The following is a 144,179-nucleotide window of genomic DNA, read 5'->3' as shown; positions in this document are numbered from 1 at the left end:
ACTGTATGTCTCAGATGTCGAGCTACAATAATAGTGCACTCTCCTCCAATGACATTCTACTGCTGCTATGCACTTTCCCAAATGAAACATTCACATCCTTATTTTAGGTGAATTTTAAATTATGCGTTGGTCAGTATTAGTTCATTATTCCCTCCTGATCTGACTAATGGTTTTGTAATTCTGTTTTTGAAATATATCAGTGACATCTTTCAGCACCATGATGAAAGAATATCAACATTTTACTTGCTATTCTTAAGCGTATTCCTTCATGCTACAAGAGACATTTTCTTTTAAATGTATTATATTAGAGTTTTTTTTTGCAGTCTAGTAGAACCAGTTCTTGTTGTTTTATTTATTTTTTATTTTGTTGCCTACGGTCTTGGCCTCTTTTTACTCACTTCTTCCAGCTTAAGATAGTGATCTGAAAGTCTTTTTTAGATAAAGTCATATTTCTCAGGTCCTAGACAAATTTCTCACCTGAATTAGACTCCTCAAGGGACACACTCAGACCAAGACCTAACGCCAAGATCCAGACCAGGCCTGTTGGTCAAAGACACCAAGCCTTCCATTTAAATGAAATAAAATTGATAAAATGTTGCATTTCAGAACAATGCAATTCTTGTGAATTCTCTGTTGACAAAGGTTGAATACACCATGCTTAGAACAATATCCAGAACAAGATTTTACATTTTGAAAGCCAGATCCAAACCATAGCCATGTTAATGTGGTTTTGAGAGGTGGACTTTGGATGCTAGCTTTTTCGGCTGATGTTACTAATCCCTCTTATTTTTTTATCCCTCTCCCCTCATGACATATAGAGACCACTCTTCACAATCCAATCAATTTCACTAAATTTTTTTCATTAAACATTATATTTCATTCAGAAGTATGTTAAATTATGGAAGTGAAACGCTTTACATATACACAATTGTACTGTTGTGTTTACTTCAAATTTATGCTTAAAATTTGTTTGCTTTACATCAGACTGTCCATATTTCCTTTCTTTCTTTTCTTTCTTTCTTTCTTTCTTTCTTTCTTTCTTTCTACCTACCATCCATCCATCCATCCATCTGGTTTTGTCCACATTTCCTTCCATCCTTTTCTTCATTCCTTTCATCCAATTTTGTAAATATTTCCTTCCTTCCTACCCCATCTCCCTTCCTTCCTTCCTTCCATCCGATTTAGTCTGCATTTCCTTCCTTCCTTCCTTCCTTCCATCCGATTTTGACTACATCTCTTTCCTTCCATCCGATTTTGTCCACATATCCTTCCATCCATCCATCCATCCATCCATCCGATTTGGTCTGCATTTCCTTCCTTCCTTTTATCCATCCGATTTTAACTACATCTTCCTTCCTTCCCTCCAATTTTGTCCACGTATTCTTCCTTCCTTCCTTCCTTCCTTCCTAAAATTTGTTTGCTTTACATCAGACTGTCCACGTTTCATTTCTTTCTTCATTCATTCTTTCTTTCTTTCTTTCTTGTTTCTACCTACCATCCATCCATTCATCCATCTATCTGGTTTTGTCCACATTTCCTTCCATCGTTTATTCCAATTTTGTCCACATATCCTTCATTCCTTTCATCCAATTTTGTAAATATTTCCTTCCTTCCTATCTCATCTTCCTTCCTTCCTTCCATCCAACCATCTGATTCTGAATACATTTCCTTCCTTCCTTCCATAAAATTTTGTTCTCATTTCTTTCCTTCATTCCTTCCATCCATCCATCCATCCGATTCTGAATACATTTCCTTCCTTCCTTCCTTCCTTCCATAAAATTTTGTTCCCATTTCTTTCCTTCATTCCTTCCATCCATCCATCCATCCGATTTTGAATACATTTCCTTCCTTCCTTCCTTCCATAAAATGTTGTCCTCATTTCTTTCCTTCATTCCTTCCATCCATCAGATTTGGTCTGCAATTCCTTCTATCCTTCCATCCGATTTTGACTACATCTCTTTCCTTCCATCTGATTTTGTCCACATATCCTTCCTTCCTTTCTTCCTTCCTTCCTTCCATCCATCCATCCATCCATCCATTTGGTTTTATCCACATTTCCTTCCATCCTTTCATCCAAATGTGTCCACAATTCCTTTATTCCTTTCATCCAACTTTGTCCATTTTTCCTTCCTTCCTTCCTTCCATCCATCCATCCGATTTTGAATACATTTCCTTCCTTCCATAAAATGTTGTCCTCATTTCTTTCCTTCATTCCTTCCTTCCATCCGATTTTGACTACATCTCTTTCCTTCCATCCGATTTTGTCCACATATCCTTCCTTCCTTTCTTCCTTCCTTCCTTCCATCCATCCATCCATCCATCCATTTGGTTTTATCCACATTTCCTTCCATCCTTTCATCCAAATGTGTCCACAATTCCTTTATTCCTTTCATCCAACTTTGTCCATTTTTCCTTCCTTCCTTCCTTCCATCCATCCATCCGATTTTGAATACATTTCCTTCCTTCCATAAAATGTTGTCCTCATTTCTTTCCTTCATTCCTTCCTTCCATCCGATTTTGACTACATCTCTTTCCTTCCATCCGATTTTGTCCACATATCCTTCCTTCCTTTCTTCCTTCCTTCCTTCTTTCCATCCATCCATCCATCCATTCATCCATCTGGTTTTATCCATATTTCCTTCCATCCTTTCATCCAATTGTGTTCACATTTCCTTTATTCCTTTCATCCAATTGTGTCCATTTTTCCTTCCTTCCTTCCTTCCATCCATCAATCCATCCAATTTTGACTATATCTCCTTCCTTCCAATTTTGTCCACATATCCTTTTTTCTTTCTTTCTTTCTTTCTTTCTTTCTTTCTTCCATCCATCCATCCTTCCATCCAGTTTTGTCAATATTTCCTTTCTTCTCCCTTACATTAAAATTTAGGCTTTACAAAAAGGTATTTTGCAGCTACTGTATGACCGTATCCATCTTAGATGACAGGAAACTTTAACAATGTAAGGCAGCCACACAAAAATAAAGGCAATGCAGAGACATTGAAACAGAGACTTGAAGGGTGGAGGAGAGGATGAAAGACTAAAAGAATGAAACACAGAAACAGTAGGAGAGAAAGCAAGCGAGTAGACTCAAGCTTTTGCTCGCAAGCTGGAATGAAAAGCAAAAACATCTGTCTCTCGCTGGGTGGTGGGTAACAGATGCAAAGCTACACGTATGAATGACTGCAGACCCTCTGGTCTTACATAAATAAAAGGCAGTTAGGATGCTGTTTCTTTGCTTGTGGCAACACAAAGCCACGGTAGGGGAGCATATAACCCAGCTAAAAAAACAAAGGATGTTGAGCAGAGAGTTATTTCATCAAGATCTCATGTATTGTACTGGCAGTACCTCCCACACAAGCCAATGGAAAACGCAAACACTGCAGTATTAAGGGGCTTTGGGGGCCTTCACTGTAACCAGCATCACTAACAGCCTCTGCGACCATCAGCGCCACCCTCCCTCTGAAAAGACATGCAGGGAACCCATATAAAATGGATAGTTATTGTCCTGGATGCTGATTGGTTAATACAGCGTCCAAGCCACCTAAAATATATTACAAAGTAACAGCTATGATGGAAAACAACTGTACACCTGAAAAATGGCACTTAATCATTTGCATAAAATAATGCTTAATGAAAAATTGTGTCCCTAATATTTTTATGAAGTATTTATTTCTGCTGCACATAATGTATAACAGTATACTGTAATATTCACAAAATGGCACAATAAGTCACACCATGTTGTTTAAATCATGTATAGAGTTAGGAATCAAGACCAGATTCATATTCAGAACCATTTCATGTAAAAAAACAAACAAACAAACAAACAAACAAACGTAATGATTTTCATTCCGTTCTGGGATGTCTGTATTGTTGTGCCGATGTGGACAGAACAGAAATATAAAATCTGAAATATGTGCGTAAAAGCTGCTGTCATGATGCTATATGTGCATCTTTCATTCTGTCTGCTGTGCAAGTGATTCAACAATTGATTTTTGAGTGCATGATACATTGTTTATAGCATTTTAACATCAGTGCACTGTTTGGTAGTGTGTATATATATATATATATATATATATATATATATATATATATATATATATATATATATATATATATATACACACTACCGGTGAAAAGTTTTGAAACACTTATTCTTTAATATAATTTGTTTTTCTTCACATTTTAGAATAATAGTTAAGTCATCAAAACTATGGAATAACATAAATGGAACAATGGGAATTATGTTGTGACTAAACAAAATCCAAAATAAATCAAAACTGTGTTATATTTTAGCATCTTCAAAGTAGTCACCCTTCGCCTAGAATTTGCAGACATGTACTCTTGACATTTTCTCAACCAACTTCTTGAGGTATCACCCTGGGATGCTTTTTAAACAGTACTGAAGGAGTTCCCATCTATGTTGGGCACTTATTGGCTGCTTTTCTTTATTATTTGGTCCAAGTCATCAATTTCAAAAACTTTTTTTATTTGTATTAAATTGTATTTTTATAATGAAATAAATTAATATGGTGGCACAATTATATTTTTGTCTACAAAACTAATTTCATACATTTAAGCATACGCCTTCAGATCAAAAGATTTTTAAGATCATGAGAAACATTTCAGTCAAATGTTTCAAAACTTTTGATCGGTAGTGTGTGTGTGTGTGTGTGTGTGTGTGTGTGTGTGTGTGTGTGTGTGTATGTATATATATATATATATATATATATATATACATACATATATATATATATATATATATATATATATATATATATATATACATACATATACATACATACATACATATATATATATATATATATATATATATATATATATATATATATATATATACACACACACACACACACACACACACACTACCGATCAAAAGTTTTGAAACATTTGACTGAAATGTTTCTCATGATCTTAAAAATCTTTTGATCTGAAGGCGTATGCTTAAATGTATGAAATTAGTTTTGTAGACAAAAATATAATTGTGCCACCATATTGTTCGTATATATATATATATATATATATAATGTATTAGGGCTGTCAATCGATTCAAATTTGTAATCAAATTAATTACATGGTATGCCGATTAATTAATCAAATTAATCGCATACATAAATAATTGCTGAAAAAGAATAATTCAGTATATAAAAATTTGGAATAATGTACAGATTTTGCTCTTATGGAAAGAACTTGGTAATTTTATTCACCAAAGTGGCATTCAACTGATCACAATGTATAGTCAGGACATTAATAACATGAAAAATTACTATTACAATTTGAAACAAATGTTCAGAGTTCTCATTAAACAAATCCTCCATGTGCAGCAATGACAGCTTTGCAGATCCTTGGCATTCTAGCTGTCAGTTTTGTCCAGATACTCAGGTGACATTTCACCCCACACTTCCTGTAGCACTTGCCATAAATGTGGCTGTCTTGTCAGGCACTTCTCACACACCTTACAGTCTAGCTGATCCCACAAAAGCTCAATGGGGTTAAGATCCACAACACTTTTTTCCAATTATCTGTTGTCCAATGTCTGTGTTTCTTTGCCCATTCTAACCTTTTCTTTTTGATTTCTGTTTCAAAAGTGGCTTTTTCTTTGCAATTCTTCCCATAAGACCTGCACCCCTGAGTCTTCTCTTTACTGTTGTACATGAAACTGGTGTTGAGCGGGTAGAATTCAATGAAGCTGTCAGCTGAGGACAAGTGAGGCATCTATTTCTCAAACTAGAGACTCTGATATACTTATCCTCTTGTTTAGTTGTACATCTGGCCTTCCACATCTCTTTCTATCCTTGTTAAAGCCAGTTGCCCTTTGTCTTTGAAGACTGTAGTGTACACCTTTGTATGAAATCTTCATTTTTTTTTTTTTTTTTTTGGGCAATTTCAAGCATTGTATAGCCTTCATTCCTCAAAACAATGATTGACTGATGAGTTTCTAGAGAAAGCTGTTTCTTTTTTTCCCATTTTTGACCTAATATTGACCTTAAAACATGCCAGTCTATTGCATACTGTGGCAACTCAAAAACAAACACAAAGACAATGTTAAGCTTCATTTAATGAACCAAATAGCTTTCAACTGTGTTTGATATAATGGCAAGTGATTTTCTAGTACCAAATGAGCAATTTAACATTATTACTTAAGGATATGGTATTGGAGTGATTACTTAAGGATATGGTATTTTTAAATTGCAATTAGTGTCTGTGTATAAATAGTCAATAAGTTTGTTATCTCTCACGTGGATGCACTAAGCAGGCTAGATGCTGAGCCATGGGGAGCAGAAAAGAACTGTCAAAAGACCTGCGTAACAAGGTAATGGAACTTTATAAAGATGAAAAAGGATATAAAAAGATATCCAAAGCCTTGAAAATGCCAGTCAGTACTGTTCAATCACTTATTAATAAGTGGAAAATTCAGGAATCTCTTGATACCAAGCCAAGGTCAGGTAGACCAAGAAAGATTTCAGCCACAACTGCCAGAAGAATTGTTCGGGATACAAAGAAAAAACCCACAGGTAACCTCAGGAGGAGGCTGCTCTGGAAAAAGACAGTGTGGTTGTTTCAAGGAGCACAATACAACGATACTTGAACAAAAATGAGCTGCATGGTCGAGCTGCCAGAAAGAAGCCTTTACTGTGCCAATGCCACAAAAAATCCCTGTTACAATATGCTCGACAACACCTTGACATGCCTCACAGCTTCTGGCACACTGTAATTTGGAGTGACGAGACCAAAATAGAGCTTTATGGTCACAACCATAAGCGCTATGTTTGGAGAGGGGTCAACAAGGCCTATAGTGAAAAGAATACCATCCCCACTGTGAAGCATGGTGGTGACCCACTGATGTTTTGGGGGTGTGAGCTCTAAAGGCACAGGAATCTTGTGAAAATTGATGGCAAGATGAATGCAGCATGTTATCAGAAAATACTGGCAGGCAATTTGCATTCTTCTGCACGAAAGCTGCGCATGGGATGCTCTTGGACTTTCCAGCACGACAATGACCCTAAGCACAAGGCCAAGTTGACCCTCCAGTGGTTACAGCAGAAAAAGTTGAAGGATTTGGAGTGGTCATCACAGTCCCCTGACCTTAATATCATCGAGCCACTCTGGGGAGATCTCAAACGTGCAGTTCATGCAAGACGACCAAAGACTTTGCATGACCTGGAGGTATTTTGCCAAGACGAATGGGCAGCTATACCACCTGCAAGAATTTGGGGCCTCAAAGACAACTATTACAAAAGACTGTACGCTGTCACTGATGCTAAAAGGGGCGATACACAGTATTAAGAACTAAGGGTATGCAGACTTTTGAACAGGGTCATTTAATTTTTTTCTTTGTTGCCATGTTTTCTTTTTTATGATTGTGCCATTCTGTCATAGCCTACAGTTGAATATGAATCCCATAAGAAATAAAAGTGTTTTGCCTGCTCACTCATGTTTTCTTTAAAAATGGTACATACTGTATATTACCAATTCTCCAAGGGTATGCACACTTTTGAGCACAGCTACATACAGAATTAATTTCTGATTTTTTATTACTGTTCTGTTGAAACCCCAAATTATCTCATAATTTGACAACATGCTTCTGAGGCTAATGAATGCAGTACGATTTCTTTCCGTGCACTGCTTATTTTTTCCTTATTAAAATTACAAAATAATCCCAAACTAATAAAACCGATAAGACACCACAGTCTTTAAATTTCTAACAATTTCCATCTCTAATTATGTAAGAGTGAAAGGTAAAGAAGACACAGCAGAGAATTGGCAAGCTCTTAATTGCTCAATGAGTGGAAGTAGGAGAAAGAGAGAGACAGTAGAGAGACAGAAACTGATTGCTCTTTAGAAAAATATGTGTGGGTGCTACTCATGTGTGAAAGGGCTTCCTGATTTTCTGCACCTGTTAAGCAGTAGTTCTTAAAAGTGTTTAAAAGACAACAAAATAAAAATTTAGCATATTTACTGCCTTAATGCACAATCCTGGTCTTACTGTACACAATTCATCAATAATGTTTGGCATAATCATTTTTCAAAATGCACTAAGTTTCTTTTTCACTAATCCCTCTGACCACCTGGATCAATTCTGGTAACACCCACGTTTCACTATCCAATTAAATCCCAGTGTATAAAATAAAGCAAAAATACAATTTTTGTCTCATTAAACATCCTGTAGCATCTGATATATGTCAGATTACAGAAGTAAAAGGGGTTGTGTCATTGCAAATGGCGTTTCACATCCTGAAAATCTTTGATCAGTACATTCCTGTTTACCTGTCCCATTGCTAATTCTAACGAAGATGTCAATTGAAAATTACACTGGCTACATAAATTGATCGTCTATTTGGTTACTTATTAAGAAAGAGCTCCCACAGTACATATCTGTTATACTCTCTAGTTGTTTCCAACATTTAAAACCTACTTTAGATGTTTCCAAACTTTAATTAATGAGCCGCTGTAGTAGGTTACATAAATTAGACACTACCACAGTAATTTGAAATATTTTTGCGAACGCTTTAGTGTTTGAAAATCTCAGACTTGTTGCAAATGTTCCATGATGATGATTGCATAATGTTAATATACTTTTGTTCCTCGTTACTGAATTTCAAATCATTTGGTGTCATTCTAAGAAATTATGTTTGCAATGCACACAGGAGGTCATCACTGAAGTGTGAAACTCGCAGAGATACTGATTGAGCTGAAAGAATTTGTCTCTTGCTGAATTACAAATCACCCTTGAATAAAATATAGTTTTGCTGGATTCACATGTCCACAGACAAAGGCATATCTATCTGCATACTCTTCCTTGGGGATCTAATTTTGCACACTGCAAAAAGAAGATAGCATAATCAATTGTTTTAAGGATACTTTAAGATGTATCCTTGTTAGCAAGAGTTGCAAGGGATATTGTTTTTGAAGAATAAAGTGACTAGTTTTATGATTGCATCTTTGAAGATAAAACAAAAGATGATTGGTGTAGAGCAATTTTTACAAAGATGAAAATCTTTACATCTCAACCAAATCTCAAGATGTCCACATTACAACTAAGTTATAACCTCAACTAAATTATCTTCTGTCTTAACCCATTTAAACCCCATTTATGTTCCAGGGACAAAAGAAATAGGACCATGCTTTGTTTCTACTCTAAATGCAGCCGTAAATGATATTCAACAAACAATTCAGTGTACGTGTTTAATGGTATTTCTGGAGCCATTTACAATGGACATTGGTCCTGAATTATGCCATTTATTTTTGCCACTGTTTTCTTTCAAAGGATTTTATTTATTTATTTTTTTTAAAGGTAACAATGTGCAATATCACACTCATTACCTGCGTTCAAAATCGTGTACTGCCAGAATATGTACTGTATTTGTTTAAGGAAGCACTTCTTGGCCAGTAATACAGTATGTTATGTAGGTATGCATGTGAGTAGTATGAATAGATTCTGGACATTCTTCATCCGGGGACATGGGTGTTGACCCGTGACCCGAATATGACGTAATAACAATAACCGTGAAAATAATCTACTTTGGTAAGCACCATTTACTTATCACAAGGGACAATTTTCTTGGTATACATATCATTGAATAAATATGACTTAAGGTTGCGTCCAACTAGTGGTTCACCTCTGTTATTTTAAATCCACCATTTTGAATGTGATGATTATGGGATCTTTAAGTGTCCAGTCAATCTTGACTTCAGAATATTGCCAGAGACAGTAGGTCTACTGGGTATTTCTCGCTTACTGTTATTTCTCGATACATCCTGAGGATTCCGACATACTACTCCATTGGCATACTGATTTGGCATACTACATAGTAGGAAGTATGGATATTCAGATGCAGTGATAGTTTGACATGCTGTAGCAGCATCTAATCTAATAATTCTTTGTGATTTGGTTAGCACCAAATGGCAAAAACATTTAAAAAACCAACAGAGAAAAGTGATTCCCATTGGAAGAGATGCATGGTCTGAAACGGTTAGAGGAACACTTTCTGAAAATTCTGTTATTATTAGAACTAATACATAAATACTGCTGTTATTCACTATGTTTTTTTGTTTGTTGAATGCTTGATTCTGATTGGTTGACAGATGTTCTAAGGTATGCAATTATTTTCCAGTTAACTACACTTTTTAGCGTGACACTTTCGAACTAGCAACAAAGGCTCTGGCTGTATCAAAACAAGATGCTGAATCCTTTGTGGAAGAAAATAGTTCCACTCACAAGAGCGTTTTAGGGACGAAAACCATAAAATGTCTTGAGATAAAACCCTGAACGATGTCTTAAGGTGTGGTAACCATGGAATAAGCAGAATAGTTGACACCGGCCCATTGAATTATTGAAAAATAATGCACACCCATCATGACCACATTACAACCTCGGCTTTGCATTATTTTTCAATAATTCATTGGTCCATCGTCAATTATTCCTTACATAATATTCAGATAAATAAAATGCATTACATTATTGTGGCAGAGGAGTTAAGCATTGATAAAACAATACAAAAAGTGGCTTTAGAATCCAACGTATTGATTATTTGCATATTATTGAACATAAGCCAATCATTGGCTTACAAGTTCACAGCAATCCATTTTTCAGCTGAATTTGTCAATCAGTCCAAGATTTGTTACCTGCATCAGACAGATGCTTTCTGAGTGTCTCAATTTGGTTGCGTCGCTTCATAAACATATAATCTTTAGGTCGCTGTGTCAAGTTAAACATAGTTTAATACTTAGAAAAACATATCCTGAGATCCCTAAGTTTGGATTTGCGCTCCATCTAGCTGTGTTCTGAACGCAGGAATGCATCCACGTGTTGTGCTGTCTGCTGAAGGTTTGGTTTGTTCTCTGTATAAGCTGCACATTGCCAATACAGCTGAAGCTGCACTTACTGCCCCCTGGAGAAAATAGGTGGTACTTCTAGCTTGAATTGCTCTGGAATCTATCTTATAACGGTACGGGGACATGATTAATTGTGTTAATTTTTTTATCATGTTATTTTTTTTTTTTTTATATATATATATATAATCACACTGAATTGACACGTTAAATCAACAGCCCTAGTGAATTTTATGAAATTATTAGGATGACGTGAAGTTTTATTACTTGTATTTAGAGTACTGTCACCATTAGTATTAGTCCTGATTTTGTTTGCACCAGTAAATTGCTATTCTGTTTTTTAGATTGTTATGTTATCTGATAACATAATTAAAGCCAGTTGTCTCTTTGATTAACTCTTTAAACTGTACTTAAGTCTTTCTCTTCCATGAAAATGGACCAAACATATTAATGTCACCTTGAACTCAGGGTGTATACAAATATTGGTCCCATTAAATCCTCTCCTGTATGTTCTCTCTCACTAAATGAAATACTATGATTAGCAATTGCATCTAGCAAACCAATAAAAAAAAAGAAAAATGGAAAAACGCACAGGCTTTTATATGTCCCACCACAACTTCCTGTTTCAATGGGAAATATTTTACTTACTTGGCCAAAGGGTTCAAAAGTTATAAGAAAAAGAAAAGTCAAAATTTGAACTGGTGGTGGCGCTAGAGGGTTGGTCTAGGAGATGCCAAATTTGGTCAGAAGACTATTGAGGCACACCACAATAAGTGTGCCAAATTTCACAACTTTCCTCCAAACGGTTCTATAGGGGCTAAATATGTAAAAACAGGGAAAATGATTGTACTCTTTAATCCAGTATTTTTTAACTTGGCAAGCTAGTTTCAAAGCAACTGCTAAATATAGGCCTGATTATTTGGACTGTATAAATGATGAACGCTTGAATGGAATATCTGGCACTCAACTTGGATGGAGACTGAACAGGTATACAAGGATTTTACCAGGAAATGCTTTAAAGGTTCCAATATATCATAGCATTTCAGGCTGAATGGACCTCCTCAAGAATGACCAATTAATATGCCCAATTACTGCAAAACGAAAGTGACACACCACACCAAGGTTGTTTGACCGGTGTTTCCCAAGGTGCTAGTTTCCTCTGATCTCATCTGCCTGGGGTCAAGGTCTGGTGTTCCCCTACACAACAGTTTACTGCATGCACAATTTCATCTATCACAATACTGTCTCTTTTCTCTGTGTATCATTAGTTCCTTTTCTTCTCTGTACTTCCCCGACAGCAGTATCCTTTGTGTGTGGGGGTTACGATTGACTGAGCAAGTTAATGAGAACATTGAGATTTGGCTTTGTGAAGCACATTTCCAGTCAGCCGAGGTTTCACACCTGTCTGTAATGTAGAGTCCCGTAAGGGTCTCAGTATGTATTGGAGAAGCAGGCAAAAGCTTAAGACAGTTTTTGGAGAAAAGCCCAATGTGTAACTTTATGCAGTGAAAAGACAGACTTGGCCAGACAAAAGTTTAGAGGATATTTGTTTGGAGCTAAAGCACAATTAATCCACTGCAGTATATTTTACTTACCAAAAATCAGTTAAATGTGTTTGTTGAATCTCATAAAACATGGGCAGTTTTAGCACTGTGGACTTTTAGAAAGTAAAGTCTCATTAAAACATTTTCACACTCTCACTGGTTTTTTACATTTGTCTAATAACAATGTACAATAGTGTATGTACAGTACTGTTGTTACACAAAAACATTTGTCTTAAGATGGTTATTTATATCTTCAGCTTTAGTGTGTCAAGAAATATACAAATTAGACTCCCAAAATTCCTTTTGCAAATAGAATAGAAGAACAGGGAGCCCTGCAACTGATGGCATCGAGTCAGTCTGGGATTACATAAAGAGACAGAGGCAACTGAGACAGCCTAAAATAGAAGAACTGTGTTGCGAAAGAAGCTTGGAACATCCTGTCTGCCAACAACCAAGAAAAACCAGGTGTATCTAGAATAATTGGTGCTGTTTTGAAAGTAAGGGTGGCCACACCAAATATTGATTTAATCCTATATATTTTTTTATTTTTTCGTTTTTTTTTTCTATGTTTTACTGCACTTTGTATGATGCTAACTGATAAATGAAAACTATATATGGCATTATTTCTGAAGACATCCTCACTATGCAACATTTTTCACAAGTGCCTAAAACATTTACACAGGACTGTACATGCACAGCAAGTGATTTATGTCATTGTTGTCTTTTTTTTTTTTTTTTTCTGTAAGTCAAGAATTCCCACCACAGTGCCATTTCTAGCACATCTCAAATTCTGCATTGTGTTTAAAAGAATTCAGTGGTGAAAATGGCGGTGATGGAAATCAATTTTTTAATGTTCTTTTTGTTTTCTTTCTTTGTCTCACTAAGGCTAATTTCATAGCTAACATTTTATGTATCCTAAATACACACAATTAAATAATTTTCTTAAACTAATGATGCACAATAAAAAAATATTCTGCTCACAAGTGATATTTTTCTTGAATTGTCTTTGTTTTCTTCAAAGATCACTTGTCTTGTATTTTATAAAAAAAATAATTGGGGGCAAAACTGTGAGTCATTTCAAAACTATATATATATATATTTCAAAATGTATTATGTTTATTTCACAGTTTTTTTTTTTTTTAGATTATCATAGTTTTAAACGTGTGATAATTGGTATTTTTTATAATGGATTTTCATAGTTTAATATTGAAAGTCTGGGTTTGAGACAAGGCTAAAGCAATAAAAGTGACACATAAAAGGCATTTGAAAAGCGCACACACACGCACACACACACACACACACAAATAAATAAATACATAATAATAATTTAAAAAAAGAAAATATAAAAAAGATGAAGACCTGATAAAAAGTTTCCAGGCCAGTTTTAATGTGACCTTCATATTACAATAAATAACTAAATAAAATAATAATAATAATAATCTATTCTATTATCTGTTATATTAAGCATGAGGAAAATTATTTATATTTTAGGACCAACAAGACTATTAGCATTGTTACGTTATTGTCATGACAATTAAGCACACTTACAGTAATACATATATATATATATATTTTTTTTAAACCATCATAAACTAAGGTACTAACATTATGTATGAACACTTGATGTACAATTAACCAGTTTAAGCTCAAATTCTGCAGATGTACAGAACTGTGCAAAAGTTTTAGTCACTTGGGAAAAATGTTGCATAGTGAGGATGTCTTCAAAAATAATGCCATAAATTATTTTCATTTATCAATTAACGTCATACAAAGTCGAGTAAACATAAAAAAAGCTAAATCAGTATTTGGTGTGGCCACCTTTGCCTTTAAAACAGCACCAATTCTCCTATGTACACCTGGAAACAGTTTTCTTGGTTGTTGGCAGATAGGATGTTCCAAGCTTCTTGGAGAATATGCCACAGTTCTTCTATCTATTTAGCCTGTCTCAATTGCTTCTGTCTCTTCTTGTAATCCCAGATTGACTCAATATACAGTGGGGGGCTCTGTGGGGACCATGCCATCTGTTGCAGGGCTCCCTGTTCTTCTATTCTATTCTATTTGCAAAAGAAATGTTTATGAGTCTAAAATGTATATTTCCTATTGACACACTAAAGCTGAAAATATAAATAACCAACTTAAGACAAATGTTTTTGTGAAGCATCTTATGTGCCTAAGACTTTTGCACAGTATTGTATATATATATACATATAATAAAAAATAAAAAATATATATATATCATTGTTTTGAGATGTTTGGAATTATGGCAATGAGTATTGTAAGGGGAAATGCACTTAATTGATCTAAATAATGTGCCAATGCAAATAATCTTAATTGTCCCAAAAGTAGGATTCATTTTCTTTAAGCAAACTTCATTTTTTTATTTTTTGGGGTGAAACATAACCTGGACATGTTCTTGACAAGTTTCATGTGGTCACAGGCACAACAGAAAAAAGTTGGGAGGGTTACTTTTGAAATGTATTCCACTACAGATTAAAGAATACATGCTGTAAAATGTAATTTGTAACTTATTCTGTTAGATTACTCAAGGTCAGTAATCTAACAGAATTGGATCTTTGGATCACTTCTTCAGCACTGGTAGATTTTTTTCACTTGTTTTGACTATAAAAACTCTGCCAGTACAGTAAGACAGAATACACATGTTAAACATACATTCTCTGAAAAACCTAAATATCTTATGATGTGTTGTTTCTAAAACAAGATCAATCTAACTGACATCATAAGAAAGTGTTTCACCGCTGTTCAAAAGCACTTTGGATCGCATCATTTATATGGATAAATGTTTTCCATCTGAAAGAACTAAATATTAAATGAAACAAATGACAATAAAATGCAAAGTAATCTCTTTAGTAATCAAAATACTTTTTGAATGTAACTGTATTCTAATTACCAATGATTTAAATTGTAACTGCAGTGGAATACAGTTACTTATATTTTGTATTTTAAATACGTGATCCCGTTACATGTATTCAGTTACTCCCCAACCCTGTTCATTATATACCATGGGACTGTTTGATTAGAGTATTAATATAAACGGGTGCTTACATGGTACTTTAAGGTGCTTCAAGGAAAACCACGGAGTTTTATATTATTATTACTGTACTTTTGGGGTAGGAAGTATGGACCCTGTTTGAATTAATTGCCAATTTTCCCCTTTTTCGCTTTTATTTAGTTTGGTATATTTTGTTCTGTTTGTTTTGGTAACAGTTTACAAAAAGGTTGTATTCTTTAACATAAGTTAACATAAACTAACAATTAACAATATTTATACAGCAATTATGAATCTTGGTTAATGTTAATTTTAACATATACTAATACATTTTTAAAATTAAAAATGTAGTTAAGTTAATGCATTGTAAACTAAAATGGAAACTTAGGAAGCATTTTTTGCACCTTTCGAAATAATAATAATAAAAACTATCTCAAACTATTGGGCCATATTCATATAGTATGGTACTCAAATGGTATTGTAAGGTATTATTAAAAAAAAAAAAAAAAAAAAAAAATTACAATGTATTACATAGAACATGTATATAGTAATACCAGTAGTGAATTCTCAGGGCCAGCAAAGCCTTCTCTGCTGGCTTAACATGCCAAATAAATAAAAAATTTTCATCCTTCCATTCTCAATCACCTTTTTGCCTATGTATTTTTAATCGCTTTCTGCTCTTAATTAATCTACAAACAAATAGAGAAAAACAAAAAATGTATCCTGTCAGAATTTATTCCTTGATGCTTACAAGCAAAGTGTGACAACTGTTCACAAATCGCATGCCCGAAGCCGAGCTCGTTAGCAGAAGCAGCATGAGTCTGAGCTCCACCCCCTCAGGCCGTCAGAATTTCCATAGAATCCCTCAGCATTGCAAACGAATGGGCAACTATAGTCAGATTGTCAGATTCATCAGCCAATCAGATTGATTTATTTGTTCTTGGTGGGTGTGATCTTTAGGATATGTCCCGGTCGAGGCCTTCTAGCTGGCCTTGAGTGACGCAATCACGCTTTATGTGATGTACGTAATTTGAAAGCGAAGAGCGCGAGATCGTCATCACTGCCGCTATCGCCATTGAGAAAGAGATCCTTATGGATTTAAAAACATGAGATGTTCTGCATGACCGTGCGACTGCTTAATTTATTAAACAGGAAAGGAGGACTGATTTTTGCATTGTTATAGCAACATTAGGAGTTTTCTAATTTAAAGTAGGCTGTTTGAGCATTCAGTGTCGGATCAAGTTTTGAAAAGTAGTGCTGCGTTCCATTCAACACGGAAAGTCGGATTTTACAACTTCCTGTTAGGAAAAGTGCAATAGAATGCATCTTGAAGTCAGAATTACAACTTGTAGGCTTGTGCAGAAATTCTCAACTCTGATTTTGCCGAGATGCAGGGGCATGATGTCACACAAACATGTCGACACTCAGGGAGATATACAAAGTAAGTGATAAACATTCACTTTATTAAATAATATCGATAAATGAGTTAGTTTCCACATTACATGATATTAAAGCTTGTTTAACAAACGCCTGCAGAAACAGGTGTATAAAACATTATAATCTCTTTTGATAATCGTACACCTGAAGCACAAATGCTAGCGCTGCAGCATTGTTTATCAGTTGGGTTGCTAGGAGACATCTCTAATGAGAGTCAAACCCCTGCTAAGCTAACGGGAGTGTTGCAGTTCTGAATATCGGTAAAAGGAATGCAGTTATGGTCGGAGATATCAAGTAGGAATATCCCACATCCAACTTCAGTGGAACGCAGCATTACCGTGTACCTTGACGAAACGAAATGTATTGCAAGCAACATTTAAATCGCAAATATTATTCGATAGATTTTTCCAGGTATTATAGACCTCCTTGGTAGATTCATATGAAAAATTATGATTTTTGAATGTCTCTTTGAATGACGTTCATTTAACAAAACAGTCATGCTGCAGTTAAAATTAGGCTTGAGCATTAAGTATCGTTTCAAGTTCTGGCTTTCGTGTGTGGACGTGTTTTTAAAATGTCAGTTCGTATTATTAGTAGCCACGTAATATATTATAGCATAGTGTCTTATTCATTGTGAAACTGTGTTTTCTTAATGGCATGAATCACACTGAAGGCCTAGACTTAAAATGCACGGCTCATGGCTGAGTAATACCATAGAAGAATGGGCTCTTTTTCTCAGAAATATACTAAAAAACCTTGGATACTGTAATGCTTTAAAACATCCCATGCATTCGGCCAATAACTATTAGGAAGTCATTTTTCAGCCTTGTGTATGTTCTGTTTCGAGAACAGTTCAACAACTGTTGACAGCATTGCTAAAATCTACTTCAACTGGAAAAAGTACTTACGTTATTGCCTGAAACCATCAAGGCCAACTGAGTGATGCCAGTCTTGGAGGAAAAGGATCAGAATTCAAAGAATGAAAATGCATTTTTTACCTAGTGTCTACAAAAATCCTTCCAAGTAATTTTGAGTGAGCGGTGATGTGTCCTGATCATTTGTCCTCTGAGTTTGGTCTATAATTTATAATAGCCACATGACAAAAACACAGCTGGGTAACCTTGAAAAGATGGGCTCGAGTGAATATCTCCCACAGCGCTTTCATAACAATGCATAAGTTTGTGTTCTGACCTAGATGTTTTATCATCTATTTTTGAAAATGCTGCTGTTTCTTTGACGCTCTCGGTGGGATTATGACTCCTAAAGCATGATGTACTATACCTGAGAGAGTCAATCTAAGCCACCAAATATTTCACTCTCTGTTGCTTTGCTACTTTTACATTAATTATATACACAGCACAGACATCCCTAATTGGATCATGGACTTTGAAATATTCAGTTTCTTCCACGCTCAAGTCCCTTTCATTGCTGGCCTCTTACCTTGGAGCCAGTAGTGAAGAAGTAAGAAAAAAAAGAGGCCTCTATGCATCCTTTTGCTCACTGCCGCTTCTGGTACAGTTGCTATGCAACGGCAAGCTGGTTTCCCTGGCTGCATCACATCTTCAATCAGTGACAAGGGAGGCATAGACGAATAACAGGAGTTAACCTTGAGAGACCACAGGAAAGAAAGAGAGAATGCCACCCAGACACTCCGATCCTGGTATAAATCTGACATGATCTGTATGTTTTCCTTTCTTTGAAATGGGAACATAAGGATATTATTGCATGAGTGACATATTGTGGGCCAGACATGAAAGAATCAGCTAATATTATAAATAATGGGAAAAGTTAGATGGGTTTGTTGGAAACTGAATCCAAATCATTTAAGACGGGTGAAAGGTAAGAGATGTATTGTGGCACAGTTCAACACATTTTTTATGCAGCGTTCATCCTTTTCTTAAAAAATAAATCAGAAATGTAGGTTACATTGAGGCACTTACAAAGCCATTTTTTTGAGGGTGTAAAGGCAGAAATGTGAACACTTACATTAATTCTTCTGTTAATATTTTGTATTATTTTAAGCTTTAACCTTGTTCAAATTGTCGTTTTTGCGGGATTATAGGGTTTACGGCATTACGTCGTCATAGCAACAATGTAAAATTGGAAATAACTTTACACAGAAAAGGATAGTAAGTGATTTTATCATACTAAAATCATGTTAACACGCATATTGTTTGTTTTTACATGGCTATACTTTTGAAACAGAACCTTGTGCGACCCCGCGTCCACATACGTGGATGGTGTATTTTGGCTTCACTATGCACAATGCATAATTTAAATTAATTTAAACCAAATGAATACTGTTCACAAGACTCTAGACTGTCATTTAAGGGTTAAACTTGTGGCACACCGAGTCACGTGACACTAAAACATGGTGTTGATTTCCGTCAAGCGCTTCTACGGGCACAGAGCCAACAAAAGTGCCTCTGGTAAGAAATCTCTTTAAGTTTAAATTCATTCATTTTTCGCACGTCAGTGAGCTGATAATCAAAATGTCCACATATGAAAATCCAGCACTGGTTGTGGTTGTACTACTGAGGAATAGTGGTAAAAAATCTATTTTAACGACTGATTCTTCAATTCGTCTGCCTTTGGAAGTCCAAACAAAGAGGTTTTGCCAGGTCTTCTCAGCATGGCGACAACACTAACCCAACTCATTCTGGCCTCGTCTATAACTACGTTTATTTGAGGGTGGGCCAAAGTAGCCCTTAGGCTGGCATTATGCAAATGTAATACATAGTGACGTAGATACTTTACGGAAGAAATGGCTGGACTACAAACAAGACATTTCTTGTAGTTCTTGAGCAGTGTTTTCTGTGGGAGAGAATAACTCTCTTTTGCATGGACTTTGTGCTTTGTAACTTTGCAGATCTTTTACATGCACAAACAGCTATATTACACACTAAAGGAGAGGTAAAATCCCAAAAAGCATAATAGGGCCTCTTGAAATTTCAGTCTTTTCTTTACACACAGCTATTATATGGCAAAATAATGTTTTATTTTAATTTTGGTCTTACTGTGAGCACATCGGTCAACAAAAGTTGTTTTAAATATGCTATATAAATAAATGTGAGATAATATAAATGATATGAACAATATGAATATAACAGTAACATTGATCAGTTACGCTGAAGTTTGCAAAGCAGCCTCTGGATTTCAAAACTTCTACATCTTCAGGTCTACACACTTTTAATCATTTGTTAGTTAATGGTGTTGAAGTATTTGTGTAATAGATTTCTTGATATCCCAGGTATTTGTGGAGGACGTTACAGATGTGTGCATGCAAAAATGGCATTAGCTTTCCTAAAACAGACTTTATGCAATTTATGGACATTAAGGTGTACAGGTTTTTATGAGTACATTGGAATACAACTTGAACTTGGTCTATCAAAAATAGTACATTTATAAATGTTTGACATGGTGATGCAATAAATTGTGACTGTGTGTGTCTTTACAGAGGAATATTGAATATTTGTATAAAGGTTATTGGTTTATTATTTAATAGTGCCTGCAGTACATCTAGACATGAATAAAAACATTCTAAGCCATGACACTTTTTTTTTTTTTTAATATACAGAACATAATTTTTACTAGGTTTTGCAGTCCTTAAAAGACCTTAAATCTCCAACATCTTATCTGTAATACTGATACAATAAGCATGAACAACAATCGCAAGCCCTTTTGACATGCAATCACGTGCAGGATATGAATTATAGATATCTTGAATTGAATGTTCAATTGTTAAAATGCTAGTTCTTGATTTCAGTAATGGAATTACTAGTGAAAATGATCATTTTATATGTGTAATTTGGTTTGCACTGGTAAAAACTAATTACATTAGTGCAAATGTCCATCCTTGATATCAACAACTGAATTACAACTAGTAAAAAAGCTCATTTTTATATCAAAATTAATAAAACAAATTAGCACTTTTAAGAGTGGTAATACCATCGCTAATATCAGAAATTATAATTTCAACTAGTGAAAATTAAATTGTTGGTATCTATAATTCATATCCTGCATGAGATTAAATGTTGAAAAGGCTTGTGATATAAACATACAGTATACACTATATAAGAAATAGACATTGTCTACATCAATTTACATTATAATATTGCTCTATTTGATTATGATATGTAATCTCGCAGAGTGTGTTCAAAAGGCAAATGTGATTGAATTAAAACATCAATGCTGTTGGATCGAAGACTGTGATTCTGTAAGATGTAGATTGAATTTTTAAATGTGTTTGGTTAAGTCGACTTAGCAGGGAGGTGAATCCATAAGGGCATGGACTCATTCTGCCGATGGTCTTTTTTATGGCTCAACAAACGGAGTGCTTGCTGTCACTGACTAAATGAGTCTCTGAATGAAACGAACCTCAATGTTGAAAATGGTCAGAAATGTTTGTGTTGCAAATGGATGTTTCAACAACTATGGCTGCTTTTGGCCCTGTGGACTTCCATTAAACTCCACTAAAACACAAACTCTCACTAGTTATTATTTGATTTGATTTGTCTACTAATAGTGGACATACATGCATCACAGATCATTTTCCCCCCACTGAAATATCATGGAAAAATTTCCTAAGTTCAGGAGAAACTAACTTAAAGTTGTGACACTACTAATGTTTTTCTGTAGCTCTCATCTACACTCACAGAACACTTTATTCCCCATTCTGATGGTTGATGTGAACATTAATTGAAGCTCCTGACCCGTATCTGATGATTTTATGCATTGCACTGCTGCCACACGATTAGCTGATTTAAATAATCGCATGGATAAGTAGGTGTACAGGTGTTCCAAGTCAAATTCTTGGTGAGTGTATTTTCATAACAGTTTTGCTCTTCCAGTAATAAGCTTCTTTTTCCAATGAGTAGTGGTATAGCAGTACAAAACGCTACAGTTGTCACACTGTATTGCGCAAGCAGCAATAATACAGTTAATTATATGTAATGCTGAGACGTCCAGTTAATTTTAGTGAATTGGTTCATTCGGACTGTTCATTTAAATTAACCCGTTCAAATATAGTATTTCCCAGTTCATTTGAGCCACTGTGCAATAGTCCATATAACTTTTATTTATCTTTCACTTTCGCCACATCCCAAATCAACATTCATTCTTTAATGGAAATGGCGGTGCACATTTTAAACATTTTTGAAACTGAATGGAAGACTATTTTATATAGATATAGATCATGCGAGGAGTCTTGGAGTGATTTGAGACTCATAATTACTTTTCAATAAGCAGATCAGTGCTGTTGTCAAGGGTAGCTTTTCCACCTGAGATCTATCGCTAAAATAAAACATTTTATTTCCCATAAAGACTTGGAAATTGTGATCCACTCACTTATTTCATCAAGGTTAGACTATTGCAACTCATTGTACATTGGTCTGCCCCAAACTGCGTCATCCCACCAATATATCAGTGACATTCTACACCCTTACTCCCCAACCAGAGCGCTCAGGTCTTCTGATCAACTTCTACTGAAGGTTCCTCATTGCCGCTATAGATCTAAGGGTGACTGTGCCTTTTCTGTGATAGGTCCTGATCTATGGAATAATCTCCATGTCCATGTGAGGTCAGCTTAATTATTAGCCATTTTTAAATCTTATTTAAAAAATATTTTTTATTTTGTTGCTATTGAATAGATCATTGAATAGGTTGAAATGGATTAATACATGATGTTGTATTTAAATGTTTTTATTTATTTTATTATGTTTTATATTTAACTTTAAATCAATATGTTTTACATATATATATATATATATATATATATATATATATATATATATATATATATATATATATATATATATATATATATATATATATATATATATATATATATATATATGTATATATAAATTATCTGTAAAGCACTTTGGGTCAACTCCTGTTGTTTTTAAATGTGCTCTATAAATAAAGGTTGACTTGACTTGACTATTTTGTATTGCTAATGCTAATTTCATAACTAGCATTTAATGTATCCTAAATACATTTAACTGAATTATACTTTTACACTTTTTTGCATAATTTGACAAAGTTGCATATAAGAGATATAAACCATATTTTTCTTTGTTTTCAAAAAAAAAATAAAAAAAAAAATAAATAAATAAATTATAATGGTCTTTTATATTTTAAGATTGTATGTCTGGGTTTAGCACATGCATATATATATATATATATATATATTATAAAATAAGGATAAGTACATCAGAGACTCTAGTTTGAGAAATAGGTGCCTCACATGTCCTCAGCTGACAGCTTCATTGAATTCTACCCGCTCAACACCAGTTTCATGTACAACAGTAAAGAGAAGACTCAGGGGTGTGGGCCTTATGGGAAGAATTGCAAAGAAAAGCCACTTTTGAAACAGAAAAACAAAAAGAGAAGTTTAGAGTGGGCAAAGAAACCAGACATTGGATAACAGATAATTGGAAAAGAGTGTTATGGATCTTAACCCCATTGAGTTTTTGTGGGATCAGCTAGACTGTAAGGTGCGTGAGAAGTGCCAGACAAGACAGCCAGATCTATGACAAGTGCTACAGGAAGTGTGGGGTGAAATTTCACCTGAGTATCTGGACAAACTGACAGCTAGAATGCCAAGAATCTGCAAAGCTGTCATTGCTGCATGTGGAGGATTTTTTGATGAGAACTCTTTGTAGTTTAAGAAGTTCTGAATTTTTTTTCAAATTGTAATAGTAATTTTTCTCGTTATTAATGTCCTGACTATACATTGTGATCAGTTGAATGCCACTTTGGTGAATCAATTTCTTTCCATAAGAGCAAAATCTGTACATTATTCCAAACTTTTGGCCGCCAGTGTATATAAAAGGCATTTGAAAAGTAGCCTAGCAAAAAATAAATATAAATAAATTAAAATAATGAAAAAGCATGGTAAAAAGTTTTCAAGAATAGATGTTTAGCCAAAAAATAAAACAAAATTGTAAATCTGTTTGTTTTCAAACTGATTGCACTTTGAATGCAGTGAAAGAAGGTCGAAAATGCACCTGAAATCGTTCTTTGCTTACCGAAATTCAAATCACTGCCTCCAGTGGCCATAGCTGGAAGTGCTGCTAAACAGTGTTGAAATGTCCACAGAGTGGCACCAAAAGTAAGTTATATTCTGTTGTAGATTATGTAATGCAGTCAATAAGAACGCATATTTTAATAACCATATGGCCTAACCCAAACCACCAATGAAGTCAAAACATAATTTTTGTGAGAAAATGCAACCTCCGAATAATGAACACCACTGTTTATGTGAACGCAATTACTTCCTGGTTCCCGCAGCACCAGAACCCATGTCTCAGAGGTTGTTCTCTTGCCCGTAATTCTGCAGTATGGGGTAGATTTCAGGGTACATGATCTTTCGGAAGCTACATGTTGATTTCCCATGTGATCATGTTGTAGTTTTAATAAAAATCAACCCCTAGTACATCAAATTGATAGTAGTTGAAGTAACACCCTAACATTCATATTATAAATATAAGTTTAGGTCTCTTTTCATCGTATGCTTATCCAGTTGAATCAAATCATCTGTGAGCTAGTGGCTAGATCTCTGGAACATCAGTGGTGCCGTTGTTGTTGTGTTGTATCTACATGCTATTGCTGCTTTCATCAGACCTGTCTCCTTGGTTTTACATCACAGAGATTTGCATGCTTGCTTACTGTCTTGCCGATGTTTGACAGGGCTATTATCACAACATCCTGGCTGCCTATGAAATATTAAAAATAGGAAAAGGCCTCAAAGTAACATTTGGAGCATTATAAATAGCATACAAATCTGCCTTAAATGGCCCCTGTTTAGTGGAAAACAGCCCTGGGGAACCCTGCTGTCTTTTTTCATAGGGAGTGCCCATTACTGAAGGCAAAGAAAATGTATCTGGTCATTACAGTTATTACGAAAACTTAAAATTAGTTTCGGAAAATCAGTATGTAAGTGCACACCTCACAGACATTACATTTTAAGCGCAAATTTATTTCAAAATATTTTGTGCATTACATTAAATGAGGAAATGTGTGCCCATACCTTGTGTGGTTCACTTCTTTTTTAGATTATCAGGGGTGTTTTTAAAATTAATTTCTGGAGCAATCACCCACAGGCGATATCTGCTGTGCCAAATGAACAAATTCAATCCCAGCAGGATGAAATAGGTCACATATGAAGAATGAAAAATGACATAAACAATGAACTAATTAACTTGTAAGTATTAAAAACAACATTCAAAATGACAAATTATATTACCAGACAGCATGACTCTCAACATGACCATTTTCTCCACTATTTTTGTGCTTTTGTTTCTGAAGTTTGTCAAATAAATTAGAAAATCATACTTTTAAATGAATGAGTGCTTTTATGAAAACAGAAAATGACAAATTAAAAAATAAGTCATGAATTAGGTGTGAAGTTTTTTTTGGGTGAAGTTTTGTTCAGTGTTGTAGCTATACACTTTTAGTCATTTGTTAGTTAATTGTGTTGAAGTATTTGTGTAATATAACATGTTTCTTGATATCCCAGGTATTTGTGGAAGATTTTACAGATGTGTGCATGCAAAAATGGCAAGAGCTTTCCTAAAACTGACTTAAGCCATGGTCCCACTACACTTTAAGTTCCATTCACTCCCATTCAAATGCATCCGATCACAGCAGACCGGAAACGCAAGCTTATGCAAATAAATTTTGCATTCTGCTGTGGATGAAAGTTCAAATTTGGTGAACTGGCCTGCAGATTTCTATGATGAGAAGATGTGTGACCAATAAAATATCAAAATGTCACACACTGACCTCTTGGGTCAATACAAAGAATACACATTTTAAAGCTGCACGTTTTTATTTTTGTAGGAAAGTGAGTAGACGTGTATGTAACATTTTGTATATAATATTACACTCTCAGAAAAAAGGTACTGTTTAAGGTACAAAGCCATCACTGGAGAGTTACCCTTGTTTTGGGTACATATTTTATACCCTTATGGAGACCAAAAGGCACGGATACCTAACATATAAATGTACCTTTAAATGTACACAATAGGTCCTTAGAGTACAATTATGTACCCTAAATGAGTTATACATTTTAACTAGAGACCCTTGAACCTTAAACAGTACCTTTTTTTGAGAGGGTATTTGTGATTTATTATTTATTCAAACCTCAAGTGTGACATCATATCCTGTCCGTTGCAGTGTCCGAAATAATTTTATGCTCGATAGATTTTTTTTAACCCTTCTGTAAATAAAAAAACAAACTGGTTGGTTTACATTAGCCGCGTTCCACTATCAGGTCAAATGAGGGTGTGCTAGTGTGTGCCAGGGCAAGTTGCGTTCCCACTGTCACTTCCGGGGCTTCATCGTGCCTCCTCGGGGCCAATGGCCTTTGTCCCGCCAATTATCCTTGGGCCAAACAAGGCCAACAGTATTGACGCAGGGTCAATGTCAAAGGTGGAGTTTCGCAGGTTTGGGAAAAATGTAAAAATTGCGGTCACAGTACAGATCCATAGCTATTCGTTAGTCAGTGGCCTCTTCCTGTTTAAGTGGGCGGTTCTCACCCAAAATAAGTTGCAATATTGATATTTGCACCAAAAATCTGGCTACGCAAGACTTGGTTTGTGATGTTTAATGGTTTGGTTTTTGATGGCTGCTGGTTCAATTTCAAACATTGTTCCCTTTGTTAAGACATTTAACCCCAGGTTTAAGCCTGTAATTAGAGCATATTTGGAAAAAAAAAAGTGTCTAATAATTGACAAGTAAAATCTAAATTAATAAATAAATTGTGCATTATGAAGAACGTTTGATTTGGAGAGTATTTTTCATAGGAAAAAAAAAAAACCTGCAAGTTTTCAAGAATCAAATAGTTCACTGCAAAAACGATTTTCATAATTAAATGAAAACTGCAATGCTATGAAGTCTGATTAAAAATGTAAAACTTTCCAAACCAAACCAGTCAGAAAAACTAAGACACATTTTTGTAACAATATTGTGCAAATAACTCAAATGAACCAAATAATCTCACATGTGTCATCTGTAGAGTTTCAGAAAAAGATCTCAAACTGTGCTAAAAATGCCAAGATACCAAAGTATACAGTTAAAAGTCAGAGGGCTAAATATGAAATCAAATATTTCTCATCATATTCTTCCAAGACCAAATTACCAGAGGAATGCCATCAACCTTTTATAGCTCTTTACTTTTAATGCATGCAAGAAATTGTCGATTGTTTCTGATTTGTTTTTGTTTTTTGTTTTTTGTACTCTTGTGAGAAATAATAGAACAATCTCTGAACAGTAAATCTGTCCTCTGGGTGTTGCAAGTTGGAAACACAATCTTGCCTAAAAGTACTGAACAAACACATTCTAAAAGCTTACTTCTAATGCTTTGCATTTCTTCCCAGTTTCTGTCAGTGCATAAAGTCTTACAGTAAAATGTAAATATACTCTAAAAAAAGTGGAGAAGACAACATGTGGCACACATGAGTCTCATACAATTTTATACAACCATTTCCAGACCTTACAATGGGTTGATGTTTGAGGATGTGATTAGATAAGATTCTACATTGTTCGGTGAGCACTCAAACAAAACAATTAAGAAGATGGCTTTGCTGCTGGTGTAACAATACCAGAAATCCCTTGACACCCAATTAGAAGAGGCCTTCACATGCCCATAGACATCAAAAAGGTCTGTAAAACTAAGTTAAAACAACAACTGCAGGGCCTAATCTCATTTCAGCTATAAGGGCTTTGGTTTGCAAAGAAACTGTACTTGATTTTAAAGTCAACATGAAATCCAAATGAACCTTGTATCCAAATTTACTTTCTTAATGCACATTCCTGGTCTTATTGTGCATGATTCATTGGTGCATGTTATTCTGAATAAACAAATATCTGTATTTGTAGTTTTTGTTTTGTTATGTTTTTTTTTTTTTTTTAATCAAAATTGAATAAATCTCAGTCTCTGAAACAACTTTCCTTTTCGAACTGATGTCGCAAATCACTCTCCAACCACCTGGCTCCATTCTGTTATGTAACGGCCACTGTTCACGATCCAATCAGTTCTAAATGGATTAAATCAAGTCCGAAATACACCAGGTTACGGAGAAAAAATAAATAAAAAATATAATAATCATACATAATTACAATTATACTTCTCTCTCCACAGCCCAACCCTGAGAGTCCCCCAAAAACGCTGTTGGGACTTGTGGTGATAATAAATTGGGAAAACTGGTGAATAAGGCAAGCTCTGTGGTGGGGATAGAACTGGACAGGGTAGAGGAGGTGGTTTAAAAGAGAGTGAGAAGAAAGCTAGAAGCCATTGTGGCCAATCCATCACATCCTCTTTATGCTGAGCTTAGCCAGCTCAAGAGCAAGTTTAGTCACAGATTTATCCAACCACGTGCCTCAAAATGCTTGGGGGGTTCTTTTGCCATCAGCTATTAGACGCTATAATGACACAGTACCCAGTATCTTCTCTCTCTCCACTGACTTGATGCAGTACCACACACCACTATTCATAGTAATTGTTATTCTAAAGTATATGTATATGTAGTAGGAGAGTATATAAAATATTGAGTACTTGCACATGTATATATTCTTTTTATTAATCTTTTAATGTTATCGTTTTTTACTTATTTCATATTTTGATTTTACATTTATATAGGTATTTATGGAAATCTTTTTATCTATTCTGTTATCTGATCATACTTATGCTGCTGCTGTGTCAAACTAAATTTCTCCTATGGGGGATCAATAAAGATACTACTACTAAATAGGCTGTGAATGTCTTTGGTGTTGGTAATCTTGTCCGATAATAGGACATTTTTGCAGATTTAACTTTATCAGAAAAGCAAGCAAGCAGAGACTGATACTTACTCAGATCTGCTGGATCTTTAGATTTCGGCCATCTCCTCTCAGCCGACCTGAGTTCAGTCCGATGTTCACGAAGAACGTCAGAGAGCCAGGGGTTGGGTGGTGTCATATGTGCTGGCCTAATGGAGAGAGGACAGATGCTGTCTAGACATGTTATTTAAGTAGAGTATAGAGTGTCTGTAGTAGTGTTTACATCCAGGGTGGAAAATAAACGTTGAGAGGGGAGAGAGGTAGAATCAGCAGTTGAAAAGCAGGTGGGTGAAAGAGAACGGAGGTTACGGTAAAAGGAAACAAAAAGGGGGAGTCTGTTTTAATATAGATGGGAGAGTTATGTTGAATTGAACGACACAGTGATCAGAAACATGTAGAGTAACAAGAACATTTGTGGTTGTACAGTTACGTGTAAAAATTAGGTCCAGCTGGTTGCCCGATCTGTGAGTTGCAGTAGAAGCAAATGTGATTTTTTTTTTGTTGAGAATTTTAGAGTTAATAAAAAATAAAAAATGCACTCTTGTTCACTATATTACATATTTACAACTAAAAATATAACTTGCTTTTGGCACCACTCTGTGGAGATTTCACCTGGAAACTGGAGCTCACACGTTCAACAACACTTCCAGCTTCTGCCACTGGGGGCAGTGGTTCGAATTTCGGTAAGAACAGACCGATTTCAGCTGAAGAACTTTTGACTTACTGTTGCCGAATTCATAGTGTGATCATTCTGGTACTTAAAATTACAAACATAATCACAAAAATTTACTTTCCTCAACTGTTTTATTTATGTCTACATGTATTTAGCTGCTTGTTTGCTTATTCATTTATTTCAGCCGCAGTGCTATCAAGGCATATAACTAAAACATTTATTTGCCTGAATTTGAGAGCATTATACATTTTTCTGATCCATTCAATCCATGTTGTTTGAACTCCATCACATTGGAGAACATGAACCTTTCACAATCAATGAATCAAGCAAAGTCACACTGAGTGACAAATTCTTGTACAATAAAAACTGAGTGGAGGAATAGTTTGAGAGAATGGGAATATGGTAATAACATTCATGCTTGACTGGTCACGCTCTTTGATAGATCAGTTTTACATTTGGCAGATGCTATTATCCAAAGTGACTTACAGTGTACTTTTACAGGGACAATACCCCCAGAGCAACCTGGAGTTAAGCATCTTGTTCAAGGACACAATGGTGGTGGCTGTGGGGATTGAACCAACAACCTTCTGATTACAGTTATGTGCTTTAGCCCACTATGCCACCACCATTCACCACCAGTTTTATTAATGTGCTTGGAAAGACTTCAGGAACACACATAATTTTGTCATGGTTAAAACACTGAGCTTTGTTGTAGGTGTGGCCTTGCGGTTAGAACACATGCACGTGACAAATGTTTGACTCTGGAAGCAACAGATATTTTGTCATGTGGCAATCAGCTATGAGCTTGAGGCTAGACTTCAGCAACAGTAAAATGAAAATACAATTTTAACTGAAAGTAAAGGATCTAAAAGTAAAAACTGGCTTTTTGAATAGTTAAACAGTTTTATACAAAACATTACACATGCTTATATGAACATAAAATACATATAGTATGGTTAGAAATGAAAGTCTGAATTAGTACAGCAGAGGCCATATAGTTACCTGGCTCTTATCACAAACAGACAGACGTGGAAAATAAAGTGTTTGGAGTGTTTCATAAGATACATTGCAAGCTATTATTTATTGGATGATAGTTTAGTACTATAATAAAACTGTTCTAAATTGAAAGAGAAAATTAAGGTTTTTCAATGTTTTTTGCAACACATTAGGGTTGTATCAAAAACCATTTACTGTTGTGTTTTGAGTTGGCTATACAGTTTTTTGAAGATTTTAAAGTTCTTGATGTTACTTCAGATCTGTCTATTGGTTTGTGCCATTAAGAATCCGGACGGAGACATCCGGGCTCTCTACCACTACCCCCCCTTTTCTGGAAAGGAAGTCGGCGACAGCCATCTGCGCTCCCAGTTTGTGGACCACCTTGAACTTAAATGGCTGAAGAGCCAGATACCAACGGGTGATCCGCGCGTTGGTATCTTTCATTCGGTGGAGACACTGGAGTGGGCCGTGATCCGAGCAGAGGGTGAAGGCCGCCCCAACAGGTAGTACCAGAGAGTGAGGACCACCCGCTTGATGGTGAGACACTCCTTTTCTACGGTGCTGTATTAGTCTCCCTCAGCGAGAGCTTGCGGGTAATGTACAGCACCGGGCGCTCCACCCCCTCCACCACCTGCGAGAGTACGGGCCCCAGTCCTCTGTCTGAAGCATCCGTCTGCAAGACAAAAGGGAGAGGGAAATCAGGTGAATGTAAAGCAGCCCCCTGCAAAGCTCAGCTTTAACCTGCGTAAACACCTGTTGACACTGCTCCGTCCACTGGACCGGGTCTGGAGCTCCCTTTTTAGTGAGATCAGTCAGCAGGCTGGTGACATCCGAATAATTAGGCACGATTCTCCTATAATAGCCAGCAAGCCCCAGGAACTGTCTCACCCCCTTTTTGGTCTTGGGCCTTGGGCAGGTCGCAATTGCTGCAGTCTTGTCAATTTGGGGACGCACGTACCTGTGGCCCAAGTGGAACCCCAGATACTGTACCTCCACCCGCCTAATCGTGCACTTCTTGGGGTTTGCTTCGAGTCCCTCTTGTCGCAGCGATCTCAGAACCGCCCTCAGATGCTGCATGTGCCGCTGCCAATCATTGCTGTAAATGATGATGTCATCTAAATAGGCCGAATGCGGTCTGAGGATTCAGCCCATGAGATGCTGAAATGTAGCAGGGGCCCCAAACAAACCGAACGGAAGTGTCACAAATTGGTGTAATCCAAACAGTGTGGAGAAGGCTGTTTTTCCACGGGAAATTGGTGTCAAGGGGATCTTCCAATAATCCTTTGTCAAATCCAGTGTCGAATAAAATCGAGCAGAGCCCAACCGATCCAGCAACTCATCAACGCGAGGCATTGGGTATGCATCAAATTTAGAGACCATGTTGACTTTTCTATAATTCACACAGAACCATACAGACCCGTCGCTCTTAGGAACTAGAACAACTGGGTTGGACCAATCGCTGTGTGATTCCTCTATTACCCCCATATCGAGCATTGCATCCAGTTCTTCCCGGACAATTTTCTTTTTGTGCTCGGGCAATCGGTAGGGACGGCTACGTACCACCACCCCCGGCTCGGTCTCGATGTGGTGCTGGATGAGGTTTGTAGGACCTGGTAGATGAGAAAACACGTCTGCAAATTCCTATTGCAACTTGGCAACCTCTGCGAGTTGATACGGTGAGAGGTGGTCTCTGCAAGTGACCGGGGTGATATGATTGTATTTTGTATTCACCTCCGGCCCGAGCTCCAACCCTCTCTGGAACTACCGTAGCCAACGTCACAGGGACCGCCTCGCTCCATAATTTCAGGAGCTTGAGGTGGTATATTTGACGTGCGTCCCCTCTAACGGTTCGCTTTACCTCATAATCGAGATCCCCCATTCGTCGTGTGACCTCAAAGAGTCCTTGCCACTTGGCGAGTAATTTGGAGCTCTATGTGGGGAGTAATACGAGTACCTTATCTCCCGGTGCAAATTCCTGTAGCCGAGTTCCCCTGTTATACAGTCGGCTCTGTCGTTCTTGAGCTTGGAGCAAATTCTCCTGTGTTAGTTGCCCCAAGTTGTAGAGTTTTTCTCTAAGATCAAGAACATATTGAATTTCATTCTTACTGTTTGATGGTCCCTCCTCCCAAGCTTCGCGTATGACATCAAGCACGCCGCGTGGGTGCCGCCCATACAGCAGCTCGAATGGGGAAAACCCAGTGGAGGCTTGAGGGACTTCTCATACTGAGAATAACAGGGGATCGAGCCATTTGTCCCAATTTCTAGCATCCTCCTGCACGAACTTACGAATCATGTTCTTAAGGGTTTTATTAAATAAAACTTCCCCTGGCCAGCCCCAGATCTTAGTGGTGTACTCAAAGAGATTGAGGAACGCTTCTGGGTTATCTTCCGCCCCCATCTTCAAGAGTGTGGGCGGGGGCATGGGGCTGTGGTTGTCCGGGGACGCAGCCGGGGCTCTCTCCTGGCTGAGAAGGCTCCGGATCGCATGCCGGTCCTCTGCTTGAGCTCGAAGGACCTCGAAAAACCAGCGATCTTGATCTTGCTGGAGCTCAAACAGGGATTGTTGGCGGGACTTGTGTTGGCCAGCGAGGAACTTGAGAATCTCTGCCAACTGGGAGGACTCCATGGGGCGTACTTCCTCCAACTTCAATTCCAGGGTTGCGGCACCAGTGTGGAAGGGTCCACAGCAGAATGAAAGGAGGACACAGGGAAACGGGCTTCTCCTGGCACAGGTAAGACTTTTAATTGGCAACTTCAATGCTTACAGCTTCACAAAACTCATTAGCTTCACAGGAACGTAGTTTCACAAACTTATTAGCTTCACAGATATGAACACTCATAAACTCGTCAGCTTCACAGACACCATGGACTTCCTTGTGCCAGGCTCTCTCTCTCTCTGCTTGTGGCTTGGCTGTTTATATGCCGCTTTCCCCATGCTGATTGGAGTTAGAGACAAGTGTAAGACATAATCTAGCTCCGGTGCAAGTGCCCTTACCGCTTTATCTCTCTCCGGATGGACGCAGTTGTTTATAAAATATTCATGTTATAGATTCAAGTTACCAGAGAGAGGAAATTAGTGTCATAATTGAAATATGGCTGGATTCGTTTTTTTGATTCTCTCTGTGCCGAATATGTCATGACATTAAATGTCACATTTGAAAGTATTTTAAATCTGACAACTCTATATAATTATATAACAATCACATGTGTCATAATGCAGAATAAATTAAATGAAATGAACAGACAAGTTATAATGGAAGAACACCTTATTAACACCTTTGCCTTAAAAAATATATATATAAAAAATTAAAAAAAATATGGGAACTAAATCCTCTAGAAAGGTCTACCCTGGTAATTAGTGGTGGGTGGTAACTATGACTAAATAAATTGAGTATGTAAAGTACTCAAGTAAATTGAGTATGAGTAATTCGAGTAATTTTATATTACGGTAACAGTATTATTAACAATATACTGTAGTTTATGTGATAAGTTGTGAATTAGCTTGGCAACAACAAATGGAATTTTGGACCATTCTTCCTTACAGAACTGCTTAGCTCAGCCATACTCTTAGGATGTCTGGTGTGAATGTCTCACGAAATCATTCCATAGCATCTCTATTGAGTTAAGGTCTGGGCTCTGACTGGGCCACTCCAAAAGTTGGATTTTCTTTTTTTGAAGCCATTCTGTAGTGGATTTACTTAGATGTTTAGGGTCGTTGTCCTGCTGCATCACCCAACTACTACTGAGCTCCAGCTGGTGCCCAGCCACCCTGACATTATCCTGTAGGATATCTTGATAAACTTGGGAATTAATTTTTCCCTCGATGATGGCAAGCGGTCCAGGCCCCAAAGCAGCCCCAAATCATGATGCTCCTTCCACCGTATTTCATTGTTGGGATGATGTTTTCATGTTGGTATGTGGTGCCCTTTTTACGCCATGTGTTGCGTGTTCTTCCCAAACAGTTTAACCTTAGTTTCATCAGTCCACAAAACATTTTCCCAGTAGCGTCAAGGTGGTCTTTGGCAAACTTCAGGCATGCAACAATGTTTTTGTTGGAAAGCAGCGGCTTCCTTCATGATGTTTAATGTTTTCTGTATAGTAGACTCAGAGGTATTAACCAGTTCCAGTGATCATTCAAGTCTTTAGCTCTCACTCTAGGGTTCTTTTTTTAAATGTATTTATTTTAGCTCATTAAGCATTCTGCGGTGTGCTCTTTGAGTCATCTTGGCAGGACGGCCACTTCTAGGGAGAGTAGCCACAGTATGGACAGATGAATATCTAAGCTCTAAGATAGCATCGTGTAAGGAACAGGGTGAAAAGTAAGTGTTTATGAACTGATAATTTGCAGTTTTTCTCATGATTTATGTGATTTACTCAAGATTCTTTAGTACCTCTAGTGTTCACTTCACCAGCAGGAAAATGTCACAATACGTACAACAAGCCAAATAAAATTATTTTGCCAACATATAGGTATAGTAATGTGATTCTATGAGACCAGGTTGGTTGCACAGTATGTACATGTACCATCACAATGCCAGCCCTATGTATTGGTATTAAAGTTTATTATTAAGTATTATTATTAAGTAATTAATTACCAGTAATACTGCCTTACTAGTTTGATAGTTCTCTCTCTTTCAAACACACACACTCTTGCAAGAATATTGCAACAGTGACACTATTTGAGCACAATGCATTAACAGGTAATCAACCAGTGCTATTAGTAAAAGTTCATTATAAACTCCATATTCCTCTGGACATTATCACATTGACTTGAAGGACTGCGGCAATAGCCACACTGGAAATACTGCGGAATCAGACATCCCCCACTTCTGCACTACAATATAACAGGCTTGGTCAGACGTTGCCCTCTTGGCACCACTTAGAATAATAGAAGTGAACGTGTGCATACATTGAGTGTTGTTTGCATGTGTGTTAGGGTTGCTGTGATTATGTTACTTGTGGATCACTCTTCATCTGAAAGTTTGTGAGGTGGATTGGCTTTCAAACAAGATTTATTAATTAATTATGCCTGGTTCATAATGCAGTTCTCTTTCTATGTATACAAAATGTCAATTTTGTGGTGAAATTAAAGGAATATTCTGGGTTCAATACAAGTTAAGCTCAATCAAAGCATTTGTAGCATAATGTTGATTACCACAAAAATGAATTTTTACTTGTCCCTCCTTTTCTTAAAAATAAAAAGCACAAATCTGGTTTACAGTGTGGCACTTACAATCAAAGTGAAAGAGGCCAATCCATAAACATTAAAATACTCACTGATTCCAAAGTATAGCCACTTAAAGACATAAACAATATGTGTGTTAACATGATTTTAGTGTGATACAATTGCTTACTAACCTTTTATGTGTAAAGTTATATCTAATTCTACAACTTCCTTGGCATGACGACGCAACGCTGGAAAACCTGAAGCTCTAAAACGACCGCAAAAATTATGATTTATACAACTTTACAGTTCAAATAACACACACGTTTTGACAGAAACTTTTAAATGCCTTCCAATTTTCCAAAGTGCTTTAAAAAAAAAATTATAAGCTTCACATTTCTGCCTTTAAACCCTACAAAAATTGGCCTGATGGCACGAGACGTTGAAAAATCACCAGAACGCAACAGTTGTATGCATGTTCACATAGACCAACAATTAACAAAACAGTACTAACGAACACAATAATGCATCCTGTCTTAACAGCCCCTTAAACTTCTAAACATTGTCTTTTAACATCTTGAAAAATTAATAGTTTATTTAATGGAAGCATGACTATTGTTTAACATATTATGTAATTAGACAATATCTGTCTAGTTTCCCTCATATATGTATGTGAAAAGCGCTACACAAATAGTTTACTTTTGTGTTCATTTAAGGTTCTAGTAACATGAGGGTGAGTAGATGAGTACAGAATGGCTATGAAGTAGTGCAATTTTGGCATGGTTAACTAACCATGTTGAGGCATAATATCTGGCTTATACAGATCCCGGTACACATACACAGTTTGATCACTTAGAGCAAAAGAGTCCATACAAGATTATGCAGCATCAAATAAACATGGATGAAGAGATGTGTTTGTAAACGTCATCAAAATCACAGGCCCTTACTCTATCGTAACAGACCAGAGGTGTTGTGACCCACCAGCTGAGAATCACTGATTTATTGTTAGATTTATATGTAATGGAAAACAGCTCCTTTTTGATATCTTTCAACATGATAACACAACATAGATTAGTTTCTAAGCATTGACTGCTGGCATTTCAAACATGTTCTAATCTAATGGGATCGTATATGCTTCAGGGGACACTGGGAAATGATCAAACAAGTGTAATCATATACATCAAAGGGTTAAATGAAACATATGTCACTAAAATATTATATAAATCCATCTCCATCCTAACTGTCTACTCTTGTAAAGAGTGATGTTATTGCCATTTCTAGATCTACAACATTTTCGAGTGTGACAAGCACATCAGAATCTTGCCACTCAATCCACTGCCTCCTCAACCAAAGCAAATTTCCGCTCACGCAGTTTGCAGGCTTGGTGAAAAATGAAGTGGAAAATACGTGAGGCTCCTGAGAGGATTGGGTGGTCCATGCAGAGTCTGATGGCCCGAGGGGGTGAGAGACATCTGAAGACATTAGAGCCTGTTGAGTGAAACTCTGCTTCCTCAAAGAGAAAGTCAGGACGAGTTCAAATTTTATGTTGGAGACCCTCTAGGGAGGACAAAGTTCTAGGGCAGAGGCATACTTTCGTAATGACTAACACAGATGTCCTTATCAAAAGGTAGGGTGCTGGAGTCTTGATTTATTTTGGAGCAACTCTATTATTGAGGCTGAGAAGAACTAGCAGGGCAGAAAAATGAAGGTGGTCAATAATGTAGGAGAAATATTAGCACGGCAGTTGGGGATAAAGCCTGGATACTTTGGACTATAAGCCACCAACTGCTCAGACAGAGATCTGTCGAACTGGTTGACGCTGAATTAACTGTGACACTAATAAAAGGGATAGCTTTTTTGTGGTAATCAATATTATGCCACAAATGCTGTTGATTGAGCTTAACTTTTATTGAACCCGTCATATTTAAGTCAACATGAAATCAAAATGGACCCCATTTACTTTCTAAATACACATTCCTGGTCTTATTGTAAATTGAAATGATTTTCCTTTTCGACTGATGTCACCAATTCCTCTTCTTTTTTAGCCTATACCCTCTAGCCACCTGTCACTTTTAACTATTCAGTACATTTTCAATGAATTAAATCCACCCCACCCTGCTTGTTGAATATCCTGCTTCACAAAATACTCACTGAGCACTTTATTATGTACACCTGTACATCTATTTATTCATGCGATTATCTAATCAGCCAATCATGTGGCAGCAGTGCAAAGCATAAAATCATGCAGATACAAGTCAGGAGCTTCAGTTAATGTTCACATCAACCATCAGAATGGGGAAAAAATGTGGTCACAGTGATTTCGACCATGGCATGATTGTTCGTGCCAGACAGGCTAGTTTGAGTATTTCAGTAACTGCTGATCTCCTGGGATTTTCACTCACAACAGTCTCTAGAGTTTACTCAGAATGTTGCCAAAAACAAAAAACAAAACAAACAAAGAAAAACATCCAGTGAGCGGCAGTTCTGTGGAAGGAAACACCTTGTTGATGAGAGAGGTCAATGGAGAATGGACAGACTGGTTTGAGATGACAGAAAGGCTACGGTAACTCAGAAAACCACGCTGTTCAATTGTAGTGAGCAGAATATTATCTCAGAATGCACAAAATGTCGAACTATGAGGCAGATGGGCTACAACAGCAGAAGACTACATCGGTCACTTTATTAGGACCATAGTGTTCCTAATTAAGTGCTCGGTGAGTGTATGTCACAGTGAGTGTAAATATCACTTCAATAATCAAACTACAGCCATAGATATGTTAGCAATCCATAGATATAAAGTAATCGTAGTTTAGACCTTTAGCTGCATGGCCTCGTTTTGTTTTGATACCTGCAAACATTTAACATTTCATAACCAACAAAGATGGTCTACGTTATCGCCACAATTCTTGCTGAGAAATTCAGCAGAAGTTGAAACCATAAATTAGGCAAGTGATCTTTTACTCTGGAAAAACAGTTTACAGCCAAATGATTGTGGGCACCTGCTTGTTGAATATATTGTTCCAGAATAATTGTCATAAATAACGCGTTCCCATCTGCTACTATAATAGCCTCCTCTGGGAGCACTTTCCATGAGATGTTACAAAAGGGATTTGATTTTAGTCAGCCAGATAGACATGAGCTGCATCAGGCGTTAATGGGGCGAAAATGTGTGGATTATATTTAATAGTCCAGTTCATTGGAAAGATGTTTGACGAGGTTTGGGTCAAGGATCATTTAGGCCAAGTTAAGATCATCCATACCTTGACAGACCATTTGTCAACAGACCTTGTTTTGTGCATACTCTCAAAGAACTGGTGCTAAAAAGCTGGAAGATCAAAAGTCTAGAAAATAAAAGGGATAGTTCACACAAAAAATGAAAATTCTTGACAACACTATAGCAGTACCTCAATTTAAAGCTTAAAAAGTGACCTAAAAGGATCATAAAGTAGTCCATATGACTCATGCATCATATGCTAAATCTGCTGGAGGCATACGAAAATATGGTTTTGGTGAGAAACAACCCAAAATGTAAATAATCTTGACATCTGTTGTACATTCTTGAGCGCAATGAGACAAGCTCCTCCACAGTGGCTCACGTGTTGCACACACGTGATGCCAATATTTTCAAATTTCTTCATCATTCATTGATAAATGAAAGTCCTGCTATGTTATTACCCTCATAAAGGTTATGGGAATTTCGGTTTCGCCTAGTCAACAGAGGATTCATGAAGTTTTGTACGTCTCTAAAGCTGTACATACAGTACATAAAAGCATTTATGTTTAGATGCTGTCAGTACATATTGTATGTTTGATATTGATAATGTATCTTTCAGTATTAACTGTATATCAAAATATACAATACTAACATAGTCTCACAACAACTCATAAAAATGTGTACGAGATGGCAAAATAATAAGAGATTGTACTACATGGCTTGTACAAAAAGGTAAGACTTTTTTTTTCTTTTTTTTTTCCATAGAGACCAACCAATCAACAAACCTGTATTTCAGAAAAATACGATACAAGCATCACATTTTAGCTAGCCTCCAATCCAATTAGTTTTTTTAAAGGTGCACTCAGTAATTTCCTCATTAAAAAAGTTTAACACCTAAAGACATGAATTGTAATTTTGCAATATATGTTGGAAATGACCACTCACAGTAAAATGAAGACTCCAGTCATATCAGTAACCTTATAAAAAAAAAATAAAAAAAATTCTACATGGAGATGGTCTGCCCATGGGGGCTGCCATATTAGAATCACATGACCAGCCGAATACTATTTGCTTAATCTCAGTTACCATCCTGTTATTTGACACTTTCACTCATTGATTAAAGTAATCATGGCTGACTGTGAATATTACTTTTCTACAATGGCATCTCAAACTGAAAACTATTGATTTTAAATGATGCTGCATCCAAGCCGCTAGCTGTCAGTGCAAGTCCAAGATGACACAAAGACAAAAGTTACCTTTAAGAAAGGAAATGTCAATGAACAAATTTGTTTACCCATATTTATTTATGCATGTATGACAATAACCTGTAATACACACCCCTTATCTCATTCCAAACCTGATGTTTTCTTTTTTTTTGATGGTACACGACAGTCATTGTCCTATTACAATCATGGGATTAGGTTTAGGTTTTGTGTAAGGGTTAAAATTAGGTAAAATCGTAAAATCATCATTCATCGTTTTGTTTATTTTACTCTATTTGCTAAAAGTTGTATGTTTTCTCGTACAATTTCGCCATCTCCTACTATTATTACATCTTATGAGGTCACCCTGAATGTACACAATAAATAAATTATTACAGTACAACCATTGCTATTGTGCATGGTGATCTGTTGTTTTTATGTGGATACACAGCTAAAGAAACCCCCTTTATGATGTGATCAGATTTTGTGTTGTTGGTCTTCTAGAGGACGTTAGGCACTAAGTAGTGAGCACTGAAACCCAGGACAGATAATATCAACACTCTGTGGTCGATGTGTCTCTGTGGTCCACCACTTTACAGCTGAGCTGTTATTGCTTCTAGACGTTTCCACTTCACAATAATCAGAGCAGCAGTTGGAAAGTTAGCACTCTATGATGGTGCCAGGGTAAAAGTCGCTGAACTATTCAGCATGGTCCATTCTACTGCCAATGTCTGTCTGTAGAGATTGAATTGGCTGCATTCGTCTATTTATTCAGCCAGCAATAGATATGACTGACATAGCTAAATCTACTGATCAGACTAGGAGTTCACATCAAACATATATTTCACAATATACTGTGTATGTATGTATGTATATATATATATATATATATATATATATATATATATATATATATATATATACAGTTGTGCACTTGTGAAATGTTGGCATTGATTTTGAAAATATGACTGATCATGCATATTTTATTTAAGGATAGTGATCATATAAAGCCATTTATGATCACATAGTTGTTTGGCTCCTTTTTAAATCATAATGATAACAAAATCACCCAAATGGCCCTGATAAAAAGTTTACATACACTTGAATATTTGGTCTTGTTACAGACACACAAGGTGACACATAGGTTTAAATGGCAATTAAAGGTTCATTCCCCACACCTGTGGCTTTTTAAATTGCAATTAGTGTCTGTGTATAAATAGTCAATGAGTTTGTTAGCTCTCACGTGGAGATACTGAGCCATGGGGAGCAGAAAAGAACTGTCAAAAGACCTGCGTAACAAGGTAATGGAACTTTATAAAGATGAAAAAGGATATAAAAAGATATCCAAAGCCTTGAAAATGCCAGTCAGTACTGTTCAATCACTTATTAAGAAGTGGAAAATTCAGGGATCTCTTGATACCAAGCCAAGGTCAGGTAGACCAAGAAAGATTTCAGCCACAACTGCCAGAAGAATTGTTCGGGATACAAAGAAAAAACCCACAGGTAACCTCAGGAGGAGGCTGCTCTGGAAAAAGACAGTGTGGTTGTTTCAAGGAACACAATACAACGATACTTGAACAAAAATGAGCTGCATGGTCGAGCTGCCAAAAAGAAGCCTATACTGCGCCAATGCCACAAAAAGTCCCCGTTACAATATGCCCGACAGCACCTTGACACGCCTCACAGCTTCTAGCACACTGTAATTTGGAGTGACGAGACCAAAATAGAGCTTTATGGTCACAACCATAAGCGCTATGTTTGGAGAGGGGTCAACAAGGCCTATAGTGAAAAGAATACCATCCCCACTGTGAAGCATGGTGGTGGCTCACTGATGTTTTGGGGGTGTGTGAGCTCTAAAGGCACGGGGAATCTTGTGAAAATTGATGGTAAGATGAATGCAGCATGTTATCAGAAAATACTGGCAGACAATTTGCATTCTTCTGCACAAAAGCTGCGCATGGGACGCTCTTGGACTTTCCAGCACAACAATGACCCTAAGCACAAGGCCAAGTTGACCCTCCAGTATCAGTCAAAAGTTTTGAAACACCGTCTCATTCTTTATTATATATATATATATATACATTTTAGAATAATAGTCATCAAAACTATGGAATAACATAAATGAAACTACGGGAATTATGTTGTGACTAAACAAAATCCAAATTAAATCAAAACTGTGTTATATTTTAGCATCTTCAAAGTCACCCTTTGCCTTCAATTTACAGACATGTACTCTTGACATTTTCTCAACCAACTTCTTGAGGTATCACCCTGGGATGCTTTTTAAACAGTATTGAAGGAGTTCCCATATATTGGATGGGAATTATCTATCAATAATTGCAATAAAATCCCCAACCTTTTTAATCTCACATTATAATACATTACAAAAACAAAAAACATATTGGTTTTTGCATTTGTGCAAATAAAAAGAGATTGTGTTGATAAATATTACTACAAAACTACTTTCTTACTTTGGCTATCAATTATTTTGAACTTGACTGAAGCAAGGAAAGTTTCCTAATGACCTCAATAAAAACTTCAAGTAGTTCATACCTGACACTCCAAAATCAAACCAAACCACAAATCATTAAAAACAGAGTACATTTCCAGTGACACTTTCACAGCCATTTATCAGGCATTCATTAAATTAATAAAACATAACTTTTTTTATACTCAAGAGCTTTCGCAAACCTTTTTGTGGGATATCTGTGACTCGACTGTGCTTGCATTTTAACTGCAGACATGATCTGAAGTTATTAACAATGTTAAGGGTATTTTATTTTTTTTATTATTATTTTTTCTGTGAAAAACAAATAAATTCATTTAAAAAAAAATCTGTGAACCTGTTGGGATCAAGCCATGTCATTTGTATTTGTATAGTGCTTTTCACAACACACATCATTTCAAAGTAGCTTTACAGAAAATTATGCTTTAACAGAAAATGAAGCTGTAATACTGTATCTGTAATATCCTTACATAGTCTCCACAAACGACCTCTAGTCACCCAAAAGCAGTTTGATGTACAAGTTATGATAAGTACTGTGTTGATGGCTGTGTTTTGAAAGTATTAAGATTACTTTAGAGAAATATGTATAATCAGTGGAGAAGAATGTACTCTACATAACAGAAAACAAACAGGCAAAAATTAGTTAATTTATGACTAATAAGTCAAAAGTGGCCAATTCAAATTCCAATTCAACATCTAGTGGGGTAAGGCAAATTGAATTAAAATTCCAATTTTACATCCTGTGGGGCGTGGCCAGTTCAAGATCTTGTGGGGTGTGGTCAATCCCATTCAAATTCAAATTCAATATCCTGTGGGCAGTGGCTAGTTCCATCCAACTCCCAATTCAATATCATGTGGGGTTTTGCCAATTCAATTCAAATCCAAATTCAACATCCTGTGGGGTGTGGCCAATTCCATTCAAATTCCAATAGAGCTGTTCAGTTTGTAGTCCACAACCCAGGAAGATAATTCCCCATGGGTTCCCTTGGGATTTTCCTATGGATTTTTATAATGGGGTTTTTGAATTTATGAGTAAAATAAGGTCAGTAGTAAACATTGCTTGACGATACGTGGACATTTTGTTCTACAACATAAATAACACATAGTCATACCTCAAATGTGAATTTTGAAGCAGCCGTGTGTTTTTTTATATTTTTTATATATTTACACATTTGAGGTATGACTGTGTGTAATTTATGTTGTAGAACTAAACATCCATGTATCATAAAGTAATGTTTACCACAGACCTTATTTTACTCATAAGTTAAAAAAAACCCATTATAAAAACCCATAGGAATATCCATTAGGAACCCATGGCGAATTAGACTTCCGGGTTTGCTTACAAATTGATGTCATGGCTGAACAGCTCTATTCATAGTCCTGTGGGGTGTGGCCAATTCAATTCAAATTCCAATTCAACATCCTTTGGGGTGAGGCCAATTCCATGCAACTCCCAATTCAACATCCTGTGGGGTTTGGCCAATTCAAATCCCAATTCAACATTCTTTGGGGTGTGGCCAATTCCATGCAACTCCCAATTCAACATCCTGTAGGGTTTGACCAATTCAATTCAAATCCCAATTCAACATCCTTTGGGGTGTGGCAAATTCCATGCAACTCCCAATTCAACATCCTGTGGGGTTTGACCAATTCAACTCAAATCCCATTTAAACATGCTGTGGGATGTGGCCAATTCCATTAAAACTCCATTTCATAATCCTGTGGGGTGTGGCCAATTGTATTCAAATCCCAATTCAACATCTTGTGGGGCGTGGCCAATTCAATTTGAAACCCAATTCAACATCCTGTGTGGTGTGGCAAATTCTGTTCAAATTCTAATTCAATATGCTGTGTGGCAATGCCAATTCTATTAAATTTCCAATTCAACATCCTGTAGGTTGTGGCCAATTCTTTTCCATTTCAACATTATGTGGGGTGTGGCCAGTTTTATTTAAATACCAATTCAACATCCTTTGGAACGTGGTCAACTCTATTAAATTTTCAATTTAACATCTTTGGGGTGTGGTCAAATCTATTCAAATTCCAATTTAACATAATTTTGTGTGTGGCCAATCAATTTGAAATCCTGTGGGGTGTGTTCAGTTCTGTTCAAAATACAATTCAGCATTCTGTGTGGCATTGCCAATTCTAGTCAGATTCTAACTTAACATCCTGTAAGGTGTGACCACTTCTATTCCAGTTCAACATAAAGTGGGGTGTGGACAATTAAATTACAATTCCAAGTCAACATCCTTTGGGGTGTGGCCACTTAAATTCAATTTCCAATTCAGCATCCTTTTGGGTGTGGTCAATTCTATTCAAATTCAATGTCATGTAGAGTATGGCCAATTCAATTCGAAATCATGTGGGGTGTGGCAAATTCTATTCAAATTTCAATTCAACATCCTGTGTGACGTTGCCAATTCTTTTCCATTTCCAAATCAACATCCTGTAGGGTGTGGCCAATTCAAATCAATTTCCAATTCAACATCATTTGGGGTGTGGCCAATTCAGTTTGGAATCCTGTGTGGTGTGGCCAGTGTTATTCAAATACCAATTCAACATCCTTTGGTGTGTTGCCAATTCTATTCCATTTCCAATCCAACATTCTGTAGGGTGTGGTCAATTAAATTCGAAATCCCATGGGGAGTGGCCATTTTTATTCAAATACCAATTCAACATCCTCTGAGGCGTTGCCAATTCAAATTTCAATTCAACATCCTGTGGGGCATGGCCAGTTCTATTCAGTTTCCAATTCAAAATCCTATAATGTTAGGCTAATTCAATCCCTTTTCAACATGTTGTGGGGTGTGGCCAATTCAGTTTGAATTCCAAATCATGAATCGAACGGGAGGCAATTAATAAATTCAGAATTTTGCCCAAACCTGTTTGGCTGGTTATTTTGTGTCAATGGGAGTGAAATTTGTACCACTTTTAATGTCACTAAGTGGACATTTCACCTGAAAACTGAAATGATTTGTCATATTTTTTTCATGAAATCAGCAGGCTCAAAAGTTAGAGGCCAAATGCTGTGCACATATTTCAAGAATACAATTAAAACACCTGAATTAGATCCGTCATTTTCAACCAGGTGTGAATTGAATTCCCTCAATAATACATCTGTAATCCATGCTTGTCATTGCCACTGTTTAGCTAAAAGCACCTGGGCGGAAAGAGAGAGAGGCAGGGCCAAAGACATGAGAGACAGAGAGAATGTGCTCTCAACTAATATTTACAGGGTAATTAATGTTCCCCGACTCTTGCCAAGGTACAGCTGGCATAGCATGAAAGACAAAGACACAGTGGCATGGTTTTGCTGCGTTCCACAAGAAACTTTCAAACTCTTAGCACATTGATCCCAAGGCAAGCCATTACTTTAATTAGATGCTGTGCCCTTGACTAAAAACTTAAACACGTAAAAGCTGTAAAAGTTTGTGGAAACTGCTATTTTTCATGAAATTCAGACTAGAGTCCACCTTAAATACAGGCCGAGTGGCCTGAAATTATATTGCACTTCAGGAAAGGATTGTGCTCTCATGTGATTAATGGTGTGAACTGGTCTCTTGTACTGTTTACGGTGATAATGGTAGCTCCGGAGGGGAAAAAAAAAATTATCTTTCCTTTTCTCTTCCATGCTATTAAATAACTGTTTCACCAGAGCTGGGTAAAATACTGAGTTCAAAGAAATAGTTAATCCACATATGGAAGATTTGTCATCATTTACCCACCCTCTTGTTGTTTCAAACCTATCTGCTGTTATATTTTCCATGGAACACAAAAGTAGAACTTTAGAAATAAAAAAAAAAAAAAAAAAAAAAAAGTAGTAAACTTACTTGTTTCATCACTAAGAAAGTGATTAGATTTTTTTACAGGGGCAGTATTTGTAAGTGGTAACTTTTTCCGATTTCAAAACTGTGCTTTATGATTTCTCACGTGTCTGATATGAAATTTTCTTTGAGGATAGGAAACTAATCTGTGAGAGAAATATGTAATTAAAATTAGGATGTAATTGAAGGAATCAGGAAGGGGGCAGATATTTCTTCACTGCATTGTATTTTTCTTAAGCTCAGTACTATCTAAACAACAGCCATCAAAACACATTTGAATTTAGATATACTACAATGCAGAATTTCCACAACATTCATTTCAGATAACTTTATGTTTTTTTGGTTCTATTTTGGGGTAAATTAGACTGATCTCGCAGCAATAGGAGGTCTAATTTTTTTCTCTGTTAAAATCAGTGTTACACACAACGAAAGCACAAGACATGAGCAAACATTATCTGAAGAAAACATTAGTAATTTAATTAATATTGTCCTAATCCTAACCCTTACCTCTAACCCTACCTGTACAGAAACCAAAACAGTATTATTTCAATTACTTCTTTGCCACTGTAGTATCTCGTGAGCTAGAGATCAAAAGGAATGTGATGGACAACAATGCTGATTTTCAGGGCATGAACATAACTTGAAATTTGTCACATTGGGTCTAAAAAGGGGTGGATAAATCTTAGGAACTAAAATGCAGGATTCCTGAAAGATCCTATTGAAAAAGAACATTTCACCAAGGTCCAAAAAAGTTATAATGAAACACATATGAATTTCTAAAAGTGGCATTTCAGGCATTAATTATTATTATTATTATTATTATTATTATTGTCTAATATTTTTGGAAATACCCCATTGTTGAGTGTATGATAACATGCTTATGGGCAATTCATGTAATATTTAAAACTACACTTACAGCAGTTATATGAAATTCATTCAATTGTAATTCTACTTCTTTTAATTCAAAGTTTCATTAATTCGGCATTCTGTTTGGAACCTCATTTCAGGAGTTAAATCAAATATTAAAAGACACTTAATTCAGTTCTAAATGTTGCACAACCCTGTGCCACAGATGTGTGCGCTCAATCACTTTCATCTACACAAAGAAATGCATATTCATTATCAAACATTTTCCATGCACAAACATGCACAGGTGTCCCATGATTTTAAAAATGAGCTAATAAAGTTAATTAGCATTATTTTGGAATTACAATTAAACAGAAAAAAACACACACACACACACACACACACTAACACACACACACACACACACACACACACACATACACACACACACACACACTTTTTATCTGCATGGGGTTTGCTCATTTGGTAAACATAAAAACAGCCTTTTGTCTCTTGACACAGAGATTCAAAAAAAGTATCATATGTGTTTCATTATAACTTTTGAACAGCAAATCACACAAAATTATTCTTAATCTAATTTGACAAGAATTTTTGACCCTTTTGACCACAGAACTGTCTTTCCAACTTGTCACACTTTGAAAAAAAATATTACATTAAAAACACAAAGCAAATATATATATATATATATATATTACCTGTAGACTTTAGTCTGAGGGACATTTCACCCAAAATTTAAAATTCAGACATTACTAAATCACCTTCATGTTGCCTCAAACCCATATGCTGTTATTTTCTTGTACATGAGAATGAGATTTCAGAGCTTTGGCAGAAGGGAAGGAGATCAGTGAATAACTACTTAAAGTTCTGTTCCACACATAATGCTATCGTAAGACTTCAGAACATTACAAAAAACAAACTAAAAAATATAAAAATTATATATATATATATATATATATATATATATATATATATATATATATATATATATATTAATGGCTTAAGTACCAAATATGTATAGGGTCATTAGAGGTTTTTTGCACTTCCATAAGTTATATTTTAATTATCATTTTATTTCTACAGTATATAAGTTTACTATCACGTGATATCTATTTCTTTATTTATTACAAGAGAAATTAGTACTATATTGATAAAAAAAATAAAAAAAAATAAATAAATAAATAAATAAATACTATATCATGTTGATTTTGATCCATATGCATGTTCATATACATATTATACATGCTATTTGTTACTCAAAGTGGCATTGTTGTTTCAATGACTGACTTGGTTAACATTTGTCATTGCTATTTTATGAAGAAGCAATATGGAAGTAAACTATAGCAAGTGTAACATGAACAGTGTGATTTGTCTTTTGTCATTTAAGTGTACTATCAAATCAAAATTAAATCACTTTTATTGTCACACAACCACATACACAAGTGCAACAGTGGGTGAAAGACTTGGGTGCAGTTCCGAGCAACATAGCAGTTATGACAGTGATGAGACATATACCAATTTACAATAAACATCAGATTTATACAACACAATTTACATATCTAATATACACATAATTACACACAACACAATATACAAATAATAATATACAATGTACAGTATACAATACACACAATATAGAATACACATACAAAAAAATAGTATATAAAGTATATATAAAATATACAGTAGGTTGCATTGTACTGTATTGACATTCAGACTGTCGGTTGATAGTCAGTTGCCAGTGTGTTGTTAAGAGAGAATATAATTTATGACAGTCTGGTGTGAGATAATAAGATTAATAAAGTGCAGTGCTAATGTATATTGATCGAGAGAGATCAAGAGTTCAAAAGTCTGATTGCTTGGGGGAAGAAGCTGTCATGAAGTCGGCTGGTGCTGCCTGATGGTAGCAGTGATGAGTCTCTGATGATCCTCCGAGCTTTTTTCACACACCGCCTGGTATATATGTCCTGGAGGGAGGGAAGCTCACCCCCGATGATGTGTCTGGCAGTTCGCACCACCCTTTGCAGGGCTTTGCGGTTGTGGGCGGTGCTATTGCCGTACCAGGCAGTGATGCAGCCAGTCAGGATGCTCTCTACAGTGCAGGTGTAGAACCATGTGAGGATGTGGTGGTTCATTCCAAACTTCCTCAGCCGTCTCAGAAAGAAGAGGCGCTGATGAGCCTTCTTCACAACGGCCTCAGTGTGGACAGACCATGTGAGTTCCTCTGTGATGTGGACACCTAGGAACTTGAAGCTGCTGACTCTCTCCACTGGTGCTCCATTGATGATGATGGGGCTGTGTTCTCTGTCTTTTCTCCTGAAGTCCACCACAAGATCCTTGGTCTTGCTGACATTTAGGGAGAGGTTGTGCTCTTGACACCAGCGTGTCAGAGTGTGCACCTTCTCTCTGTAGGCTGTTTCATCATTGTCAGTGATCAGACCTACCACCGTCGTATCATCAGCAAACTTAATGATGGCATTGGAGCTATATGTTACCACACAGTCATGTGTGTACAAGGAATACAAGAGTGGGCTGAGAACACAGCCCTGCGGGGCTCCAGTGTTGAGGTTCAGTGATTAGGAGATGTTGCTGCCCATTCTAACCACCTGGCGTCTGTTTGACAGGAAGTCCAGGATCCAGCTGCTCAGCGAGCTGTTTAAGCCAAGAGCCCGGAGTTTCACATAAAGCGTGGAGGGCACTATGGTGTTGAATGCTGAGCTGTAGTCTACAAACAGCATTCTCACATAAGTGTTCTTTTTTCCAGGTGGGAGAGAGCAGTGTGTAGTGTAGATGCAATGGCATCATCAGTGGAGCGGTTGTTGCGGTATGCAGACTGCAGTGAGTCCAGTAAGGGAGGCAGCACAGAGCAGATGTAATCTCTGATTAGTCTCTCAAAGCATTTGCTGATGATTGGGGTCAGAGCAACAGGATGTCAGTCATTTAAGCAAGTGATTTTGGATTGCTTTGGTACAGGCACAAATGGTGGACATTTTGAAGCATGTGGGGACTACAGACAAGGAGAGGGAAAGGTTGAAAATTATGTAAGTTGTGTTTCTATTTAGGCTCAATAAATGCCTTAGAAAATACATATGTGTATCTTATGTGCAGCTTATGTGTTATGTGTATGTGTTTGACAGCCAGTGCTGGGTCTCTAAAGACTCGAATATGTTGTAGTGTTTGGTGAAATTCTCATGCATTTAAGAGATAAATAAAACTTAAATGAGTTGTAAAAATTAGATATGACCTTGTTATCCCATACACCTTTTTTTTCCAATATCCATTTTCAAATTAAATTGGAAATCTACTCTTATTATTACTCTTAGTATAATTGATATTCCAACACTATTGTTATGTTACAGGGCTCCTAGACATAATCTTTTATTTTTCCAGTTATTCGGGATTACTGGATACATATTTTATTTTTGTATTATTATTATTTATAGAGATTGCACTCACACACAAATATACAACATTTATAACCAATGAAGTACCTCAGAGATTAGCATAACTACAAAAAATGTATTGTCACTATAATAATTACAATGCTTTAAATATTTTATTAATTTCCATGCATTTTCCAGCCCTGAAAAACAACATTTCCATTTTTTTTTTTTTTTACGACTGTGGGAACCCTGCGTTAATATTGTGATTATCTTCAGTATATTATCTTTTCAGTTTAACTTGTTTAAGTGGTTAAAGGTTGACACATTTTCGATTGATAACTGGCCAACATTTAAGTCCTTTCTGTCCGATATTAAAGTGACCTTTTACATTCTATATCTAATACAATCTACAGCCATTAAAACAGGCCTTGGATCAGTTCTTATGATATCACATATCACCCAACAACCTCAATAGATCTTTGTTCTATAAGCATTCAAACTCTGTAGTCATGACATTATGACTGTATCGTCACAGGGGAATTCTGGGAAGGGACTCTCTATTCATACTTGGTATTTACCACAAGCGGTGCTTGTGTATTCTCTCCTTGACACATCGAATTCGACAATTTTTTCACAGATATTCAAGCACCAAAAAGCCATCCCCAGTGTTGGAGTGGACAGATTTCAGAAACTAAAGCCAAGGCATTAGGCTGCCAAGCCCAGAGGAGCCATCATTTACCAGCATTACTGATCACATCCATGCCTTCCATTAGCTTGTCTGGCAGAAAAACAGCAAGTAGCTGATCCAGAACAGTGAATTGAGAGGTTGCACCCTGACTGGAGATCTAGAGGTGGATGAACTTCTGGTGACAGCCGTCACAAATACATTGGGATATATAATAGACAGCCAAACAGACAGACGGACAGACAGACGGACAGAGAGACAGACAGACAGACAGATAGATAGATAGATAGATAGATAGATAGATAGATAGATAGATAGATAGATAGATAGATAGATAGATGGATGTCAGATGTCATGTGGTGTAACCATAAAGCAAATTCCTTGCACCTTGAATACATGAGAGTGTAAGCAACTTAAAATATCATACAGATATACATTTTTGAGTTAAGAATATCAAGAAGTTTTCTCACAGTTACTCCATATGACCTTAGCAATAAGGAAATAATAATAATAATATATATAAATACTCTTCAATACTTAAAAACATTTATTTATTTTTTCAAGAATTTTAGTTTTTAACTTTTGTGCACCACTTGACATGTTTTACTATGAACCCCAAGAAAAATAAAAAACAAAATTGAAAACATGTTCATTATAGTAGAGGTGTTTTCAAGCAATTGGTTTGTGTGAAACTGATGAAATGAAAGCAATGAAATTATCTCCTCATGAATTTTAGAGCAGTCTGGTGGTCAGATATTGCATGAAAAACATGCCCCATAAGAGACAGGATGAGTCATCATGGGAAAAACTGAAGTGATGCTTTCAAGTTTCGTCTTGCTGCTCTGATGGATTAGTTAACAGAATAGAGACAGGCTAGTTTCACTCCATTGCACAGAGAGACATATTCTCATAAAATCGAATTACAAAGAAGGTTCTATTTTATATAATATTTTTTTAAATTAAAATATGCCTGTGAAGATTTTGTTCCAATAAATGTGTTGAATAATTCATTTATTGATTCTATTATTGATAACATATTAATTAAAACAGGTTCAGGAGCCAAGGGGCAGATATAGATTTTTTTTTTTTTTTTTTTATGGGGTGGCAAGGGGGTGGCATGCAGACTATGAGGGGTAGCAACACCAAAGCAAGCACCCATGCATGTTTTAATGGATTAAGGTACCAAACTTCATTGCAACAAGTACTAGTTGTTTAATTGGAGTCACTATGAAATTACAAATGCCCATGAATTTGCAATACAACTGAATTTCCACAGGGACCACACAGTCAAATGCTACTTATTTGCCAACATTAAAAACATTTATTTTTGCAAAACAATAAAAAAAAAAAAAAAGTAACAAATTGTCTATCTCCAGAGCTCCAAGACACTGTCTATTAAACACACCAACAAATTCTAAATGTTCCTTAGAGTGACATTTAGTACTGGCAATCTGGACTAAACACCACTACCTTATGCAGGCCATTTTTTTATTTTTATTTTTTATTATTGTGTTAAGTGTACCTATGGATGAAGAGTGCATGCATATCCCATGTTATTCTACTTATTAAGTCCTGTAGGCCTACCACCTTTGTAACAACTGGAATAAGCCATTTGAATGCAAACATTAACACAAAGTTAGGTCTAAATAAAAATAAACTGTATGAAAAATTTTACTGTTGGGGGAAGTGCTGTGAAACTCATGAATATTAAATATGTTATGCACAGTAAAAGATTCTTTTAAACTACCTGTTTTGATAAACAGCTATTCTTAATGACCAATTCAAGCACTCAAATAAATATTTCACATAATATGGTTATTTCATCTCTACATCTGCCACTATCAGTCTTGGGATTTTGTTAGTCAGTAGATTAATTCATAGATCAACACTTTGATTAAGAACATGACTGACTGATCTTGTGGTAACTTTTTGCCTCTAGTTTTTAGAGGTTCAGTGTTCTAATTTGACCAGATATAACTTTTTTAATTTAATAAACCAAGATTGCATCTGTATGTCAGTGGATGTGTGTTACACTTTAAAAATAAACTGCAATAAAGATGCAGGGTGACGAGAGTAGCAGAAACACAGACACATTTATTGACAGTTCTCTATATGAAAAAAACCGCAAACTCCGAAGTTCATACAGCGACAACCACAACCTCAAACTCTAAGCACAAGCAGTGGTAACCTGGGAGAAAAGTCAATGTGCACCCATGCACCTGAGCACCCGTGAACGAGATGACACAGCTCACGAACACCCGTCTGCCATTGCACAACTTAGCCATGGAACACTCAGTTTATATAAGGAGGTAACACACTGCGTGCAGTGCGCCAGTGCGCCCCATCAGCAATCAGCACCTGGTTACCCCACACCTGAGAGCGATTAAGAGAGAGGGAGAGAAAGAGAAAAAGACAACACACATTCTACAAACACACAAATAATACAGCCAAGAAGGCCATCACAATGGGGGACACAGAAAAGAGAATTAAGGGCGGAAAAACTGCTAACACTAACAACACTAATAACAGCCGCAACATACACTTATCATAACATTTAAAATAACACATTCCAGCGCTGGATCGCCAGTCAGAACACACACAGATGAAACAGAAACTCCTACACCAGAACTGGAGACGTATCAATGGGAACATACAAATACCTGACGAAAGCTATTTCAAAAAGTGAGGACACATCTCACCCATCTCAACCCATAACTGACAGCGATGTATCTAATAGTCATTCAGTGAATACTTGGAAACAACTGAGAAATAAATTTTTTACCTCTTTTTTCCATGTAATTCTCCATGTGGTAACTGTAATGGTTGTTGAGAAAAAAAAAAAAAAAAATCTCAATCAGGGAAAGCCCAAACACTGTACACTCGCTGCAAAAGCAAGTACGTGACTGTTCCGATTCTGTGATTGGCTGCTGCTGTAATCAATCACGCGATTGGCTGCTGCTGTAATTTGAGTCTGGTATGGGTCTGTGTAGTCATTTGTGCGTTCGGTGAGAGTTCAGGCAGTTTGACATGAATAAAACCCTACACAATGTCAGCATCAACTATAATATACTTCCATTTATATTTAATACATTTGGGTACTTATGCTGGGGTGGCAATGCTTTTTCTTAGGGTGGCATTTGCCACCCTATGCCACCCCGGTAGATACGACCCTGACCAGAGACCACCAGCCTTCAATTTGCCTGTACCGTCATTTATAACCAGCCTTGGGCAGCAGTGTAACTACAAGCTATAATTTTACTACATTTCTCAGTAGTGAGGTATAGTGAAGTGGAATTCCTTATTCAGAAAGGCATGAATAATGACTTGAAAATTAATAACGAATTCTACAGAATATAAGAAAAAATATTCGTTAGGCTGATTATCCAACAAGCACAGTGATAGAGCAATATTTTAAATATTCTAAATATATCTAAAATTACAACACAGTAGTGAGTATCTGAAGCCAATATGACAAGTGTAAACTTCACACAAATTCGCGCAACTCCAAACATTTGTATCTATTACAAGTTATTATAAAATCAAAAAAAGCGACACAGTACCACTGCAAATGAGATAACAGGGCTGATTTTTATTGAGGAAAAAACTAAAAGTTAAATTGATTTTTTATTTGTATTTTATAATAATAAATAAAAAAAAAAATAAAAAAAAATTACTACTGCATATGCTAAAAAAAAAATTATAAAAAAATAAAAAAATAAAAATAAATAATAATAATCCACAATAATAATTCAGTATTATTAAGTAATTTTAGCTTTTTTATTTAACAATATGGATCATGAAATAATCTTATAATTATACAAGGCATATTTGCTATATGCAAGTGAAGTGATGAAGTGAGAATCTTCTCACTGCGGGCATGTGAAGTGGGAATAACCCGCAATAAGTGTGCGGGATACAATTTGCTGTAGTCCCAGATTAGGAATTCACAAACCTTTGGGAAATTTTAAACCTCTGTGGCAGCAAAGCATTGTCATCATTGGGATGTCATCATGCTTTACATTTGTGGCATCGACTAAAATAGTTGCTGATGCTTCGTGTTAATATTTTCACCAGACATGGTGTTCAACAATTTTTCAACCCTGCTGCATGCTAGTTACACAACATGGCTTTGATTTGGTGGACACACACACACACACACACATATATATATATATATATATTATTATTATTATTTTACGTTACTCATGACAGCATTTCTTTTTTCAAGAATTTCAACTTTTAATGAGACTTTCCGCACAGTCACACAAAATGACATTGTTTATTTATTTATTTGTTTGTTTATTTATTTATTTTTACTTTAAGCCTGAAAAAACATTAAAAAAAATAAAATTAAAAAAAAATATCATCAGGACTTTAAACTCAGGACTAAAACTCAGGACAAAAAAAAAAAAAAAAAAAAAACATTTAGCTTACAATTAGCACCACGTTATTGACCCCTAAATTGTAATTTGTTAAAAATCTCGGTGACCGCTGCGTGTTCAGAAGTGCTAGAGAAGCTTGTTTACAGTGGATTCACACGAGAACTTGCACTGCTTAGTGCTAAAAACAACGCAAGTTCTCACGTAAACATTCATGCCACTGTGACACACACAACAACTTGCAACATCATTTTAATGACGTACCTTGTTTGGCTATGTTTTTGTTTTCTAACAAACGTGTAGGCTATTGGATCATGCTACAGATTAATATGTTTAATAATTTACAAAATTTAAAAACAAAGTAGTTTAAATGTTGCAAGCTACTTTTTCCCATGCAGCTTGTAGCTACTAGCTTAGCTTAATTTATTTAGCTGTGGAGTAGCTTGTAGCATAACTAACTAAATTTGTTTGAGTAGCCTGCCCATAACTGTTTACACCATTTTGTTTCTAGGTGATCACTCACTGCAAAAGTTGACACTCCAGCAAACATGTTCTCTTACGCTGGTGAGCTTGTTATATAGTGAAAGATTATGACAGCACTTCAGAAGACTGATTGTTCAGGTTTGCGTTTGCTCTATTTGGCAGGATGCTTTTTGGAAATGGCAGGCAGGTGTCCCATTGTGGCGTGGGGATTATTGAAATCATGAGGTAATCCTTGCATTTGGACTGTAGGGAAACACAGCTGGAGGGGTGTCAAAGTACCTCAGAAGAACTCTGAAAATCACGCCGTTTATGCCTGAAGTGGAAGAGAACCAAAACTTCACACACTGTTAGAGCATGCCCACTTTTTATCTGCGAAGACAGCATTTGCATTTCAAAATGTTTTCTCCCTTCATATAACTTCTCATTATCGAATCCTCTCTATAATGTGTGGATTTTATCACGCCTTTGAGGATTATCAATTCTGGTAATTACACAGCCCACAAAATTATTGCTGCATTATATAGTTTGTCATCTGAGGTAAGATGCAGTTCTGCAGTGTGTAAATTGAGTTTGTACAGACTAATTTATTTTATTTATCTGATAGGACAGCTAGGATATTTAATGGCTAACACTTTTAGGTGATTTTTTGGTGCTAGATGTGATCTCTCAAATGCTAATAATGTATACAAATGAGAGTATAGTAACTAATTAAATCACAGTCTTGCCAAACGTTTTATTATGATACATTGTTTAAGCCAAAACGAAAGTATTCATATTTTGGCTAAATAAGCTAAGGAAGACGTTTGGCAGCAAATAGAGGATGCTGGGATATAACAAGTCCGAGTACAAAACTTTAGAAACTATGATCATTGAAAGTACTTAACAATTCCATCCTTTCAACAAAATGAGTATCCTCAAAATTAGTATCCCCCCATCCCCGTTCTTGAACCGGAAAGGTGCTACTATTCAGGAAAGGCTGCCCTAATCAATTCCATCTGTTCATCGTCATCCTCACCTGCCTTCCATTCCCTCATTAGTTTCCCTGTGTATATATACCCTCTAGTTTGGTTCAGCATTTGTCAGTCCTTGAAGTGTTACGTTGAGTTATTGAAGTATAGCGGTGCGTTAGCATGTTGAGCTTTATTGTTTGTTTCCACTCCAGCAATTATAATTAAAGGATTTAAAGATTCCACTCCTGTGTCTCTCGCCTTCCACTCCTAGATACCAATGTTACAAGAAGTGAATGGGGCCAATTTTTTTTGGAGGGTTTAAAGGCAGAAATGTGAAGCTTATAATTTTCTAAAAGCACTTACATTCATTTTTCTTCTAAAACTCGTGTATGATTTTGAGCTGTAGAGTTGTTTAAATCGTAAGTTTTACAGTCATTTGAGGGTTTTAGGGTTTGCTGACATTACATCATCATGGCAACAAAGTTGTAAAATTATACATAACTTTACTCAAAGGTTAGTAAGAGATTTTATTTCACTAAAATCATGTTAACATGCGTTTATGTCTTGTGGTTATACTTTTGAAATAGTACTTTAACGTTTACGGATTGGCTTATTTACTTCCATTGTAAGTGCCTTACTGGAACCCAGAGTTTCCCTTTTTAACCCTTAAATGCATGGTAGTTTTCTCAAACACTCTTACATATTCGGGTCAAAAATTGATGTACAAAATGCCCAGATAGTGTAACATTTTTACAATTTTTCAAGTGAATTAGAAAACAATAAAATAAAGTATATTTTTATATAACAGTAACAGTACAAACATATTTATAATATAAACAACTCATAATTTTTTTTACATTTCTAAAGTTGTAAATACGTAAAAATGTACAATAATGTATTTTCAAAAATGTAGATGGTAATGTTAGTACGAATACATACACTCTCTTAACACTTTATTAGCTACACCTGCACATCTACAATTGTCTATAGTCCTTCCATAATATCCATAGTTTTAACAACTATATCTGTAATAAGTCCATGGTAACCACAGGTAAAACCATGCATGGCTCCTCACTACCATGTTTAGTAACTATGGCTTCTATATAAAGAAATATGGCATTTTTGTAATGAAAAAATGCAATCTAAATACATTTAGAAACTTTTTCTGCCATAGTTAATACAGTACAGTTAGTGTTACTACAGTAAATCCATGGTAAATGTCTGTAAGTGTTGTGATTTGAGAATTGAATCACCTTCTAATTTACGTTTTCTCCTGTTTTCTTTGTCAGTGCAATTTAGAATGTTGGGGCTGTTTATTGTAAACTAGTTTCATCACCGGACCGGTTTTGCAACAGATAATTCTGTACCGCATTCAAATGGTTTTCGCGATTCCCGCTGCACATCTCATTGGTTCACAAGAGCATTTAATATAGTCTGTTCAGTTGAGACCAGTCTGCAAATTACTGTACCTTCTCTGCACTCGTGCTGCTCTATCCATGATTGAATGGTGTTGATAATGGATCCGTGTAGAGCTGTTTCATTCCCTTTCGAAGCATGCAAATTGCGCTCCAAAACATACAGATGACAGAGGAAGGCTCATTAATATTCACGATACCTATTCTGATGGTTGATATGAACATTAACTGAAGCACCTGACCCATATTTGCATGATTTAATGCATTGCACTGCTGCCACATGATTGGCTGATTAGATAATCACATTAATAAGGTGTACAGGTGTACCTAATAAAGTGGTTGGTGTGTATACCAATAATAATGAGATCAGGCTGACTAGCGAATTTTATCAAGATAATGTAAAAATCGACTTTATAGTTACAATACACAGTTTCCAGTCACCTGTCATCACAAACCGCTTCAAGGAATTCTGCATAATTCTGCATAATTCTTAAATATAGTCAATAAAGCCAAACTAACGAGGGGCCCTTAAAAAAAGTTTTTATAGTGCATTTATTTACAATAAAGTATGATATATTCTTTGCCTGGAAGAAAACTATACCTTACTAAGCACTAATGTGATAATTTGATACATCTATCTGACTAGAACGAAACTCGTAAAGTATTTTTGGCCATATATTATGACATTTCAAATCTTTGCTGAACCATGAACCCAAGCTGTGAGGTTTTTAAAATCTATGATATCTTGCATTACACCCAGTTAATTGTCAGCATGCGTATGCATAAATTCAACGCGATAAATATTTGAACACATGCAAATTACTCCAAACGGCAGAATCTTTGCAATTAGGATTACTGTGCGACCCCTGGCTGTTCTACAAAGCTTTGTCGATTACCTCACTGAATTACAAATCGTTATCCCTTGCTATTGCTAAAGGCTATTAGTAGGTTATAGCAGCGGTTATCTATGCAATACAATTATAGTTGTAATAGGAACAAATAATCTCCTGGATGTTATGCAGCCTGGATGATAATTAATTGTCTAGAGGCTCTCTTGAGATGCTTTTATAGGCACAGAAAACACATACAGTAAAAATAGATACGTTTGAAGCCATATAGTTCCTAGTTTCCAGACCAAATACCCTCCTTCAATTTGAGTTATGGCACTCATTTAGATAGGGCCAGCGAGGTATGATCTAAAACTGAGAAGGTCTTCACCCATAGCAGAGAGGGGCGTTTTATCCAATGCTGAAACGCCCCAGCCCTGCTGAGCGATTCGCAGTCTTGAATGAGAATTGATTATCAGTTCTATCTTAGCAAGAAATCTACTCTTTATATTGTCTGACAGTTCAATGTGTCTGCAAGAGAGGGTTCCGAGGGAGGTAAAAAAATATATAGGGTAAGAATCCAGTCAGATGTTGAAAGCCAGAGAAAAATGTAATACACAATGCTTCCCTTTGTTAGTGTTCTTTCTCCATTTGTTTTTCCTCATTGATTCGGGGACATTTTCAGTAGGTTTGTAGTACTAGGAAAAGAGAGAGAGAAAAAGCCTAAAAAAGTCAGTAAGACATTGAATGAGAGATTAAAAAGTCAGCAGAGTTATTGTGTGAAATGGAACCTTTTCTTTTAAAGGTGCACTCAGTAACTTTTGTCTTTGTGTCATCTTGGACTTACAGAGACACCTAGCAGCTTGGATGTAGCATCATATAAAATCAATAGTTTTCAGTTTCAGATTCCATTGTAGAAATGTAGTATTCACAGTCAGCCATGATTACTTTAATCAATGAGTGAAAGTGTCCAATAACAGGACAGTTACTGAGATTAAGCGAGTAGTATTCAGCTGGTCATGTGATTCTAACATGGCAGCCCCCATGTGCAGACCCTCTCCATGTAGAATAAAATAGCTTTTATAAGGTTACTGATATGACTGGAGTCTTCATTTTAATGAGTGCTCATGATTTCCTACATATATTGCAAAGTTACAATTCATGTCTTTAGGTGTTAAACATTTTTAACGAGGAAAAAATTACTGAGTGCACTGAGTGATTTTTAAAGTAAATGTCTGGAAGACTTTAAACATTCTTTCAGAAAAATAATATCTTTTATCTTATATTAAATGTAACAGTGCTAATAAGTTGTTCTGTGCGATCTCATCATCATCTAAATTAATATAATGATTATGTTGGGATATTCTGAACTTGCATCAGGAGGGAATGTGACACAATGTGCCTCTTAACATTATTTATTTTAATTTATTTATTTATTGTGATGGGGTGGATATGTCATGTTGACAAATGTTTTTTAAGCACGTACAACAAATTCTGAATGTTAAATGACAGTAGAACTTGACTGGGCAGTCGAATTATGTCACTTTCTCTTTCTTGTGTCATTTTTTGTGTCTTTCTTTTATTTTTGTGTATTATATATATATATATATATATATATATATATATATATATATATATATATATATATATATTAGGTGTCTTTAACTACTATGTACTAACATTAAAAAAAAATACACTTACTGTGTAACTACATGTTGTTCTGCAAAACTCAAGATTCACATTTGCTGATACTGCGGTTGAGATATGGGTAGGTTTAGGGGTAGGGTTAGGGGTTAGGTTAACAGTGTAACTACAGATGTAATTACATGCAGGTACTTTAAATGTAAGTACAATGCAACAACACATATGTACAAAATAAGTGCATTGTATAAAATGCTTAATTACATAGTAGTTAGAGACACATAATATAAAGTGGGTCCAAGTATTATTACATTATATTACTGGAAATATTTTAAATAGACATTCTATGACAGGCTATACAGGTGTGAAATCAATATATAAATAATAAATAATGAAAGTAATATATAAAAGCTTGCAAAACACTTAATAACAGCCAATGTTGTGTTTAGTGCACTTTATCAAATGATGTGGTTGTGGACACAAATGGATCTCCTTTCATGAAACGACTTGGCAGTGGAATAGGAGATAAGAATGGAGTGAAAATGGAGGTGTGTTTTAACTACTGGCAGGCGACCAGAGAGGCAGGCAGCTAATCTAACAGAAAGAAACATCCATTATTGCACTGCGGCTACTTTACATTTGGAATAAACTCGACCAGCCGAGGTCACTGTGTGTGTCACACTACTAAATATTTCATGAGTTTCATAGATTTCAGTTATTCATCACCGCTGTAACACAGCTTCAACATCCATGCATATCATTATGGCGTAGGCAGGGGTTAAATTGGGAATGGGAGGGGGTACCATTGAGGATTAGCAATCAGGCAGTCAATTTGTTAAATGATGAGTTGGTTCCTCACAAAAACAGTTTATTTATTAAAGGTGCTGTAAGCGATTTCAGCCGTTCTACTTCCACGAGACTGAGCCGTTGGATTAGCCATGCCCCATCTTTCCAAAACCCGCACTCCAAAGAAAACAAATGAGCTTTGTTGAGACAAATATCACACAGAAACATTTGTTAAAAACAACAGTAGTAAAATAGTGCCCTCAATTGACAACTGATATGAACAACATGGCATAAAAATGCATTATGACTCAATAATTCGCTGCAACTACAATACTATGAGAATGCGCAAAATGATTGACAGGCAGAAAGCGTCATTGTCCACACACCGCGGAACAGAGTCTACAGCTGCCACAGAGATCAGTGAGATTTCTCAGGGCACTTATTTCATTAATATCTTTCAGGGAGTAGGAACATTTTTTGCATACCTTTCCATGAAAAAATCGCTTACAGCACCTTTAACTACCATTCAAGGAGTCTCGTCTCCATGTAGGGATCCCGCCACATTACGCATTTTTTAAGCCACCCTTGAAGGCTCCTCCTGGAGGAGGGGCTGTGACAGAATCTTGCACAACACCGACACCATTCAACCTGAGAAGAATTAGTATATACTGCAGAGGTATCTTTTTGGATGCATTTTTAAGCCTTTAAGACTAAGTAGTAGTTTTCTGTTACTATACTGCAGATATATTTTGATTGATCTCCATTAAAAGACGTATGAGGTATAGGCACAGGTGACATTATCAGTTGGTTAAAAGATCCACGTGAAAATTGTCTGTACAGTTGAGGTCAAGGTGGAAAGTGCTGCATTGTGAAACATTATAAGGAAAATTATGAGGGTGATTGAAGTAATTAATCAAAATGTAAATCCACATAAATCAAGTCAGAATAGGATCTTTAACAGGGACTAAAACAGATGAATTTAAGCAGAGAAGGAGAGGAGGAAAGCAAGCTAACCATTTCCATAAATTAGCCTAATATTTTCCGGTAGCTCAGCTTGAGAGCTTGTTAGTGAGGGCATCAATGCGATAGAAGTGCCTTATGGGTAGAGCCACTATACTTATTAATGCATTTTCAGTCTTACTACAGAAATGCCCAGATCGAAATGTCCAAAACTGCTTGCCCAGTTTATGTGTATCAGCAGGGCTTAAACTGGGCTGGAATGGTGGCCTTCGATAAACACATTTTCAATCCAAATTTTATTATAAGAACAATTTGCCAAGTTTATGTATAAACTGGGGTTAAAAATGGGCTGGAATGGAGTTCCAGCACCTTTAATGCAAATACAAATATTTTCATAACAAATTATAAAATAATTTTGATATATTATATTTTAATAAATATAATTTTCTGCTGTTGAGGATCGGACTTGTCAGTCCAGCATATCCCACAGATGCTCAATCAGATTGAGATCTGGGGAATTTGGAGGCCAGGGCAACACCTTGAACTCTTCATCATGTTCCTCAAACCATTCCCGAATAATGTGTGCAGTGTGGCAGGGCACATTATCCTGCTGAAAGAGGCCACTTGGAATACCATTGCCATGAAGGTGTATACCTGGTCTGCAGTGATGTTTAGGTAGGTGGCACATGTCAAATTGACATCCACATGAATGGCTAGACTGAGGGTTTCCCAACAGAACATTGCCCAGAGCATCACACTCCCTCCACCGGCTTGTTGTCTAACCACAGTGCATCCTGGTGTCATCACTTCCCCAGGAAAACGGCGCACATGTACACGGCTGTCCATGTGATGTAAAAGAAAATAGGACTCATCGGACCAGGCGACCTTCTTTCACCGCTCCAAGGTCCATTTCTGACGCTCGCATGCCCATTGTAGGCGCTTTCGATGGTGAACAGGGGTCATCATGGGCACTCGGACCGGTCTGCAGCTATGCAGCACCATACGCAGCAGGGTGCGATACACTGTGTGCTGTGACACATTCCTCCCGTAAACATCATTAAAATTTTCTGTGACTTGTGCCACAGTAGACTTTCTGTTGGTTCCGACCAGATGGGATAGCCTACGTTGCCCTTGCGCATCAATGAGCCTTGGGGAGCCCAAAAGTAAAGAATAATGCTATTATTTCAAATGTCATGTAAACGTGGATTTCTTGTCTTATCAGATGTTTTTAAATAAGCTGATTTTAGAGAGTAATCAGTGTATTGGTGTGCATGCAAACAGACTCAGTTTATATATATATATACTACAGTTTCTGCTATGCTACTACAAATTCATGGCTTAAAAATATACGAGAATTACAGTATATTTTCATAAAGGTTAGAGATCATTGTCATCCATAACAAATCTTAGCTACAAACCATGTGACGTTAAAGACATTTGAAGATGGATGGGCCATACATCATCACATTGATATCATTCCATTCTTATTTATTGGAAAGAGTGACTCATCAAACATATGTAACTGACTTATCAAAGTGAATAAATATCAGTTGCCTACATTCTGTATTTAAATTCATTTTGTCAGTATATCACTGCTTCTGACACTTATACCAACTTTTATGTGAAACAAAACACTGATGCATAATAGTCTTGAATGTAATAAAGAATAAAAGTGCTCCATGTGCCGTTTAATATCTCCTCATGGTTGATATCTCTTAAATATTTCATCCTAAACTTGACTCATCATTATTCTTTAAAGCTAACCTTGGAATGTGTTTAAATCCAGTTCACATCAGCCTGTGAAGCTGAGCGTTGGCGCAGAGCTCTTACAAATTCCTGCAGATATGGTATTCCACCTGCCAGCGTTAATGGATAAAGTCAGAGCTTGTGTTATGCCTGCAGGTGTGACATTATGCAGGGCAGTTAACAGTGTGTCAGGGAGCTAGCCCATTAAACACGATAGTGGGTGGAGACGCATCCCAATAGGGAGGAAGCCTTAGTCCAGTTAGCATATTTCATCTGCTTTAATACCTAAACAAAATGTAAAACAGCCACGAGAGGTTGTGTTAGGAACAGATTGAGTGTGTAGAGCATTTTAAAACATGCATATGAGACACACAGGCTTTGTTCACACTGCAGGGGATATCCGGATACACTTCAGTATCCAAATCTGAACACATTCATTCCAGACGAATAATGAATAATAACATATAATGAGTAAAGAATGGGAAAAGGTGGCATACGCAGTGACATATGTCTACTTAATGCAACACCTGCCGTAACAACCCTGTCGTCACGAACGAATGACTGTTCAGACAACAAAGTAAACAGATTTGAGTTGGATAGACAGGAGGAAAAAAAAAAAAAAAACATATTCACTTCCTAGCTATCCCTTTAAATTATCAATACAATCAAGGAACTAATGTTGGCAAGCAACAAAACAAAGAAGTAGACTTGTGTGACCTTTCATATTTCTACACAAAAGTGCACCAGTATAGCTATGTGCAAAACATCACACTCAAATAATTGACGTTGCAAACAAGGCGATTTGCCTCGCCAGTGTCAGTGATAACTAAGGGAAGGGTTTGAATGGAATGAAGTAATATAAAATATTCCCTAGTGCAGAGGCATTTAATGGTTGCTATAGCAACTGTTATGAGGACTTAAATCAAATACTGTGGTGTGCTTATCAGGATTCATGGGGATTCTGGAGGGTGGATGTATACATGCAGACTCTAATAAACCTGAAAGGTGTGAGAAAAACACTCACACTCATAAACCTGAGTCTATAGACAGAAAATCTCCATAAATTGATTGGATGTTGTTAAATGTGGTTAGATGTTGGCACTTTCCAAGAGTAGGGCCTGAAACTACAGTAACTTAGAAATGAAAAAAATTCTAGAAAAGAAAGATTTTTTTTTTTTTCAACAAACTTTCAGTGAAAGGATTTTCTTAACCTTCAAAAATGTTGATCGTCAACCTCATGAGGTCAAACAATATTATTTGAGCTTTATATTTGAGTTTTATTTTATAATCATGAGTTCAGTTCATCGATGATATTTATAATTCTTGCAACCATGTTATACAAATTGTGACACCCTGCGGTGTGTGATTTTGATATTTCAAAGCAGTAAACAATACATAAACATCAAAACATTATTTAGACTAAATGTATTAACCCTGTAAAGCCTGACATATGAAAGGATTGTCAAAAAATCCAAATTTTTTGACATTAAACTGTTTTTAGTAATATTAAACAAACTATATAATAATAATAATAAGAAGAAGAATAAGAATAATAAGAATAATAAGAATAATAAAAATAATCATTTATTTATTTATTTTATTTATCATATTTGATACATTAGGCTTTATCCTCCTGAGGCTCAGCAATTAATGTATATGGAGGACATTTGTTATTTAAGTTTCTCTTAGCCCATACATGCTACAGTGGTAAATCTTAGGGTATTATCAGAGGACTCCCTGGGCTTTTCAGAGATACCAAAAGTTTGAGAGTTTGGCCATGACAACTTCCTCTCCTTGGTCTATAAATATGGATTGAAATGTATCACAGTTCAATTCAGCACATCAAATACAATATGAATAAACTATTTTTTTTTTCAATAAATATTTTGTATTATATGTATTTTATGCACCAAACACTATATTGACATTTACAAAAGGGAAATTGTAAAACGTTTTTCACTGGGTCTCGGGAACGTATGGTAAGATGACATCATAATAGCTTATAATGAGATCTTTATAATGACAGAGCAGGCTGCATACATTAAAATACACATACATATTATTCACACTTTAAATATATCTTATAAACAGTATATTTCAGAATTTTCAAAGCTCTGTTTTTATTTTTTTATTGTTATTTTGTGGTGGGCATGAATGGATTGCAATGGTGATTAAGAGATATACCTCAAAAGCCTGTTGTATCATATTTCATACATGGATTTCAAAGGACTTTTTCAGTAAAATAATATACAACATTTTAACCAAGCACAAGTTGCTTATATTCAGAAAATACTCATTATAGAATATCAGTAACAATAAAATCATTACTGTCACTTTTACTTTATTAAAATCAGAAAATATTTCAAAAATTAAAATTAATTAAAAAAATAAAATAAAAATAAAAAATAATAAAAAACTTGTGCATGCAATACAAAAGTGGAACTTTTTAGAAATTTGTAAAAAATATTTTTCCATCAAGAAATGCCCAGAAACCAGGAGGCAGCAGACATCTTATATATTGCAGACAACAGGATTTTCAGCAAAAGTTTGATTATGTAAATGATGCACAGGCTTTATAAAAATAGCATATTAAATTTGATACAGGCTGCGTTATAGGGTTAAAAAAATAAATAAACAACAAACATAATAAACAAATAAATAAATACACTATGCCAGAATGGATAACAGGGTTGCTAATTTATCCTAAATCAAGCGGTCCCTCAGTTACTTTAATAACAAACCTAGGGTTTGTTGGTTTGTAGTTACTGATAAACTTGTATTTCCCATAAATTAACAAAAGCAGAGATTAAAGATTAAAATTGTATTTCCCATAAATTAAAGAAAAATATATTATCAGTTTTTTCTTGACAAAGCAAACATACTGTTTTTTTTTCTACAGACATGTTTTTTATATTATTATTATTATTATTATTATTATTATTATTATTATTATTATTATTTTATCCCTAAACTAAGACCACAGTTTCTGACTGTAACTCGTCCTACAGCTTTTAAACTACATCTGCCAAATTTGGTACAGTCCTTCAGATTGTTCTGACTCAGGTTGTTATGACTATTCTAAATGATTTTATTAACTGTTTTTCCGTAGCAGATGGTGCAAAATCCCCAAAATCAGCTTTCATTGACAGCATGTTTGACTTTGTTGGACCCACATTATATTAGTTGTCTTTAACTACAATGTACTTAAGCTTTTCATAAAATGTACTTATTATGTACATATGTGTTGTTGCATTGTACTTATATTTAAAGTACACTGTTAAACTTACCCCTAAACCTAACCCAACACTTATCTTAAACACTAACCCTACTTCTACTCCTTAATCTATCCGTGCTTCAACCTCAATAGCAGCAAATGTGAATTCTGTGAGAATTTTGCAAAACAACATGTAGTTACGCAGTAAATACACTGTATTTTATGTTAGTGCATAGTAGTAAAAGACACCTAATATAAAGTGAGACCACTTTGTCAAGCCAACATCAAAGTTTGTCTTGACAAACTTTACCTATATACTTCAGGTTTTTTTTTTTTTTTTAGCCCCTTTTCTCCCAATTTGGAATGCCCAGTTCCCACTACTTAGTAGGTCCTTGTGGTGGTGTGGTTATTCACCCCAATCCGGGTGGTGGAGGACAAGTCTCAGTTGCCTCCTTTCTGAGACAGTCAATCCACGCATCTTAACACGTGGCTCGTTGTGCACGACACCGCAGAGACTCACATCATGTGATGGCTCATACTACTCTCTGCGATCCATACACAACTTACCACGCGCCCCATTGAGAACGAGAACCACTAATCGCGACCACGAGGAGGTTACCCCATGTGACTCTACCCTCCCTAGCAACCGGGCCAATTTGGTTGCTTAGGAGACCTGGCTGGAGTCACTCAGCACACCCTGGATTTGAACTCGCGACTCCAGGGGTGGTAGTCAGCGGCAATACTCGCTGAGCTACCCAGCCCCCCCCCCCCCCATATACTGTAGTTTTAATTAAAACCATAAAACATGGGAAGAACTAGCTACTTTTCATTCTAGGTTAATTTATTTTTGATTTTCAGATCTCAAAACAAACAAAGACGAACAAAACATGGGATTCGTGCCTCTGTTACATCCAGTGACATATTGTTGTTTATACTGTACATGTTGTAGTGTTGTCCTTTTTGTTTCTTTTTCACCTGTCTCCACTTTCCACAGGATTGGACCAGCCTGGATTGATCTCCACCTGTGATTGGTGTGGCCTAAGAGACAGGAGTATATAAGAAACCACCACACCTACAGGGTGTGTAGGTGTGGTGGTTCTACGCTGTTGAATTTGTGATTTTCTGTTGATACTCTTGCTGTTGAAAACCTGTTGTGATAAGAGTGTTTGTAGTGTGCTGTTGTTTGCTTGCCTATTGGTGTGACTGTTAAAAATTACATTGTGATTTTTGTGTAGATGGTTGATCAACCTTATTTCTTTTTGTATATGTTTGTGTAAATATTGTAAATGGCTAATTCACCTGTGGGAAGCTGTAAGGGGTGGGTGCCATTTTCTTTTGTACATATCCACTTTCTCTTGTTTAGTGTAAGTCAGGGAGTAAGGGTGTTTATTGTGTTTTATTTGTCTTTTCTTTGTTAGTTTATTCAGTTTTTTGTCAGGAGGTAGCAGGGCTTTGGTTTTTTTGTTTTGGCTTATGTTCACCCTTGAAGTTGTTGCTTCCACTGTGGTGTTTTTAAATAAAAAAGCACAAAAAGACTTTAATTTTGCATTCCAGTTTTATGTTGCGGCCTCACCCTAGATGGGGTCATAACATAATTGAGGGCTCGTCCATCGCCACTTCAATTGGGAATACCCTGGTTGAGTCAGTCATTTTGTTTGTTTGGCTGTTTTCTTTTGGTGTGGGAGGGGTTAGGTTAGAAATGGAGTTTGATATAACTTCTTTCATTCAGAATCCTACCCTGAAAGAGTTTGATAAGTGTAGGAAAGATGATTTGCCAAAGATAGCAGACTTCTTTGATGTTGAAGTGTCTCCTAATACTGCTAAGCAGGTGTTGAAGACTGAGTTGTACAGTAGACTGGTGGACATGCAGATCTTGCCAGCTGAGTCAGGGGATGGTGGTGTTAAAGAGTTGGCTGCTCTGAAGGTGATGACCAATGCAAAGCCTTCATCTAAGTCAAGTTCTCCAGCAGCTCATTATGATCCACTGTTGCCAATCAGGTTAAAGGTAATTGAATTGCAAATAAAGAGGCAAAAGCATGAGAACCAGCTACTGCGGTTGCGGGAGATGGAGCTTGAGACTGAAAGAGCTGTTACACAGTCTTAACAGGTCTAATTCTGATTGTTCTGTCCAGTCTCCTGCAGATCCTACACACGCTCCCATTAGTGCTTCCACCATAGCAGTTGGTATTGTTGCCTCTGATTTATTTGATTCAAGTAAGAATTATAATTTGGTGCCTCTCTTCCAAAAATCAGAGGTAGATTCTTACTATACAGCATTTGAGCGTGTTGCCGGAAACCTTAGGTGGCCCAAAGACATGTGGGTGCTGCTACTGCAGTCCAAGTTGGTAGGTAAAGCTCAAGAAGTGTGTTCTGCTTTGCCTATTGAAGAGAGTCTGGATAATGATACTCTTAAAACTGCTATGTTACGGGCTTATGAGTTAGTACCTGAAGCTTATAGACAGAAGTTTAGAGCCCATGTGAAAACTGCCAAACAAACTTTTGTGGAGTTTGCTAGTGAAAAGCAGACGTTATTTGAGAAGTGGTATATGACAAGCAAAGTCAGTGTTCATGCACAACTATGTGAGTTAATTTAGTTGGAGGAATATAAAAATTGCCTACCAGACAATGTTGTGGTTCATTTAAATGAAAAAAAAAAAAAAAAAAAAAAAAAAAGCGGAGTCTCTCTCTGAAGCTGCAGTGTTAGCTGATAAGTTTTATTTAACACACAAGACTGTTTTACCTGTGTCAGAACCTCAGGAGGAAAAAGTCTGTTCAGTTGAGTCTTCAAGGAGTGACAATTTCCATGTTTTCTCAGGACCCAAGCCGTGCCTAAATAGGAAATGCAAATTTATCTTAAATCACAATGTTGACAAGCGTGTCTGCTTCTATTGTCTTGAGCTTGATCACTTTATAGCTGATTGTGAGGCTTGGAACGATAAACTTTCTGCCCAAACTAGGTGTATTGCAACTATTTCTTCTCTTCACCCTGTGACATTTTCTCCTTTACACTCATATCAGTCCTCCTTCCACAAACCATTCATGATTTTGGGTAATGACCTAACAGGAAGTAAAGTATTTCCCCAACCTGGTTATTCACCCAGTGATGTTGTGGAGTATAATGCGCTTGGTGCAAAGGCTCATGCTACCCACTCCAGAGCAGGTAGGGTTCATACTGGTGGATAGAATGTTGGTCTGTGGACTAAAGTTTGAATTTGAAAAGGTGCCTTTTCACTGTCCATGCTGCACTGTGATTTTTGTCAAGCCGTTGTTTGACATTTACGGGTGGGGGTGTTATGTCCAGTGACGTATTGTTGTTTATACTGTACATGTTGCAGTGTTGTCCTCTTTGTTTCTCTCCCTGTTTTGTTCTCTTTCTCCTGTCTCCACTTTCCACAGGATTGGACCAGCCTGGATTGATCTCCACCTGTGATTGGTGTGGCCTAAGAGACAGGAGTATATAAGAGACCACCACACCTACAGGGGGAGCATGCAGTTGAATTTGAGATTTCCTGTTGATACTATTGCTGTTGAAAACCTGTTGTGTGAAGAGTGTTTGCTGTGTGTTGTTGTGTGACTGTTAAAAATAGCATTGTGATTTTTGTGTTGATGGTTGATCAACCATATTTATTTTTGTATATATTTATGTAAATATTGTAAATATCCAATTCACCTGTGGGAAGCTGTAAGGGGTGGGTGCCATTTTCTTTTGTATATATATCCCTTTTCTCTTGTTTAGTGTAAGTCAGGGAATAAGGGTTTTTATTGTATTTTGTTTATCTTTTCATTATTAGTTTATTCAGTTGTTTGTCAGGAGGTAGCAGGGCTTTGTTTTTATTTATTTATTTATACATTTTTTTTTTTTGTGGCTTATGCTTACTCCTGAAGTCGTTGCTTCCACTGTGGTGTTTTTAAATAAAAATCACAAAGACCTTCATTTTGTGTTCCAGTTTTATGTTACGACCTCACCCTAGATGGGGTCGTAACAGCCTCTAATGCTTTAAAAAAAAAAAAAGAATAGATCACCAAAGTGTAACATATGTGTACCTATTATGGTCCCTGTTTTGCTTGTTCTCTGTTTCTCCATTTCCCAATCACACGCTCTTCCCACAGTTTCCCTTTCTCTGTCAGACTACGCTTGGTAAAGATTCAGAGCTACCCAAGAGCTTTGTCTTTGCAGTGGGGTGCGAAAACTTTGAAAGGAGCATCAGTGTGTTTTGTTGGTCAATTAAAAGTTCCAGAAAACTTTGTCCGAAGCTTTCCTCTCTCCATCGTTCTGCCTCTGCTTGTTACACACAACTTAAAAGTGACTAAAGAAGCGGGCTGGACTCTCTCCACTAATGGGCTATCTCAGCCATGCGGACAGATAATGCATCCATTAAAATAGATTCTGGTGTAGGCTCCAACATTCTGCAGTCAAAATATGATTTAGAAAATTGAATACTTTGCAGAAGGGAACAAGATGTCTCAAAGAGAATTACTGCCTGCTGTGTGTGCTGGCTTAAAGATTAGCGGCTGGCTATGAATTGATGCTAGCATCACCCTTACTCAAACCATTCTTTTTTGATCACCTCTACCTATACTAAGTGTGTTTTTTACACCACTGCTTTTGGCGTGAACCCCAATCAATTTGAGTTCAGTTCAATTGGTTGGTGCTAAAGCCAATATAGTCTCATGACAAGAAGTAATAATTTGCACAAGATAGCGAAATCATAAGATATCAAATGATGTGGCTCGTATGAAAAAGTACAACTTCTATTCCCATTGAGACCAACCAGTCAACAAAAAGAGTGTCAAATCAATACGATACAGGCATACAATTTTAAGAAAACAAACGTCTGTGAAGAAATCTGTTCACTCATTACATATTTATTTAGGCAATACAAATGACTGATGCATGTCCATCACCTGTAATATGCTTCCCATGTCTCATTCCAAACCCCAGTTTCTCTTTAATCCATCATACACAACACTAATTTTCCTATTAAAATCAGAGTTACTGAAGGTTTAGGTTTGGGTTAGGAGTTAAACTTCAGAAAAATCATTATAACATTGTTCATTGGTTCATTTAATTTTCTTTATGGGATTAAAGGTTGTAAATTTTTGTAAAGGCCAACTTGTACAGTTTCTTACAATTTCACCATCTTGTACTAATTAATACGACGTTTAATGAGACTGGGTTGTGAAAACCTTGTTTTGAACTTGGGTGATCAGCAAGGAATTGTGCACATGGGTGCTTGAAAACAGGGGTTTTGGGTGATGGTCTGGAGGTACAGTTCAGAAGTGTTTCAAAAGCAATCCAGCCTAATTTGCAAAAGCAAACCACTGTTAGTGATATATAATGTCATTTTTGATCTATCTCTGCTTAAAAGACCAGCTTGTGCCCAAAGTATACTTCGGTTATACGCGAATGCTAGGCATCTGCATACAGGACAAGTGAAGCAAATTTCATCATCAGCAGAGTGCTCGAACAATAAACACGTGCAATCTGATTTTTCTAACCGCGTGTAATCTGAGCGTGCACTATGCGCATGCGCCTGGAATTATTTGCACTAATTAGTGGGTCCACAAGGTGGCAACACTCAAAGTTGAGCCGTTGCTGTTATGAAGAGGCACTACATGTAATTGGCACTAAACAACAGAAGAAGAAGATGAAAACAATAACAGTGGATTTGCATGTCAAGAACTCGTGCATGAGGAGGTCAGGAGGACCTACAGTCTGAAGGACTATAAAGACATCTTTATGGGTTTAACTTCCTGAAGAGAAATATAGTTCAGTATCTCACGCACAGTCATATTAAGTATACTTTGAAAGGCTTGCGTTCGCACCAAAACTTGTAGCAAATTTGCCACTGATAATTTTCACATGCAAATGAGATTTGCGGCAAACTTGCAGCAAATTGTCCATGGTTTCCAAAGGTTTGCTGGAGGTTCTCCACTACCGGCGAAGAGCTGCAAACTTCTGGCAAACATTTGCGGCGAATAATAATGTGAAAATAACGAGCATCAAATTTGCTGCAAATTTGCTGCTAGTTTATATTTTTTGTAAGGGTCTTGCTGGTCTTTTCAGCAACAAAGTGTAAAAACAGTACAAATTAGTAGCAGTGTGCAATTTTTAAACACTGGAAATGTTTCATATGCTCATTTTCAAAAGGACGAGGCTGAAACAATATAGACTTTCTCGAGTTGTAGAAGGCAGTACTTTGACATGAGCTGAGGCTACTGAAAGAAACAATGGTAACAACGAGATCCTTTAAGTCTGACAGTGAATCAAACAAACCTTGCTCCATCTATTGCACATGTATAACACCAGCTGCACTGATTGATAGCCATACTGATGAAACACTGTTGTTCAAAAAATAAAAACGTAAACACTGTTCTGTTGCAGGTGTCACAAAGAGTGAAAAGTACATACTTTCCTGCCACTTGCAAGGTTGCATTCGGTTTTTTGAACGCAACATGGCATTTCTCACTATACAGTAAATAAAAGTGTGTTGGATGTATGCATGATCACGGAGGCTAGAGTATATAAGCACATGACCTTAAGTCAGCTCTTAGATAACACACAGGATGTCTTTACAAAAATAATTCCTATAATTTATATGGAGATCATCTTATATGGAAATCAATCGTGAGTCAAGTCTCCCATGCACATCGCATGAATTTGAGGTACTTTTACAAAAAGGGGAGGGAGCTCCAATCCACCATTAGAGATATAGGGATCCCCTTAACTAACCCTTCCCTAGCCTTAACCATGAGTGGAAGTGACGCCATGCCCCTTCTGGAGTATCTCCACCCTCTTTTGGAGAGTCTGCCCCCATTTGGAGGTCTCTGGCCTGCAGCTATACCTACTTGGAAAATTCTGCTGCTGAAATCAGTCTGTGCTGACTGAAATTCGAAACCCAGTGGCCGAAGCTGGAATTGTTGTTAAGGTGAAATGTCTACAAATTGACACAATTTTTATTTGTTAATGATATAACAGTAAACAGGAATGCATATTTTATTAACTCTACCCCCCTAACCTAAATCCCAACCCAGAACCTAACAGTCAGTGGAGTAAAAATGACACTTTTGAGTGAAAATGCAACCTCTGAATCACGCTCATCATCGTTCATGTATTATCTTGTTTCCCCAGGAATAGAACCCGTGTCTCAGTAGAAGGTAACATATTTAAAGTATGCGAAAAATGCCTGATGAGGGATGGCGCTTGTCAGAAATTCAGCAGAATGTGGTCGATTTCAGGGTACACGAACATTCGGATGCTGCATGTCGATATACTTGGTGATCTTTTTGAATATAACACAAAGAATAATATTATCAATTTAAATCAAATAATAATAATAATAATAATATATAATAAGTAGATTTCACTCTTTCACTCTACCCCTTCACTATACAGAAACCTTCAGTCCATTCAGTTTTGCAGTAAGCACACACACAAACACACACAGCAAAGCTTCCTTCAAGTTATAAGCTGCAATGAGGCCTCTTCGGATGCTGTGCTAATCTGCTGAACATGATTTTCCATACTGGTTTACCAAACACATTTTGGATTAAAGCCATTCTATTACAGAGTGAAGCTTAAATATATAGCAGAGGGGGAGACGAAGAAATAACAAGACTTGAGCCATGTTTTCTCAATGGCCCTTTAACAGTATTTGCTTCTTGCTAGCAGATCATATGTTGCAGGGAAGAAAGAAGACTTGCTAAAATGGGACTTTGTGGGATTATGGCGGCTGCGGTTGAAAGGAGAATATTGCTGGAGTTACAGATTTAGCTCAAATAGGCTTAGCAATGGTTTAAAAGAGTGCCAATCAAAGAACTATGGAAGGCAGCCAAATGAGACACTAATTGAAGGTCAGCTGGTCAACCACAGACACTGAAAAGCTGTTGGAATTAAAGTCTGCTACAGTGGTTCTTAACTGGTTTTTAATTCAGGAGCCAGGTTTTACATTGGTCATGAAATGGCCACCCAACACATTTTGGGTTCAAAATTGAATTTCAATTACTTCACCTACAATTTCTTTAGGAGAAATAACAACAAGCACATTGAGACAATAGAGCTTTTTAGGTTCTAGTCCTAAAGCCCAATAGACTACTGGCATTTTCGAGCCATGAGCTCCCTCTGGAATTTCCTGTGGGTTTTTTAAATGTCAGTTTCAAATTTATGAGTAAAATAAGATCTGAAGGGACTTTCATGTTTAATTTACAACTGAAATTACACAGTCATAGTACTTCAAATATTTGAACAATTCTGAAGTTCACTGTTTTTCTTTTTTTGCAAGACAGATATCTTAAACATTCATTTATTGCTGCTTTAAAACACATTATGGCCCAAATAATACATAATCTCCATGTTTTTCTTCAAAACATTGCTTTTATTTTCAGTTTTACAGCTGTTTTAAAGCTGTCATGTTGCCTTCTGATAAAGATTGTGAATTGTTTCAAGAATTTATCACAAAAGGCACATGACCTCAGTATTGGCAGTGACCCCCTTTCCAATATTTTTCACAAAAAAATGACAGACTCACTCATTGCTCCTCTCCCCAGCCTTTCAAATGTTTGTACCTTGCAGGATAAAATCATATGTTGATAATAAGCAGGGGCAAATGGAATCTGTGTGCGCAAAACTCAGCAGAAAACCCCCATCATTCATAAACTTTAACACATCCTTGTCCTTTGAATGTTTGTTTATTAAATATTTTAGGGAATAATGCATTCAGCAGCCATTAAGGCTACGTCCACATTAATCCGGATACATGTGCAAATGGTGTTTTCTTTTTCCAAGCACTCATCGTCCACACTGCCATTTTCTAACATTTTCTAAAAGTTGCTTGTTCACACTGAAACATCTAAAAGTGCTTAAATCCCTTTACTGTGCATGCGGAAAAAAATGTAAGAAGCATGGCCCTGCTTCATTTCCATGTTTGGTCTGAAACACAATCAAAATCCTTGTTTTTCGCTGCCGTGCAGCAATTACGAGTAAAATTCCCGTCGCCTTTGAAGGAATGCAATGTGAAGGTTGTAAAAAGTAACATTTATTTTTATTAACGCTATTAACGCTAAGTGGCACAGCAATGCTGCTACAACATGGGCTGCCATCTTGATTGTTTTGGTTTGAGTGAATCACAAGACTGCGTCGCATGACAACAAATACGTCATCATTTTCGATTATCTCCATTTGAAGAAGAGATGATGCCGTCTTCAAATATATCCACTTGGGAGAGCTTTTTCGAAAAGCTCAGTTTTCTCGGGACAAAAGTGGCATCTCAGTGTGGACGGAAGGCCAAAACGCAGCTAAATTAATGCATTTTCAAACAAAAATGTATTAGTGTACATGTGGCCTAAGACAGTGAAATGCAGACAATGCCTAAATATTCTGCAGATTCTATCTGGGTGTGCTAAGTTAAAGCTGGAAATATGTATTTTGCATTTTTTCCTCACTGTTTTAAGATTTAAATGTATTTATTTATTTATTTTGCAATCCTAACTAAGCATTATTATATGGTTAGTTTCATTAGTAGCATTTTGCAATGTTTTTTCTCTGCTGTCCAGAACATTACAGTAAATGAACAGACCAGTGAGCCATTTTTGGGTCGTGACTCACCAGTTGAGAACTTCTGGTCTACTTTTAACTAATAGAAATCATATGCATTTATAATCAAAATCCAAAGGTGCATACAATTAATATGCACAAATGTGAATGACTACTTCAAAGGTCCATTTTTAAAGGCATGTTCATAGCATTAATAACAAGTATTGCACATTTCCAATTATGATAAGCGCATTACACTAGTTGCAACAACAATTAGTGATTATTACACTCATTGTGATTGACACATTTCATTATGCATCCATGATAGCACTTTGTGTTAATCACAACAGTAATTCACTGTCCAAAAGCTGGTGCCACCTAACTCCCATGGAGCAAATATAATTGGTCTCAAAGCAGACACGTTGTGAACATGAGCTCCCTGTCCATTAATCGAGATGTTTTAGGGCCAATTCATCTTTGTGGGATGAACTTATTACCAAAGGGGATTGTTAGGCCCCATATGTCCTTATAAAGCCAAAACAATTTGTTGTCTATATTTTTCCTGTTGAAAAGACACCAGCATATGTTGTATTTTGAATGTTTCCCATCCAAAAGGCTCATTGACTAACTTATCCAGCATGACTACCTTTGTCAACCAGTTCACCAGAAAAACTATGATGGTCTGCTTTTAGTAGTGAACAGCATGTATAACCAGTAACAGGCATAAATCAGTTGGACCAACATGGAAATGTATACCATTAGTCTTTTCAATGGGATAGTTTGTACTGTATTTTTATGTACATTTGCCCATGTAGTATACTATGAATGATACAGTTAGTATGTGATGACTTTCAGGATGTTCCAGTAGATTAATTTTTTTGTTTTGTTTTTCTCATTCTCTTCTTTTTTGTAACTTTAAATTTTAACTTTACCCATGTTTATGTAAGTGTTGGGGAAGCTACCCGTTTACCCCTGTCCCAATTTTTATACGATATCACTATAACCCACCTGGGGGCCTTTTACCTGAAATGGGTGCACCTTTTACCCCAAGTATGGGTACAGATGTGTTGTTAGCTCAAATGTGACAATTTTTGCACTTCAAGTTTTTTGCCCATGTCACAGATTTATTCTGGCTTTTCAGTTAATGAATCCCAGGTTAACAATGCAATCAATAACACTGATTTAAAAACCCTAATGGAACAAATTCCGTTTTGAATGGATTTATTATTCAAGATATTTTGTTGCCTTCAAATGTGATGGCACTTTCAGACAATGCCAGTTAATTCGGGACATTAACAGAACTAATAGAGTTTGATAAGTCATACTGAATTGACACAGACAGCTGAGATGTTTTTCACTCACAAAGATGTACTGAATGCAACAAATCCTCTTAACACAATGTGGCACCAATTAGCTCTAAAATAAATAAAATGTGTCTTTTGCACTTTAGATTATTTATGATGTATATGAGAATTTGTGCTCACAAAAATCATGATCAAACTACTGAAGAATGACCTAAATTAGACTGAGGTCTTGCCACTTTCGTCCCACACCATGGTCTGTTTGATCTGACTCCAGATGTGAGCTTCTTTAAGGCTCTTGCGGGATTATTCTCTCATAATTGGCTGTGTTAATTACCCATCCTTGCATGCATCTCAGAGGCATTGCTCTGCAACAGGCCTTGGCCTTATTATGATAAATATTGCCTTATGAGTGCAGCTTGGCAGGGAGGGTAATAGTATGCAAAACACACACACACACACACACACACACACACACACAGACACACACACACACACACATAGAGGACTAACACTTTGACTGCCTGGAATGCAATAAAATGAACCTTTTAATATTTAATGCAATTTCATTATTAATGCTGTTATGGCGTTGTGTTGCATATGTTTTCATCATATTAAATAAAGGCAGACTCACGTTCGATATGTCATTACACTTTCATTGGGATTGCTCTTTAGACCTTGAAAAAGATATAGACAGTTTATGCACAGTTGGTGAGAAACATGATTAATTTAGATGTTTTGTGTTGCAGTTCATGCTTTATTACCCTTGCTTTGTTTTCGACCTCTTGAACTACACTGTACAAGATTGCCAGGATTTTTCTAAATTTAACTGTAATTTCTTACACTAAAATACAGCAACAGTTTTTAATAAATTTCATAAAAAAATAAAAATCATAAAAAAAAATCATAAAAACATACTGTATAATGCTTAAAATATCATTTGTTAATGTATATTAAAATAGTTAGAAATATAAAATAATGCATTGTTAAAGTTTACTAATGAATTTAACTAACATTATCTAATAGTCTGTTAAGCATTATGTAATGTAAACTTAAATACGTACAAAGGTTATACAGTTTTCATTCATATACTGTATGACCTTGCACTTTTTAACATCTACAAATGATTTTAACAAATGTTAAATAATAATTAACTGATCAATTGTAAATGTACAATTAAATGCTTACAAATGTCATTAAACTTTAATTAATGTATGAACTCATGCATTTTTTTTAGTTATTTTTTAAAATTATTGGTATTTTTCACCACTTTACACAATATGTTTACAAATTATTAATATCCAGCTATTTAGTAACCAAAGTTCTGTAAAGGCCTCACATTTGCTGTTTGTTTGTTGTATGTATGCATGCTATTACGATTGACATTTTTACAAATAATTAGGGGTCAAGCATCGAAGGTATGTATGCATGTCCGATTGGCTCGAAATTTTGCACGTAACATCTAGAGACGCTCATGCCAAATATTTATGAGATTTATTATTTTAAACAAAACTGTTCTCGTGTAACGCTTCAACGGATTTTGGGGTTAGCACGCCAAAATGGATGTGAGGATGTATTTTCGCGATGCTTTGGCGTATTGAAACAAAACTTGGTATATGTCATACTCATCATGACTTGAGGGTACCTGAAGGTTTTGGCACAGCACCACGTAGTAGTTAGGACATATGAACAATAGCTATTTGTGCTTATAACTTCTGAATACTTTGGCCTAAAATTATGAGACTGGTCTCATTAGATTATTGGGACATACCTAGTCATATAATTTCCCTATGTCTTGAATTTGGTCTTAATTTGGAATTGCTGTAGATTACAAAGGCATTGCCGTATCATTACAAAATTTTGTATGTCTCATTGGGGTCACGTCCTGAAGGTACTCAAAAAGTTCAGTGACAGCACCACCGAGTGGTCAAAAGATACAAATAAATGCTTATAACTTTTGAGTAATTTGGCCTATTGTCAGGAGACTTGTGTCGTTAGCTTCCTTGTGTCATGCCGAGTACCATGATATCAAATTTACCATGGTCGGCCATACTTCCCATCCTCCATTCCTAATTTAATTTAAAACCTACTTTTTCAAACTCCTTTATTTTTTTTATGTATCATCTAGAGACACTCATGACAAAAAGTTCTAACAAGTTTTTGATAGACTAAACCATTCTCGTTTAATGCATCAACTCCAATCCAATAAGGATCTTAGGCTGTATCTGTGTAATGCATTGGTGTATTGACATGAAACTTCATATATGGCATTGTGACCAAACCCTTACAATACCATATCAATTTGGTGACAGCGCCACCTATTGGTATATAATGTTTTTACAACATTATAAAAAGTAAAAAACCACTCTGCTTAAAATCATCACTGGAATTCTATATTCAATCTAACTGTTTGCCATTGGTGTGCTTGACCCCGTAATTGCTGCTTGTAGCTATATTTTGTTCATATTTTTGCAGTGCCCAATCTTAAATTTAAACTATGCATACATTGTAAGTGTGTTTAAATGATTACACATAATTATTTAGTACTTTAACCTCTTAACTGGCAGACCCATCTAAGGGATGGAGTGGAAACAGCTATTATAGGGTTACCATGGTTAACCCTCTATAGTTCATGGTTAAGCCTATAATAGCTGTGTCCACTCCATCCCTCAGGTGGGTCTACCGGTTGTGATCTGTTAAGCATAATATAATGTTAAATAATGATTTTTAAAAGAAAGTTATTATAAAGTGTTACGTAAAATACTATATACAGAATTCAACTATGAAATCACTTCAGGCTAGGTCATTTTCAGCCCAAACACATCAAATTAATCATCTCACTGCCCTGTGTGATACTATTGTAGTGATAATAGTTGTGCTTCATTTGAAATTGCCATTATGCCCTTTGTCTGGGAACTAGAAATAGCACAAACACACAGATATCAACACTCAGCATGTAAAACTCAAGAATTGTGACGGACCACAAACCATTTTAGTGAAAAAAATAAAATATGAACATTACAAAACAATTAATGTAAAGTGACAACAACAACAACAACAGCAAAATAACCCAGCAAATAGTAAGTAAAACTTAAGCAACATCATAGTACTGTGACTATCACACTATTACAGTAAAATGTAACAATACTGTAATGCAGACCCACATAACCTGTCACAGTCATGTCACTCTGTCAGGCTGGGTTTTTGTGTGACAGGATTGTGACACTATGGTACTGTGTCTGCCTTGTGTTTCGTTTTCTGTCTTTGTGTGAGTGCACGGCTTCGGTTGTGGTTTCCCTGCCATGCGCTCTTTGGTCGGTCTCATGTTTCATGTCTTGAGCATGGTGTCTGGATCCTGACTTGCCTGTCTGGGATGGTTTCTGTTTTGGTATCAGGATCCGGACACTCATGATCCATGTCTTGTCTGTTGTTGGCGTGAGTGCATTGCGCTTATGTCATCTTGGCAGGATGCACTCGTGTAAGTAATCTGTGTCTGTCTCTCACGACCGCGTACGTGTGTTGTGCTCGCTTTGCGCTGCATGCCCGGGTTGCGATCTGTCTTCACGTTGTGCTGAGATTCGGTGACTTCGGTCTGAGGTGTCGGGTTTAATTGTGGCCAAACTCTCGCACAGGTGTCTTGTCTCGTGTTGTCGTCTGTTGCGTGCATCGCTTGGTGTTTGCCTCGCGATGTACGCTCAGGCTTTGTCTAGTGTGAGAATGCATGGCATTGCTTTGCTAGTGTTGCTGTGCATTCTCTCATCTTATCTGTCGGTTGGCATGAGCACATGTTGCACTATTGTCTTGGCGATATGTGCTCGTGCCATTCGGGTGTCTATGTTTTGTTTCTGTATTGCCACGTGTCTCTCAGTCTTGTGTCATACCCTGCCTCCTTTTATGCCCATTATCAGTTCATTTGTTTCACCTGTTAACCTGTTGATTTCCTTCCCTATTATAGTCTCCTCATGTGTGTGTTCCAGTGTCAGTTCATCTTGTTTCGTGTCTCATGTTGGTCCTGTTTCTGGTGCCTAGTCTGCTCGGTCAGTTCCGGTCGGTCCTGGTTTCGGTTTGCCTGCCCCAGCTTTGGATGGTTGCCTGTGCAGGACTGTAGTTTGTGTTTTTTTCCCTTTGTTTATTTTTTGGATTAATAAAACCCTTTTGTCTGCACTCTGCGTTTGGTTCCTGATTATCTGAAAACCCTGCATAACCTCAATCTGTTCTCATAAATGCTGGTTACTATAGCATTGAAAATCATTTATAGCAAGTAATCAGAACTTCATAAACTTTGCTGGCGCATACAGTAATAAAACCAAAATAACCAAAACAGCAAGTTTTGTAATGCGCATATTTATTCAGCATGTCAATCATGGAAAAATAAATAAATAAATAAATAAATAAATACAAAGAAAAACTGAACTGAGTGTGTTTATTGGCAGTAAATTAGTAACTTTATGTCATGCATTGTATGTACACAGATAAGTTATACAGTAAATATGAATTTTGCTCATTCTTATTTAATGTTTTCATGCTCTGTCAAAACTTTCATACATATATACTTATAATCAGTGGATGTAAAGTCAACAGTTTTATAATGTTTCTGTTGTTGATTTGGTTCTATAGTGCTTGGCATGGTTTTCAGAGAGATCTTTGTTCATAATTCAGGAATTTCCCGCTGAGCCCAGTCTGAGAAACGCTGACATATATTACAAATTTTTTTTTTTTTTTTTTTTTTTTTTACATCAAAGCTTTCACAGCGTAATGCTCGTCCAATAATAGACTCCTATGTCTTACATTAGTAATCGCCAAGTGCTAGCTCTCTGCTGTGAAATCCCATTATGGCACATGGAAGCTTTATTGACATGTTTGTGTGTTTGAAAAAAAATTCAAGCAAGTTTATTGATAAATACAGAGGCACTCTTTTGGCGAGGTTAAGTGGCACAATCAGTCTAATAATGTGATCGGTGAACTGCATTTACTTTTGAGGTAATAAAAAAAGAACTTTATAAAAGAGTGAAAAGCATGAGTTGAAATCTGAAAAGGATTATTGGGTTAGAACTACTTGTGTCAATTGCGTATTTTGTCATGAAAAGGCACAGACAGCTATACAGGCCCTGTTTGTGATTTCAGTATTTCTTTGGAATATGGCGTACAACTCATATTTCATATACAGCTCTGAAAAAAAAATTAAGAGACCACTGCAAAATTTTCTCTGGATTTACTATTTATCGGTATGTGTTTTATTCTATAAACTACTGACAACATTTCTCCCAAATTCCAAATAAAAATATTGTAAAATATTGCAGAAAATGACAATTGGTCAAAATAACAAAAAAAAAAAAAAAAAAAAAAAAAGATGCAGTATTTTCAGACCTTGAATAATGCAAAGAAAACAAGTTCATATTAATTTTTAACAACACAATACTGTTTTAACTTAGGAAGAGTTCAGAAATCAATATTTGGTGGAATAACCCTGATTTTCAAACACAGCTTTCATGTGTCTTGGCCAGTCTTTCACATTGCTGTTGGGTGACTTTATGCCACTCCTGGCACAAAAATTCAAGCAGCTCGGCTTTGTTTAATGGCTTGTGGCCATCTATCTTCCTCTTGATAACATTCCAGAGGTTTTCAATGGGGTTCAGGTCTGGCGATTGGGCTGGCCTTGGCAGGGTCTTGATCTGGTGCTCCTCCATCCACACTTTGATTGACATGGCTGTGTGGCATGGAGCATTGTCCTGCTGGAAAAACAATCCTCAGAGTTGGGGAACATTGTCAGACCAGAAGGAAGCAAGTTCTCTTCCAGGATAACCTTGTACGTGGCTTGATTCATGCATCCTACCAGTGGTCTCTTAATTTTTTCCTGAGCTGTATACATATAATACACTTTATATATATATATATATATATATATATATATATATATATATATATATATATATATATATATATATATATAATATATATAGATATAAAATATGTCAATCGATTTGACTTTTTTTTATCAAATTAATTATAATGTGCCAACTAATTTATCAAAAGTATCAATATTTGCCCCCAAATAAAAACAACTTAATATGTAATGATTAAATAATTACAAACAAAATATATAGAATAAATATAATAATTCATTTAATTCAAAAACTAGTCAAACTGACTAGTAAAGTATTCATTAGAACAGTGGTTCTCAACCTTTTTGACTCCAAGGTCACCCATTGTCGGAGAAAATATTCAAAGACCCCCCATGTAGGCTATTAGATATTATAAGATATTTCCTTAAAAATTGTGAGTCCATAAATGTCTAGAACTGTAAAACGTCGTGGTTACTGGTGTAACCTTCGTTCCCTGATGGAGGGAACGAGACGTTGGTGTCAATGTAGTGACACTAGGGGTCACTCTTGAGAGCCCGAGACACCTCTGGTCTTTGATAAAAGGCCAATGAAAATTGGCGAGTGGTATTTGCATGCCACTCCCCTGGACATACGGGTATAAAAGGAGCTGGTATGCAACCACTCATTCAGGTTTTATGCTGAGGAGCCGATATAAGGTCCGGCAATTTTAGCGGGTAGTTCAGCATTGTGGCAGGAGGGACACAACGTCTCGTTCCCTCCATCAGGGAACGGAGGTTACACCAGTAACCACGACGTTCCCTATCTGTCACTCACTCGACGTTGATGTCGATGTAGTGACACTAGGGGTCCCTATACAAAACGCCACAAGGCTGAACTGTGTTACGTGAACTGGCGGTGTGTGGTGGGCAGACTTGCTGTGTGCCTCATAGCCAGCACACCAGGTCGACACGTTACCTCCCCCAACACAGTTATGAGTGTCGAACGGCCCTTTTTGGGGACAAGTCGACTACCCAAAGATAGAGACAGGCTTAACCCAGTCGTGGCCTCTTTTCCCCTTCTCTTTTTCCACTCCCTAAAAAAGAAGGGGGATTATCCGACTGGGCCGCCAGGTCTAGTCGGGGGGTGTCCCTCCCAAGGGGAAGACACCGCGGAGACCACACCTCGCCCAAAGAGAGGGGGGGATATTTAAGTGGAAGAATAAGTCACATGGTCTTTCCAACCATGTGGAAAGCCTTCAAGGTAGCGGAGTTACTACAAACATGGAGACTGGGGCAAAGGGGCTCTGCCCAAGGAAGACGCAGTTTGCCAGCAGGGAAACGAACTAGTGGAGGATATAGATCGCATGGGGTTAGCCTTACAGGGAACCGCCACATGCGGAGCACCTACCCCAGAACAGAGCTCTTAGTTAGCGCGTGTACTGGGCCAGCAGTGAGTCTCTCCGAAAACTCAACTGCCACAGGGCTCGGAGGAAGTCAACTAGGGAACAAAGTTTGTGAACACTAATGGGAATTAATGGCGCACGTCTTCAGCTCAAAAGGAGGTGGAAGGCGCTATGTGCAAGCGATACACCCAGCCAGCTATCCCGGGCTTATCAGCTTGTGTTGCGTGCCATTACCTGGGACGAAACCGGTTCCACCTGGAGGTTGTAGAACCTTGCAAAGGTGGTGGGTGTTGCTCAGCCCGCTGCTCTGCAAATGTCTGTTAGAGAGGCACCTCTGGCCAGGGCCCAAGAAGCCGCTACACCACGGGTAGAATGGGCTCGTAGCCCTACCGGGGGCGGCATGTTTTGGGCGAGATATGCCATAGTTATGGCGTCAACGAGCCAGTGGGTGGATCCTCTGCTTGGAGACAGCGCTTCCCTTCCGCTGTGCACCAAAGCAGACAAAGAGCTGCTCAGAGACTCTAAAGCTCTGCGTGCGATCCAAATAGATGTGTAAAGCGCGCACCGGACACAGCAACGACAGGGCTGGGTCTGCCTCCTCCTGGAGCAGCGCTTGCAGGTTCACCACCTGGTCCCTAAAAGGGGTGGTGGGAACCTTGGGCACATAGCCCAGTCGGGGTCTCAGGATGACGTGAGAGTAACCCGGACCGAACACCAGGCACATTTCGCTGACAGAGAACGCTTGCAGGTCACCTACCCTCTTTATGGAAGTGAGCACAGTCAGGAGGGCAGTCTTCAAGGAGAGTGCCTTTAGCTCGGCTGACTGCAAAGGCTCAAAAGGGGCTCTCTGTAGACCCCGAAGAACTACGGAGAGATCCCATGAGGGAATGATGTGCGGTCTGGAGGGATTCAGCCTCCTGGCGCCTCTTAGGAACCTGATGATCAGGTCGTTCTTCCCTAAGGACTTACCATCAACTGCGTCATGGTGTGTTGCTATGGTGGCAACGTACACCTTCAAGGTGGAAGGGGACATTCTCCCTTCCAGCCTCTCCTGCAAGAAGGAAAGCACTGATCTGACTGTGCATCTCGGGAAGAACACCACTTAGTGAACAGACGCCACTTAAAGGCATACAGGCGCCTCGTAGAGGGGGCCCTAGCCTGAGTGATCGTGTCTACCACCGCGGGTGATAGACCGCTTAGGTCTTCCACGTCCCATCCAGGGACCAGACATGGAGATTCCAGAGGTCTGGGCACGGGTGCCAGAGGGTGCCCTGTCCCTGAGAAAGAAGGTCCTTCCTCAGGGGAACTCGCCAGGGGGGAGCTGTCGCGAGGAGCATGAGGTCTGAGAACCACGTCTGGGTGGGCCAGTAGGGTGCTACCAGGACGACCTGCTCCTTGTCCTCCCTGACCTTGCACAGGGTCTGTGCAAGCAGGCTCACTGGGGGAAATGCATATTTGCGTAGGCAAGGGGGCCAGCTGTGTGCCAGCATGTCTATGTTGAGGGGAGCCTCAGTGAGGACGTACCAGAGCGGGCAGTGGGAGGATTCTTGGGAGGCGAACAGGTCCACCTGTGCCCTTCTGAATCGACTCCAAATCAGCTGGACCACCTGAGGGTGGAGTCTCCACTCTCCCTTGAGGGAACCTGCTGTGACAGCGCATCCACTGTAGTGTTGAGGTTGCCCGGGATATGAGTGGCTCGCAGCGACTTGAAGTGCTGCTGACTCCGGAGGAGGAGGAGACGGCAGGCAAGTTGTGACATACAGCGAAGGCGCAGACCACCTTGGCGGTTGACATATGCTACCGCTGCCGTGCTGTCCGTCCGAACTAACACGTGCTTGCCCTGGATCAATGGCCGGAACCTCCGCAGGACGAGCATAATTACCAGTAACTCCAGGCAGTTGATGTGCCAATGCAGTTGCGGACCCGTCCAGAGGCCGGTGGCTGCATGCCCGTTGCAAACAGGGCCCCAGCCCATCTTGGAGGCGTGTGTCATGACCATGACGCACCTGGAGACCAGTTCTAGAGGTACACCTGCTTGTAGAAATGAGGGGTCGGTCCAAGGGCTGAAAAGACGGTGACAGACCGACGTAATGGCCACATGACCGACGTAATGGTGCCATGCCAGTCTCGGGACTCGAGTCTGGAGCCAGTGCTGAAGCGGCCTCATATGCATCAACCCGAGCAGGGTGGCCACCGTCGAGGATGCCATATGCCCCAGGGGCCTCTGAAAAAGTTTCAGTGGAACTGCTGTTCCATGCTTGAATGCCTTCAAACAGGCCAGCACCGACTGGGCGCACTCGTTCGTAAGGTGCGCCGTCAAGGAGACTGAGTCCTACTCCAAACCGAGAAAAGAGATGCTCTGAACCAGGAGGAGCTTGCTCTTTTCCCAGTTGACCCGAAGCCCTAGTTGGCTGAGGTGTGAGACCACCAGGTCCCTGTGTGCGCATAACACGTCTCGAGAGTGAGCTAGGATTAGCCAGCCGTCGAGATAGTTGAGAATGCGAATGCCCACCTCCCTTAACGGGGCAAGGGCAGCCTCTGCGATCTTCATAAAGACGTGAGGAGACAGGGACAGGCCGAAAGGGAGGACTTTGTACTGATATGCCTGACCCTCGAACGCGAACCACAGGAAGGGTCTGTGTAGAGGAAGGATCGAGACGTGAAAGTACACATCCTTCAGGTCTACTGCCGCGAACCAATCTTGATGCCGGACGCTCGCCAGAATGCGTCTTTGCATCAGCATCTTGAACGGGAGTCTGTGTAAAGCCCGGTTCAGTACTCACAGGTCCAAGATTGGCCGCAACCCACCGCCTTTTTTCGGTATGATGAAGTAGGGGCTGTAAAACCCTTTCTTCATCTCGGCTCGAGGGACAGGTTCTATCGTGTCCTTCCGTAGGAGGGTAGCGATCTCCGCGCACAGGGTGGCAGCATTTTCGCCCTAGACCAAGGTGAAGTGAATACCGCTGAACCTGGGCGGGTGCCTGGCGAACTGAATCACGTAGCCAAGTCGGATGGTCCGGATCAGCCACCGCGATGGATTGGAAAGCGCACGCCACGCGTCAAAATTCCTCACGAGGGGGACCAAGGGGACAACGTCGTCGGACGTACCGGCAGGTGTGGCCTCGCGGCAGGGCAGAGCGCGAGGTGCCACAACACGTCGTGGCCGTGCTGAGTCTAGGGACATCGAAGCACTTACCTGGCTCCTTGTGACCACCCCTGGAACAGCCTGGGACGGGGAGGAAGAGGCCTGTCCTCGTAACCCGTGGAGCCTGCCACATCGGGGGCAGCCGTGTGCCACAGCTGGGCGCTCTGGGGCAGAAAGGGCACTGTTGGAGTGCCAATCCTGCAAAAAAAAGCCCATGGACGGTAGTCGTGGTGATGACCATACACACCGGGTATGTGACCCAGGGAGGAAGGAAGCCACTCTTTTGCTGAACTGTTGGGTACCGCAGCCACTTGGGCGTGTGGCGAAATCAAACAAAAAGGCAACAAAATATTTTCCACCCGGCCCTCCACCGGGGGATGGAGTGGTCTTCCTACTAGCTCCACGTGAGTGGGTTCCCTCATCCCTGGGTTGGCTGTCTCAGGGGCGCTTCGAGGACCTCTGTGGGTTCTTCAGCGCCGGCTGTGAGACGGGTGGCGTCGGCTTCCTGCGGTCGAAGGGGCGGGCTGCGGCGGAGCAGGTGCAGTCGCCACAGGGGGACGCCCTTGGCGACGAGCAGACGGGGTACGGGATCTTGAGCTGCGCCGGGGCAGGATGTGCTGGATTACCTCCGTCTGCTGCTTCACCGTCGAGAACTGCTGGGCAAAGTCCTCAACAGTGTCGCTGAATAGGCCCGCCTGGGAAATGGGGGCAGCAAGGAACCGTGTCTTGTCGGCCTCGCCCATCTCGACCAGGTTGAGCCAAAGGTGGCGCTCCTGGACCACTAGTGTGGCCATCGTCCACCCAAGAGACCACGCCATCGCCATGACCTTCGTCGCCCGGAGGGCGAGGTCGGTCACCGAGCGCAGTTCCTGCATCATATCTGGGGCGGAACTACCCTCGTGCAGTTCTTTCGGCGCCTTGGCTTGGTGGACCTGCAGGAGAGCCATGGCATGCAGGGCAAAAGCGGCTTGTCCAGCAGCACTGTAGGCTTTAGCCGTCAGGGACGACGTGAGCCTATAGGGCTTGGATGGGAGTTTAGGGTGTCCACTCCAGGTGGCGGCGCTCTGCGGGCATAAGTGCACCGCGAGCTCCTTATCCACCGGGGGAATCGCTGTATAGCCCTTGGCCGCCCCGCCATCGAGGGTAGTGAGAGCGGGGGACCTGCAGAGTCGGGGCCGGGCAGTGAAAGGTGCCTTTGACAGCTCCTCATGCACTTCCGGGAAGAATGGCACTGGAGCAGGGCGCGGCTCGAGAGCTCATCATCTTCGCGAGCTCCGAACAAGAAGCCAGACTTGCCGTGCGACGAGCCGGCGAACTCATCCGGAAGCCTGATTGGGGCAGACAAGCGTGCTGGGGAATGGGAGGTCCGCGGGGGGATACCAGGCGGAAACGATCCCATTGGGGTCCCCAAATCACCCCCAGTGCTAGCTGTGCTGGCCTCATACCCGTAGGTAGAAGGACCGAGGCGGGGAGCCGCTGGGGTGGCTTGCTTTCTTACGAAAGCAAGCCGCGACCGCAACGTTGCCATGGTCATGTTCTCGCAGTGAGAACATGAACCATTCACAAACGCTGCTTCCATGTGGGTTGCGCCCAGACACGAAATACAGCGATCATGACCATCCGAAGTTGAGAGATAACGACCACAACCAGGAATAACACACAATCGGAAAGGCATCTTTAGAAAGACGCGTTTTTAAAAAGATGTTCCGTGTGTGCGCTCTTTTAGAGAAATATACTCTTTTAGAGGGGAAAAATGCTCTTTCAGAAAATATACTCTCTAGTTTTTCTACCGAAGCGCCCAGGGGCGTTCTCTGCAGTGCACCAGTGCAGAGGAGGGAGAAGCTGCTGAAATGTGCCGTCAGATCCAGCAGAGGTGAATGAACAGTGATATTCAGCTCAATGAGCATGACCGTTCGGCTCCGAAGAGAAAATCTGAATGAGTGGTTGCATAGCAGCTCCTTTTATACCCGTATTTCCGGGGGAGTGGCATGCAAATACCACTCGCCAATTTTCATTGGCCTTTTATCAAAGACCAGAGGTGTCTCGGGCTCCCAAGAGTGACCCCTAGTGTCACTACATCGACACCAATGTCGAGTGAGTGACAGATAGGGAACTATAAAAAGCAAGCTGTCGAAGGGAGTTATTACATTTTTCACATTTTCAATAAGTTGGACTGTAAGTCACGTTGGATAAAATCGTGTGCAAATGCATAAATATGAATACTGTGTTAATAATACAGGCACTGTGACTTTATTGCTCCCTAGTTGTCATCCTTCTTAAAGTCTTATTAGTTATAATTTAACACTCCTTATGTTAAAAAACAAAACAAAAAAACAAACAAACAAATTTAAATAGCCTATTCTTGGACAGGCGGGTGGTTGTCGTAGAAACTGGCTTTTCATTAATAATGTAAAGAGTTTCTCTGCATAAATGTACTTTCAGCTGAGTTTATTGTATGATACTTCATATGAGAAAATAAAGTGCTGTGAAAGCCCCAATGTTGCATGATGCATGTGAGTGCAATAATTATTATATTAAAATAAATTGATTTTTTTTTTCCTGAAAAAATAAATAAATAAATAAATAAATAATAAAAAAAAATCTATTACACTTGACCTTTTTAGCTGTTTGTGGTAAATACCAAGCACTTTATCAGTAATTACTATACATCCACCATAGGTCCCATTGTACTAGTGTTTTCTGAAAGGTTTTATTACATGTGGGAGGTAATGCATGTGGGAGGTAATGCATGTGTCCCAATATACTGTATATGTAATATACAATAAATATAATGCATATGTCTGGGTAAACATTTGATTTGCTGGTCAAGTATTGTCTAATGAGAGACCAAAAAGTGGGCATTTGCGTTGTTTGGGGATTCTGTAGTTTCTCATAATTGAGAGGAATATGACCCTCTTTCAAAAAAGCTTGCTAGACATTCTGTACCTGTTTCTATTGAATATACATTATATCTGGATCTGTTGGATGTCCATTAGATTTTCCATCATAGAAAAACCTCATCCAGTAATCTACCCTCTCTTGGTGAACTAATTATCACCCAGGGATTGAGATTAGCTAATTTTAGAGTTTGAAATGAAAGCAGACTTGACTTCTCATTGGGATCTCCAGCAAAATCTTGTACACATAAATTACGAGCATTTGTTGTTTTGCAGAGGAAGATGTGTTATTGCAGTCTGTATTGTTGAATGTGAAGCCGTACCAACATTACCTGAAATAATATGTGAGAGCAAAGTATTTCTTCATTTAAAACTAAATGAAATGAGGGAAGGATGTTATGAAGCTGGCTTGTATATGTTCTCTATTCTATCTTCCAATATTCAGCTTTTTTCAATATAATGACTTTTCACAGTGACCACGGTTTATAAAGTATATAGGTGATGGAATGTGATAGACTACATGTAATCTATATCGCATAGTCAGATTACAAAATAGAGTACTTGTAATCAGATTACATATATCAGTCTCGACTTTGGGACTGACAAAAAAAAAACATTTTTAATTTGAACGTAAAGCTTCAGTGGAGGGGAAGATTTTCATTGAGTAACAGCTTAAATTTTCATCTGATTCTCACACAAAACTATCATATAGTTTCAGAAGACTTGAGAATTAATGTCTTATGAACTACTTTTTGGCCACTATGAATTGTCATGTGATTGTGTTACACAGAAAAAAAATAACATCTTATCTGTCGGTTGGCATGAGCACATGTTGCCTATTGTCTTGGCGATATGCACTCGTGCCATTCGGGTGTCTGTGTTTTGTTTCTGTATTGCCACGTGTCTCTCAGTCTTGCGTTATACCCCGCCTCCTAGTTTGCCCATTATCAGTTCATTTGTTTCACCTGTTAACCTGTTGATTTCCTTCCCTATTTTAGTCTCCTCATGTGTGTGTTCCAGTGTCAGTTCATCTTGTTTCATGTCTCATGTTGGTCGTGTTTCTGGTGCCTAGTCTGCTCGGTCGGTTCCGGTCGGTCCTGGTTTCGGTTTGTCTGCCTCAGCTTTGGAGGGTTGCCTGTGCAGGACTGTGTTTTTTCCCCTTCGGGGTAGTTTGTGTTTTTTTTTCCCTTTGTTTATTTTTTGGATAAATGAAACCCTTTCGTCTGCACTCTGCGTTTGGTTCCTGATTATCTGAAAACCTTGCATAACCTCAATCTGTTCTCATAAATGCTGGTTACTATAACATTGAAAATCAGTTATAGCAAGTAATCAGAACTTGCGCATACAGTAATAAAACCAAAATAACCAAAACAGCAAGTTTTGTAATGCGCATATTTATTCAGCATGTCAAGCATGAAAAATAAATAAATAAATAAATAAATAAATACTAAGAAAAACTGAACTGTGTTTATTTGAGTACTTGTAATCAGATTACAATATCAGTCTCGACTTTGGGACTGACAATTGTTTTTTTTTTTTTTTAAATTTGAACGTAAATTAAATTTCAAAGCTTCAAATCAAATCAATCAAATCAAATCACTTTATTGTCACACAGCCATATACACAAGTGCAATGGTGTGTGAAATGCTTCGGTGGAGGGGAAGATTTTCAGTGAATAACAGCCTAAATTTTTATCTGATTCTCACACAAAACTATCATATAGTTTCAGAAGACTTGAGAATTAATGCACTTTTTGGCCACTATGAATTGTCATGTGATTGTGATACACAGAAAAAAAAATAAAAATAACAGCATAAGGGTTTGGAAAGGCATGAGGTTGATTAATTAGTGACAAATTTTATGTTATTTTTGTGATTAAGTATTCCTTTAAGCATATTTCAAGCATCATAACGTGGTTAACTTAGGCTACAGAATAGCAAAGGCTCTCTTCTATATCTCAACTCTATATCCCCCACAGATTGATGCTCTTTTTTTGAAGGCTACAAGTGCTATATTGTATTCACCGATGTAATTTTACACTCGAAACATCTTCTAATTCTCTTTACAAAGGCCTGTGTCAGTAATTAAGGTCAAATGTTGCTACTTTAAAGGCAAGAAGAGGTGAACTAATGTCTCCCCTGACACTTCTACCTTTTGTCTTAATAACAATAATAGTATTCAGAACACAGCACTGCTCCCCTTTGACAGTAATAGTACTTGTTACCCACACCAACATCATCAGCATATTTCCAAACCAGCGGCAATAAAACATTATTGCACTGTTGCATTCATCTGCAGTGTACTTTGAGTAGATAATGCATGAAAGCTAAATGAAAAACCATACTACAGATGGGAGTGCTCAATTTTTTTTAATAACGAAAGGCTATTTAGGAAACAGAGGAAGATCGATAATGTTTAAAGAAAGATTTTGGTAGATTTGTTCAGGGACTAAGAGCATTTTGACAGGAGAAAAGGTGAACCCAATATGAAAAATAAGTGGAGAGCATTGGATGTCTTGTGTCCCTGCTCTAAAAAGTGCTGCTTTATTTGGGATGGGGGCAAGTTGTCACAATGTATGATTATATTAAAATTTTAATTTTAATATGGGGTAAATATGGGGTAAATATGGGGTAATCATCGACAACCAACTCGACTTCACAGACCACATCTCAAAGACAGCACGATCATGTAGATTTACACCCTACAACATCACGAAAATAAGACCCTTCCTCTCCGAACATGCCACTCAACTCCTTGTTCAGTCACTTGTCATAACTAGACTGGATTACTGTAATGCTCTCATTGCAGGCCTCCCTGCATGCGCAATTAGGCCTCTGCAAATGATCCAGAATGCAGCAGCACGTCTGGTCTTCAAGTAACCAAAGAGAGCGCATGTCAAAACACTCCTTGTCTCTCTTCACTGGCTGTCAGTTGCTGCACGTATTAAATTCAAGGCTATGATGGTGGCATACAGAATATTCACTGGGTCTGCTCCAGTGTACCTAAAAATTTCCATGCAAAGCTAAGTTCCCACTTTTCGTACTACTGTCTCCTTAAAGCTGCACTACGTAACTTTTTGCTCTCTAGCGACATCTGTGGTTGAACTTAAAATTGCAAGCAATTTGCGGAAGAATATATTATGTCGTGTTTTGGCACTGCTCTTCTGGCGGATGAGTCTGCCAATTTGAGCTTAGCTGGACATCGCCTGTGTGTGATCATGACTGGAGCCAGAGTCATAATGTGCTATTTTCATGTTGATATTATGTTATATGATTAAACATTTGAAACGGAAATATTCATTGCATTGATAAAGATAAACAACCCTCTTATTTACATATTTGAATGAATTTTACACTTAAATCGCATTTCTGACACTACACTCAAAGCACTTTTAAATAGAGTACAGGGGACTCTCCTCAGCCAGCACCAGCAGATCTTAATATGATTATTCAAATGTTTTATTTACTATTAATGTTTGAAGACAGCCAGTACTTCTTTCCTGTGTGTGTGTGGACATGACGTAATGACGTAAGGATGAACGTCATGAGCCAGCAATTTTGAGCCAAATCCGACCCGACAGCTCACAATACAAATCATTTTTATAGGCTTACAGTAGTGAATTGGGGTAAGGACATTGTTCTGAACACTGATTGTTTATGTACTCAATCAATAATGGCAATTTGTTCAATTTTTAATCTTACATAGTGCAGTTTTAAAATAAATTGCTTATGATGTATTATTCCACTTTTGTAAGTCCCTTTGGATAAAAGCGTTTGCCAAATGAATAAATGTTAATGTAATATATTAAGATTAATCACGATTAATCACAAAACTGTGTGTGAAATTAGTTAAAATGTTTTAATCTATTCACAGCCCTACTTTAAATGTTATTTTATATAATTGTAAAATGTAATTTTATATAATTGGTTAACTACAGTATATGTTAGCCAAAACAATGTATGTTACCTTTTAAATGTTAGCTGTTTAAGTAAATTGTTTTGTGTTTCATAATTGTTTTGCTGTTTATATTTCGCAGAAAAGCCACGGTTCCCATTGTGACAATTTAATCCATATCGTGTGACAACATGCCCCAGTTTTGGTGCATGTTGTCATGAAAGGTCAATGTGTGCTAAAGGAATATTTTTCTTGGGAAACAATGGTGGAACTGTTCAAAACCTTTATCGTAGTCATGACAACACAGGCAAACTTGCTAGCATGCACAGAAAATGTCCTTGGATTGCTAACAAGCAATCCTTCGATTAAGGAATATGTAATATAGGCTGGGCCTTCAAGCACATGCAAAGTACAGAGTGAAGTAGGTGTAAATATATTTAATAATACCCAGTAAAAGTTATTTCAGAAATAGTAACTGCATATGCAAATTAACACCAGTGAAAATCAGGTTTGATCTGATTGGCTTCTGTCATTGTTGCAAAACACATACTTTTAGAATAGAGAATATGTACCCAATACTGGAATTTGTATTTTATTTTATTTTTTTACATGTATTAATGTGATACAAAATGTGATTCCTAATGTGATTTCTTGGGGATTGAGATTTTTGTTTAATAAAAAAAAATAAAATAAAAATATGAAAATATGCGACTGTGGCGACATTGTTGCAAAATAACATCACTTGGATCATTATAGTATAGCAGCTGTTCCGAGGTGAAATGTTCACTGTTTTGTGCTAAAAGCCAGTAATTTTTTTTCCAAAAGAGATGAGGATTTTAAGGTCAAGTTTAAAAAAATAAAAATAAAATACCTCCCTAACCTAAACCTTAAAGCTAAACCTAACTGATAGTGTCATAAAACGCAAATGTGAGATATAAAACTCAATTGCTTAATCAACCACATCCTTTTGTGTTGCTTTTAAGACACTTTCTGCTCACGTGCTCTTCAGGACTCGTATCGCAGTCATTTGCATCGCAAGTGCAACACTCTATCAGTTGAGCTACCACACGGCTTGATCGCAGTAGAACAAACTTTCATACAAGTACAAGTCATGTGCTATAGTAAAAGTGTTTTGATGTCATAAGAAAACATTGTGTGAGAAACAGTATGAAAAGTAAGTGTTTATTAACTGATAATGTGCCGTTTTACTCGTGATTTGTGTGAAAAAGAATAAAAGCCATTGTTATTTTAGTGCCTCTAGTGTTCATTTCACCAAGAAACTGCTGCGATATGTACAATGAGCCACTTAAAACAAATTTAGAAACAATGTAGGTAAAGTAACGTGATCCAATGAGACCAGGGGTGCGTTTCCTGTACAACAACATAACTCACAGCGTAACCATCGTAGTATGATGCATCGTTGTAGAAATGTACTACCTACCCACGACTGTTTCCCGAAATCACAATAATTATGTCGCACATCCATTGTTCGAACCATGTTGGTTGAGCTGTCATTAATGATGTTACTCAGGGGGTGGAGTAGTAACTTACGCAAATATTTAATTCTAAAAGCTCATTTACACGTACACCAGAAAGCTGCTACTTATACATTAACATAAACACATAAAAGCCATTTTCTCTGATAGAAACCATTTGTGATAAAGCACTTTCTCCTTACAGCCTTTAATTCCTGAAACGGTTGCATTCACGTTTGAGTGACGTTTCAGAACGCCACGTTCTGCAAAACTCCTGAATAAATTGTTTTCGTAAATGCATGTAAACGTGGTCAAAGTCTTGACAGAATGAAAGATATATATATATATATATATATATGTAATGAAAGATATAGAAGCCTCAGCAATGTCAAATGATGTCCACACTGCAAACTAACAAGGAATTACGCTTCTAACCACATGTTAAGGGATGTAGTTCCAACCCCACAGCTTTGTGATGCTGTTTGCAAATGTTCTTTGGAACTACGGTTTTGGGAAACACCAAATCGTTGGACTATGTTGGTAATGATGGAACTTGTGACCATAGCTGTCTAATGATGTTTTTGGGAAACGTACCCCTGGCTGGTTCTGAAACCATACCTGGGTATTCCAATCAACTATTTTACATATGCCTTATAAAAATCTTATAAATTGTAATATGCAGCTCAACTGTTAGTGAGAGCCACAAGTGAGACGCATGACTAACATGTGGGATTACCATACGCAAAAACCGCTTATATGGTTGTGTGCAAGCTATTTGCACAATGTGACTCTTTGTGCAATTATTTCTTGTAAATCACCTGCAAAACACCAACTTCTTAGATTTTCACAAACAAATTACTTCTTGGGATCTTAAATCAGGCATCAGCCATCATACACAACTTCACATCCTAATAAGCATTTGGGTATAATTTCTGGTTTCTAAGAGCAGTATTTTTGCACAGAAAATTGACTCGTTAACTTGCACTGGATAAACAGACACAAACAAATGACTCCACCAGTTTATTTTCTGTGAGTCACAGCAAACCTAACAGCTTTAATTAAGGTTTTTGTGAGGGATTCTCGTTGTTTGCATGTAATTGCATGTTAATGAGCCACGAGCAACGTGACGACCATTATGCATGCATCTACATGACCTTGTGCTTTTCATTAAATGTGCTGAGGATGGGCTTTCAAAGACAAATCCCCATGGTGTTGATGCAGTTTTCTAGTTGACCAGAAAGGCAGGGTTTGGTCCTAGTACTTTTTCTTTTTTTAAATTAGAAACAGAAATTGGTCAAATTTAAATGAAACATTAAATGAAACAAAAATGTCATTTTTAAAAGCTTCATATAGAATTAATTCATATAGAAGCTATAACTGTGGAATGAAAGTAACAGCTCTACGAACCCTGTTTAGTGTGCCATGTTATTACAATTGCTTTGAATGGTCAGTGTGGTGAAGTATTTTCAGAGAAAGGTTGTTGTCCTTAACAAAAAGCTATTATGGGGGGCCTGGGTAGCTTAGTGAGTATTGACGCTGATTACCACCCCTGGAGTTGTGAGTTCGAATCCTGGGTGTGCTGAGTGAATCCAGCCAGGTCTCTTAAGCAACCAAATTGGCCCGGTTGCTAGGAAGGGTAGAGTCACATGGGATAACCTCCTCGTGGTCGCAATTATTGGTTCTCGCTCTCAATGGGGTCACCTTGAGGACCTAGTAAGTAGTGGGAATTGGCCATTCCAAATTGGGAGAAAAGAGGATAAAAAAATGCTATTATGAAGACTATAAAAAAAAAAAAAATAAAAAAAAAAATACAATTTACATAAACTTGCAAAAGAACAAAAAAAAAAAAAAAAAAACTTTGCATACAAATTCAAACAAAAATGCAATACTTTTAAAGAAAAAATGACATGTTTTTATTTTTTATTTTTATTTATTTATTTATTTTTATTAATGTTGGATGGTGGGATTTAATTAGTTTAATTAACAAGAACGTCTCAGTTAGACAAGAACTGACTGACATGTAAAATGATCACTGTTTGCTTGCATTTTCTGATAAAGTATTGTTGTGTAGGTTGCCAAAGTTAGATGGAGCAATTTGTGGTGTTGTGGTATAAGGGATAAAATAATAAAAACAAAAATTAAATAATAAAATGTTAAATATAAACAAATAAATAAATAAAATAAAAACTAGTGAAAGTTTCAAAACTATAATAACTGTTTTTCAGAAGAACGCTGCTTTTTCGTTTGGTGTGTGTAGTCAGGATAAACTAATATAAGGGACAAACTAACTAATCTAAACTAAAAATAATACTCCAAAAAAGAAAACAAAAAAGAAAAAGAACAAACAAACTAAAACTAATAATTTTCCAAAGAAACAACTGAAACACAAACTATTCATGAATAAATAAATAAAAGTTAAAAATTTTAAAAACTTTAAATGCAAATAAATAAATTAGAGTTGTCCAAGTTAAACGTTAACACATGCGATTCATTTTAAAAGTATAGCGCGTTAATTTTTCTTAATCGCTCTTAATGCATTTACCATTAATAACATATAAACCAGCATGCACACTGGTCTGAGCAGGGCAGAACCTTTGCGCTGTGTCCGCCTGGAGTCATTACACTAATGCGCACACCACAAACACACACAACAGACGTGTCAGTGATCAAATGATGGGAAATGGAGCTCTTAACGCTTTCTGTTGTACAAAACAAGTCCAGGTGGGATAAATCTAGTACCTTGCAGCCTCTGTAAGGTGCAATTTAATTACCATAGAAGCATGTCAAGTCTTAACCATCACAAAATTCAGAACAAGAAGCGCTTTTCATGTGGAGTTTAAAGTGGCGCTCGACGCTTGTGTTGATGTCCTGACACAAATCATAAACGCGGCTTCACGATTGCTGTAGCAAAGCGAATATCCACAGTCTGCCAGCTGATTAACATTGTGGAGGATGAGAGTTTAAGAGATTTAACTCCTATTGCAATGAATATGCAATATATGGGGAGACTAGTTCTTTCAATTAGTCAAACTCCCACTTAGACTTTGGGAAACGTTTAATGTTACTTGAATTGGTGCTATTTTAGTGCATTTCAATCTTTATATTGTGGAAGGCTTTGTTTGAAAAATGTTAATAAAATATTATTGTCACATATTGTTTTGTTTTCATTATTAAGAAGGAAATTGCATTTTGATTTATCGCGATTAACTATGACATAATATGCACTGCAATATTACAAAATGAAATATATTAACATTTTACAGACTGACAGCTGTAAAATAAACATTAGTGATGATTTCACAACTATAATAACCATTTTTTCAGAGAGCCCCTGCTTTTCCATTTGGTACGTGTAGTCAGTTACACTTCTATCTCACTTTTCACCTCTGTAATAGCTTTTGAAAACACAGTTACCCTCAACAGCGTCCTTTGAAAGGGTCTCCATTTTACATTTTCTCACGTCTGTTCTGCAGATAACTCAGTTTCTGTCTTTTCGGATGTGTTTACCGGATACAAAAGGCAACTGAAGATGCCATTATGAATGCACTCGGGATCATCAAAACCAACAGGGCCAGGCATCGAAACCATTCCCCCTCGGCAAATGCTTTACACACGCTCTTTCAATCATGTTATACACAGCACAAATCACAAACAAGTCCTTACAATTGTACTGTACAGTGGAAAGGTCCTCGCTTGCATTGAGTTACTCAAGAAAGTTAAAAAGCCTGGTCAGTATGTGTTCATATATATATATATATATATATATATATATATATATATATATATATATATATATATATATATATATATTGGCGGCAAAAAGTTTGGAATAAATAAATTGGTACTTTTATTCACCAAAGTGGCATTCAACTGATCACAATGTATATTCAGGACATTAATAACGTGAAAAATTACTATTACAATTTAAAAAAACAAATAACAATAAAAAAAAAATAAATTAAACTACTTCAAAGAGTTCTCATTAAAAAATCCTCCACGCGCAGCAATGACAGCTTTGTAGATTCTTGGCATTCTAGCTGTCAGTTTGTCCAGATACTCAGGTGACATTTCACCCCACACTTCCTGTAGCACATGTCATAAATGTTGACAATGTCTTGTCAGGTACTTCTCACGACCTTACAGTCTAGCTGATCCCACAAAAGCTCAATGGGGTTAAGATCCATAACACTCTTTTCCAATTATCTGTTGTCCAATGTCTGTGTTTCTTTGCCCACTCTAACCTTTTCTTTTTGTATTTCTGTTTCAAAAGTGGATTTTTCTTTGCAATTCTTCCCATAAGACCTGCACTCCTGAGTCTTCTCTTTACTGTTGTACATGAAACTGGTGTTGAGCGGGTAGAATTCAATGAACCTGTCAGCTGAGAACATGTGAGGTGTCTAATTCTCAAACTAGAGACTCTGATGTACTTATCCTCTTGTTTAGTTGTACATCTGGCCTTCCACATCTCTTTCTGTCCTTGTTAGAGCCAGTTGTCCTTTGTCTTTGAAGACTTTAGTGTACACCTTTGTATGAAATCGTCAGTTTTTTTTGGCAATTTCAAGCATCGTATAGCCCTCATTCCTCAAAACAATGATTGACTGATGAGTTTCTAGAGAAAGTTGTTTCTTTTTTCCCCATTATTGACCTAATATTTACCTTAAGACATGCCAGTCTATTGCATACTGTGGCAACTCAAAAACAAACACAAAGACAATGTTAAGCTTCATTTAATGAACCAAATAGCATTCAACTGTGTTTGATATAATGGCAAGTGATTTTCTAGTACCAAATGATCAATTTAGCATGATTACTCAAGGATAAGGTGTTGGAGTGATGGCTGCTGGAAATGGGGCCTGTCTAGATTTGATAAAAAAATGACTTTTTTCAAATAGTGATGGTGCTGTTTTTTTCCAGCCAAAGAATTGGTGCTTGACATTGACTTGAGGTCCGTGTTGATACACTAATGAAAAGGGCACATTTTGATTTCCTCTACAAGCCCTGTCTCTAGAGATTGTCTGTAGGACTTTTTCAATGCCTATGAAGAATTACAGTGTTATTCATTTTGGCTGTGATTGGCAAGCTTTGCACAGAGTTGAAATTGAATTAAAGAATTGATTTGGAGCAGATGGCCGTAGACAGCAAAGTATCTTCTTAATGGCAGAATGTTTCAGCACAAAAATCGCAAAGTAGTTATGATGTTTTTGAAGAGGGAAATAGCTTAAATAGAAGCATATTTATATAATGTCCCTATTCTGCATGGCACAATATCTATTTGTGACAAAAATATGCCTAGTAATAAACACATTTTACAAAGATTGTTCTCTGTGGACAGATTTATTTCCCAGCACACCAATTAATTGGAAAATGACACATTACATATGGATTCAAAATATTTTTTTTTTTTTATAAAGAATTAAAAAGGCATTCATTAAAAAAAGCTTGATCACATGAGAAATCATCTGTGGTCATATTTTTGCAAAATTATATTACGTGGTTCTCTACACATATTGTGGCACTTCAAAGGTGAAATGTCCAAAGTGTGGCTCTAAAAGCAGGTTAAATGTTATCACCAAAACCTACCTCCGTACCCTTAACATTAAACCTAAATGTAAATGAGAGTAAAAAAAAAAAAAAAAAACCTGTAGTGTTCATTTCACCAGGAAAGTGCTGCAATAAATACATACATATACATATATATATATATATATAAGCCTTTCTGTAGTCTACATAAACATTTTATTGATGCAATTCAAACAGGACTTTGTTTAGGCCTACAGAACAAATCAATAGTGTTGTTGCAGAGTCTGCCATTCCCCCCAGTTGGCTTTACCACAGTTAAATAAGTAACGATTACTGGCTCCTCTTGGATCCTAGTAGGGAGGTGGGCAGAGGGTAGGGCTGGGTAATCACATCTTTCTCAGGTAATCACTGATTGCCCTTATCTTAAAGTGAAAAATCCGAACCTTCTTTGGAGTCGTTAATGAACACTGGTGGCGATATTAAATGAGGTTTGCCACTAAGCTCAGAGGCACTGGCTTAATCTACAAGCTACAGGCTAAACGACACTACTATCAGCTGTGGGGTAGTTTAACCCTGATATGTCAATTTAGCATGCAGCCACCATGGGAGGCAAATCAATAACGTTATGGCTGTACCTAGAATTATGATGACTTCTGCAGAAATCTCAGAAATATTAGTGTGTTTGCTGTAAAGCGCACATATTAATGATAAAAAAATAAAGAGGGGGGTGGAAATTAAGGAGAAAAGGACAATTATCCTTGAGTGGTGTAGTGTCATTATTTGTCGTCTTGTTGATTTTTAAGTAGAAGCTTATATGTGTACATGTTTCTGCATCTCATAGATGTGCCGTTATGGAGATTGTTGTTCAGAGTGGAGCGACAGTGAAACTCTAATATATCCCTTAAGTGCTAGTGGTGATTGACTGACTTCAAAATGACAGAAGCTATTTGGCCTCCATTTTGCTTTCATGATGCATACATGCTGTATCATGTATTGCCATATCCATTTAATGTACTAAAATTAAACAAATGCCTGCTTTGCCATCAGGCTGCAGTAGTGTGTATGATAGGGTTGCTACTATATATTTTGGATATTTGAGATCTGACTTTAGCTTAGTTCAATCTCTGATACTGTACATGACTTGTCTCTTTTATTTCATGCATATCAGCTTATTTAATAAAATAAAAAGATAGATTTGTATTCACATGCTTTCACAGTATGTTCTGCATTTGATGAACTTACTCCTTGACTGTTAAATTGAGTTATTTAGGTATGCATGTGTGTAGTATAAATACATTCCTGGACATATTTCATCTGGGAACGTGAACATTTTCTACATTTGTATAGACAAAACGTACAATAACCCTAACTTTAACCCTCGACAGCAAGGCCAGATTCCCTGGAACTGTATCGGCATCATGCTAAACCTAACACCCCACCACCCTACACACACACAAACACACACACTTGTTCGTACGTTTGCATAGACCAAAACGTACAATATTGACATGCTGACTGCACGTGAAAAGTAAATTCTATGTTTGAAGAGCTTTAGTCTTGTACAAAACTTTACGAATGTCACGTCACAAATAAAATATTTTTTTATTTGTATAGCGCTTTTCACAATATACATCATTTAAAATCAACTTTACAGAAAATCATGTCTTAATGCTGATTCATGCTTCTGCGTCAAGTGTACAGCATAGGATCTGCGTAGTGACCAAAGCGTTGGTTTGCATTTAGTCAGATGCTCCCGATTGAGACAATTGCTTTAATGGTCCCGAGTCCAAATGCAATGTGATATAAAGCATAGATATTAAAATAATCAAAGTAAAATGCGACGCTACGTCAGATATCGCTGTTATCATCCTGGGGGGTGGTCTCTGGTTACAAAGGTCACCAATCACAGCTGTTGTGGTTTGCGTCGACGGAATGTCCTCTATATTTTTTAAGAGGTGCACATCAGGCTACGGTGTAGGTTCGACGCAGAAGTATAAATCGGCCTTCAGTGTCTAGCAAAACAGACAAAATATGTGTCCAAATGATACGTAAAAATATCTATGAAATATTTATAGATAATATGAGAATATTCTGAAAGGACAGTAACAACAAAGACGATGCAAAATAATACTTGTTGATATTCGTACATACTGTAAAGTGCGCATGTTCTGTCACACGTACACTTTTGGACGTTTGCATATACAACAAAACGTGCAATGCATAAATGTATACTTTTTACGTTTGAACAACTTTAGAGATGTACAAATGTTTAGGAATGTCACTTTTATATGTATAGCACTTCTCACAGTAGATATATTTTTAAAGCAGACTTACATAAAATCATGCCTTATTGTCTCAGTGTTTGTTCAAATGTGCTAGAATTTACATGTAAACTTTATGTACAGATCTTTATACACATACCTTGAATGTACTTTAGGTAACTTTGAATCAAAGTGTCTGCCATAAGCATAACTGTAAGTATTAAACAACAGCACAGAGTATTTGTGGCTTCCAAAGATTTAGTCCCTTTACAAACCTTTATATTCAGATATTATAACTGTTTATTACTGATGCAAATTGGTCTGAACTACATTCATTTTGTATTTGAGCGTGTCTATTATGTAAAAATGTTTTGTCAGGCAACCTTTATGTAGTGAAATCTAAATTAACTGGTTCTAAGTCAAATATATTATTTAATATGAGTGAATCAACATGACTACATTAGGTTGCAACTTTGAAAGTAACATTTATGGGTCCGGTAAGGTAAAAACAGCTCCTTGAATTACAAATTTTTCACTTTTTACCGCGTAATGCAATGAATTAGACCAAGTCAATTGCCAACTCACTACCTGCATGGTTAGGACTTTCACCAGCATAGCAGATGGCAGATTACTTTCATCTTGGGTGGCAAGAGGAAGTTAATTAGCATTGACTATAGAGGGAAGTGACTTCTGTGAAATACAGAGATTAGTCAAAGTGGAGATTGCTTGCCTTGCAAGCTGGCAGCCAATGCATAATGCAGCTCAGCTATATTGAAAATAATTTTGCATGTATACATAATGCATATACATGCGGTCAACTGTAAATGTAATTTTGTGTCAGTGTATAAATAAATTGTTTCTGGAAAAAAATTAACCAAATAGTCACTGATCTAAGTGATTTTTAAATCGAAATGTGTGTGTAATAAAAAATGGTAATGAATAAAGCTTAAAAACAACAACAATATATAAATGCATGATGGCTTTGAACATTCAACTTTATTTTGATGTAGCTTAGAGTAAACCTGCTATTACTGCTATTATTATTCATAACGGCCAATGAATGAACGGGGCACTAAAATCACAGCATGGGGTGACTATAACATTTACAGCTATAGACCCTTTTCACAAGACTTATGACGCATTTCCACCTTAATTTAAAGGTGAAATCAAGTATTTTCTTTTTTCTTTTTTTTTTTTTTCATATATTACATCTATCTTTATAAACGTTTACAAGCTTGATAATTCTAGAGTGATGTGGCATATATTATAGTGGATACAGATCTGTTCTTATAACTCTAAGGTTTCTGGTTCAAGCCCCACAATGGATGATTCATCAGCATCATCACCATTTTCCGCTTGAGCGAGGCACCCGACCTCAGGTTTGTCCCTGTGACAAGTGTACTCAAGTGGCTTTGGATGAGAGCATCTGCTATGTGATGCCTTACTCTATTCAATCCCTGAAAAATCAAACTACTATTTCTACTCTGACTCATTCTCCACTGGAACCCATGTTTAATTAGGCCTTTACTATTCATAACCTTGTTCACTTTAACCCAGTATTGAGAGTTCTGTCCTTTTAGCTGAAATATATATATATATATTTTCATTACCTGGTGCACTCAGAATCTCCAGGAACTTTTATGAATGTGAAGTTCCCATGAATACGGTACTATTTGATGTTTTATTATTTATTTATTTTTATCACAATAGAGGCACATATACCATATTAGATATATTTGCTATTATTCAGCATACAATTATTCGGTAACAGTTTATTTTAAGAGTCCACAATAACACACTAGTTAAGCATGAATTAAACAGTAATTAATAATTAACTGAATGTAGAGTAAGGCTATCTTAGCCATCATTTACAAGTTATTAAACATATATATACATATTTTTTGGTGTAAAAAGTAATGTAATTAATGCTCAGTTTAAGATATCATTTATCAAGTTTACCAAATAATAACAAGCCAGTAATTAAGGGAAATTAGTATTGGCTTAACAAAGCTCTTACTAGTAAATTAATAACAACTTGACCCCCTGTTTTAAAGTGAATTTGTTTTTATTTATTTATTTATTTATTTTTTTAGCAATTCTTTAGTAACAATTAACTAACATACACATACTAATTATAAGACATAATTACTGTTTAAATGTATTTAAATAAATTTAAAAACCACCTAATAAATGAAAACAAACCTATAGCTTAAATAGGTCAAATTTACACTTTAGAAAATGGGGATCTGTTGTCTTTAATATAATATTTTAGTAAATTATTAGTAACAACTTTGTAAATCCAATACTAATTAGCCTTAATTACTGGCTTAATATTGTTTAGTAAGCTTGATATCTGATGTATATCTGAAATAGAGCATTAATTGCATTGAATTACAACACACACACACACGACCGCACACACACACACACACACACACACACACACACACACACACACACACACACACACAAATACATATCATTTGTTGGAAATTATGGCTTAAGATAGCCTTACTCTACATTCAGTTCTGCATTAATTTCTGTTTTATTTATGCTTAACTAGGGAAATATTATGGACCCTCAAAATAAAGTGTTCCCAATTATTCTAGCATGAAAGTAGCTAGTTTTAAACACATCAAATGTCTTAAATTAACTCATTTTAATTACAAAAAAACAAAATAAAAATAAAAATAAAATAAAATAACATGAAACCATTTTACTGTATGATTTTTATGCAAACAAATAAATAAAATAAAATAAAATAAAATAAAATAAAAATACTTGACTAAAATAAAATAAAACATAAATAAATAACAATTTGGACTCTTCCCGGACTCTCTTTTCATTTACTTACTCTAAGTGCATAATCTCATTCCATTTTCAAATTTGAGTTACAAAACTTCTTCCTACCTCAAGTCATTATTATTATTATTATTATTATTATTATTATTATTATTATTATTATTATTTATTTATTTATTTATTTATTTATTTATTTTAAAAATATTCAATCCTGTTACGAAAGTTATTGTAATTAATTAAGCAATTATCTAGAACTAATGATCCGTTCTTTATTCGTGAATTGATTCTTGAAGTTTTGGACAAAACGTGTCACAATTTTACATAGATTTAAAATTAGCAACTTTTCCACTTTGTTATTGGTCATTAGAATGTTTATAACACACACACAAAAATACCATTTTATTTTACTCTCTCTTTATTTTATCAAAATGATTGTATTAATTAATTTTGTAATATAAATTAATTCTTAATTGAAGATGAATGCTAGATTTGTTAATATTTATAATAAATGCAAAAGTACACATTTTTGTTAACACTTTACAGTAAGGATCTTTTGGTTAAGATTAAATGCATTAGGTATAACAAACTAACAATGAGAAATTACTTTACAGCATTTACCTTAAACTCTGGTGCATTTTTGGGCTGCCACCTGCAATTTTTTACACTCAAATTTAAAAGCTCACCATTCACACACACACTGTGGACTAACTGCAAAAAATCAGTCTCCTTCTTCAGAGAATCGCCCAAATAAAAAATAAATAAAAAAAACTCCAATTATTTATAAATAAAATTGTATGTGTTTATAATCATTGTCCTAACTTTGTAAACATGTAATGCTGGTTCTATTCACTCTACTGTACCTTAATTTGAAAAGTCTCATTTTATTCCACTAAGTGGCAGAAAGCACTAGAAAAAATATTTTTTTCTTTATCACATTCCATCATAATATACAGATCTGAAATGTAGGTGGCGCCCTAACGCATTTTAGCCCTCACAGATGTGCTCGTCCAAAGACATTCAGTCAAATTTTCAGTTCAAGCACCACACTCATTATTTCATTGAATATCTCGGCCTCTTAGTGGACTAGAAGCTCAATTTAGGTGTCATTAGAAAGCTGAGATCCTCCCCTTTGCGACGATATAAATCATCGCAAATTATTCATCAAAAATCGAAAACATATTTTCTGATGATTTGATTTGCATGCTTTTTCTTCTGGATGGCATATTTTGTTCTGGACATTTAAGATGTAACATTGGATTATTCAGGCAAGCAAACTCACAGACAAGTAAACAGTGGCTCATTGATTAGAGAACTTCCTACAGTAAAATAAGATATACAGTTTTTAGCTATTTGGGGCTTACAGCAGCAGTGATCGGAGCATAAAAGAGACATTTGTATTTAATGACTAATCATATTTTACTTTGTGATTCTTTTGAAAATCTTTTGAACTGTGGTATTGTGGCAACGAATTTAACTATACAGTCACATTCATGAGAACGAGAACTTTCATTTGATATAAGACTTGTCCATTTATGTGCTATGTGAAGGACTTTTATTTTTATATAAATATTTCTACCCCATTAGCTCTAGGGGGCGCTAATTTTCAACGCAAATGTTTTGAGGCCTTATTTTTTTATTTTAAGTAGCATAAATCCAGAAGTGATCTCTGAGCAGTTCAGATCTTAAGCTTTCAAATGAGATTCATATGCCTTACTTACATATACTGAGACTTTTTGGAGTTTGTTAAATTAAGAAAAAAATAAATAAATAAATAAATAAACACTGCTTGACTCATCAACTCTACAAGCTTGGAAGATTTATGTGCCAAATTCCCTAAAATCTTTGAAACTATATGTTTCTGCGATGCTCTAAGTGGAAGCTGTAGAACAGGCTGTCTTCAATTAGGAAAGCCATTTCATTTTGGCCCTGCAAAGTCAGCACACATTAATAACTATGTTGCTAAAGAGCACGTTGACAATAAATATTTCTCATCCTGCTGACAGCTGTGGATTTTATAACTGCATGCTAATTGAAAGACTACATGGAACATTTTTTTTTTTTTTTTTTTTTAACAATGCATTTGTCACACCGCATGACAATCTTAAATGAGCTAGTTAAGGATAAAAGGTGATTTAAAAAACTGTGTTTTGTCCTGGTCTCATTCCCTCTTGCTCTCCTTGACTTTCCTTCAAATATTAAAGGCAAAAAGCCCTTAAATAAAACATTTTAAAAGCAAATGTTCAAAGTTCACCCATTTAAAACCACTCTACACCTATGTGTTAAACCAATAAATTGCTTAGCAACGGCTGAACAATACAAAGTATCATTGTTTTGTTCTTTTGATGTCAGTAGGTAGTTTCGGGCATTTTGCAAAAGGAGAATAGTAGAGTGCTTATTTGAACTCCGTGAAAGATGTTTTTTCGTGCAAATACTTATTACAGGGCCAAGGCTTGAAGAATACATGCCCCGCATCTATTCATAGCAGTTTTATGTATTTCACAAGCACTATTTTTGAAATGTCCATTGACATGACAGACTGTTCTTGCAATCAATATCAAAATCGCATTGAACGTAATGGTAGCAACTGTTTTTCATTTTGCTTTGTTTCTCTTTTTCTGGGGTTTGAATGAGGAAAGGCATATTATGAATTGGCTTTTCAGGAAAAAATGTGTTGTGACATACTAAATCAATAAGCCAAACTCTTAAGAAAAATGGTTCTAAATAGTATCAAATAAGGGTTCTTCGGCTTGTAACAATAGCAGAACCCGTTTTGGTGCTAAATAGAACCCATAAGGGTCCCATGAAGAACCTTCCTTTGAAAGTGTTATTTAGAACCTCAGTAGTGCTATAAAGAACCTTTTTGATGCAAGGAGGGTTTTTGTTCTACCCCTATGTATATATATATATATATATATATATATATATATATATATATATATATATATATAATTTATATAAATTATTATAGCTTAAATTATGGTTTTACAAAAACAAAAATAAAAAAAATAAAATAAAAATAAAAAAAATACATAAATAAAAGCAAGGTATGTGTGTCAATTAAGAACTTTTATTTTCTATTTAAATGACAAATTGTAGAAAAAACATATCAATGCTTTTACCACAATCATTGGTTGAATATTGGAATTACAGTATGTCACCAAAAGATGTCAATGCTGTTTTGTGATTTTCATATTTGGATGTGACACTATGCAAAAATAAATAAATAAATAAAAAAGAAACCAAATACATAAAATGTACAGTAGTAGCTTTCAATATCCAGATATCTAATAAAACTTCCCCAAAACAAGATCCAATACAGCAAACTATCTCACTTTGATTAGTTGTTATCAGCTTGGTCGAGGACAGTAGTCCTAAGAGAAAGAGAGAAAACAAGGGGGGGAAATAATGAATGGCAGAGCAATCTCGACTGTGCAATGTTGCAAGAATAGCAGCACGACCAGTTATCCATACAAATTAAAAGCAACTCGCTAATTCATTGCTTTATGTTTAATCTGCTTACTTAAAGCTGCACAACGTAACTTTGTGCTCTCTATCGATATCTGTGGTTGAAATTTAAAAATGCAAGCAATTTGTGGAAGAATACATTACGTCTGTCGTGTTGCGACACAACTGCTCTAGTGGATGAATCTCATGATTTCAGTTTACCTGGACATCGCCTGTTTGTGAACATGACTGGGAGAAATTCAGAGCCGGAGTCTTAACGTGCTATTTTCATGTTGATATAATTATGTTATAGAATTAAACATTTGAAATTGAAATTTTACTTGCTTTGATGACAATAAACAACACTCTTATTTACATATTTTGAATTAATGAATTACACTTTTCGGACACTACACTCAAAGCGATTATTAATGTTTGTATTGTATTGTATTATCAATTTAAGAGGTGAAACTCATGATACTGCTGATTCAAGTTCAATCTAAGACTTCATTATTTTTACATTAATAAACTTGTCAACAATATCAATGAAAACGTTTGTTGATAAAAGGTTTTTTGATTTCATCAACGATATCGAAGACGAGATGAAAATGGAGCATCATGTAGATTATTAAATTAATTTATTAAAACATACTGTTGATGAAAATATGAGGATACAAATTATACTGCAAGATATTAACAGTGCAAGATATAAACAGAAGAAGAAACATCTTGATAATCTGTAAATAGAAGAAGCTATTAGATATGGATTCATTTAATCCATTAATCCAGTGTGTTGGGCATTTCTCCACTTGAGCTGTGTGATTTGAACTTGCTAACACCGGCAAAATGAACCGCTATAAAACGGGGTAAATACCTCATTCAAACACATCCTATTTATACATGAGATTCATCAATATATCCACAACATATATGGAACAACATACATCTGCACAACAAAACGAATGAACATGTGAACTTGAATTAAATGATGTGCTAGTCAGAATAATCATAATTTGCGTTGCGTAACACAGTTTCCATAAGAAACACACTACATGCAATGTAAGATCCTTTCACTGAAAATGAATAAGTCTCTAAAGCAGGGCCCTGGGTAGCTCAGCAAGTAAAGACACTGACTAATACCCCTGGAGTCACAAGTTCAAATCCAGGGCATGCTGAGTGACTCCAGCCAGGTCTCCTAAGCTACCAAATTGGCCCGGTTGCGAGGGAGGATAGAGTCACATGGGGTAACCTCGCTATAATGTGGTTCTCACTCTCAGTGGGGCACATGGTGAGTTGTGCGTGGATGTCGCAGAGAATAGCGTGAACCCTCCACAGGCCCTATGTCTCTGCAGTAATGCGCTCAACAAGCCACATGATAAGATGCATGGACTGATGGTCTCAGATGCGGAGGCAACTGAGATTTGTCCTCTGCCACCCAGATTGAGGCGAGACACTACACCACCATGAGGACTTAGAGTGCATTGGGAATTGGGCATTCCAAATTGGGGAGAAAAGAAATAAAATTTAATAAAATAAAATAAATAAAAAATAAGTCTAAAGCATAAAGAATTCAGAGTACAGTAGGCTAACTTCTAAAAAGTAGCTAACACTTCAGTCCATTCATTATTATATCAGGAGCTCAGGTTTTTCACAACAAGGACAGTGGGCCCATTTACATTTATACTGTATGTTTGATACATGTTTACATTAGAAAATGTTTTTATACTTTTTTTCTAATATTTGAATATTTGATTAAAGTTTGGTCTGCTACACACCAAGCTTGACACTTTTTTGTCCATTTTGTACATCATCATCAAGTAAAAGATATTATTTTCGTTTACTAAAATTGTATGTCATTTTTGTAAAACTGACTAAAATGAATGAATATAACATTGTGATTGTGACTGACTGAACTGAACAGCGTCCTCAGCCAGAACACATGACAGCCGGCACTTCTTTCCTGTGTTTACGGACACGACGTCATGATGCAAAGAGGAACGACATAAGCCAGCGATTTTGCTCCAAATCCAGCCCGACAGCTCAAAATACAAATTATTTTTATAAGCTTACCAAAATGAATCGGGGTAATGTAAGGACATTGTTTTGAACACTGATTGTTTATGTACTTAATCAATAATGGAAATTTGTTCATTTTTAACCAAAAAATCATACATATTGCAGATTCAAAACAAACCTACTTGTCTGCACAATGAAAGATTAGTCACTGCCGGGCCATTATCCCCAGAGCCTGGGTGAATTGCACTCAGGCTTTCAATTGGGTAAACAACAGAAGAATGGATCTGTATTGAGAGCCATTGTTGTTTGACAGAACAAGCCTGAAGAACTCAACCTCAAATCTAATACTAACAGAATAAGTTAAACAAAATGTGTATGTTCCAACTCAACAGGGAAACTCATTCAGCACAACTAAATGAGACTGAAAGGGAATTTAATTAAAGTTAAAACTTAAAAATGCATTCTAAAGTTCGAAGTGTCTAAATGGTCATACTTTTAACCAACCCCTAACCCAAGCATTAAATCTCAGGCTCATCACTATAAAGCATTGTGGTAGGCTACCAACATGAATAATAACTCAAATCATGCTATTAAAGAGATCGTTTTGTGATTTTTCTTTCAAATGATGACATGAAGATGTGCTTTATGGATTCCATTTGGCCAAAAGCAGGACAGTGACATGGACCCATAAGACTAAAATACGAAATGGGAAAAGCCACTTATTGACCTTTTAAGTAATCCCTTGGAGTAAATCCAAAATATTACCCGAACTTAATTTAAATCCCATTCCTGACTAAAATGCTACTCCAAAACTAAAATAATGCACTGAGGATTTATAAAAGCCTTTATTTTTTTAGAATACATTAAATGCATTTGCTATTTCCAATCTTCCGTCTAGTACTTAAATAAAACCCAGCATTCGTTGAACAACTAGTGAATTCTGATAAAATAGAGTCTTAGTTAAGGTACGTGACAGCTTGTGTCAAAAAGACTTTTAAATTAAGTTCTGCAGGGCTTTCTTCCTTGATCTTTGACAATACTTTTCCTCTTCATTTCCTCCAGACCAATTTCTTCATTACTGTGTTTTGAAAATTAATCTTAGCCGTTTCTTTCATTATGAAGTGCCCCTTAACATCTGAAGGAGATTTATGCAGATAAAGTGTGTGTGTTTGTGCGTGTTAGCTTGTATGTGTGTGTGTACATGTGCAGTCCCTGTTGAATAAACCTGGGGTGAGTTTCTGGTACAACGACGTAACTCTGTTTAACCACCATAGTACAATGCATCATTGGAGATATTAACTAGCTAGTCACGGCTGTTTCCCGAAACCATAGTAACTAGGTCACAAATCAGTCATTCAAACTACATTGGTTCAACAATATAGAGCTGCCGTTAATGACGTTACACAGAGGGTGGAGTTATAACTTCTGTGGATATCTAATTATAATAGCTCATTTACATGTACTCCAGAAAGCTGTTTAATGCGTGAAAGATGCATGCACTATGTAAATGTGTCAGACACATTGTGCTGCAATTATGTGGTTTCCCTCTACATCAGACTTCGGGATTCCCCTGACGCACTTAAGCACATTCGCACAAGCACACTCTTCAAAAAACTATAAGAACACCACTAATGCGTTAACATGGACACGTATTTAGACATATTCTCTGACAAAAGTTGTGTGTGTTAAAGCCTAACAGCCTTTAATCCCTTAAACAGCTGCCTTCGCATTCTAAATGTGATTTTAGAACGCTGCTTTCTGCAAAATTTGGAACAAGCAGTTTTCTTAAGTGATTGTAAATATGATCAAAGTATTGATAGAATGAAAATATATAAATGGAATAAAAGATATATAAGCCTCTGCGAAATCAAATGATGTCCACACAGCAAACTATCAATGAACTATTCTTCTAATGACAGGTGGAGAAATGTAGTTCCAACAACACAACTTTGTGATGCTTTTTGAGAATGTTCATTAGAACTACGGTTTCGGGAAACACCAAATATAGTATACTAAAGAGGGGACTTTCAACCAGAGTTTGATAACAATGCTTTTAGCAAACGCGCCCCAGCATTGCTGGTCACCAGCATGTAGTGTATTTTGGATGTTGGTGTGCTGTACCTTGGGCCCTGTTTATACCTTGTATTAAGATGTGTTTTGGGCGATCCGATCACAAGTGGACAAGTGAGGCATGTTACCATTTTCACCTGGTCACTTGCGTTTGGATATCGATGGGAGGGTGTCTGAATTCATGACTGCATACACCACTCACCAGTCAGATTTGCTGCATTATAAGTGCAAAAAAGCAAAAGAAGGGAAAAAGGCATGAAGAATTGGTGCACCGTTTCTCTCAATTGTCTTACATTTAATCCAAGCAGAAACATGACATTTAGAGCAGAATTCTCAGTTATTTTAGTGTAGTACCTATTTTAACTGAGCTTAAGATGTGCATAATTGTGCAGCCTGCTGATGGAGGTGCATTTTGTATTGCCTTTAACACAGATCGTCTAGGTAGGCTAATGTAAGCCACTCCTCATCGTGTAAGTGATCAATATACCAGCCTGATCTCATGAAATTTACGTGACAATGGCAAAAAAAATAAATAAATTCAAACCAAATTTAAGTGCTTTATAACATGTTTGGCTGCAGTTTCCCAGTAAATTGTCCAGTGGAGGGTGCCAAAAGAGAGTGAAATGATGTTGTAATCAGATGAGGTTTCTGAGGTGACTATTAGATGGATGTTTTAATGAGTAAAACTTACCTTTCTAACCTAAAACTTTAACCTAAACCTAACCAACAGTGCTCAAAAAGATAAATGAGAGGTGAACAAAAAAGACACCCTTACCCTTAACCAACACCTAAACCTAACGGATAGCGTTTTAAAAAACAAATTGACATTAAAAGCACACTTACCATGTTATTTTGCGTTGCTTCATTGACACTTTCGGTTCACGTGTCAGCATGCGTGCTCAGCTGGGCTTGAGGCTGGGTCTCTGAGTCCAAAGTCCAACACTCTATCAAGTGAGCTACTGCAGAATTTAATCACACAGAAATAAATGTATAATTTAGGTGGATCTGTAATACAAGCGTTACAATGTATTGTTTTTCAAATGATGCGTTAGAGCATAATAATTGTTTATAAAGTCATAAACAGCCACAGTACCTATGATTTGTGTGCAAGTGAGTAATGGATTCAAGTGAATATTTTATCAGTGTGTCGTCACTGGGAACTGAACCTAGGACCTTGGCATTGCTAGCATCATGCTGTACCAGTTGTGCTAAAAGAAAACAATTAAACTCAAGAAAATTCTAAGAAATGCCTAAATACTTTCCTTTGTTATATGCAGTTGCAGCTTGACATGGTCCTCTCCCAATGCATTTAAAAAAACATACAAAATGCAATAGATTTAACAAAGTCAAACATTCTCAGTGTGTCACCTGAACAGTCTTAATGTTGTCAGGCATACTCTGTGTGAATGCAGTAGTGTGCCTATGTGGTGTGACATGCCACAAGGGCACCTGCTTGTATGCATGCCAGCTCTCCACTGTGTCTGCCTGTCAGGGTCTTGGGATCAGCTCTAAATTGTGTCTTTTTTTAATCAATCTGAGCTGGGCCACCCAAACAGTGGATTTGTCCAAACTTGTCAGTGTACTGCACATATATTGGTAGAATATTACACAGTAGAATATGATCCTGTGGGAACCAGGAAGTAGGCTATTTGCCTTTACATATACAATGGTAAGTGTGATTCGGAGGTTGCATTTTCACTCTAAAATTACACTTTAACTCCACTGATGGTTAGGTTTAGGGTTGGGGTTTTTGTTAGGAGGTACTGTAAAATGTGCATCCTGTTGACTGCATTACATTATTTAGAACAGAAAAAACAACTCACTTTTGGCGCCACTCTGAGGACATTTCACCCAAAAACAGGAGCTCATACATGCACATACATTCAACAAGACTTCCAGCTTCGGCCACTGGGGGCAGTGGTTGGTAGCACAGACCGATTTCAGCAGCAAAACTTTCGACCTACTGTTGCCAAATTCACAGTGTGATCATTTTGAATGACAAGCCAGCCAAATATGCCAAACAAGTTGGTTTATTTAGTTTGTTGGTAATTAGAAGAATTCACTGACTTTCATGTTGAAGTCAACATGAGCCTATTTACTTTCTTAATACATGTTTCTAGTCTTGTTTTATTGTGCACGATTAATCAGTGCATGTTATTCCAAAGTAATCGGCCTGTCATTTAGAGAACACTTTTCACAATCTAGTCAATTCCCTTTGGATAAAATCAAGTCCCAACCATTTTTTTTTTTTTTTTTTCAGAATGACCTATTTCAATCTGAAATATGTGACATTATGGAAGTAATGGGTTGAGAACACAATTTCATAATGAATTATAGCTGTTTCAAACTAGTGTTGTCAGGTGAGTGTATCATCTTTTTATTGTATTTGTGTCCTTTTGTTCCCTCAACATTGTCTGGCCATATGTTCAACAGCAGGGTAAATGAAAACCTCAGCAATACTTTAGTGTATCCCATCTCATCTTACCATGTACATATTATGTGCCTGTTATAGCATTGTTACTGGCCACTAAACATGTCTTGTTAGTCAGAAGTTGTCTTTTTCTCTAGTCAAAGCTTTTTAAACGCAAATTAAAAATATGAACCAAGTTGAACAGACTTACATTAAATTTTTTGATAAACATGCAGCATTATATAAGTTCAAAAGTAGCAACATTGGAGTGAGTAAATGATGACAGAATTTTCATTTTTTGGGTGACCTACAGCATCTCGGTAGTGCAATATTTGTTCATCTTGGGTACAGGGCAAAAACTCTTCAAAGCTGCTTAAAGATTTTACTACAGTGAACTGGTGCTAAACAAATCTCAACTGAATTGTAATGAGATTGAATGGAACTAAATCAATAATTTATTACTTCAGAAAAAAGTGTGGTACACAACTGTGAAATAATCATAAGTAATGCAGTTTCAAACTGAGTTTTGAACTGCACATAGCACTGGACACTGCAATTCTGTTTTGAGGTTGAAAACAAGTATTAACTTAACCCCCCCCCCCCTATTCTGTTTAAGTAGGGCCGTTTACTTCATGCTCATTTTTGACTGGAAACATTACAGATGTAATTTTTTTTTTTTTTTTTTTTTTTAAGAAATTATATAATTTCTTCTTCCCTGAAGTAAAAACTACAAAAATTTGCACTTCTTTTGCACTTGGATTTATTTACATACACATTTTTTTTAATATCACCATTAATTTGCATATGAAAAAAGAAAATGTATTATCACATTTATTAACTTCACTACAGTAAAAAAACTTGAAACAAGAAGAAAATATGAAAAATTCTCATGTACTGGGGGCAGATTGCTGCAGTGAAGAAAGAAAAATAACATGACTTGGACATTCTGACATTCTGACATTCTGTTTAGTAATTCTAAATGTTATCACAAGTTATGCATTTGGATATATGTTTAGACATTATCAACAAAGTGTATAACTTGTCAAAGTTTATCTTTTTTTTTTTTTTTTTTTTTTTTTTCAGAAAGATGCAGTTTTTTCTCTGGAAGTTGAGGCTCACACACCTAAGCCTAAACTTTCCCGTAGCGGAATAGGTAAACTTACTAACATTGGGGACAGACTCAGGCTTTGTACTCTCTCTGTGTGTGTGTGTGTGTGTGTGTGTGTGTGTGTGTGTGTGTGTGTGTGTGTGTGTGTGTGTGTGTTGTGTTCTGCCTTCTGGCTGTGTTAGTCTTACCCATTTATTTGTGTGTGTGTGTGTGTGTGTGTGTGTGTGTGTGTGTGTGTGTGTGTGTGTGTATGTGTGTGTGTGTCTTTTGCACTCAGCATGTTGTATAGTCTCACCCCTTCAGTTCTGTGTGTGTTTGTTCTGTATTGTGGATGATTTATAGACTGTATTTGTCAAAAAAAAAAAAAAAAAAAAAAAATCTTTTTTTTTATTTTTTTAATTAATTTCCTATGGTCGGTCAGTTTTGACCACGAACAGTAAAGGTGATGCTTATTTATTTTTTTAACCTCCAGTGTGTGTTCAGATGGCAAGTGGAGGAAAAGTCACCAAGTCTTGTACCACTCAGATAAAGGAAGCAATTTTTGTTACATCGGAAAAATTGATTTAGGTCAAAAATGACCAAACAGTATAGGAAGGTTAAATATTGCTCTACGTTTAATCACAAAATGACGAGGTTTGATTCGAAGCTACAAATTAAAAAATGATGACATGTATGACTGAATGGACTACATCTTCCCATTGAAGTTTCGATGCATGATCATGATTTCAAGCTCGGTTACACTTCTTAGTGCTTGAGGCATGCCCAGAGCACTAGATTGTGCTAGGAAGTGTAATCAAGCTTAAAATCATGATCTCCAAAGAGACTGCTGATGTCAAGATTTATAGTGAAAAAGGAGTTATATTTTGGTCGGTTCTCACCCAAAACCAGTTGGATTGCTTCAGAAGACATGGATTAAACCACGTATGGATTATTTTTATGCTGTCTCTATGTGCTTTTTGGAGCTTCAAAATGTAGGTCATCATTCTCATTCTGCATTGTATGGACCTCCAAAGCTGAGATATTCTTCTAAAAATTTTCATTTGTGTTCTGCAGAAGAAAGAAATCATACACATCTGGGATGGCATGAGGGTGAGGAGTAGGGGTTCTAGCATGTATGGTGCCCTGGGTGATCTCCCCCCCCCCCCCACCTAACAAAAGGGGGTTCGAAAGGGGGTTGTGGGTGGCTGGTGGACTTCACACAAACAAGTGGGTGCCTCGTGCCGCCCCCGGCAAGATGCCACCCTGGGTAGCTACTCATGCCTCAATCTGCCCCTGAGGGTGAGTAAATGATGAGAGAATTTTCATTTTTGAGTGAACTATACATCCAAGATGTTTTGTTTCCCATTTAGTTAAGTGCAAACAAAAGGAATGCATACATAAATCTTCATTCTCTATCTAGACTTCCACAGCTGTGCACTTTTGTGAAGTCTCAGAGTTTTGTTTCATGCACATATTAGTCATTTCTCTTAACTCAAGATGAACAGTTCAGACAAAAGACATCTTTCATCTCTGCAAAAGAGTCTCCTATCTTTAACTCCATGCTTGTCTTCTGTGGGTGCTTGTTCCGGCCTAGCTGCCCCTTGATGTATTACACCAAAGACTACCTGTGACACTTTCACATCTCTGAGACTTAAAAGTCATGTTGGAGGCAGAACTCGTGAACTTTTTTTTTTTTTTATTGTGAGGATGATCAACCAATGCAGTCTATTATCCACAGCGCTCTGCTTCCTGGGGCTGTCAAGAGTTGCTAGAATTAAACAATGATTCTTGGTGCCTTCAAAACATCCACACACTAGGAAATGTGTAGGAGGCTATCAATGCACATGCATGCAAATTAGATAACATAAAAATTGTGCAAAGGTCTTATAGGCAGCCCTGCTTGCAATCTATGACTCTTTATGTCCACATAAAATTACTATACTATATATTACAATTTTATAGAAATACTTCCTTAAATTAAATTAAAACACAAGCATATTTTCAGCATATATCTCAGACACTTATTATATAAAATATAATATTAATATTAAAATATTAACAGGATGGAACCTAACAGGGTGGAAATAAAGAGCTAAAGTTTTTAAGAGGGTAGAAATGAAGAACATTTTTTTAATGTTTAATTTTTCAATTCTCTATTTTGATAGTCTATTTCTATTTTTAACTGCTTTGGTATAGATTTTATCAAACAGGATGTATTAGAGTGAGATAAACCAGCTAATATCACAAAATATCCCAGAATTCATTACAGATGTTTGTGCTGTTGTTTTCTCACCAAAATGACATCACTTCCTGGTGAATGGTGTCATATAGGAACTGGGTTTTGCAAGTAAAAGTTAAAGGAATATTCAGGGTTCAATTTAACTCCTTAAATTATTTGGACCGGTTGCTATATCGCGAAAAAAAGTTTACACTTAAAACTTTAAAGTTTCCATATACATAAGTCAGGCATATGAGGTATCATTTGAAAGCTTAGAATCTGTACTTTTCAGAGATAACCACTAGAATCACTACTTCATTGATGTTACTTTAAATAACAAGGCCTCAATACATTAACATTGAAAACTAGTGCCCCAAGAGGCAATGGGGTAGAAATATGTATATGAAAATAAAAGTCCTTCACATCACATAAATACACTTTATATCTGCTTTTACCTGAGCCATTTTTTACTTGTCTGTGAGCTTGCTTGGCTGAATAATCTAATGTTATATCTTAGATATCCAGTCTGCTCTGTTTTTCCATTGTTTTCCTTTGTAAATGCGCAGGCCGAACGTCCTTGACTGCTGCACCGCATCTCACTGTTTCTTCAGTGTCTCACACAGGACCGGCATATTTCAAGACACAGAGTCAAGTTAATAAGAACTTCAGGTTTCAAAAACGCATGTCGACACCTGTGTTCTGTTTAATTCGTTGCGCTGCATCTAGATGGTTTTTAGCGCATGTGTCACGAAGATTTAACATTCTGAACAAGTTCGGGTTGCAAAGAGATCACTGTTACAATGTTTAACATTATTCCAGATTGCGCTGCACCAAGCAAAGTTTCAGCGCTTGATAAGCGCTGTATTTTCCCTTCTGCTCTAGTGTGCTGAGGGGCCGCTGTGCCTTGTATGTTTACTGTTACAGTACTGTTACTAATGTTGCTTACGATGCTTACATAAAATACAGCCTTTTGCAACATGGTGAACAATAAACTGCAGTGTTAGAATATAAGCTCCAGGGGTAAGTAAATAAGACAGGAATATATTACTATTGTATACAAAAAATCCTAAAAATAATAATAATAATACTGTATCATATTATAATGACAAACTGGACAACAATAAATAATTGTTGGGTTATAATATTAATTAATAATGACTGAATTCCAAAATGTTATTGAGTGAAGTAGTCGGTTCTGCACACACTGTTCACAAAAAATAAAAATAAAAAAAATAAAATAAAAAGAAAAAAATAAAATAATAAAAACAAAATAATAATAAGTTTTGTAACAATATATGTAGGTAAATATTGCTTTTTAATCACTGTATTGTGGAAAAACTGGAAAAAAATGCATGAATTATATTTAGCTAGATTTCTATTTAATTAAACATTTTGAATGTACTTGGCTACCGCGGCTTATAGAATGAATTTAAAATTATGATTTAAAATCAATTTTATGTAATTTTTTTAAGCACATTTTATTTTTTTATTTTTTTTTAATGGGGCTCCAGGTTAGTCGGTTGCTTGGGGCCTCAGAAATCGTAAACCCGCCCCTGTATGGCCGAGCACATCTGTGAGGGCTAAAATGCATTAGAGCGCCACCTACATTTCAGATCTGTATATTGTGATGGAATGTGATAGAGAAAAAAAAAAAAAAAAAAACAATTCCAGTGCTTGGTGCCATCTAGTTCAAATCACTTTTTATAGTCACACAACCATATGCAAAAGTGCAACAGTGGGTGAAAGTCTTGGGTGCAGTTCCGTACAACATAGCAGTCATGACAGTGATGAGACATATACCAATTTACAATAAACATCAGATATACACAACACAATTTACATATCTAATATACACATAATTACACAACACAATAATGATATACAATGTACAGTATACAATACACACAATATAGAATACACATACACATAATATTTAACATACATACAATAAAAATAGTATATAAAGTATATATAAAATATACAGTAGGTTATATTGTACTGTATTGACATTCAGGCTGTTGGTTGATAGTCAGTTGCTAGTGTGTTGTTAAGAGAGAATATAATTTATGACAGTCCAGTGTGAGATAATAAGATTAATAAAGTGCAGTGTTGATGTATATTGATTGTGAGAGATCAAGAGTTCAAAAGTCTGATTGCTTGGGGGAAGAAGCTGTCATGAAGTCAGCTGGTGCGGGTTCTGATGCCGCGATACCGCCTGCCTGATGGTAGCCGTGAGAACAGCCCATAGCTCGGGTGGCTGGAGTCTCTGATGATCCTCTGAGCTTTTTTCAAACACCGCCTGGTATATACGTCCTGGAGGGAGGGAAGCTCACCCCCGATGATGTGTCTGGCAGTTCGCACCACCCTTTGCAGGGCTTTGCATTGTGGGCGGTGCTATTGCCGTACCAGGCAGTGATGCAGCCAGTCAGGATGCTCTCTACAGTGCAGGTATAGAACCATGTGAGGATGTGGTAGTTCATTCCAAACTTCCTCAGCCATCTCAGGAAGAAGAGGCGCTGATGAGCCTTCTTCACAACGGCCTCAGTGTGGACAGACCATGTGAGTTCCTCTGTGATGTGGACACAGAGGAACTTGAAGCTGCTGACTCTCTCCACCGGTGCTCCATTGATGGTGATGGGGCTGTGTTCTCTGTCTTTTCTCCTGAAGTCCACCACAAGCTCCTTGGTCTTGCTGACATTGAGGGAGAGGTTGTGCTCATGACACCAGCGTGTCAGAGTGTGCACCTCCTCTCTGTAGGCTGTTTCATCATTGTCAGTGATTAGACCTACCACTGTCATATCATCAGCAAACTTAATGATGGCATTGGAGCTGTGTGTTGCCACCCAGTCATGTGTGTACAAGGAATACAAGAGTGGGCTGAGAACACAGCCCTGCGGGGCTCCAGTGTTGAGGGTCAGTGATGAGGAGATGTTGCTTCCCATTCTAACCACCTGGCATCTGCTTGACAGGAAGTCCAGGATCCAGCTGCACAGTGAGCTGTTTAAGCCCAGAGCCCAGAGTTTCACATAAAGCTTGGAGGGTACTATGGTGTTGAATGCTGAGCTGTAGTCTACAAACAGCATTCTCACATAAGTGTTCCTTTTTTCCAGGTGGGAGAGAGCAGTGTGTAGTGTAGATGCAATGGCATCATCAGTGGAGTGGTTGTTGCAGTAAGCAAACTGCAATGGGTCCAGTGAGGCAGGCAGCACAGAGCAGATGTAATCTCTGATTAGCCTCTCAAAGCATTTGCTGATGATGGGGGTCAGAGCAACAGGATGTCAGTCATTTAAGCAAGTGATTTTGGATTGCTTTGGTACAGGCACAATGGTGGACGTTTTGAAGCATGTGGGAACTACAGACAAGGAGAGGGAAAGGTTGAAAATGTCCATAAAAACACCAGCCAGTTGGTTCGCGCACTCTCTGAGGACGTGGCCCGGAATGCCATCTGGACCTGCGGCTTTATAGATATTCACCCTTCATATACAGATATTCAGGATCGGGTTACATCCGCTACAGAGACAGAGAGTAAACTAACCTCTGTAGTTTCGGCCATGAGAGCTCTCTCCGCGAGGGCGGTGTTATTTCCCTCGAAACGAGCATAAAAAGTATTTAGCTCATCCGGGAGAGAGGCAGCGGTGTTCACGGTGGAGTTTTTATTCCCTTTGTAGTCTGTGATGATATTAATTCCCTGCCATATTCTTCTAGAGTTGGTGGTGTTGAACAGTCTTTCAATCTTGTCCCTGTACTGGCGTTTTGCTGCTCTGATCGTTTTGCGGAGGGCATAACTGGCTTGTTTATGCTCCACCGCATTCAAGGAATTAAAAGCGGAGGTCCGCGCATTAAGTGCCATACGAACATCGCTATTAATCCATGGTTTCTGGTTGGGGTAGATCCATATTTTTTGGTTGGAACAATGTCCTGTACGCACTTTATGATGAAACACGTTACGCTATCAGCATAAACCTCGATGTCGTCATCAGAGGCGGACCTGAACATTTCCCAGTCCATGTGATCAAAACAGTCTTGTATCACAGAATCTGATTGGTCCAGCACTGGATCATTCTGAGGGTAGGTTTTTCCTGTTTCAGTTTCTGCCTGTAAGCGGGCAGAAAGAGAACAGAAGAGTGGTCTGATTTGACAAATGGTGGGCGGGGGAAGGATTTGTAGCCATCCCGGAAGGGAGAGTAGTAATAGTCCAGTTCCCCTCGTGTGCTGAAACTGATATGTTGGTGGTATTTTGGTGCGATTGATTTGAGATTGGCTTTGTTAAAGTCCCCGGTCACAATGAACACGGCCTCAGGGTGTGCGGTTTCCTGCTCACTTATACTCCCTACAGTTCCTTGAGTGCCGGTCTGTGTCGGCTTGTGGGGGAATGTACACAGCAGTGATAATGACCGCTGTGAATTCCCTCGGTAGCCAGAATCGTCGACACAGAAGCATAAGAAATTCCAGATCAGGAGAGCAGAAAGACTTGATAGAATGTACGTTCCTCTGATCACACCAGGATTTGTTGATCATAAAACATACACCACCACCTCTGCTTTTACCTGAGAGGTCTTTCGTTCTGTCTGCTCGGTGCACGGAGAACCCCACGACATCTAAGACATCCAAGTTTCTGTAAGGCAGATAATACAGCAGTCCCTTGTCTCTCGTTGGAAAGAGATCCACGCTTTTAGCTCGCAGAGCTTGTTGTCCAGAGGCTGAATTTTTGCTAGTAGAATACTGGGTAGCAGGGGTCGATTTGCATGACGTCTTACTCTGATGAGAATGCCGGCTCTATTCCCCCTTTTCCTTCTGCGTTTCCGCGGCCGGGCTGCCCAGACAAAGCTCTCCGCTGGCGTGTTTGTAAACAGCGGGTCGGCATTGAGGAATTGGAAGTCCGGTTTTCGGTGTGCAATTGCAGAACCAATGTCCAAAAGTGTTTGTCTATCGTATGCAAAAAGGCAGACAACATCCAAGACAAAAAACATAAGAACAGTAAACAAAACAAACAAAAAACCGCAATGTTATGTCGGAGCTCGCAACGCAGCAGCCATACTCGGCACCATCTTGAGTCCAATATTTGAGTGGAATGAAATAAGACTTATCAAAGTGAGTTAGAGTGAACAGAACCAGAAATGTTTACAAAGTTAGGACAAAAACTGTGTTTATCATAAGATTATTAACACATACAATATTATTTATGAATAATTGTATGTGTCTTTTTTAATTATTTGGGGGGATTTCTGAAAAAAAAAAAAAAAAAATAGAAGTTTTCTTTGCAATAATTACACATTAGTTTCGGTTATTAACATTATGCCACACATGCTGTCGACTGAGCTTGACTAGTATTGAACCTGGACAATTCCTTTAAAGTATATTACAAAAGACTAATGGGTTAGAAAGTGATGGACAAAGGGGGAAAAACAAAACTTACTAATACTATATAAAACTTCTTATAAACAGCCGTTTTTTTTTTATTTTTTTATTTTAGTAGTTTAAATAAGAGAAGTGGAATTATTTAAAAATGCACTCCTTTGTGTGTGATATTGTAATACAAACAAATTAACAAACTAATATGATTTACATCTTAAAATTAGTTTAATATCTAATCCAATATATGAAGACATACTGTATATGATGAGGACATGAAAATGTACTGCATAGTAGAAATGTCAAAGTTTTTCCATATGTGAAGCTTAAACACTTCTGCAAGTCACTTTAGATAAGAGCATCTACTAAATGTCATAAATGTAAACCAAATGTACTTGAAACAACTAATGCAACATTAGTTATATTTGAGTTAACGGTGATTAAACGTGACATCTGGTTTAGGATGTACTGAGAGAAAAATTGCAGTCTTTTCTTGATTTGGCATTTACACTTGCTCACAATCATTTTGCAGTCTCATTAATTAAAGTCACGCTTTGCATGAGAAATCACAAAATGACTAGACCTTATTTAGATTCCAAGAACAGAAGTTCATAATGCACAACCATTTGAGCAAACGCAATTGTGTGCTTTGTGTCGTTAAATTGCAATCTGAACTAATTTTTCATTTTAATCCTCTTTATTTTCCCCCTTTATAAACAGTGAATCTAGCTTCATAAATTTTCTTTAAAACTCTAGCAGAAAAAGTAACATTTCAGCCTAAAATAAAGGTCTGCCACATTAATGGGCAATGAATCAATAAATATTGAATATGCCACGTATTAAAAAAAATGGATCAAAAAGACTTTCTGATTTTCAAAAGTCACGTTGGCCACATGAATAAATGATAGGAAACATCTGCCTCCAGATACTCAGCCCAGATCTAAAGAAAGGAAAATTGACTAAATAAAATGAACAATGTGCTTTTTTGTGATTATCTTCGATCCTTGGTGTATAGATCTGAAATGTGATTTTGTCATTTAAGTAAGCTTTTATCTAAATATCAAAGGCAATCTTTATTCAGAGTTAGTTTGTTTGGGTATTCTCTTTCCTAAATTATGGAATGTTTATGCTGACTTTCCAAGTTTTATGTTTTTGTCATCCAGAAATGTATTAATATTTAATAAGAGAGGCAATACAAACAATGTAATGCAAACAGAGGATTTTGGCTAATGCTAGCATACTATATCTACACATTACAGGCAGCATAATGGTCATCAAAACATTTATTATATAATGATAGTTCACTGAGCAAAGTTTTAAATATATGTATTTCAGTTCTTTACTCTTAGTCGCATCTCTGAGAAGTAGTAGTTTTTTTTTTTTTTTTTTTTTTTAATGACCTATGATATCTGGGACGAAATAAATATTCTGTGCAATGATTATCAAGTTTTTTATTATTATTATTTATTTATTTTTATGAATGAATATTATGGCTTTTTACAATTCAAGTGACATTTTTAACTGATAGGTTGGTATAGCATTAAACCTTAAATACAGTCGTGATATACCATGATGTGTCCATTTAATTTTATTGACGGCTGTTGGCCTAACTGATCCGCTTACACGTCTATTCTAGGAAAAAAGAGATTTGCCAACTGGTGGACCAAAAAAACCTCTTTTGTAGTTTGTGACAGGTTTCGATTGTAAAAATGTCAAATGTAACATTTGAAGAAATACCCTTTCCCAAAATCTTTTTAGGGCCCTGTCAGAGGATCAGAGAAAATATGCACTCAGCTGTCAAGAGCATTGTTTAATGCACCTCTGTCAGAAATGTCTGTAATTTGTAGAAAATGTCATGTCAGCTTTGGCTGTATGTGTTATTATTCACTCTTTACTGGTCCTTACGATTCTGCAAAAGTCTAAACCTTTAAGAGCAACTCTTTCTGGAAAACAACCATTATATTTTCAGAATGGGCATAAAAGCTATATATATATACATAAAAAAAAAAAGGAATCTGTTGACATTGTTCCCAAATTACAGATTAAAGTTTTAGAGCTGCAGAAAAATTAAAAATAAAAAAAATAAATAAATAAATCTTTGAAAACAACATAATATGCAATATATACCTTAAAATCTTAATGAGCTTTAGGCAGCTGCCAATCACAGGCCATTTCTATACAGACCATATCGAGTCATGTGGAATACATAAATGTCAGTATTTAAAATATTTATTTAAATTAGGGCTGTCAATCAATAAAAAATTTTATCAAATTAATTACATGGTATGCCGATTAATTAATCGAATTAATCGCAATTAATCACATACATACACAGTTGCTGAGAAAACCCCTCCAATAGCAATAATTCAATATATAATGATTAAATCATTATAAATTATAAATTTTAAGGTCGCTGTGTCAAGTTAAACAAAGTTTGAAACTTAGAAAAACACGTCTTGAGATCTCTGTGTTTGGATTTGCGCTCCATCAAGCTGTGTTTGAACGCAAGAACGTGTCCTCATCTTGTGTTGTCTGCTCTCAGTAAATGTGCTTTGTATGCTGTATAAGATGCGCGTTTCCTATACAGCAAGTTTCGCTTACTGCCCCCTGGAAAAAACAGGTGGTACTCCAAGCTTGAATTGCTCATATGGAAGGAATATTTCTTATTACGGTCTGGGGATGTGATTAATTGTGTAAATATTTTATGCATTATTTTTTTAATATTATTAATTGCACTGAATTAACGTGCTAAATCGACAGCCCTAATTTTCATACAACTAGCTTGAATTAATATTTCAGTACCTGTAATCTGAACAACCTGGTCTCACAGAATCATGTGACCATAACAAAATTTTTGCTAAATTATTTTTACAGGGCTTGTTGTAAGTATTGCAGCAGTTTCCTGGTGAAATGAGCACTAGAGGTGCTACAACAACGACTTTTATGCGTTTTCTCAAAAATCACGAGTTAAACAGAGGATTATCAGTTCATAACTTTGGCCAGTCTGGGGGGGGGGCATTGTACCCCTCCGTTTTTCTAATGGCCGACAGAAACTGTCGCAACATTAGACAAAAGAGTCATATTAACACCACAAAATGACGTGGTTGCTTTAGCAATTGCATTTTTCATCTGTCATTTGCTTTTTATGACACTATCAGTTAGGTTTAGGGTTACATTTTTGGGGTAGGAAGGCAGCTTTTAGCACTATACAGTGGAAATTTGCCCTCATAACTGCAGCAATACGTGTATAGAACCACATATTATATTTTTTGAAAAATGTCGCTACAGTCACATTTCCTTTGTCATAAAATCAGGCCCTAAAGCAACTATGCATTAAATGTCATGCACTAAAGTCATTGTGTACCTCTGTTGGAACACAATGTTAGAATATTATAGTTTCAAACTTATGCCATCATTGTATGAGGTTTCTAAAGTGTGTTTGAATGTATTTCATTTGGTCCACATGCATTTCACAAAAAAAAAAAAAAAAAAAAAAACATTTGTAGGAAAATGTGGCAGGGCGGAAGGCGGGGCCGGGTCATGATTCCACACACCCGGCCACTAATAAGGCTGATTAAGCCCTAGAGGGATAAGTCCGACTGGAGACGGCAGTGCGACAGAGAGAGAGAGTTACAGACAGATGTCCAACACCTGTGTGTGTTTGTCTTTTTTGTTCAGTTTATCATTAAACCTTTATTTATATTATCAAGCCGGTTCTGGCCTCCTCCTTTCCATTGAACTGCGTTACACTGGTGCCGAAATGCAGGAAGGAGGAGGGATGCGCCGTAGTAGAGTCCTCGCCACTACCATCCAACCCAACAGAGCAGCCGTGGCCATCCGCCGGGGGACAGAGGAGCACAGCTGCCTGAGAGCGGAGGAATGGCCGCCGACCACGAGGGGAGGTGGGGCTCCTAACCGACCGTCTGGAGTGGTCAGTGCTGCTGGTAGGGGCAGAGGAGACCCCTACCAGCTGCTGAAATGCGGCAGGGTCTGAGACCACCGACCGCGAGCGGGGAGGGGCTCCTGGCTGACCGCCTGTAGTGGGAGAACCACTTCCAGGGGCATCCACCGAAAACGTGGCGGGGCGTTCTGTCCGCCAGGGGCCGGAGGACTGCCTCCGATCCACCTGGGGAGGCGTGGCTGTCGTCCACTAGAGGGTGGAGGAGTGGCCGAGGACCAGGCTGCGGCGTATCGGAGAACCGGCGAATAAGTTGTTTTTTTTCTCTCTCTCTCCTCTCTCTTTCCCACTGCCGCTCCGCGTTGGCCTTTCCCTCTCTTTTAAATATTATTATTGTTTTTTTTGGTACGATCCCTGTTACAGGGTGTAGGTACCGCATTTTTTGTTTTTGTCCCCTCCCTGATCCAGGTAGACGGGGATGACCTGCCGGCAGACGGGGCGGAAGGCACGCCCCAATCCCCCTTGATGTATATCATCAAGCACCCCGGCCTGAGAGAACGAGGGAGGAATGTGGCAGGGCGGATTAAGCCCAAGAGGGATAAGGCCGACTGGAGACGGCAGTGCGACAGAGAGAGAGAGTTACGGAGAGCTGTCCGACACCTGTGTGTGTTTGTCTTTTTGGTTCAGTTTATCATTAAACCTTTATTTATATTATCAAGCCGGTTCTCGCCTCCTCCTTTCCATTGAAATGCATTACAGAAAAGTACATACAAATAAGAGCTTGTTGTCCCCCCCCCCACCAAGCCAAAGCATAACTTGAACCCGGAATATTCCTTTAACGATGCAATTTAACATCGGTTAATGTTAATGTGAAAAATAACACAAAATAATGTTAGATTTTACCATTGGGATACATTAAGATGCTCTGGAGCAGCAACTTGACCTTCAGCCTCCCCGTACCGGTGAAAAAACATCCTCCAAAGTTGATGCCGGTAGTGTTTCAGGAAGGGAATACACAATCGACTGCAACATCATATTCAGGTCTAGCTCAATTCTGGTATGGAACCCACTTTTCACGATGTAATCAATTCCAGATCTCCTAATCTCCTAAATCTCCTATATCTTTGCTCAGAAATACTTCAAATTGCATTTTCATGTTGACTTTAGATTGCATCTGCACCACCATTATTCTAAGATCTTCCCATCCCAGAAGATGCAATAAGCACATCTACAAGCATCTTGCATTAAAGTAATTACCCATGACCACCACCTCCTGATATGGCTCTAACAAATAGTAGAAAAGGCAGATGTGATTAAACAATGTCCTAAGACGCGTTTGCATTTATTTTGTCCTTCCGCGAAGACGGTTCCTGTCAGCTTCATCAAACGATTCAGAAAGCCATCAGAAGATACTGATAAACCTGCCTGCCTTTAGGTCTGATAATCGCTCCTAAACATTGTTTTCTGTCACTGAGTAACAGCAGAAATGAATGATGGGCCATGTTATCACTGCCTGCTGACTGTGCATGAATTATGAAGTCAGTTCAGTGTAGGACTGGGTACCAAGAATCAAGTTTTGTTTGTATTTCAAATACTGGAACTTTATGATTATGACTTTTGTTTCTGTTAATGATACCAATGTGGATGGAACACCAAACTAAAAAAAAAAACTCTGACAGTGTTTCCTGCAGTGCAATTCAGTGGCAGCGCTGCCCTCTACTGAATCTACAGTGTTAAACACACAGCGCTAACAGTGTATTTTGATTCCCGAAAAGAGACGGCTCTTTTGAATCTACAGCGCAAAACATCAAAAAATACAATGCTTCCGGTAAATTCAGATTCCCTAACGAATAACTGTAATGATCTGGTTATGGCACATCCGGTATAGTCTGATTCTCAAACGAATTATTCTACTGAGGCAGTTCTTTTGAATCTACAGTGTGAAACATATGATACCATGATCAATGGTAACATGTACATGCTTCACGCTGCATGATTTGCTTAGATTTTACGATAGTCACCATAGTTTTTGGCGGAAATCATGTTTTTTTCTTTTCTTTTTTTTTTTTTTTTTCTACAGTCATATTGTAGTCACCATGACTGTTGTAGACTGTTGTTTTTCTTTTTTTTTTTTTTTTGGGTGGAAACCATGGTTTTACTATAGTAATATATATGAAAAGTAAGATAAGTTACCATGTTTTATTGGCAGTAACCTGGTTTTTAAAACAGTATACTGTATCCATATAATAACCATGGTTTTACTCTAGATTAACCATGGTAATTCTTGCGGTTACTACAGTTTACTACAAGTATTGTGGTAAAACCATAATAACCACAAAATTATGATTTTTATTACCATGGTTTTCAATTCCTGAATTATTACTACGGTATCACTACAAATATCAAGGCTGAACTATGGTTACTATAGTAAAACCATGGTAAGTGTATTGCGAGGGAAGGCAAACATTTTATTTTTTATTTTTTTTTAAATATTTCTGCTATTTAGAAACCTTAAATGACCTAATCACTTGGCAGTAGACTGCCGAGTGCAGTGAATGGAATACAAATTTCATCTCTCATTTCCCAAAAAAATCTTCCTCACAAGTACTAAAATAATTGTTACTTGAATCATTACTGGAACTGTTAAGGAATCAAAATCATTAAGAGGAATTGGAATCGGAACCGGAATTGTTAAATTCCTTACAATTCCCATCCCTAGTTCAGTGTTTTAACATCTACATTGTATGGCTTTATGGTAGAGTTTTATGGTAGAGATGTTTTAAAAGGGTGGCCGCCACTGGACAGCATGGGGTCTTAACGACAAAGGGTGGTCTTTAAATATTTAATTAGGTATTGCTTAAGTTCTTTGATTCTTATAGACGCATGCTTTATCTAAAGCTTGGCATTACAAATAAAATTCTGATTGTGATATAGATCTTGGTTAATGCAGTTGTGGACACCCAATGATTTTGATGTGTCAAGATCTTAAATGTCATGTGAAGTGAAATGCCGTTGCAAATGGAGATGGCAATTATTATTGGAACATTTGTTCCCCATGGAACCTGAGACTATATCAGTGGAGAAGAATGTAGGTTATTTGTCAAATATGTGCACTTTATGCTTATTGTCTATGTTTAAATATATCTTAATATGCAGACAACTATAAGTAAGCTATTTGTAGGTTGAATTCACCTAAAAGTGTAACAATGTTGTGCTTTTAGAACAATGTGCTTTTTGTTTAAGCATCCCGAACGGCTTGGGCTTGGGTAGCTCAGTGAGGATTGACGATGATTACCACCCCAGGAGTCGCAAGTTCGAATCCATGGTGTGCTGAGTGACTCCAGCCCTCTAGGGAGGGTAGAGTCACATAGGGTAACCTCCTCGTGGTCGTGATTAGTGGTTCTCGCTCTCAATGGGGCGCGTGGTAAGTTGTGCGTGGATCGTGGAGAGTAGCATGAGCCTCCACATGCTGTGAGTCTCCGCGGTGTCATGCACAACGAGCCACTTGATAAGATGCGCGGATTAACTGTCTCAGAAGCGGTGGCAACTGAGACTAGTCCTCCGCCACCCGGATTGAGCTGAGTAACCGCGCCACCACGAGGACCTAGTAAGTAGTGGGAATTGGGCATTCAAAATTGAGGAGAAAAGGGGATAAAAAAATAAAATAAATAATAATAAAAAAATTAAAAAAATCATCCCGAATGGCCTGACACAGGAACACTGACCAGTCATGTAATTTTTGGGGGTGGGGCTATCAGTTTTTCAACCAATACAGGGATGCTGCATAGATATTAAAATCAAATTTAAGACTTGTTAAGACCTTTTCTAAGACTTTAACAAATAAAATTAGTATGGGATGTCCATACCAGATCATATTAAAATTGGTTTATCTACCAATAGATCAACAGATATGAATTATAGGTGGATTGATTTTGGATTTTGCTGAAAGGCAATTACTGATCAATCAGTCGATAGTTTATCAAATTTGTATATTGAATGTTTAAATGTTCTTAGCATTTTTTTGTTTTTTGTTTTTTTACTGTGATGGGCACAGACACAGAGGCAACACAAAATCAAATTTCCAATAATAACCAGAATACAAAAATGATTTGGTGCATAACACAGGACCGGGGACTCTTATTTTGAAATGTCTGTACTCCCAGATGCTCACACAAACAGATAAAGGAAATAAAATATGCACTCTTACAATCATCTACAACTTATTACTATATGCATGCTGCAAAATAAACAAAAAACTAAAATAAGCAGTAATTAACTGATTTTGAACTGGTCTAAAACCACTGGAAACACAGTATTATGAGCTCCCTGTGAGCTTGGAGGATGTGCAACAGTGCCGCTTCTTCACTTTGAAGTGTGGAGCGCATACAGACTATACATTTATTTAATTAAATCACAGTCTTCTGCAGTTTAACAATTACATTTGGCCATATCGTGATTCCTTTTTTTTTTTTTTTTCTGTCCCTAAATTAAAGACCTCTTTAATTGATAATTAATAATTTTGCTATACCATTTAATGGCCTTAAATTTTAAAAACTGAATTTAAGATATTTTAAGGCTTTTTTAGGGACTCGCAGGAAACCTGCAGAAGATAGGGGTAGTGTTCAGGAAACCTGTTTGTAAACAATCATTATTTTTTTACAGTTCTGTTTGGTGAAGCTAGTGGCATGTAAATAAAACATTTCAGCTTTCAGATATGATAAAATTGGAGGCAGAGAGTTAATCAGGGTTTCCAGGAAAATGAAAAAAACTGACAATTGTGATTTCCAGGCCTGGAACAGTCATGGAAATTATCTATAATCACTTAAAAAAAAAAAAAAAAAAAGAAATAAGTTCTCTGCAATTTTGCAATCTTATGCAAATTCACAGTATTTATAATTCTTTGTTAATGTTAGTTAATAAAAAATACATTTGCTCATTGTTTCGGTACCTTATTACAGTATGCTATCATTAGCAAAATTATATGAGATGTGACAGTTTTGAGATGAAATCAATGACAATTTAAAAAAAAAAAAAACAAAAAAAAAAAAAACTCTGGATATGGCCAAGTGTGATCATTATACAGCAGATGGATGTAATTTCATTAAATATTATACAGTCACGTGCGCTGCACACTACAGAATGAACAAGAGGTGCCACTCTGCTCTGTCATCTGCTTCACACACACACACACACACACACACACACGCATGCAACACACACTACAGGTGCTTAATTTTCATGCAGTGTGTTTAGAGAATAAACGTCTGTTAACACTTAAATGAACTCCTCGGGTGCAGCTTGGAGATTTCAGCTCGAGATTTGCAACAGGATTAGCATTAATGAGAAGCCTGATACAACTATCCCGTCAAAACAGGAAGAACTCAAAGGTCTGCTTAAATGAAAGCTCTATTTAACTGGATGCGTGAAATTGAAGACAGAAAAATATAACTACTGTATAAAAAATATAATATTCAAAAAATAGCAATTAGACTCATAACAATTATATAATATTACAACCCCGATTCCAAAAAAGTTGGGATGCTCTGTAAAATGTAAATAAAAACAGAATGCAATGATTTGCAAATCTCATAAACCCATATTTTATTCACAATAGAACATAGAAAATATATCAAATGTTTAAACTGAGGAAATGTACCATTTTAAGGAAAAAAGAATTTGATGGCAGCAACACGTCTCAGAAAAGTTGGGACAGGGCCATGTTTACCACTGTGTAGCATCCCCTCTTCTTTTAACAACAGTCTGTATACATCTGGGAACTGAGGAGACCGGTTGCTGGAGTTTTGGGAGAGGAATGTTGTCCCATTCGTGTCTGATACAGGATTCTAGCTGCTCAACAGTCCTGGGTCTTCTTTGTCATATTTTTCATTTCATGATGCGGCAAATGTTTTCAATTGGTGAAAGGGCAGGCCATTTCAGCACCCGGACTCTTCTACTACGATGCCATGCTGTTGTAATAGATGCAGTATGCAGTTTAGCATTGTCTTGCTGAAATATGCAAGGCCTTCCCTGAAAAAGACGTCATCTGGATGGAAGCGTATTTTGCTCTAAAACCTGTATATACCTTTCAGCACTGATGGTGCCTTTCCAGATGTGCAAGCTGCCCATTTCATAGGCACTAATGCACCCCCATACCATCAGAGATGCAGGCTTTTGAACTGAGCGCTGATAACAAGCCGGATGGTCCCTCTCCTCTTTAGTCCGAAGGATGCGGCGTCCATGGTTTCCAAAAAGAATTTCAAATTTCGATCCATCTGACCACAGAACAGTTTTCCACTTTGCCTCAGTCCATTTTAAATGAGCTTTGGCCCAGAGAAGACAGAGGCGTTTCTGGATCATGTTCACATATGACTTCTTTGCATGATATAGTTTTAACCTGCATTTGTGGATGGCATGGCGAACTGTGTTCACAGACAATGAGTTCTGGAGGTGTTTCTGAGCCCATGCAGTGATTTCCATTACAGAATCATGCCTGTTTTTAATGCAGTGCCGCCTGAGGGCCCGAAGATCACGGGCATCCAATATTGATTTTCGCCCTTGTCCCTTGCGCACAGAGATTTCTCCAGATTCTCTGAATCTTTTGATGATATTATATACTGTAGATGATGAGATATTCAAAGTCTTCGCAATTTTAAATTGAGGAACATTATTCTGATATTGTTCCACAATTTGTAAACACAGTTTTTCGCAGATTGGTGAAACTCTGCCCATCTTTACTTCTGGGAGACTCTGCGTCTCTTAAGATACTTTTTTTATACCCAATCATGTTACTGACCTATTGCCAATTAACCTATTTAGTTGCAAAATGTTCCTCCAGCTGTTTCTTTTTAGTAACACTTACTTTTCCAGCCTTTTGTTGCCCCCGTCCCAACTTTTTTGAGACATATTGTGGCCATCAAATTCAAAATGACCTTATTTTTTCCTCAAAATGGTACATTTCCTCAGTTTTGTAAAATTGTATTATTTGATTAAAGCTGTATGTATCAATTTGATTACACACCATCAGATCATGACATTTAATTAAACACTTAACATGGATCCAGAAAAATTAAAACAGAAAATGCATAGTTTGTATCTGTGAGACTTATGCAGTTCTTTTTATCAAGTCATTTTCTGTGTAATTTCATAAAAAAATCTGAGGCTTTTTATTTGTTGATTATAGTATCGATTTAGTATCGATACCGAGGTACCAGGGCAGGTATCGTACCGAAGCCAAAATATTGGTATCGGAGCAACCCTAATTTCTATATGTTGAAATTAACATTAACTAAGATTAATAAATGCTACAACAAGTCATAATTTAGAGATAAATTGATGTTATTTAGAATATTAGAATCAACATTATGTTCTTAAGGTGCCACCTTGTGGTGGTATAATGTAAGGACATCACATATTGTGTCAGTGTGTTTGTGTTTGAAAAATGAGTTGAATGAGTTGAATAAAGGGGAAAAAATGGGTTTAGGGGTTGGGTATGATCTGCCACACTTATATCTGTGGTCACGAGCCACTATTGTGTTTGACCACAATATGCGATCCCCTTACCCATCCCTACCCCTTTTTCTAAACCTAACCAATTATCAACAATATAAAACATGTAACAGGAAGGTAAATTTAGTCACAATAATTTCAGTTACATTATACTATAATATAGATATTTGTATGCACCTAACCCCACCCCTATGCCTAAACCTAACCAATTCTCAACAATATGAAAGACGTAACATGCAGATACAAGCACAGTCACAATAACAAATTCCAGAAAAATTACCAAAAAAGCACTATAAAAAGTATTACAATTGGCTCCTGCTACATTCAAAGTGCTTCAAAGTCACATGATACAGTAACTTGGAATAGAGTGAAACTGAAGGTTTTAATATTTTTAATATTGATATTGTGCTTTTCTATCAGAACTGTAATAAAGGAAACCTGGGTGCCCAGTTTTGATTGTGAAATGGCCTCCAATTAAGAAAACTATTTGTATACTATACTTTTGTTGTTCTCAATAAAATACTAAACTCTCCTTTTAGGCTCCTTATATTAAACAGACTAAGGATGTAAAACACTGATTAAAACCACTAGAAAAATTGGTAGCTGTTAACTATAGGATTTATTAATAAAAAATAATCATAAATAAATAAATACATACATAAATAAATAAAACCTGTTTATAAATTCACATTAAACAGCTGGAATGTTAATGGTTCCAATTTTCAAAAACAAAGTTCAATAAATGAACTCAAATGACTTTTCCTCCCTACAAAAATCTAAATCAAATGACAGTATATGTACCTTCAAATATTATCTTTTGAATCACTTTAAAACAATTCACAGAGGAAACAATAACTCAAATTAATCAATATTCACATTTGATATGAAAAGAATCAGTCACAATAAATCAATAAATGAATTCACAGTGTCACTCAATAGAAAACGCTTAATGACTCAAGCGTTAAAGAATCAAGTGTTCAAATGAATCAAAGGGGCAATGACTCCGTGTTCAAGCAATGCAAAAATAATTAATTGTTCTGAGTTTTTGACTGAAAACAAACACTAGTGCACTTTATACCGTTGGGGCCCATATGAATAATTCCTTGAGAATGCAGTTAAGAGCAACTTATGATCCTGCCGCGAGGTTTATATGTGTTTCAATGCTGGTGAAGGGTAGTACATGAATGACTCGCACACTGAAGAGCAGTTTAACTCACACAAATCCAGCGAATACAGCGACACACATGAGATCGATGAAGCGTTTCACAAGCGATGATGAGCAACACTGATAGAGAGGAACATCAAACTCCACTCGTGGTCCGTCGAGCAAACTATTAGTGATGGGAAGATCGGATCATTTTACTGTCTTGGATCTTTGAATGTCTTTCAGCAAAATAAACAAATCTTTATTCAAGTCATTTCGTTCATTAGTCACGTGATAACTGCATAGGCTGTGAACAGGAAACAGAATTAATTAGTTCACCTCCCGAATGAGTCATTTGTCATGTGACCGCTACTAGTCTCCTCATATGTTAATTTTTCTCTTAACAGCTTAAAGTTCATTGTGTTGCAGTTGTTTGTATTGTGATAAATATATGTAGTGTGACAATAAAAGTGCATTTTAAAATCATAAAAATTGTCATGATGAGCTATTTTCATGTATTTGCAGGAAGTGTTTACAAGATAGATTCAGCCAAGTGTAAAATTAAAGTAAAATGGTCTTAGATGACTATGAGTAATTCAAAGGAAACACCATGAGGGGAAAATAAATGATAGTTCATTCAAAATCAATTCAGTAGTCAAGTCAGTAATATGGGGGTTTCTAATAGCTTTTATTGTCTATGATATTTTATGAAGAAAAGATAAAAGTTGGGACTGGGCTTGAATTTAAGGCATCTTGCTTTATAAATGTTATTTTCCAAATCATTCAGAAAGTTTAAAGCTTCAACAAAACACTTTATTACTAGATTCAATGTTATGGAAAAGAACCATCATGACAGAAACGTTCACAAAGTTATACGTTCAAGTAATAAAAAAGCTCAAATTTGAGACCAGAAACACTTCGTGAAACTGTAAAGGCAAAAATACAATCAAACTAACAGTTGGTATTTAAGGAAGGTTTGGAGTATGAGCTAATATTTCTGTTTCCTGTACAGAGTCTATGCGGCTGTCACATATCATATGAACGAAACACAAGCACGGATTTTGCGCATGCAAAATGAACAAATCACTCTCTTAGACTACTCGTTCTTTTGAGTCACATAAAAGAATCATTCAAATTTAATGAATCATTCATGAACAACCCATCACTACAAACTATCAGACTACCGGAAACTTTTCCCAGGTGTAGCAATTTGGCGTCCGTGATCTGCAATGTCTCCGATGTCATGTCACACAGACTGTTCAGGAACAAATGATCTTCTGAAAACAGTTTGTGGATGCTAAAAACTCTCACAGTCCTTCAAAATCAAAGAAAATGGCAGCTTAGTGTCCCACTGTTAATTAGGCAATAAACACGACAATACTGAAGGAACCTCATGAAATGAAAATTCTAAAGGGAAGAAAAACTCCTTACCACTTTTTCTGAGTAGTATTCAGGAGAAATACATCAGAAAATCCAACTCTTTATCTCATTTTTCCAGACGCTGCTCTCAGACATCTCTCACACTAACTAACTTTCTCCCCTTCCCCCACAGGTTTTGTTAAAGGGTCATGAAACACTAAACTACATTTTCTGAGATGTTACCAGATACAGTTGAAGTCAGAAGTGTACATACACCTAAGCCAAATACATTTAAACTCAGTTTTTTTCACAATTCCTGACATTTAATCATAGAAAACATTTCCTGTCTTAGGTCAGTTAGGATAATAGTAGAGAGAATGATTTATTTCAGCTTTTATTTCTTTCATCACATTTCCAGTGGGTCAGAAGTTTACATACACTTTGTTAGTATTTGGTAGCATTGCCTTTAAATTGAATTCTCCAAAAAGTAAGATCTTTGTCCCCATGTGCCTTGCAAACTGTAGTCTGGCTTTTTTATGGTTGTTTTGGAGCAGTGGCTTCTTCCTTGCTGAGCAGCCTTTCAGGTTATGTTGATATAGGATTCGTTTTACTGTGGATATAGATACTTGTCTACCTGTTTCCTCCAGCATCTTCACAAAGTCCTTTGCTGTTGTTCTGGGATTGATTTGCACTTTTTGCTTCAAACTACATTCATCTCTAGGAGACAGAATGCGTCTCCTTCCTGAGCTGTATCATGGCTGCGTGGTCCCATGGTGTTTATACTTGCATACTATTGTTTGTACAGATAAAAATAGTACCTTCAGGCATTTTGAAAATGTTCCCAAGGATGAACTAGACAATTTTTTGTTTCTGAGGTCTTGGCTGATTTCTTTTCATTTTCCCATGATGTCAAGCAAAGAGGCACTGAGTTTGAAGGTAGGCATTAAAATACATCCACAGTTACACCTCCAATTCAGTACACCTCCTATCAGAAGCTAATTGACTAACTGTCGAAAGGCTTGACATCTTAACTGCTTAAAGGCACAGTTAACTTAGTGTATGTAAACTTCTGATCCACTGGATTAAATTAGTCAATTAAAAGTGAAACAATCTGTCTGTAAACAATTTCTGGAAAAATTACATGTGTCATGCACAATGTAGATGTCCTAAATGACTTGCCAAAACTATAGTTTGCTAATATGAAATCTGTGGAGTGGTTAAAAAGTTAGTTTTAATGACTGCAACTTAAGTGTATGTAAACTTTTGACTTCAAATGTATATATATTTCACATGATAGAAGACAAAGTAAGTATCCAATATTTTTCATTTTAAGACAAAAGTGGTTAATGTATTTGTAATGTAATGTAAGGGATTTATTTATTTATTTATTTTTTTGTGCTATTTTCATCTTCCGGGTTTAAAATCAACATCGAGTCAGTGTCACTCGATGCGACGTGTCCCTGTACAATAGTGCATCATCGCATCATCAGTGTCTCGTAAATATTAACGAGACTACGTGGCCTTATCCTATGAGAATGGGCTGTCTCATGATTATTCATTAAACCATGTGACCAGCACTTCAAACTCTCAAGAGCCTCGGTGTCAGTTGACGGAGTTGATAGTACCGATGCGAGTACCCCCCACCATGCTGCTGACAGAGGGACAGGATAGTCTTACAATCATTGCCAAAACCTTTTAAATGTTTGTGCAGCACGCATTTATTAACATGAGTGTTTTGAGATATGTGGTGAGGTGGACTGTCTCTGACTGGGGCTCATTTGAGACCCAGTTTACATTGATTGTCCCAGACACACAAACCATGTCTGTCCATCCATCCATCCATCCTTAATGTAAGTGTGTTAACCGATCTAAGCACTTACATTTGTGAATCAACGTCTTGGAAAAAGTCTCAAAATATATTTAAATGTAAAAAACATTCACATATTTGTAATACAGAGTACACATGGCTTGGCATTTACTTGTGCATTAAATTACAGATATAAAATGACCAGTACTGTATTGTGAGCTTAAAAAAACAGTGTATACTTTATTTGTGCATTCTGTTATGAGCAATTGTAAGAATATTTGATGCTGTTAACTGCATTAGTGAAATAATGCTGAGTGACTAGATCAGACAGTTGTGTTCCTTCTTCCCTCGCTCCGATGGCTGTATCTTTTGGAAATGGTTTGAGAACTCAACTGTGCTGAAACAGGCGGTGTTGTGATCCTTAAAGAGAAAAAACGGACAGCTTTCAACATATTTAGTTAGACTTTAACTTTGCCAGCTATACAAATCTTACAATTTGTCATACTTGATTCTGATATTTAGTAAGAGCCAGCATAGGCAACTGAGATGACAGATTGCGCCCCTCTTTCTCTCCTGCCCTGCCTCACCCACAAGGGGAGGGAGGGGCCCTTGTTCTCACAGCTGTCCATGCCCAGTTGAGTTGCATTTTTCAAAAAGGTTCTGAGGTGGACTTGAGCTGAAAGAGGGCTGTTTCATGACCCTTTAAGGAACATACAAACTTTGGATTAGCCCAATACATGAAATCAATCCAATATGGACAGTCTAATGGCTAGAAGTTTCCAGAACAAAGAAATACGCATTAATATACAACATATATACATTCAAACATTTCAAATATGACTTATGTAAACACAAAATACATTTAATACAGAACATTTAAGCAAAAATTAAGATGAAAATATTGAGTGGGTTACATATATTTTGTTTAGCTTAAAGCAATAGTTCACCCAAAATTTGAATTTCTGTCATTTTGTACTCACCCTCATGTTGTTTCGAACCCGTATGCTGTTATTCGGTCTGTGGAACACAGAAGGGGAATCTTTGCACTGATTTTTCTTTTTTTTTTTTTTTTCAGATTAATAACATCTGTCAAGCTCCAATAAATACAAAAAAAAAAAAAAAAAAAAAACAGTTCCATAAAAGTACTATAAAAGTAGTAAATAATTATTTATTTATTTTTGTTATTTTTTTATCCCCTTTTCTCCCCAATTTGGAATGCCCAATTCCCACTACTTAGTAAGTCCTCATGGTGGTGCGGTTACTCACCTCAATCCAGGTGGTGGAGGACAAGTCTCATTTGCCTCTACTTCTGAGACAGTCAATCCACACATTTTATCACGTGGCTCGCTGTGCTTGACACTGCAGAGACTCGCAGCATGTGGAGGCTCATACTCCACATCGCTACTCTCCGCGATCCACGCACAACTTACCACAAGCCTCATTGAGAGCAAGAACCCCTAATCGTGACCACGAGGAGGTTAGCCCATGTGACTCTACCCTCCCTAGCAACAGGTTGTTTGATTTGGTTGTTTAGGAGACCTGGCTGGAGTCGCTCAGCATGCCCTGGATTCAAACTCGTGACTCCAGGGGTGGTAGTCAGCATCAGTACTCGCTGAGCTACCCAGGCCCCTCGAATTAAAAATGTTTAATTACAGGGTACTTCAGAAATTCTCTCTCTCTCTCTCTCTCTCTCTCTCTCTCTCTCTCTGTCTCTCTCACTCCCTCTCTCTTCCTCAGTCATTCAGCCACAACTTATTATGTTTCCTTTACATAAATCGGAAGTCTCCCTTTCTTTCAGTTTAAGCGAAAGTACTACTAATAATCACAGCAATACATCATGAATTGATCATGCAAGAGTTGAAACCAGAAATCAATATTTAATCTGAGATGGTTTCCTCACATTTGTCTTCATGTGAATGATAAATATAAACTGGGATTTGATTCAAGTGTAGAGGCATATGTTTGGGATGCTCTCTGCAAGTACTGTACATTCCCCAGCTGAACATGCATTTCTGCAGCTGGCTTACCCATGCAGTAATACATTTTGTCTCCAAAAGCCTGACTGTTAGTCTCTCTATCTGTAGAGAGCATCTTCAAAGCAGTTGCCTCAGAAAAACTCAAAAATCATTGTAAAATTAAAAAGGAGATGATAGATAGATAGATAGATAGATAGATAGATAGATAGATAGATAGATAGATGTGTAAATGTCTTTTACTAAATGTAATAAATGTCATTTTTG

Source organism: Myxocyprinus asiaticus, chromosome 7, assembly GCF_019703515.2.
Source record: "Myxocyprinus asiaticus isolate MX2 ecotype Aquarium Trade chromosome 7, UBuf_Myxa_2, whole genome shotgun sequence".
Classification (NCBI taxonomy): Eukaryota; Metazoa; Chordata; class Actinopteri; order Cypriniformes; family Catostomidae; genus Myxocyprinus; species Myxocyprinus asiaticus.
The sequence above is the reverse complement of the archived record's forward strand: the minus strand, read 5'-3'. Positions refer to the sequence as shown.